The sequence below is a fragment of the Schistocerca americana genome, chromosome 8 (genome assembly GCF_021461395.2).
Source record: "Schistocerca americana isolate TAMUIC-IGC-003095 chromosome 8, iqSchAmer2.1, whole genome shotgun sequence".
Classification (NCBI taxonomy): domain Eukaryota; kingdom Metazoa; phylum Arthropoda; class Insecta; order Orthoptera; family Acrididae; genus Schistocerca; species Schistocerca americana.
In genome coordinates this window covers 428,888,999-429,033,177 of record NC_060126.1, presented here as the reverse complement: position 1 = coordinate 429,033,177, position 144,179 = coordinate 428,888,999, and the positions used below count along the sequence as shown (strand labels likewise).

The window sequence follows — 144,179 nt, the reverse complement described above, 5'->3', positions numbered from 1 at the left end:
GCTCAACCTGTTGAGAATGGTCTTTCTGATCATGGTGCACAGCTAGTTACAATATGTGACATAGCTCCATTCAGCAGTACTACACAGTCCTCCAAAGTAGTACGTTCAGTCAACGATTTAACAATTGCAAATTTCAGGGAAAGCCTACAGCAGTTAGACTGGGATGAGGTGTACCGTGAACCTGATGCCAATTTAAAATATAATTTATTTCATGACACTTTTGTAAATGCATTTGAAAACTGCTTCCCCAAGAAAATAGTTAAATATACTCGTAAGAAACCATGTAACAAACCATGGCTTACTAAGGGTATAAAGATATCTTGTAACCAGAAAAGGGAAATGTATCTGACAGCAAGAAAGAGTAGTGACCCAGAAACTATCAAACATTATAAAAACTACTGTGCTATATTAAGAAAAGTTATTAAAAAATCCAGAAGTATGTGTATCATGTCTGAAATCAACAACTCTGATAATAAAATTAAAACAATTTGGAATATTATTAAAAGAGAAACAGGTCAACCAAGAGCACAGGAAGACAGTATTACCATCAAATTGAATAAAAACTTTACGAAGAAAAAGTCAGAAGTTGAAAATATTTTTAATAATCATTTTCTAAATGTTGTAGATATAGTAGGACCCAGGTGTTCATTAGAAGATGCTAGGCTGTTAATGGAAGAGGCCATACCTATGCAATTTGATACAATTGAAATCTCACCCACTTCTCCCTCTGAAATTAGGAAAATAATAAACTTGCTTAAAAGCAAAAACTCACATGGAATTGATGGCATTTCTCAACAGATAAGTAAGATTCTCAGCCACCTGTATAATAGCTCTCTGGAACAGGGTATTTTCCCTGATAGATTGAAATATGCTATTGTTATACCTTTGCGTAAAAAAGGGGATAGATCTGATGTAAACATATACCGTCCAGTCTCCCTTCTAACAGCTTTATCCAAAATTTTTGAGAAAGTAATGTATTCAAAAGTAGCTTCACATATCTGTAAAAATGAAGTACTAACAAAATGTCAGTTTGGTTTCCAGAAAGGTTTTTCAACAGAAAATGCCATATATGCTTTCATCAATCAAATTTTGAATGATCTGAATAACCAAACACCACCCATTGGGATTTTTTTGTGATCTCTCAAAGGCTTTTGATTGTGTAAATCATGAAATTCTGCTAGACAAGCTCAAGTATTGTGGCATGAGTGGGACAGTGCACAAATGGTTTAATTCGTACCTAACTGCAAGAGTACAGAAAGTTGAAATTCAGCAGTTCTCATAATATGCAAAGATCAGCACATTCCTCAAACTGGGGAACTATCAAGAATGAGGTTCCACAAGGGTCGGTCTTGGGTCCTTTGTTGTTCTTAATATATATTAATGACTTGCCATTCTATATTCATGAAGAGGCAAAGTTAGTTCTCTTTGCTGATGATACAAGTATAGTAATTACACCTGCCAAACAAGAATTAACTGATGAAATTGTCAATAATGTCTTTCAGAAAATTACTAAGTGATTCCTTGTAAACACTCTCTCACTGGATTTTGATAAGACACAGTACATACAGTTCCGTACAGTAAATGGTATTACGCCATTAATAAATATAGACCTTAATCAGACGCATATAGCTAAGGTAGAATATTCAAAATTTTTAGGTGTGTCCATTGATGAGAGATTAAATTGGAAGAAACACATTGATGATCTGCTGAAACGTATGAGTTCAGCTACTTTTGCAATAAGGGTCATTGCAAATTTTGGTGATAAACATCTTAATAAATTAGCTTACTATGCCTATTTTCACTCATTGCTTGCATATGGCATCATATTTTGGGGTAATTCATCACTGAGGAATAAAGTATTTATTGCAGAATAATAGCTGGAGTCCACCCAAGATCATCCTGCAGACATTTATTTAAGGATCTAGGGATATTCACAGTAGCTTCTCAGTATATATACTCTCTTATGAAATTTGTTATTAACAACCAAACCCAATTCAAAAGTAATAGAAGTGTGCATAACTACAATACTAGGAGAAAGGATGATCTTCACTATTCAAGATTAAATCTTACTTTGGCACAGAAAGGGGTGAATTATACTGCCACTAAAGTCTTTGGTCACTTACCAAATAGTATCAAAAGTCTGACAGATAACCAACAAGTATATAAGAAGAAATTAAAGGAATTTCTGCATGACAACTCCTTCTACTCCATAGAGGAATTTTCAGATATCAATTAAGAAAAAAAAATTATTTAAAAAATTAAAAAAACAAAAAAATAAAAAAGTTGTTATATTAAATTAATTATGTTGTTAAATTAACTTAATTATGTCATGTATTGGAAAATTTTACTCATTCCACATCATTACGGAAAATAGTATTCATGATCCATGGAACTAGTATTAATCTAATCTAATCTAATCAGGGCTTCTATCTGCAGCCAATGAGCTAGCAGGCATCAGCTCCCAGCCTCCTCCACACAGGGTCCAAGTAAAAGTGTGCAATCAGTACACACCTACTGCTACAAGAGTAATACAGAAAGTAAAACCAGAAATCCTATAACAAACCACAGCATACAATAAATGCGAAATCGCGAAAAATAATGAACCTTGGTACTAGTAATTGCAATTGACCTATATAGCTTCATTTTAGTTATAGATTTCTAGATACATTATTTTTCGCGTTTTGAGTAGATGTTTGTAATACCATACTTTATAATTTCTGTATTTTGTATCAATTTAACTGTCGATTCCACCTCCAATTAGTAAGTGTTGTTTTCCTTTTTGGTATTCCTGTATCATCAAGTATTTCACTGTATGGTATCTCTCTTTCTACTATTTCAAAAACGCGATAAGTAGCAAATCTTCAGATCAGTAACTACAAATTATGTACATGGGTTAATTCCTGTTAGTGATTTTTGTATTCATTTAGACTGGTGTAGTAAATGTAGAAATACTATGAAAACCCACTGCACACCTACTGCAAAACTGCTCTCAATAATTTATTGCGGAATACTTCTAATGAGTAACTAGAATATACAGGGTTAGTCACTAACTATTGCCACAAAGAATAACTACGAAAGTGTGATAGGAGCCGAAAAGTTTGTGGGACAAAACTTGCATGGGGCAATGGGGGCCATAATATGACGTTGGTTTTTGTTGCTAGCTAGGGTCACTTCAGAGATATAAAAGTCAACTTTGTTTGTTTTTTTAAAATGGGATGCTATAGTTTGGTCTGTACTTTCTGATAGCAGCTATCGAGACGAATCCAATGATGTGTAACAGTACGGTCTTTGAAGGTCGACGAAGGTCATAAAAGCGGCATAAACGTCCATTTACAGAAGGTGTTCGAAGTAATGACCATTGGTATCAGTGCAGTGCTGCAATCTTCTTATCATGGTTTGAGTGGTATTCCTTATCACATAGGCACTTATCGAAGTACATGCTCTGACAACTCTCTCTTGCATATCTTCAGGTGAAGTTGGAATGTCTTTATAAATGAATCCTTTTACGATTCCCCACAAAAAAAAAAAATCCAGAGACGTCAACTCTGGCGAACGAGCAAAGACCTTGTAAAAAATAACTAGACCCACTGATGGCACTGCAGTCGCGGGATAATTTGAACCTTCGGCTGGACGCCATTATAGTGGTTGTAGTCTGATGTGTTGTGTAGTATTGTTGTTTATGAAGACCCTGATTCAACGTTGTATATTTGTTGGGGCGTACATACAATATTTGTTACTCGTAATTCTACTGTCTGTACGTTCCAATCAAAAGAAGTACAATGGTGAAGAGTTGTGCAGCGGTTAATTGTACAAATAAATTCGAGAAAGGAACGAATATTACATTTCACAGATATGTGAATATTTTAAGTTGTTTTGTATGTCAGTGCATTTGCTTAATAAATGTTTTTGTAACACAGTATTGGCATAATGTCTGTGCATCTATTTGCAGGTTTCCTTTCTCAAAACCACAGCTGTTACAAAAGTGGCTACACGCTGTCAGTAGGCAAGATTTCCGACCGACAGAATACCATTTTATATGTTCTGATCATTTTGAAGAAAGTTGGCTGATCGGTAGTGTTTTCATGGTCTAGATTAGGTTGAAACTTGATAATTTGGTCGTGAGTTGCCAAAGCACTATCCCATATATAACGCACTTCTCGTCATAAAATCTAAAGCAAGGTAGAGTCAGAAAATATCTATTAATATAGTGGGCAAATCTTCGAGTATTTTGATGCATTTTGCGTACATCTATCGTAAATGAACTACGAAAAATGCTAGGGGTCCAGTACGTAACTTTTAGCTACGGCAGATTTCATGTAGTACGTAAGATAAATTCATAAACAGTGACTAGTTGCTGTGTGTTCATAAATTAAAAAGTATATTGTAGTAACGTATTTAAATGAGGCGTTATGTTTGTGACCTAACTCAAGGGAAGGCATTTTATAACCAAAAACGATGTATAAACATTCAGACTCCGCGCATCAGTTTACCACTCTAATGGCCGCCGCCCAGCTATTCAATTTGTCCACTCTTCACAGTCGACCACTCGTGGGGTTGTGGGGGCCTGCGAACGAGCCGGCCACGACACATCTCCTCTGCATCCAATCCAACGCTTTGGTAAATGTCTCTGCAACTCATTTCTAGCCATCAGCGAAAAATGTGCTGGACACTCATTGTGTTGATACCACATTCTGTTCCTTGTTCCTAAAGGTATTTCTTCCAATAGCAGACCTACTGTTTCATGCAGGAATGTGGTGTACTTCCTACCATTAAGATTTCCTTTGATGAAATAGGGCCCTATAATTCTGTCCTCCAGAATCCCACACCATACATTCGCCGACCGCGGTTTGTGGTATGTAACTTGCTGTAGCCAACTTGGGTTTTCAGTTGCCCAATAATGCATCTTATGCTAATTAACATTTCCATGGTTCGTGAATGAAGCATCAGTAAATGAAATCAAATTAATAAATGCGTCATCCCTCTGAATCTGAAGTTGAGCCCATCAGCAGAACTCAATGCGGCACATACAACCCTTACCAGTTAATGCTTGGTGGAGACTGATATTGATTTTTATGGTGATGCAGAACACGAACAACACTACTCTGGCTCATGCCAGATACCCATGCGATTTGACGTGAACTAACACAAGGATCTCCAACCACAGTGACAAGAGTACCAATTTCCGTTTCCTCCTTAGTAACTTTCCTTTGCTGGATTAGTTTCCAATACGTTAAACATCCATGTGGATGTGGGGTGAGTACGTTAAGGGTATCTTCCAGCGTATAAGTCTCTAGCCCTCACTGAACTTCGTTGGCATTCTCCGTAAATGAGAAGCATATCGAGTTGTTCTTTGAAGGAATACATCATTCACATTCGCTTGATTCGACGATACTAGTCTTACCTTTCCTGTTAGTGTTGTATAGCGAAAGAATCGAATAGCGTTTACATGTCAATGGCACGTTAGATGGATACGCCGTATTCGGCGAATATTTACTATTTGCGCGATACACAGGAGAGAATTGTCAGAGAATGTGCCTCGACGCGTGTTGAAGTGATAAGGAACACCACTGAATCCATGATAAGAAGATTGCAGAACTGCATTGATACCAGTGGTCATGACTTCGAACACCTTCTGTAAATGGACGTTCATGCCACCTTTTCGAAATTCGTTGACCTTCAAAGACCTTACTGTTACACATCACTGGATTCGTCTCGATAGCCGCTGTCAGAAAATAAGTACCGAACCATAGCATTCTATTTTAAAAAAAAAAAGTTGACCTTCATATCTCTGACGCGACACCACCTAACAACGAAAAACCAACATCATATTATGGCCCCCATTGTCCCATGCAACATTTGTCCCACAAACTTTTAAGCTACTATCATATTTTCGGAGTTATTCTAGGTGGCAATAGTTAGTGACTCACCCTGTATATTCACTGAAGCGCCAAAAAAACTGATATAGGCACGTGTATTCAAATACATAGATATGTAAATCGGCAGAATACGGCGCAGTGGTCGGCAACGTCTATATAAAACAACAAGTGTCTGGCGCAGTTGTTACATCGGTTACTGCTGCTACAATGGCAGGTTATCAAGATTTAAGAGAGTCTGAACATGGATATCGGCGCACGAGCGATGGGACACAGCATCTGAGAGGTAGTGATGAAGTGGGGATTTTCCCGCACGGCCGTTTCACGAGTGTACCGTGAATATCAGGAATCTGGTAAAACATCAAATCTTCGACATCGCTGTGGCTGGAAAAAGATCCTGCAAGAACGAGACCACCGAAGACTGAAGAGAATTGTTCAGCGTGCCAGAGGGGAACTGTTCCGGAAATTGCTGCATGTTTCAATGCTGGGCCATCAACAAGTGTCAGCATGTGAACCATTCGACGAAACATTATCGATATGGGCTTTCAGAGCTGAAGGCCCCTCGTGTACCCTTGATGAGTGCATGACACAAAGCTTTACACCTCGTCTGGGCCCATCAACACCGACATTGGACTGTTGATGAGTGGAAACATGTTGCCTGGTCAAAAGAGTACCGTTTCAAATTTTATAGGGCAGATGGATGTGTATGAATCCATGGAACCTGCATATCAGCAGGGGACTGTTCAAGCTGGTGGAGACTCTATAATGGTGTGCGGCATGTGCAGCTGGAGTGATATAAGACCCCTGATATGGCTCAATACGACTCTGACAGGTGATACATACGCAAGAATCCTGTCTGATCATCTGCATCCATTCATGTCCATTGTGCATTCCGATGGACTAGGGCAATTCCAGCAGGACAATGTGACACCCCACACGTCCAGAATTGCTACAGAGTGGCTCCATCCTTCTGAGTTTAACCACTTCCACTGGCCATCAAACTCCCCAGACATGAACATTATTGAGCATATCTCCAATGCCTTGGAACTTGTTGTTCGGAAGAGATCTCTACCCCCCTCATACTCTTACAGGTTTATGGACAGTCCTGCAGAATTCATGGTGTCAGTTCCCTCCAGCACTACTTCAGACATTAGTGACTACAATCCACGTCTTATAATGGCACTTCTGTGCGCTCACAGGGCCTCTACATGATATTAGGCAGGTGTACCAGTTTCTTTGATCACTTCATGTATACAAGGCAAGTGTGTGTATATAAGGACACACTTTTCTGTATGATCATCCACGGCCAACAACTCATTGTTGTGGTGGTAGACAGCCCTTGGTCTTCTGCTTTTAGTAAGGGAGTTTGGTCACACTGGATGGAGGTGGGTGAGTGTGTTTAAGTGTGTGGTTTGAGGTTTTCGGGCGCTAAACAGCGTGGTCATCAGCGCCCAAGTGTGTTTAAAATGTTTTGAGTGACAGTTCTGTGTCATTGAAGGACAGACATGTATTTGGAATTTTCTAGAAAGTATCTTTTGAACTGCAGTTTTCCAGAAAGTTTCAGAACCTTTACAGATTGATGTTGCTGTCTGAGAATTTTCTAACGAGTTCCAAAATTTACTTTCACAGAAAACTCTAAAATATTCACAAAATCTTTAGATTTCCATTCTGAAACATATACAAAGCTAAATTCTCGCAAAATTACTTTAATTTCCTAAATCGATTATATTCGAATGTACAATATCGAAATCGAATATATATGAAATTTCGATCATCGATATAAGTTGCAGCTGAGTGCGTTTTCCTCAGTCACATTTTCATAACGGTCAAGAGAGGATTAATGAGAAAAGCTACCAAAAAAGTACAAAGTGAACATTCAAATGGTAATGTGATTTCGAAAAAAATGTTTTGAATATTCAAATTGTGAAGTAAACCCGGAAAAAAAATTTTTCTTGTGACAAACGTTCGCTTGTTTTCTTAAAATTCTTATCCAAGTGAGTATAAATTTTTTTTTACTTTTTTTGTTTACTACTAATGATTTACTTTTATTTATTAATTTATTATTCAAAGTTGTTGTTACACATAATACGACGTGTAAGGTAGTGTTTACATAATTTCATAATAAGAGAAAGGCGATGTGAATAACAAAAGGCAAACACTAATGAAGAGACACAAATTAGAGTAGGTGCAATTAGAAACTGTGAATCAGCTGTCAAAGGGGAAAGAAACAAAATAGAGAAAGAATAGTGTGTTATTTTCAGTATGTACCAGTATGGTGCTGCGTTCTGCTCCGTATATCAAGTGGTGTGCATTAATTGTGCATACAATATGCAGTTCATCAAACTGTGTGATTTACAGTCATTTATACATATAGTTACACATCAAATGACGCCACTCGCACATTAGTGACAACACAACTTACCACAGCCAAATTACACGGTCTTTTTTTATGGAAATATAATTAAAAGCTTAATGTCCTCAATATGAAACACATAAAAGGCAGCGTGAAGCACTGTACTAGCTCTTATGTTACCAAAATATCTTAGGTTCTTTTTTCATTGCAGTTTCATTGAAATTAATAGTGCTTCAGTGTCGTGGGATTGTATAGAGAAATATTATTATGTGGCATACTTATCACTGATCATGTCTGGGTAAGTTAATTTCTGTGGATATATGTAGCTAAGAGAAAAGATAGCTATTATGCAGCAACCACAAGAATTTAATGAAAACTGCTATAATATTTGCAAATGAATTAAAATGATACTGAAGTTAAATAATACAATTAAAATGCAAACTTTGTAAGTTATTTCCATTGCTCTGTGCTGTTTAATATTGGCGATATTCAAATAAAACATTACGACCTTCCAAATGGCCGACAACAATCAGTCAAAGGCTTGCACTGTATTGTGCGTTCTGGTACTCTGGAAAAATAAGTCGTTAGTTTCTTTACATGAAGGGATGCTACAGGTACATAAATAAAGGTTTTAAGAGCAAATAAACACCTATACTTAGCCGAAATGCAACGTAAATACACTTACAATGTCTCCCACGTCTATCATCATCCAAGATCAAGATCAGAGTAAGTAATTACATAAAATAATCCGGTTGTTTCACAGTTATTAATACTTTTAACTTAGAGCAAAGAATAATATACATAAAAATAGATATTTTTACATTGAATGATAAATGGTTTTTCTTACATTTTTACATATGTCTTCCAAGAATAGGAAAAGTCTTAATTCACCGTGCTGTTTGTAATTCCATATGAATAAATATTGTTCTCCACAGACAACCAGTAAAATAGCCACTATACATGAATATCAAGAAGTTACAGTATATAAAATCCACAATTTAGAACTTAAGAAGTTTCATTATGTTTCCACAAAAAAGTGCAATAAATATGAGAATACAAATTTTGGGAGATGCAACAGCACAAGAATTTGCCAAGAATTGGAGAAGGCACCGATCAAATAGACGAAAATTCTGACTAAATCATGCCAATAAATGAACTCTGTGATGTCGTTGAAAAGCACGAAGAACTCATAAGCGAAATATATCAAATATCGTCGAATATTATACCAATCAGAATGCTTATGCAAGCAAGTTATTCTAGCAACGAAAAACGGAATTGTCAGTGTCATCAACTAAACCATTCAAGAAATGATTATGTGGCAGAGAAAACTTGCTTTTCGATTGACACCATGACTAATGAACATGAAACTGTAATTTTTCTTCTGAATTTTTAAATTTGTTGAATATTACAATAATGTCATTTCGCTGCTTCAAATTGAAAGTTGGTTTGCCAGAAAGGTGGCTTACAGCATGACCCTCAACAAAGAACAGCGTCAACCATTCCAGTGTTTTGGAGTTAACTAAAAGCTATCACGCTTTTCACACAACCAATCTTACATTGCATTCTGATGATCATCTCAAAATTTGTTCATTTGTAATCTGAACAGTAAAAACCACAAATATGTGAAAATATATAATTACGTAACTGGTTCTGACATGCTTTATTAAAATAATAATAGTTCATCACATTGCTGAACAATTAATTTAGTATACACTGAACACATATGTGTATATATATATATATATATATATATATATATATATATATATATATATATATATATATATACTATACGATTATATGGTATAGATTGTGTTAGCACTGCTCACAGACAAATGAATATCTTTCAAATAGTCCTTATTTTCAATGGGGGTGAAAGCTTTATGGACGAAGAGGCAACAAGCCACGTAGTTCCATTCCAGACCACTAGAGGCACTAGGGGTCAAACGAAGCTGGCATTGACCAATTAGAGCCACAGAACAAGAAAAAAGAGAAACACAACTCCCGTCTTAAAAGTGGGAAACACAGACCGACAGCAGCGCCTCAAGTGGTATTGAGATGGACTAAATGGTTCAAATGTCTCTGAGCACTATGGGACTTAACTTCTGAGGTCATCAGTCCCCTAGAACTTAGAACTACTTAAACCTAACCAACCAAAGGACATCACACACATCCATGCCCGAGGCAGGATTCGAACCTGCGACCGTAGCGTTCGAGTGGTTCCAGACTGTAGCGCCTAGAATCGCTCGGACCGAGGGAGGTGGCGCAGTGGTTAGCACACTGGACTCGCATTCGGGAGGACGACGGTTCAATCTCGCGTCCGGTCATCCTGATTTAGGTTTTCCGTGGTTTCCCTAAATCGCTCCAGGCAAATTCCGGGTTGGTTCCTTTGAAAGGGCATGGCTGACTTCCTTCCCTAATCCGATGAGACCACAGATGTCAGTGCAGAGCAAGACGATAGAATATTTCAAAACAACCACCATTGGAGTTTAGACAGCTCTCACCACGGGGGTGAAAGTTTTATGGGCGAAGAGGCAACAAGCCACATAGTTCCATTCCAGACCACTAGAGGCGCTATAGGTCAAACGAAGCTGTCATTGACCAATGAGAGCTGTCTAAACTTCAGTGGTGGTTGTTTTGAAATATTCTATCGTCTTGCTCTGCACTGACGTCTGTGGTCCTCAGTTACAGTCGTCTTTGTATTTGTTTCATATTTACATACTACTCATATTCATTATAAACTAATTTTTTAATTTAAATTCATAAAGTTCACCATAGAATTGAAGAGATTCCCTGTTGAAAAATGTCCACAGTTAATTGTAAGGTAAGACATTTAATTTTTCATTAAGTAATCTCATAGCCTATAAATGAAATTTATTCTCTGCTATCGTGAATTAAGCAGTGTGGAGTCCGTTTGTTTATTTAAATAACTTTGATATGTCTGTAGTAGTTTTATTTAATGAAGACTTTTATGTTTTTGCAGAATATTCAACACAACAGATTGACGTTGAAACACTCTTGCAAGTTCCCCGGCTGTTCATCTGGCTATTATGTGGGTTCAATGGAGGAAATTTGAAACAAGCATTTCTACAGGTTTCCAAAACAACCTCAAGAGTTGCTTCTAAAGTGGAAGAGTGTTCATAAACTGTCATCAGATGTGAACTGTGCTTCTTATTTTGTTTATGAAGATCATTTTTTTGAAGAAGATCTTATGAATAAAAGTAGGCATAGGCTAAACAGGGGTGTGTTTCCAAAACATGTGACATGTGTTGCTTGTGAAATTGCCAAAATCGGTAGTGAATCAGGTGACACTGTTGTTAATAGTGAATTGGGCCAACTAAGCACTAGTGGTGCTATGGCAACTGTTCATTTTACAGCTGCTACTACCAGAAGTGAAACTGGTGTTAATGAACAGTTGAAAGCAAATTTTTCTTGTGTGCTTGAGAAATAAAAAGTAAGTTTTGTTTTCATTTCACTGTTTTTATCCACCTTTTCTGCTTTTGGTTCAAAATGGTTCAAATGGCTCTGAGCAGTATGCGACTTAACATTTGAGGTCATCAGTCGCCTAGAACTTAGAACTAATTAAACCTAACTAACCTAAGGACATCACACACATCCATGCCTGAGGCAGGATTCGAACCTGCGACTGTAGCGGTCACTCGGTTCCTGACTGTAACGCCTAGAACCGCACGGCCACTCTCGCCGACCCTGCTTTTGGTACTTGATATTGATGTTTTCTTTTTTGTGTTGAAGCATTTACAGTAGTAAGATGTAGCAACCTTTAAGAAATTAATGGTCGGTAGTGCAAGTTTGCTGGGCAGTTACTCAGAACTCATAGTCCTGAAACATAGTTGTAACAAATTTTAGAATTCTTCATTAATTAATACTGTGATAAATATTTCTTAATTGAACCTCTTTAACTGCTGCTTATTCTCTTAATAATAGGCATTTTTTTCTCCATTGATACAGCATTTTGTATGACGTAAAAATTATGGCATTATTCAGGAATATTTGCAGTCCAGTTTAGCTGCTGCAATGTTATTTTTCTTTTGCTTCAATTATTTACACTTCAAGCTTGTTTCGACTTACTCTCAGTTTCAAGTGTTGTATCTAGTTCTTATGAACCATAAAACATGCTGGAGCTTTTACATGTTGATAGATAACAATATAAGCATGTCAATTTAAAAGTCTATTTTTGACGTTTGTGCCTTACAGTCGCCGCTCCTATCATGTTTTCTTGTCTGTCAGACGCAAACGTCAAAAATAGACTGAAAATATTACTGAACAGGTTTCTCTCTGTTGTAGTACAGTGCACTATAGCTGTGTTTCGAGTATTTTATTATGATGCCAGCCAAAATAATTACGTAACACGCCCAGAAAAATAAGATAATAGAATTAAAAGAAAAATGAAAACCTACAACGTAAGTAAACTAGGGGGGGGGGGGGGATGCAACCCGTAATGTGTTTTTATATTTTAGTCCATCTCCATACCACTTGAGGCGCTGCTGTCGGTCTGTGTTTCTCACTTTTAAGACGGGAGTTGCGTTTCTCTTTTTTCTTGTTCTGTGTTTATTTTATCCGCTTCTGGCAGCAGTAGCGAAATCGCGAAGTTATAGTATCCAAACACTCAAACAGTATGGGTTCGTTGTCGTAGTAGAATAATAGACGCTGGGCTGTGACGTAAGAAGTCGGAGATGTGTGCATCAAATGCGATAGGAAGAAAGCTTTAAAAAGTTGGTTACGCATGAATATTCTTGCTGTTACATTCACGTAACATAAGCCCCTTTTTCTCAATGGATTCATAGCCGAACACACACCTACTGTTAATCGTTAACTGCTGACAGTTGTTGGTATATAAAATGACAGGACGGAGGAATGCAATATTGAAATTTGTGAAACTGACAGAGAACGCATTTTCGCCGATAAAACTTTCACCCAAATCTGCGGGTTATGATCTCAGGAGGTGCATCTCTCACTTACTTGCTACCAATTAAAATCCTACACCGCACATTAGTTAAGCACCATTTGGCTGAGTAGTCTTTTATAAACAAATAAAGATTGTCACAAAAAAGAAGCGCCCTATACTTATTTTTATTATTTTAATTGCAGCGCTTACGATCTTTGTGTGTCACCGCACGGGAAGGAACTAGTGAAAACAGACATTAAGGTACAGCTTCCTGATGGATGTTATGGTAGAATTGCACCGAGATCAGGCCTTGCACTAAACTATCACATTGATATCGGAGGTAAATGACTTTCTCTGATACTTATGAGAGTTTTGTTATGGAAGCAATGGAAAATTCTCGTGCATTTCAGTTTTCCCCACCTCTCCCAGGTTGATAAGTGACCTCTTACAATATGTATGCTATTTATGCTCTGTATTATTGCTTCCGCAGCAGGTGTTATTGATGAAGATTATCGTGGTAATATTGGTGTGCTACTGTTCAACCATTCTGACAAGGAATTTGTTGTGAAACGAGGTGATCGCATAGCACAGTTAATTTGTGAGCAAATACTATATCCAGAATTGGAGGAAGTACAGGTAGGTGAATGTGGCAGGTCACTGTAATGTCAGCCAGTGTGTTGTTGCTTCACCAGTAATTTCTCTCTGTTCTTTATTACCTTCCTGTTTCTACCATCTGAGTTATTTGCACAAATATTAACTGTTTTGTCCAATTCCAAACTTTCCTTGGTTTGTACCAGGATTTTTGGAATTTTCTTTCCTTTAATTCAGGTTTATTCACAATTTTCGTGTTAATTTATAAATTATATATTATTTTTTTGAATGTAGGTTGTGATGACAGGCTGATCAGTAATAAATCCCGTGGCCTAGTTGAGGTTGAAAGATGACAAAGTGATAGTTTAAATGTGAGTTGTCATAGGCTTCGAATATGAATGCAAATACAAAATAAATATTGTGGTAACAGGTTGAACTGTAGTGTAGTCTGATATCTAAGTTCTCTCTGTATTTGGAACACTTCCTGTTATAAAAATTAAAACTGTGCGATAAATTAAGAAAGGTCAATGGGAGTAAGCCACATTGCTAGTGGATAGATGAGGAAAAAACAAAATTAGGTAAACAGAAGCACACATTAGCATTACATGTGATGGGACCAAATATATGTTGGAGAGCAAGGTGCATCTAATAAAACAGGTATTGGAGTCCCTGCAAGTATATTTTCTGATACAATGTAGTATGTGCCATCATTGCAAACATATTCCTGCACACTTTTGTTTGCTGAAAGCATTATGGTTGTCCTGCCAGTGTAAAAAGCATCATGTAATATATTACACAGATAGTTGTAAAAATCTGCTCAAATCAATGTGGTCATTTTGTGAAACCCTGTAATGGTTGTGTGATACATGAGTGTAGTTACGTAGGTGTGGTACTGTAAGATGTGACTTATGATATAGAGTTGCTGCCTAGTGTTTACTGTCAGGAGGCAAAATGTATAGTATCACAGGTACACTCACGAAAACTAAAAGTCATAACACTGCCTAGATTTTACAGTTCCTTTGTCAATTTTTTTGTTTGTTTGTTTTTTATGGGTATCGTAAGTTTTTCCCCTGTTTCATATTTGGCTCGTTAACTGCCACCTATCCCACAAATCTGTTTAAAATTTTGTATGTTGCAGTTCTTTGTTAGCTTTGTTATAGAAAAGATCTAGTAGAACTAAATACCTTTGGATTGAAGAAGACCAGTCACAGAAAGTGAAAGTGTTGAGTTGCTGAAAGGCACACACAAAAGAAAGAAAACTTGCTTGCTTTTGCTGTTATTATTTGTCGAACTAAAGTAAAAATACACACAGAAACACATGTCTATGCACTTACATGGTACCAAAGCTATATTTCAGCAGGTGGGCTGGTTGTGGTGGGGATAGTGTCAGGTGGGGTGGAGGGAAGGAGAGAGAGGCAGGAAGAGGGACTAAGAGAGAGGAGGTAGGAATGCAGGAGAGCTCCGTCAGAGCTTTGATTATCTCTCATCCTGCCCTATAATAAGGGGCATCCTATCCAAGATCCTTCCCATTCCTATTCAAGTTGTGCGCCGTCACCCTCCCAACATACAAAACATCCTAGTCCATCCCTATGCAACTCCTACTACCAGCCCCATTGCCACAGGGCCACAGAGACCCAAGGTTCAAGATGTGCCCAATCCACTCACCCAGCAACTCCTACTTCAGTCCCGTCATAGGCTTATACTACCCCTGTCAAAGCAGCCATGTCATATACCAATTCTGCTGAAAACACTGCACAGCTCTCTATGTCAGCATTACAACCAACAGCTGTCCACCAAGATGAACGGCCATAACCACACTATCGCCAAAAACAAAATTGGCGACCTAGTGGGCACAACGTGCAGCTGAGCACAACATGCTCAATTTCAATGGCTGTTTCACAACCTGGGCCATCTGCATCCTTCCCTCCACCACCAGCTTCTCTAAACTACGCAGATGGGAGTTATCCTTACAACACATCTTCCACTCCCATAATCATCCTGGCCTCAGTCTCAGATAACACACTGTGTCTGCAGCCTCCACTCAACGGTTTCTCCTTCCTTAGTCCTGTCACCCCATCCCAGTTCACATCACCTTCAGTGTGAGTCACTCCCCACCAGCTACTGTGATACATGCCTAGCACATATTCCTGCTACCCTCCCTTTCACGTTCTTAGTAGGCTTACCGATTGTCTCCCTCCGAGCTGTTAGCCACCCACCCCCCAGTCCCTCTCTGTCCACCCCCTCCATCAGACACTACTCCACCACAACTGGTCCACCAGCCGAAATACAGCATTGACACTGTTAGTCCAGACGGCATGAATTTCCATGGCATGCCTCCCTCCTTGATCCAAATTCTCACTGCTGCCGTAGTCTACTTTAAATTCCCTCTTACAAAGGGGGAATTAAAAGTAGAGTGGGGCAGCAGTGAGAATTTGGATCGAAGAGGCAGGTGTGCCAGAGTAATCTGCACAGTTGGTGAACTGCTTTGCCCAGATGGCTTAGATGGTGGAAACCCGAGTTCGATTCCTGGCTGTGATACAAATTGTCACTCACCACTTCAGTCTGTATGCATAAAATCATATGAGACCAGTCAAATCTCTGAAATTGTGTCATTTGGCGTGCATGTGTGTGTGTGTGTGTGTGTGTGGGGGGGGGGGGGGGGTTGCATCTACTTTAAAAGATATTGTATGGTTCACATTAATGTCTGTTATCTGAAATAAAATATTTTTTTAAAAAAATAGTAATTAATTTAAATGTTGGACTTTTTTTTTTATAACTTGTTTTCATGTTCACAATTTGCCAACAGAATCTGAATAAATTAAATAAATTTACTGGTGCTGACAGTTCACACCTTTTCCACTGCCAGATGTGTGCATGTATTAATTTTACTTTTGTCACGAGTATGTATCTGCAACAGCTGGTCTGTCTAAAACAGCTAAATTTTTACAAATAATGTTTCCGATCACAGACACTGCAAAGATGTGTGGAAACAATGCAAGATTCCACTGTACTCATTCCTTACAATGAGCAATTTTTCAGCAGCTGAAACATCCATGAACCAAAATACACAGCAGATGTCTATTCCCAATATTAATAAAGGAAGAAAACTCGTTTAATCACCATCTAAATTGAGTGAACTAACTCATTGCTGAAAGTTACATACAACAGTTGAGACTATTGCAGCTTAATCTTCATAGTATAGTGTCTCCTTCACAAGGAAAGTGGAAAAAAAAATTATATATATATAAAAAAACAAAGATGTGTGACTTACCATACGAAAGCACTGGCAGGTCGATAGAAACACAAATATATTTTATATATATTTGAAATATATATTATATATTTTAAATATATTTTTCCCGCGTGGAATGTTTCCCTATTTTATATATATATATATATATATGTGTGTGTGTGTGTGTGTGTGTGTGTGTGTGTGTGTGTGTGTGTGTAGGTAGGTAACACGTATCAAGCAGACGAATATGCCCCTGGGTTATGATTTAGAAGCCACAGAAGGTAAATGATAAAACCAGTCAAAAAAGCAACTGAGTATCTCCTACTCTAAATTATTGTAATGGTGCCATTTTACTAAAATATTCATAATCAACATGTTCTTTTATACACACTTTCATAAGAGATAACATTTCAGGTTTACTGTTGATACCAGTTCCTCCAGAACCATGCTCCCATGCATAAAACTATCTCTAATGTTTTATTGCTTTACAGGTGAGTTAAATATATTGTGTTAAGCATGTAGGATGTTTGGTTGAAGACATCATTTCCCTCTAACGGTGTGTTGTACAATTATATAATTTTGCAGGTATATTCAGTGATATCTGTGAATAGTGTCTGCAAAATGTATTATGAATAGAGCTTGTAGTAAAGAAAAAATAAATTAAAACTTCATGCCTAATGGTGAAGTTTTACAGCATGAACAATAAAAATTTAGTAAGCAATAAACTCGTATATGATTGAAATTGTGTAAAGATTGTTGGAAAATGCTCTCATTCTGAAATACGTGATGAATATAATCTGTGTAATTTGCACGACGTGAATTGCACTGCCTCAAGATGTAGTACACAGTTTGTAATTTGTCTTATTATGTTAAACCTTTAACATAAGATTATAACTCTTAATGACTAGACTTTGCAGTATTTTACATTTTGGTCAGTAGTTATATGAAATACTGAAAAATCAGATGTTTGTTTCCCCTTGAATCTGTCATCTGGACAGCCTGCAAATGGTGCTGGGTGACCTATTTAGTTGGATAATTACCACCAGGATTACACAATCTCTGTTCATACTATATTAAACTGGGAGTAAATGTAGTTTTTTCTTTTCTGTAGGAGCTGGATGACACACAGCGAGGATCCATGGGTTTGGGCTCAACAGGTATAAAGTAATTGTTATGAATAAAAACTATTTCCTATTGTTGTTTTCAGCATTATTGCATTAGGGTATTGTCAGTACACAGTACAGGATGACAGTCTCTTGTATATTGTTTATCATTCTGTAATTAAAGAAACTGATGCAAAACCAACTCAAGTTCTTTTACCCCCACTGCCTTCACTTATTAACACTAACTTCTGCAAAAAATTGTAGCCATATTCCAGTATATATAATACTTTCCATTAGGACTGCAACTGTGCTAAAACTCCACATGAGGCTTCCAGATGCAAACTGCTGTAAATGCACTTTTTCTCAAAAATGAGTTGGTGCCATCATTTTGTTCTCTGTGCTGCCATCTATTGATTACGCTCTTAAAACATGAACAAAACAGGTTTTTTGTGCCCTAAAATGTACCTTGAAAACTGTCGACAGATGCAAAACTCTGTCTTTCCACTTCTGGTTGCAAAGCAAAACTGAGTGAATCCATTGTATGATAAAGAAGCAGAACTTGGTGTATCATTAGCAAGCACCATTATTAAAAATGTTTGAAGATGCAAAACTCGCTTTGTACACATTACGTATTTTGTTCAAATAACACATTGTATGATAAAGAAGCAGAACTTGGTGTATCATTAGCAAGCACCATTATTAAAAATGTTTGAAGATGCAAAACTCGCTTTGTACACATTACGTATTTTGTTCAAATAACACAGCCTTCCCAGCTTATTACTTCATAAACTTTACTTTTGAGCCTACGGGTGGCAATTTGTTCCTGCTGCAGACTAATGTGAGAGAAAAATCAATAGCTCGTCAACTGTTACCTAGCCATATTGGCACATTTTTCTTGGCTTGGCTTGTTTGTCAGTGCATGGAGAGCATTTGTGGTATTGTTGTTGGATAAAATACGAAGAGTGCTTTATCATTTCCTCCATAATCATGGATGTTACTGATGGAAGACATGTACAATCAGTTCCAAAAGGAAAAGGCTGTTTACAATCGGCCAACCCGTCTGACTGGAAGAGGAACAAAGCAAAACGCATGAGGTAAGATTTAGTCCTCAACCCTAGTATTTTGTGCTATTTCACTGCCTGGACATAACAACAACTTCATTAACAACATTTCTGAAAACAGTAAGTTACACTGTGATGTTTTAGGTGTATGTTAATATAAATTATGGTGATTTCATATGGCTGCAGTCAGGAACGATTTCCTTGAATGAACAGTGCATCATTGATTTTATAATCATTTGTTTAGGAAAACATAGTACAGTATATGATTTTTAAGTGCGTTATCCTAGCATTCTCCTTATTAGTACTGTTCTTTGATAGATATTCCGCAAGTGGGTTTTCAGTTCGTCCCCACTTCAAGCATGCAGTGTCATCAGTACACCAGTGTGCAAGAGCATCAATGCAGGATATAAGGAGATCATATCAGGCCTTTTATAAAGTTGCAGACAAAATTAAACAGGACGAGTTTATAATAATACACACATCAGTTGAATCTCCAAGGAGGCATCAGATTGAAGCAGCATATCCCAGGGAAAACATTAATACTTCAGTCAGATATTATTTGCCCCATCTGAAAGCCATAAACCAAACTCGGCAATCGCGCATGGGCCAAAAGGTGTTTACTAGTGTTCTTGGCATATCAACAGCGAGAATACAAAGAATCTGTAGACGGTACTTACAGACAGGAGAAGCTCCAATTGAAAGACGAGGTGGAGACCGAATGGCGAATATTCATCAAGGAAAACGAGGTGCAGTTAAGGAGTTTATTAAGAGGGCTGAAACCAGTGCAATCACACTACTGTCATGGAAAAAAACATCAGTAGACTCTTTATGTCCAGTCAATTATCGATTGCAAAGCTTTGGAAAATATTTAATGCAGATTCAGAAAAAACTGTGGATAAAGTTACATACGAGTTTTTTCAGATCTATTTTTGTATCTGATTATAATATCAGTTTTGCTTCCCCAGCAACCGACTGTTGCTCAATGTGCGTCAGTTTCGAACAAAAAATAAAGCAATTAACTCAAACAACTGAAGAAGAGGTGAAGAAACAAGAATTGACATCACAACTTGCTTTACACAAAGGTAAGGCAAATGCTTTTTATGATATACTGAAAGTTGGGGACAATGGTGAAATAACCCTGACATTTGACTGCCAGAAAAACCTTCCACTGCCTAGACTGCAAGATCAAAGTGCGTATTCTACACTTCAAATGTATGTGTATAATTTTACTATCTGTCAAGGACTGTCTGGTTCACAGCAAAACAAGGGGAACACATTTTTATACACATGGAAAGAAACAGACTTTGCAAAGGGATCCAATGAAATTGTGTCTTGTGTACATTACAGGTTAACATCTACAGACCTAACTGACATCCATACCATCCGACTGATGTCAGAGAGTTGTGGAGGGCAAAACAAAAACGAGACATGTTGGGTATGCTGTGCTATTGGCTAACACAAGAAGCTCCTATCAATGTGAAACGAGTGAAGATATTCTATCCAATGGTTGGACATTCGTTTCTACCACCTGACAGAATTTTTGGCCAAATAGAAAAGGTTCTCGGGTCTAAAGTCACAATACCTCACCAACTGTGTGCAATGGAGTGTTTGAGGATCACGGAATAGTTTTGCAATTAGGAGCAGATGTCAACAATCTGTGTTGGAAGGATGCAGTTGCTGATGCCATTAAGCCACCTCGTCAATGGCACTTCAGATTTGCCCCTGTAAAACGGGTTTGTGATCACCAGAAGTAAACAAAGAAATGCACTAGTAAGAGGTTAAGTGGTTCATAGAATGGATGCTGGTGAAGGAAGAGGGATGTGCAGATAAGGCTAAGCCTACTCGTCCATGGAGCCAAACATTATCAGAATTGGAAGAGCCTTAAAGGAAGTTAAAGTGAGGGATATTGAATTCCTGCTCAAAAAGCATTTCGGGCGCACTTGGGAAGAAAACAAAAATCTTGCTTTCTACAAGAATGTAATCCATTTTCAGACAGTTGGGAACAGCGCGGATGAAGATTCAGACTTTGAAATTCATCCATAGACAATGAGTTGCTCGTGTAACTTAGAGGGGACGGAACAGGACTTGAAAGCTTGTGACGTCTTAACTACTTTCAAACTGTTGTTTAATGTCACATACTTTGTAATCATATTCAGTTTTAGTCATTAAATCTTTTATTAAGGTGTGTCTTTATTTTTATGTTTTGATAATATATGCACATTGATCTCTACAGAAGCAAACTCTGTAGATCCCTGGGAACAGAGGCAAAACTCGGTGAATCCAAATTATTTTAGGTAATAACTACCAAAATAAAAGCCAAATATTTCAAGAATTGTCAGAAATATACTCCTTAGGTAAACATAAATCTCTGCTGAAAAGGAATTTCAAATATCTGCCATATGAAGTAAGTAAGAAGTGTTTCGTATCCTGAAAAACATTTTCTAGTGCACTCACTGCATTTAGCTTCTGGATGCCCCACATAAAATTTGAACAAAATTGAATTGGTAGTTTCATTGTGTATGCGTAGTGTACTGACAACTCTCTCATTACAGGTGAAAGTATAGTGCAGCACAATTTTACAAGGCCCAAAATGTATACATGTTAATAGCTGTTGTTCAAACTGTTTAGGATTTTCATAATATATATCATCAGGTGCCCAGTAACTATCTGTGGTGGAAATATTATAATTACCAGTACAAAGCAAAAATAATCAGACATGTACCTGGCATGCATGGTTTGGTATACCTAATCAAACCAGTCAGAGATATAGTTTTAAAAATGTTCATTTTCTCAAATCCCCTTATGCTTTCAAGCACTGGGGTAACCTCACTCAATCCAATCCAATGTATCCTTACACAATCTCTTCATTTCCACAATTGTTTTTCACAGCTTTATCCCAATTTCTCTACTCTGCCCTCCTAAGTGATGTCTAGTGTTCCTCGCCCAGCTCCTCCCTGTACACGCATTTCACATACTTGTTTAGCTTTTCTTTCTTCTCCCATTCTCTCATCATGCACGTAGCACTTCAAATGATGCTCCTCAACTACCACACTTACCTACTACTCTCCTCATAAACTTCATTTCTGTGCCAGTACAGATATACAGCTCCACACTCTCTCTCTCTCTCTCTCACACACACACACACACACACACACACACACACACACTTCTTTTGTGAATGATTGTGTGTTTGTACATACGTAAAAGACACAGTGGAAGCTACAATCCTAGTGTGATTTTCTGATCTCTTAAAACTAATAGTTACAAATGCCATTTTCCAGAGGGATTTGAGCTGGAAAAACTGTCAGAAATAGAACTGCAATTTTTAAGTGAGGCTGGCCCCACACCACTGGAATATATGCCACTGCTGCACTGGCACACCGCTCGAGGTTACCCCTAGCAGAACATGCATCGGGCTATTTCTCTGCAGGAATTCCAGCTGCTTGAGTGGTTACATGAGCAGTTTTTCACACAATGCTCAATCCGTCACATAATCCTGATCAGGCCATTTCAGTAATGGTGTCCAACATAGATTATGTGGACAGTGAGCTGTAAATTATGTATGTGCAAAAATATTGTGTACGTGTGGCATAAGATGCTCAGACTATACAACAGGAGTCTGATGAGCAAGTCATGGCAAGCAATTGCCATAGCACTTGTTGGGGGAAAATGTAAGAATTAAAAGTTGTTAAGCACAAAAACTATGTAAAAAAGTTTAATTTTTTAGTTCACACATATTTACAGGAAACTTCTTCAGTTGCCAGTCAGAACAACCATTTATGATTTGCTCTGTGCACCAGTTTAGTCAAGACATTGAACCATGACTGGGACAGAAACAGACTGCAAAGTGATCTCTGACAAATTATCCACTTGTTTTGCCTCTAGTTCTGCATGCAGGCATACTTGTCAACTGACATGTTAGTGTGTCCTCAAAGTTGTAATGAGCAACAATCCTTAAATAATTTTGGCATACACATGTTCAAACAATAGTGTTAATAGGCAGAGTCTCTCATCAGCCACAAATACAATGTAAGGGGTGTATCACTGGGACAGCTTGGAACAGATTTCGACTCTGGTAAATTTAATGACAGCGGGTAAATTCTTTTCCCTTGGCCAGTTGTTTCAAACAAATTTGAATCCACTTCATGCATGTAACCTCCCACATCAATGTATCTGAAACAGTATTTGTTATGTGCCACAATTACTACAACAATCAGAAAGAACTTTTCGTAGTTGAAAAATTCACTCACCATAAATAGTCTGTAATTCTGAAGTTTTACTATCAATAAGCTCCGCACAGTGAGGAAAATTGGCCTTAATCTCTAACATTTGATTGACTTCTATCCAGTGTTCAGTTGTTGGTTGTCTCATGAACTCTTCTGAGTATCACACATGGCAACCCTCATATCATGAACACCACTTACAACTGACGAACAGCCAAGTACAAACTCGAAACGGAGTACAAGGAATGAGTTTCAGGAGTCTAGATACCCAAAAATTAATTGAGAATTATAAGAAGTGTACTGTAATTGATATATATGTTATTTTAGGTAAGAAGATACAGAAATGTTGAAAAAGCAAAAAGGATAGCTACCTGCAAACATTAAAAATACAGAAGTGGAGATGTCGCAAAAATTAAAAAGCCTTATCCAAATTACAAGCAAATGCCGTTTCTTGGGACATGTCTTCAATTGAGAGAGTGAGTAAGTCAGACATATTAAAAATGTATCTCGAATGTTCCAGTACTTTCAATCTCTGCAACACCGAAAAAAGATTTTTGCAGGGCACTGAGAAGCAAGGGTGCCCACATCTGGGGCCAAGGGGGGCTGGGGTGTCTGTGGCCCCTCCCTCCCCTAGCTCTTAGGGAAAGGAAAAAAATTATATATAATGTAGTCAGGCATTTTTATCTCAAGAAAATGATTTTAGAACCAGGTTTTAAATGGTCACAACTGGAACTTATTTATGGCTATGTGCAAGTTGCCATTCATCTTAAAAAAAAAAAAAAAAAAAAAAAATTACTCCATACCCCAGGTCCAGCCACCCCCCCCCTCCCCCTCACTGTACAAACCATCATATGGGAACCCTGGGTGACGAGTCAGTTCAGACAATGGAAGAAAATGCTCCATTGCCTGTTAATTCTACTGAACCTTTGTCTGCATGTTTCAAAGGTTCCATAAGAGTCAAGAAAAAGGAAACTTACTCAAGACCCTTTAGAACACGAAATCTCAATGTAATTAAAAATAATGTAGGACGATCTCACCAGAATGCAGATCTCGATGAAATGTTTCTACTGTCATACATTCCAGTGCCAAAGAAATTCAGACAAATTAGTTTTGAAATGACATTTTTGCAATTGGTTCTCATTCAGAAAGATCCTCAAATGCCCCAGCACAACTTCATGTCACCTTTGTTAACCTTCTTTCATGTTTCAGTCAAACTCCAGTAAAAAAGAAAAAAAAATCCACAGCTGAAAGTAATGTGGGATTTTCAGTTTTGTAATATGATAAATCTCAGTATAACAAATATTGTGATTAAATTCTTTGTAGTGTGTCAATAAAACTCAGTTTATAGTAATTGATAGCGTACCTTCTGCACACACATTTCCTCTATTTGTTTTAGAAATGTCAGTTCTCACCAAAGAAAGCAGTTTTTTGAATGAACTGGCGGACATTTGACAACACTTCACAGGATATACCTTTAGCTGTTCTCGCAAAGTTGCTTCTCCGCCATGTATACTTAACTGTCTGCCAATACCTAGCAGTTTTCACTGCTCTGTGTGGTTGCCACACTTGCTAAAATTCCTGCTGTATTTTTCCCTGCTCAAATCCCACACAATATATTACACGTGTGGTCCTAAACTGTATACCTATGCATTGTGAGGTTCCAACCAAGTATGCTGCAGCATCTTTGGAGGCCTTTATTCACACCCAGCATTTGCTCATTCATAGTCCTGTCAAGTAATGTTAAAATTTCTAAAGCTTCATTGGTACACATTGTTTACAGTTTATTTGTATAGTTTTGTTCCTCTTACAGTTATTGAGGCAGATCTGAATACACTGGATGGTGGCAAGGTGTAAACTAAAAGAACTACATTGCTGTTCAGTTTGTTTTGGGGCTGTTGTTTTAAGGGTCATTATAAGCTGTTGAATTATGGAGATGCCATGCTGAACAAGTATATAGCTAGTACATATACCGAAGGTGATGTTTGTATCATTTTTATGGATTCAGTTTGTAATCTACTAAATCAAGTACGCTAAGCACACTAGTTTGACTGGTGGTAACACCTGAAGTTTCTTTTGCTGCATAAGTGTAACTTATTAATTTAAGTATACTTAGTTTGAAGATTTGCATGGTAAATATTTGAAATGACTCAGTCACTTTAATACTGATATCAGTGACCATGACACAGTTTTAGCAACAATTATTACTGAACTACAAAAAAGTGTTTGAAAAACAAAAATTGTGCAAAGGCAATAACAAATCTGTGTACTCAATGCTCTGGTACCACATGGTTGTGGATTGTTGAATGGTCTCTCTACACACTGCATAATGCAACATAGGACTCAGCTGTGGAATCTAGAACAAAGAAATACATACATCTGTCTGTCGGCTAAAGTTCAAAAGTTGGTATGATCATTTGACTTAACTTCCGGAAGACAAAAACCAAATTTCAGGAACAGTTTTCTGCTGTCATGTTTAATGTTAAGGGCTGAAATGGCTTAGCTAGATCAGTCAAATATTACGTTACGTTTGGAAATCATCTGTTCTGCTTTCTGAATGAGTCAGCATAATGGATGATTCTCTTAAATTAAATATTAGAGGTAAACAATTTCATACTCAGTGTAATATACCTACTGCTTCACTGTACAGAGTGTCACTCCATCTACATTAGTCGAAAATTTTTACCAACAAGATGTAACCTGAGAAGCCAAACATTTTTCAAAAATGGTTACATGCAATTACACGAGAGCGAAAATTTACTGTGGAAATCTAAGTCCAACAACTAGAACCGAATTTTCAGAATCAATATTGGAGTGTTTGTGTGACCAACCACAAGAGGAACTAGGAAATCAGTTTACAAAATCCGGTTTTGGGAGCTCCGCATAAATATAGTGAACACGGACAATATACACAGAGAGTTCGGGCTTTAACCATGGTACCTCATTTACAACACTGCCACCCTCAGCAAGCAACTGCATGGCACCCGTTAGCGAATGCTTTGTGTTGTGCGTTGCTCATTGTTTTCCCTTCTCATTTTGGAATGAATGAAAAGACTAATCCTGGTACATCAAAGAATTCAAATGTGGCCCTCAAAACACCAGAAGAGATCCAAATGTCCATCCCTTCTGGCAATCGTAGTTCTAGTTTACACTTGCAGCTGATTGCCAGTTTATAGTGTCTGCACTCTGCACTATACCAACTGGAAAACAAAACCTGTCAACTTACTTTGACAACACCAAAATTCTTCCTGTAATGTGCAAACAGGGTTATTTTTGGTTCTACTTCTATGGTAAGTACTCCGTCAGGTCTGACTGTAGTCTTGTCAAGTAAGGTGGGGTGGCTGTGACTGGCTACGAAAGGTTGAAATCAATATTCTGCCAGTTTTGTAATTACTGACTTGGGTGAGGAAAGAAAAATAATGTTGAGAAACACCTTAAATCAGAGAAGCACTTTCTTCAACAGCGTGAAAATGAGGTTTCTTTTTCATTATTGTAAGTATTGGCTTTTGGGCATACAGCCATCTATACCGTGGAAAGACGAAACAACAGCGTGTTACGACAATTCAGAGCATTCATTAGGGTCAAGTCATACACTGGTACAAAGTTACAGAGGCTTAGGCTTGTCAGTGACACTGTGCAGGCAATTTCCATGTCAGTTATGATGGTACGAAGCTAAGGTCAACACCCAGCTGCTGAGCAGAGAAAATCTCCAACCCAGATAGGAATCAAACCAGGGACCTTTCGGTTAGCAGTCTGCTACACTGACGCCACAGCTACCAAGATGGACGAAAATGCTGTCGATTCTCAACATATCAGTCATTTGTTGGAAGCTTAAACAGAGCTAGAAGAAACCATGGGGGGGAAAAAAATTCTGTCAAAGTTTTGCAAAAGCAGCCATTACAGGCAAGAAGCTCCCAATCACCATTTTTCTTTGATGTATAAAGAGTCAATTTCAATGCACTAAGGCTTTGTCTTCAGGCACATAGCATGACAACCTTTTTAATTTGTACTTCTAATCATTGAAAAACAAAAAAATTAGATTTAATAAGGATGGTTTGAAAAGTTCTTGCAATCACCACGAGAGGTCAGTGCTAGCGCAACAAGTTGTTCGTGTGATATTCATTGGACTGTTGGCTGTAAACACGTGCCACGTCAGTTCTCTTGGAAGAGAGCTGTGGTGGTGACGTGGCTCTGTTGTTGTTCCCACATAGTGATTTGCAAAGATGGAGGGGAGGAGGAGATTGAGATTCGAGCAGTGATTGAGTACTTCGTAAAGAAAGGTATGAAAGCAAAGGACATTCATGCCGATTTCCAGAATACACTGGGGGACTGTGCTCCTTTATATTCCACTGTTGCTAAGTGGACAAATGAATTTAAATTTGGTTGGGAGAGTTTAGGTGATGATCCACACAGTGGTTGGCCAAGATGTGTCACTACTCCAGAAATCATTGCAAAAGTGCACAAAATGGTCATGGAGGATCACCGATTGAAAGTGCACGAAATTGCTCATGCTTGCCAGATGTCATCTGAAAGGGTATATCACATTATCAAAAAAAAAAAAAAAAAATTATCTTCAAGATGGGCACCCCAACTCTTGACACTGGATCAAAAACGCATGAGAATGAACATATCAGAACAGTGTTTGGCCCGTTTTAGGAGAAACAAAAAAGCTTTTTTGCACTGGTTTGTGACCACAGATGAAAACTTGGGTGCCCTACTATACCCCAGAGATAAAACAGCAGTCAAAGTAGTGGAAACATGCTGATTCTCTGCCACCAAAGAAAGCAAAGACAATTCCTTTGGCGGGAAAGGTCTTGGCATCAGTGTTCTGGGATGTGAAAGGGATTCTGTTTGTACATTATCTCCCCACTGAGTAAACAATTGCTGGAGAATACTATGCTAACATCCTGGACAAATTGCAATAAAAGATACGCGAAAAAGGCCAAGTTTAGCAAGGAAGAAAGTCATCTTCCATCAAGACAATGGGCGCCTGCACACACATGCCATCGCCATGGCAAAATTCCACTAACTAAGATATTAATTGTTGCCACACCTGCTTTATTCACCTGATATGGCTCCATCAGACTTCCATCTCTTCCCAAGACTGAAAATTTTTCTTGGTGGACAAAGATTCACTTCAAACGAAGAATTGATAGCCGGAGTTTACAACTGTTTTGCAGGCCTGGAGGAAACTCATTTTCAAGATGGGATCAAGGTACTGGAACATCGGATCAAGTGCATTGATCTACAAGGAGACTACACTGAAAAATAAAAAAAAGTTTCAGTGGTGTAATTACTTTATTTCTATTCTGTATTAAAAACTTTTCAAACCACCCTCGTTATTTCACCAAAAACAGATACTACATTTTCAGGTCCTGAATCACTGATTCGAAAATTATAAAGCGCACCAACATTATATCCTACTATGGCTACAGCACAGCAATTTTGATCAACCAAATATGTTGATGATTTCAAATTCTGGCATTGTTAAACAATGACAAGTTGAAAAGGAAAGGCATGTCATCCAGTGTCCAGGATGAAAGGACCCTTACAATATTGCAGCGCCTGTGTTCAGAAGTAGGATGCGAAGTTCCTTCAGACTGAAGGAACAGGCACTGCAGTTACTATAGCCATTAAGAAACACTTGAGATGTATTCACAGCTGCAAATATTGACAAAACATTAGTGGTATAATGGAATGACGACAATGAAAATCTGTGCTGGACTGGGACTTGAATCCGTATTTTCCAGTTACCCATGAGCAGTCACCTTACCATTTGGCTATCCGAGCATGACTCATGGTCAGATCCAAACTTCCATACGCCTCACCTATGTGTCTACGACCTGCACTCGTACATTCATTATGTATATTCCTGTATGGGGGGACACATTTTAATTGAAAGTCACTTGCCCATTATTGATGAACAAATACGAAATTGTAGTGCCTGTGTGGTTCAGAAGTACAATGCAAAGTTCCTTCAGACATGCATGCATATCCGAAGGAACTTTGTATTGCACTCCTGAACCACACAGGCACTACAATATCATATTTATTCATCAATAATGGGCAAGTAACTTTCGATTAAAATGTCTCCTCCATACAGGAATATACATAATGAATGTACAAGTGCAGGTCGTAGATACATGGATGATGGCATATGGAAGTTTAGATATGGCTGTGAGTTGTGCTTGGATAGCCAATGGTAAGGTGACCACTTGCGATAAGTGGGAAACCCAGGTTCAAGTTTCAGTCCAGCACAGACTCGTCAATATCTGCAACTGCACATACATTCCATGTAGAGATGAGTCTTCCTCATCCTACGATTTGGGTGATGTGGCCTCCCTTTTCAACACTCCCCAACACATCCCTCTCTCCTTGCCAAGGAAGGAACCAACATTTCTGAAAGCTAGGGTAGTGTGTCACTTGGTAGGACTACACAAATTCTTCACAAAATATCACTTTGTGGTTTGAAGCATTAATATTGGTACAAATATAAAATCCTTCAAATGTGGCATAAATTTCTTGCTGTTTGTTACTTTTTCTCTGTTGTTCTGCATACATGATGTTTTAAAAAATGCTGAGCACATTTGCAATTCTTGCTTTATCAAGTTAACAAACTGAAAAACTAACATAGTTTCAAAGAAATCTGAGTTGTATCTACCCACCAACTTGGCACTCTTATTGACAAAAGGAAATAATTCCCATCCAACATTAGCAAATGCCTGTTTATTTCATAAGTGAATGAAGTGTATTGTACACAATAAGTGCCTAAAATATTTTCTGAAAAGCAAGGAGTAGAGGCAGGTCACAAGCAGGAATATTTCTAGATCTTAATTCATTTAATTAGTTTTTGAAGAATAAGTCCCATACAAATATGATAGAATCTGCTTGTATCATCAACAATTGTGTCACACTACATAGTGTCGTGCATAATATCACAGTCATCACAGCATGGATATGGCAGTAAAGGAAATAACATTACCACATCAGAAACATGACATTAGAAAGGCAGGCGCAATGCACAATAAAACATGTAATTGAGTAACAATGTACAGCTACCTATTAAATGGTTTCTAATTATAGTAAGATAACTGCAATCATTCAATTTTCTGTTACTATCATACATTTCAGTGTCTCAGAATTTCAAATCATACCCTACAGATTACATTAAGCAGCACAACAATTTTAATTAATTTCTCTGACTGTTGCAAAACTTATACTTAGAAGACAAAAATCAGCTGTAATGTAGCTTAATGTACATTTTGTACAATTTGTAAATATGCAATCGAATCAGTCCTACAATTATCAATCACAAGACCGAGGGTTTTTCTAGTCCCACAGTAAAATGCATACAGGATATTTTTACATTACAGAATCAAATTATATATAGTCTACCTATATACAATAATTACATTAACTCAACAGAAAACAAAAGTTTTCCAAAAATATTACATAGTTTTATGAAACAATATCAATCTGTTTCATGATCGCAAAAAATTCAGTGTAACCTGAATCTGTCGTCTTCACAGTACTTTACTCAGTGTTTCAGAAACGAAAAAATAAGTATACAGTAATTAAAAACCCACTGCTGTTTACTAAATGTAGTAATACATTAAAGCCTATGCAATGAACTTCTTGACTGATTATGTAACAGTGTTTGAACTAATAAAATTCTGTACTGTGTTATACAAGGAACTATTATAGATACAGTTCAAAGTCCACCCGCCTCGAAGTGTAAAATTGTCCATCCTGGCCACACTTGCGCACCCACACGTCACCTTTAAAATGCCCACTTTTAATCCACTGCAGCATCTGAGATGTGGTGTGAGGGCCATTGATCTCTGTGGCATTCTCTTCCAATTTGTACTCCCACATCAGTTCACCACCTGAAAAATTATTTCATTTCTTGAGTGTATTTCACATTAGTGGTGACGCCATCACTGAACAGAAAGTAAAAGAAATATATAAATGAAGATGTAGCTCTCCAGCATCAGTTATCAGCTGTATCTGCTGTGCCAACCACATGGACTTCTCTTCTGAAAATGGAGATGCACTGAAGAACTGTAGTAACTATTAAAAGTAGTTACAAAGTGGTTGAGGTGGAAATGCCCCCAAAATGAAATTCCCCACCGCAATGGATTATGACTGAAATGTAATTCCAATAAAGGATTCCACATTATCCCTATCAAAGCCAGATCTTACACAGTAATTAGTAGTAAACAGCCTAAACACCTGGGCATTCCAAGAACCACAGCTACTCACTCTATAACTACTAGCACAACTGATGCATTTTTCTTCATACATTCTCCAAGCATCCAAAATCACACTTACCTAATCCTACTCCAGTCTCTTTCCTTACTGGTACTCAGAAGATACCAGTATCCTTAGTAAAATGTTACTGGCTTGCGATACACAATGGTGGAGGAAAATAAATCATCAAAAGATTAACTTGTTTCAACTCTCCTGCCTGTTTTTTACAGTAATGTCAGAGTTAAAAGATAATTTATGGAAAAAGGAAAAACACACACACACACACACACACACACACACACACACACACACACACAGCCAGCATTGAGACAAAAATATGGAAACATAAGAAATACATGGCTGAACATGTTTGTTGTTGTGGTCTTCAGTCCTGAGACTGGTTTGATGCAGCTCTCCATGCTACTCTATCCTGTGCAAGCTTTTTCATCTCCCAATACCTACTGCAACCTACATCCTTCTGAATCTGCTTAGTGTATTCATCTCTTGGTCTCCCCCTACGATTTTTACCCTCCACGCTGCCCTCCAATACTAAATTGGTGATCCCGTGATGCCTCAGAACATGTCCTACCAACCGATCCCTTCTTCTGGTCAAGTTGTGCCACAAACTTCTCTTCTCCCCAATCCTATTCAATACTTCCTCATTAGTTATGTGATCTACCCATCTAATCTTCAGCATTCTTCTGTAGCACCACATTTCGAAAGCTTCTATTCTCTTCTTGTCCAAACTATTTATCGTCCATGTTTCACTTCCATACATGGCTACACTCCATACGAATACTTTCAGAAATGACTTCCTGACACTTAAATCAATACTGGATGTTAACAAATTTCTCTTCTTCAGAAACGTTTTCCTTGCCATTGCCAGCCTACATTTTATATCCTCTCTACTTCGCCTGAACATAGATGCAGATACTAACCAAGCCTGCAGGTTGCGCTGCTGCATTTGACAATGAATGGGACGTGTGCAATATCCTCAATACATTGCAAGAGTCGGTCATGGGCAGAACACTGTTCTGTGTATTGTGAGTGCATTATGTTGGAGCTAAGTTAAGATGAATGTGAGCAGGTTGTTGGTGCTCGTATGGAGGGTGCTTCTGTGGCTGAGGCAGTCAATGTATCTGGTGTTTTGAGAGGCAATGTACCACAGATTTATACCGCATACAGGGAAAGTCACAACACAGACCAAAGTGCGATGAGAGAACGTGATGGACAGTCGCTGAAGAGGGTTCAGATGAAAAATACGAGGATAACATCTGCAACAGTCACTGCAGAACTGAATGTCACACTCATGAACACTGTCAGTCCAAAACCACACATGATGATACAAATACCCGTAACAAGAAAACGGGGTGCTGAAGCCACAAAACATGGACTATGGAGCAACGGAAGAAATTCATGTGGGCAAATGGGTCTTGTTTCACACTAATTCAAACTTCTGGCTGCGTTTTTGTCCCAAGAGTGGAACATGGCAGGGTTCGGTGATGATTTAGGCAGCCATATTGTGGTTTTCCATGGGGCCCCCTAATTGCTCTGCAAGGTCACATTACTGCCAAGGATTATGTGACTATTTTGGCTGACGAGGTCCATTCCTCGATACAATGTTTGTTGTGCAGGGGTGATGCTGTGTTCCAAGGTGACAGGGCTCCTGTTCACGCAGCTCACATTGTCCAGGACTTTCATGTGAGTACAAGGATCAATTATTGACACATCTCCCCTGACCCCACAGTCACCAGATCTCAATATCATCGAATCTTTGTGGTCTACTTTGCAGAGAGGGTGCGTGATCGCTATCTGCCTCTATTGTCGTTACCTGAACTTGCCACTATTTTGCAGGAAGAATGGTACAAGATGCCCTTGAAAACCAAACAAGACCAGTATTTATCCATTCTGAGATGGGTGCTTTTCCTAAACCATATTAGGCATTGCAGTTTGTCATGTTTTTGGTGTTGCCATATTTTTGTCCAACCCCCTTACTTCCATCCTACTTTGTAACAAATATTGTCTCCTAACCTTACAGCACATTGCTAGCTGGTTGTTATAGTGGCATTGAATTTCTCTCCTACAACTACTAAAAAAAATTTAGGCACTTGACTTATCTCTCCCTTTGTAATGACAGTCAACAATACATAGTAGAAGCACTAAAGGGCCTATATAGAATTCATAATTCTAGGCCACAGAGTCTTCTTGAGAACCGATATATGAAGATGACTCAAATATAAACAGCAATTGCTCCAATGTATTGTACAAGCAGTTCCGAGAAGGATGGTGGAGTGGAGGGCTGAAGGTCAGAAATGGGAAACAGGCTCGGTTTGCTGCTGCACTCTATTCTGGCCTCAGTACAGCCATGTGCTGGGCTTAGTACAGCCATGAGTGAACAAGAGATACCTCTGTCTGTGACAAAGCAAGCTGGGATATTTTTACTTCTCCTCTTGTTATGCCATCTGCCTCCTTAAAATTCATTTTTTAATTAATTACCATTAACATATGTGAGTATAATCTGCATTTTTTAAAAAGAGAAAGGTCGGCCCTCAGTTTTAAAGAATATAACACAAGATCTAATTTTGTGCTTAGTTTTATGTACGTAATTGATTTTCTAATTTATTTTGTCTATTCCTACATAGTATCTTTTGTTATAGGGTGAAATTGGTAACTGTTTCATAACTCAAATTCTATTTCAACGAAGAAATAAAGAAGCTGAACCAACACACGTTTCACAATGTATTACCACAAAATTTTAAACCTATGACGGGTTAAACCCTCAGAGATATTCACTCTTTTGAAGGCATGGTTTGAGGGTGCTGCGCACTGTCCCCCAACTTTGTGTTTATTTAAGCCAGACAATTTAAGGGCAATTATAGAAAATGAAGTCAGACTCACCATCTAGGATCAAGTATCACAAATGACAACATCTGTGCTGTTTGATAGCTTACTGAAAGTGATCGCTGGTACACTGTTGAAGAAATCACAGCAAAAGTGGGTATCAGCACTGGGAGTGCTCAGATCATTAACAGTGAACAGCTTGGCTTTAGAAAAATCAGAGCTCAATGAGTTCCAAATTTGTTAACAGAACAGTAAATCAGGTCAAGCTGGAGATCTGTGAGACTTCTGAATTGGTTACGGCAAGAAGGGGAGGATTTTTGGAAGTGTACTGTCACATGATGACACACGGGACCATCATTATGCACCAGAACCCAAAAAGACAAGTAAAGAGTGGTACCCAATAAAGATCTTCTGGAAAAGTTCTTATGGCTGCATTTCTTTTACTACTGTGTAACTCATCGATTCTCTTCATGAATGACATTGGTGAATGCAGCTTACTACCACCAGTTGTTTATGTCAGAAAATGCCACTGACAGAAACAAAAGTTGAGGTACGTGCAGATGTCACCCTTCTCCATGACAATACTAAGCCCCACACCACAAATTTGACAAGGGGAATGTGGAGGGCATCCACTAAGAAACCCGTAACACCCTCCCTACAGTTCCGCCTGACTATTTTCTGTTTGCATCCATTAAAGAATCACTTGGAGGGAAACGATTTGTAAACAATGAAGACATCAAGGAATGTGTGCACAACTGGTTGAGGACGTACCCCACACTTTTTGTGAACAAGGAATGTTCAAGCTTCTGACTTCCTGGTAAAAGTGTGTACAGCATGTCGAAGTATTTAAGGAAAAACCGAACTTATCAATTGTGACAATGATTAGTAAATAAACAAATAAAAATTATCACCACTTACATTTTAGTCATTCTCATGTAAACATGAAAACACAATGTTACTTACAGAACTGATTCACATTTTGTATTCTGCATATTAGGTCATTTATTAAACCTGTAGTGAGGCTTTATTGGATTTTACTTAGCCATGGCAGTGGTACAGTCCAATGTACAGTGGTACAGTCCACTGTACCAGTTATTAGGGTTTCTTCCCATTTCATTCACATATGGAGTGTGGGAAGAATAATTGTTTAAATGCCTGTGTGTTTTGTAATTAATCTAATTTTGTCCTCACAATCTGTAGGTGAGTGTTACGTAGAGGGTTGTAGTACATTCCTAGAGTCACTGTTTAAAGCTGGTTCTTGAAACTCTTTTAGTAGGCTTTCTTGGGATAGTTTACATCTACCTTCAACAGTTTGCCACTTCAGTTTCTTCAGCATCTCTGTGACACTCTCTCACAGGCCAAACAAACCAGTAACCATTTGTGCTGCCATTATCTGTATATGTTCAATATCCCCTGTTAGTCCTATTTGGTACAGGTTCCACACACTTAAGCAATATTCTAGAATGGGTTGCACAAGTGATTGTAAGCAATTTCCTTTGTAGGTTGATTGCACTTCTCCAGTATAGTACCAGTACTGTACAGAGTGAGGTGGCACAGTGGTTAGCATATGGGACTCGGATTTGGGAGGACTATGGTTCAAACCTTTGCCTGGCCTTCCAGATTTAGGTTTTCTGTGATTTCCCTAAATCCCTCCAGGCAAATGTTGGGATGGTTCCTTTCAAAGGGCACGGCCGATTTCCTTCCCCTTTCTTGACACAATCTGAGCAAGTGCTTCATCTCTAATATGACCTCGATGTTGACGGGACTTTAAACTCAATGTTCATTCCTTCCTTGCAGTATTCTACCAATAAACTGAAAGTCTACCACCCGTTTTATTCACAACTGAGTCTATGTGATCATTCCATTTTATTTTCCTACAAAGTGCTACACCCAGGTATTCGTACGAGTTGGCTGATTCCAACTGTGTCTATTGATACTAAAGTCATAGGATATTTTTGCATATTTTTGTTTTGTTAAATGCACAATTTTACGTTTATGAATGTTTAAAGCAAACTGCCAATCTTTGCACCCCTCTGAAATGTTATCAAGATCTGACTGAACATTTATGCAGCTTCTTTCAGACAGTACTTCATTACAGATAACTGTCATCATCTGCAAAAAGTCTGAAAGTTACTAGTAATATAGTCCACAACATCATTAATATATAACATGAACAGCAAGGGACCTAACACTCTTCCCTGGAGCACACTCAAAGTTACTTTTACAACTGATGACGACTCCCCACCCAATGTTAACATGCTGCGCCCTCCCTATCAAAAAATCTTCAATCCAGTCTCCCTTAAAACCCACATCCTTTCGTCTTTCCCTCTCCTTCCCTCTTTCCTGATGAAGCAACCGTTGATTGCGAAAGCTTGAATTTTGTGTGTATGTTTGTGTTTGTTTATGTGTCTATCGACATGCCAGCGCTTTCTTTTGGTAAGTCACATCATCTTTGTTTTTAGATATAGTCATAAATTTAATTTGATACACCATATGATCATACTTCTGACAATAAGTTTGGATGTACTGAGTCAAACACTTTTTGGAAATCAAGAAATACTGTAGCTACCTGACTTATCCAAAGCTCTCAGTGTGTCGTGACAGAAGTGTAAGTTGAGTTTTGAGTGATCGATGTTTTCACGGGCTAAGCTTGTTGGCAGAGAGAAGTCACAAGATACCTCACTATGTTTGAGCTCTCAGAGTATGTTCTACTATTGTACAACAAACTGACATCAAGGATCTAACGCCATCTTCAGATCAGTATTGCAGTATAAGAAGTCCTGTAAGATAGATGTGCATTCACTGTCTTGACAATGCATGAAATTTTGTGTTACAGGGCTTCTTATGTTGCAACAATGAATAGAATATTTCTGTAGGTCACAGATGAAATCAGCATTTGTAAAAATAAAACCCACTACTGTCACCTGATTACATAAAAAAGGGGGAAAAGTTTAAACAGTGGCATAGTTTTGGACAAATTTGCAACACATTACTTCATTACTGTGACTTGTTACAATTGTGATCAGTCCTCACTTGAATTATAATTTTTTGCACTTCTTCCACTTAATTTTTTTTTCTAATTGTCAATGCATATGCAGTAATGGAAAGTTGTTCATTTTTAGCCCTGAGAGTAGAGACCCGGAACACACTGATAGAGAACAATACAGAAAAAGTACGAAGAATGTAAAAGACAACTGACATAACATTTTACGTCTCAATTTCAATCCATTCTGCTGCATTATACCTTCATTATGAGAGAGGAACTATTTAAGACACACTTTATACTCTGAAATCAAGGAAGTTTCAGCACAGAGTACATGAAGCTGTTGGAAACTGGTGTCTGCACTGTTGTATTCTAGTTTTCAATTGACCAATAATTAAAATGCATATTTCAAAAGTGTTGGCGAAGTCAGGGGGATCAAACAGCACAAAACAAAGACTCAATCATAAGACAATTAAAGAAATTCCAGCAGCTTTCAATTTTCACATCCTCGTGCTGTCAACACTATCACAGCACTGACTCAGTTGAACAAGAGGGATGTGGGCCATCTCTGCCCACGTTGCCTGAAGTGCTTCATGGTAATTAAAATAGAATGATTCAACACTATTCCTTTCTGGCCTCAAATTGGTCAATAAAAAATATGAGGAAAATAAATAAAAAAGCTTGCAACATTGAAAGCACAGGAACTGCCATAAATAAGTATTTTAAAAGTTTAAAGTATACACCTTGCAAAAAGAGCAACAATGTAATGTTTTATGCTTTGTTCCATCCATACTTCTTTCCATATGAAGCCCACTAACCATTAACAGATATGCGTTTTGGCAGCCATCGTCCCTTATAATATTGCCATTCTGCGGACAACGCATCTGCAGTGATGACAATTCAAGAATTCCCTGGCCCAGTACGGTCACAGTCTCACTAGGAGCATTGCAGAAAAGCACTATCCCCCAAACCTAGTCCGCAAATGATTTTCCATTCCATAGTCTAATACACCACTAATCTCGCATCACCCAATATCATCCTGTACTGGAACAAATCAACAATGTTCTTTGCCAGCATTTCGAATACCATCATGCTCAGTTATGAGGGACAGTCTACTCACAATCCTTCCTGCCCTTCCTAAAGTGGTATTCCACTGCCCACCCAACCTACATGATATCCCAGTCCTTCCCTAAGCCATGACCAGTCCCAACCCCTGCCACATAGGTAAAATACCTATGTAGAAAGGTGGTGGTGCCACAAGCAGATAATATACAGCCTCCAGGGCTTGATTAAAGAATGGGAGGAGTATTGGGGTAGAAGTCCCACCAATGACAAGACAACTGGAGAGGGAATATAACTTAAATGGACAGGAAGAAGAGTTGAAATCACATATTTAGTGAAACCAAGGAAACTTAAATCTCTCTCACTGGATGAGGATTCGAGCTACACTCTCACAAACATAACATTACTATCTTAACCATTGTTATACCTTGCTCAAAATTAGCAGTGGTGCATATGTAATAACCTAAAAAACTGCTGCTCATGAAACTACACATCTAATGCTTAAGAGGACATTACCACACAACAAGAATCTGACAATCCTACTAGGTTGTTATACAATAACTTAACCTTTCAGAACTAACAAAGATTGGAGCACAGAATAGCAGCAAAAATGTGCACAAGGCTACTGCAGGTAGCTGGGACACCTGAATGTTATCATGGTCAGTATTTGGGCACATAACTAAGTAGCACCAGATTACCTTACAGTTAGTGAAAAGGTATGCTCCCAGGGCTTATCAGAAGTTCTGAAAGTACCCCAGTAAAAGTACTACTGCCAATGCCTGGGATTCACATTACTGCCAATGCCTGGGATTAACATTTTAGACATATTGGTACAATACCATGACACAATATAGTGGCCCCAGTGTGCCACATCAACCGATGTGAAGTCTTAAGTCTGATAATGATTAATAAACAACTGAGATCTGGTGGGTGGAAGAATAACAGCGAGGTTATAGAGTACACTACATCATAAAGCATCTGAGAATTAAACAACACTAACCTCACAGAGAGTTGGGGAGAGGCTTCAGGACAGTGTAAAATAATGTTATTGACACAGTTCATGTAAGTACCTATTGCACAGGACTATGTTACTCCATATAACAATATTTACTTAGCTAGTATAAAAAGAGAGATTGTAAAATACTTCCTTTCTTATCCCTGTTTAGATTACCTGAGGACGCACCTAAACTGGTGTGAAACTGGTCTTGATTTAAATAAAAAGATTTCTCCAGCCGGAGCAGTGTTTCTTGCCTTCTTGTAAAAATGTAATCAGACAAAACCCAAGAATGGCACAATTCACTATCTCATGGGTCACAATCTCCACCTGTTAATATTTATATCAAAATGAAAGAGTGAAATCTGTGCCTATGAAGATCTTGTCTCCCCATAAAACTTCATCTTCAGTATCTAAAGTACACTGTACAGAGAGAGACTTTCCCACAGAGCTGTGACACACCAACACTAATATGGGACCTACCAACAGGGAAAAAAAACTTTGTTTATTCTACAACTTTTTGTCTTTATCACTTCCCTCTCTGTCTCCAAGGCACCCCCCCCCCCCCCCCCCAAAAAAAAAATAAATAAATAAATAAATAAAAAATTTGAAAAAAAATAAGGAAAAAATCTGCTTTTCTGCTCTCCTCACAATTCTCAATTGCATAAATCACTCCAGTTATCCTTTATCTCACTCTTGTTGTTGTTGTGGTCTTCAGTCCTGAGACTGGTTTGATGCAGCTCTCCATGCTACTCTATCCTGTGCAATCTTCTTCATCTCCCAGTAACTACTGCACCCTACATCCTTCTGAATCTGCTTGGTGTATTCATCTCTTGGTCTCCCTCTACGATTTTTACCCTCCACGCTGCCCACCAATACTAAATTGGTGATCCCTTGATACCTCAGAGCATGTCCTACCAACCAATCCCTTCTTCTAGTCAAGTTGTGCCACAAACTTCTCTTCTCCCCAATTCTATTCAATAACTCCTCATTAGTTGTGTGTTCTACCCATCTAATCTTCAGCATTCTTCTGTAGCACCATATTTTGAAAGCTTCTATTCTCTTCTTGTCTAAACTATTTATCATCCATGTTTCACTTCCATACATGGCTACACTCCATACAAATGCTTTCAGAAGCGACTTCCTGACACTTAAATCTATACTCGATGTTAACAAATTTCTCTTCTTCAGAAACGCTTTCCTTGCCATTGCCAGTCTATATTTTTTATCCTCCCTACTTCAACCATCATCAGTTATTTTACTCCCTAAATAGCAAAACTCCTTTACTACTTTAAGTGTCTCATTTCCTAATCTAATTCCCTCAGTATCACCCGATTTAATTCGACTACATTCCATTATCCTCGTTTTGCTTTTGCTGATGTTCATCTTATACCCTCCTTCAAGACACTGTCCATTCCGTTCAACTGCTCTTCCAAGTCCTTTGCTGTCTCTGACAGAATTACAATATCATTGGCGAACCTCAACGTTTTTATTTCTTCTCCATCAATTTTAATACCTACTCCGAATTTTTCTTTTGTTTACTTCACTGCTTGCTCAATGTACAGATTGAACAACATCGGGGAGAGGCTACAACCCTCCCTCACTCCCTTCCCAACCACTGCTTCCCTCTCATGCCCCTCAACTCTTATAACTGCCATTTGGTTTCTATACAAATTGTAAATAGCCTTTCTCTCCCTATATTTTACCCCTGCCACCTTCAAATTTGAAAGAGGGTATTCCAGTCAACATTGTCAAAAGCTTTCTCTAAGTCTACAAATGCTAGAAACGTAGGTTTGCCTTTACTTAATCTAGCTTCTAAGATAAGTCGTAGGGTCAGTATTGCCTCACGTGTTCCAATATTTCTATGGAATCCAAACTGATCTTCCCCTGGGTCGGCTTCTACTAGTTTTTCCATTCGTCTGTAAAGAATTCTGGTTAGTATTTTGCAGCTGTGACTTATTAAACTGATAGTTCGGTAATTTTCACATCTGTCAACACCTGCTTTCTTTGGGATTGGAATTATTATATTCTTCTTGAAATCTGAGGGTATTTCGCCTGTCTCATACATCTTACTCACCAGATGGTAGAGTTTTGTCAGGACTGGCTCTCCCAAGGCCGTCAATAGTTCTAATGGAGTGTTGTCTACTCCCGGGGCCTTGTTTCGACTCAAGTCTTTCAGTGCTCTGTCAAACTCTTCACGCAGTATCATATCTCCCATTTCATCTTCATCTACATCCTCTTCCATTTCCATAATATTGTCCTCAAGTACATCGCCCTTGTATAGACCCTCTATATACTCCTTCCATCTTTCTGCTATCCCTTCTTTGCTTAGAACTGGGTTTCCATCTCATAGAAGTGGTTCTCCTTTCTCCAAAGGTCTCTTTAATTTCCTGTAGGCAGTATCTATCTTACCACTAGTGAGATAAGCCTCTACATCCTTACATTTATCCTCTAGCCATCCCTGCTTAACCATTTTGCACTTCCTGTCAATCTCATTTTTGAGACGTTGGTATTCCTTTTTGCCTGCTTCATTTACAGCATTTTTATATTTTCTCCTTTCAATTAAATTCAATATTTCTTCTGTTACCCAAGGATTTCTACTAGCCCTTGTCTTTTTACCTACTTGATTCTCTGCTGCCTTCACTACTTCATCCCTCAAAGCTACCCATTCTTCTTCTACTGTATTTCTTTCCCCCATTCCTGCCATTTGTTCCCTTACGCTCTCCCTGAAACTCTGTACAACCTCTGGTTCAGTCAGTTTATCCAGATCCCATCTCCTTAAATTCCCACCTTTTTGCAGTTTCTTCAGTTTTAATCTACAGTTCATAACCAATAGATTGTGGTCAGAGTCCACATCTGCCCCTGGAAATGTCTTACCATTTTAAACCTGGTTCCTAAATCTCTGTCTTACCATTATATAATCTATCTGAAATCTGTCAGTATCTCCAGGCTTCTTCCATGTATACAACCTTCTTTTATGATTCTAGAACCAATTGTTAGCTATGATTAAGTTGTGCTCTGTGCAAAATTCTACCAGGCGGCTTCCTCTTTCATTTCTTTCCCCCAATCCATATTCACCTACTATGTTTCCTTCTCTCCCTTTTCCTACTCTCGAATTCCAGTCACCCATGAGTATTAAATTTTCGTCTCCCTTCACTACCTGAATAATTTCTTTTATCTCATCATACATTTCTTCAATTTCTTCGTCATCTGCAGAGCTAGTTGGCATATAAACTTGTACTACTGTAGTAGGCGTGGGCTTCGTGTCTATCTTGGACACAACAATGCGTTCACTATGCTGTTTGTAGTAGCTTACCCGCATTCCTATTTTTTTTATTCATTATTAAACCTACTCCTGCATTACCCCTATTTGACTTTGTATTTATAACCCTGTATTCGCATGACCAAAAGTCTTGTTCCTCCTGCCACCGAACTTCACTAATTCCCATTATATCTAACTTTAACCTATCCATTTACCTTTTTAAATTTTCTAACCCACCTGCCCGATTAAGGGATCTGCATTCCACGCTCCGATCCGTAGAACACCAGTTTTCTTTCTCCTGGTAATGACGTCCTCTTGAGTAGTCCCCGCCCGGAGATCCGAATGGGGGACTATTTTACCTCCAGAATATTTTACCCAAGAGGAAGCCATAGTCATTAACCATACAGTAAAGCTGCATGCCCTCGGGAAAAATTACGGCTGTAGTTTCCCCTTGCTTTCAACTATTCACAGTACCAGCACAGCAAGGCCGTTTTGGTTAGTGTTACGAGGCCAGATCAGTCAATCATCGAGACTGTTGCCCCTGCAACTACTGCAAAGGCTGCTGCCCCGCTTCGGAACCACGCATTTGTCTGGCCTCTCAACAGATACCCCTCCGTTGTGGTTGCACCTACGGTACGGCTATCTGTATCGTTGAGGCACGCAAGCCTTCCCACCAATGGCAAGGTCCATGGTTCATGGACCTTCTTAATTTTTCTTTATTTCTCACCCTGTCCTATCATCTCTGGACTTCTCTCTCCCTCATGCTTTCCCCTTCATATGTGCTTCCCTCTTCATTACTAAGGGGAAGTTCCTCTCAACCAGAGGTCTAAGCGATCTATCGCAACTATACAACTTCTCCAAACCTATCCCCTTTTCCTATCAGAGGAAGAAACTATCAGTTCCAAAAGCTATATATCATTTTTCTGTACTTTTATGTGTGTCTAATGGCAGTATTTGGAATTTTGTCTCCTAAAGCTAAGTACTGGCTGTGTTGTTCTTTTACAGTTCACAAAAGTATTTTTTTTTCCTTTTTATATACAATTTTTCTTTCACATAAAATCAGCCTGTTTTATAACATTCTCATACTATCGTGCTATCGTCCACGTGACCTAAGTGGGTTTCTCCTCTAATTCTTTCTCTCTCCTTTTCCAAGTACAGTCTGGGTGCTCTATCACTGCTGCAAATCAACAGTATTTCTCTTTTATATTTGTCGTAGTCTCACTGTAGGCTACTCTTCCCAATGTTTTATCTCATAATCAATAAATGTAGCAATTAAACTTCACACAGCATACATAAAGTAAACTTTATAAACACTGTGAAAAGGCTGCCAGTGATTTTGTGAGCAGGTTTAATATTTGTAAAATATTTCTAGCTGTGAGGATTTTTTGATGGGAGGGTGGGTGGTGATGGGGTGCCTCTGACTAACAGAGAAGAGAAATTGTTTCACTCAGTGTTGGTTCATGTCAAACTATAATCAAGCTTGAACATTCCCTCCTTAACAATTTTTAGACTGTTTTACCTGAAATAGCACCAGAAGATGAGCTACTGTTTGCATTTGATCCTTCCTGAGAATCTTGAGTCTTTTGTCTTTTGGATGCAGGTTCTCCAGTTTCACTTCCATCATCATGTTTCTGCTTCTTTTCGTCAAGTCTTGCTTTCTCTTTCTCATCAAAATCATCAGCATACATGTCCAGTGCATCATCATATGCCCGTGCAGCTGACTTCTTGGCAGATTCCTCAGCCTTTGCTTTCATATCTGCTGCTTCAACCTGACCAAGAGTAAAAAATTTTGGCTGAGTAGATACATTTCACTTTATTTAGCTCATAACAAATAGTGATGAAAGTCTACAACTGTGTAAATATAGATTCAAAAGACGGAAAGATTACTACACCTTTTTTTCAAATTTTATATCCATTTTCAAGCATTGAGGTGACTCCCTCATGTTCAATATTATGCCTGTGTGTGAAGATCTGCATTTTTATTGAATTTTCTTTTAATTAATAGTTAATAGCAGAAAGATTTTATATAACACAATAGTAGTGCTACTGATAGTGAGGATACAATTTTTTATTTTTTTTTAAATTTAATAACTATATTTATAATGAAAGAATTGGGTTTAGTAGGAACGTGATATTCACTAAACTTAATGTAAGCTGAAGCATAATGACACCATGGTCTGATACACAGTCATAATATCTATGTATTGTGTTTGTCATAAGACATTGTGAACGTTTTACTGCCTGTACGCAAATTTCTGTATGGATGGGAAGGCACAAAGAAAATGTATCAGCAGATTTACAATACAACACAAATTCAGTGTTCTCACTAATCTTTCTGTAATATTTCACCATTTTTCTGATCCTAAGGTGATTATGAACTGTGAAATAAAATGTAGAATTCTCCAGATGCAAAAATAAACCAAAAATTAGGTAGATTCTATACCATTTAAAAAGATGAATAAATTATTGAAACATACTGTTTTAACTGCCATACATTAAATTGCTGTGGATGTAACATTTACATCCAAACTATGAATAATAATATCAATAAATTATTAATACTCATTTCATGTCACAAGCTCTTACTACTCCCACAACATAAGAATTTTGTACCATTGTACCACTGAACCAAAAAAAAATTCAAATGAATTTTTCAGACAGGGCTCCATAATATCAGCCATACACATTCACTTTCTAGGATGTCTAGGGAAAGAAGATAAAAGAAAAAGAAGCAACTATGAATTGTGGAAGAGACCTACAGATTCGAGGCAACAAGTGCTTGAGAATCATCTAGTCATGCAGTATCAGAAGTATGCTGCAGAATCTGTGCAGCTTTCAGTCTCCACACCTTCCTTTCAGTGTCAGGTATTGCTGAGCAGTCAAAATTTGTAGCAACTGATAATGTCATTGCATCAACATGCATGCACTACACTGGAGTTCATCACTACAAGTGCTGGAACAAAAGGAGTACTGATGACTCTAGCTGTCGTGTAGAGTCAATAAAGAAAGTGACTCTTCAGGCTTTCGTGGCTGATCTGTTCAATACATGACTCTCAGTAGAGAAGGATAAGGATGGGGAGGAAATTAATTGTGACCTAAATGAAGAAAAAGAAGCATAAAGGCCAACTGTATAAATGTCACTGACTGAAGATAAATTTTGATCTTAATTCAGAAACTAAACCAGTTCATGAATTTAGTATGTTATATTGCAACACTAAGATTAGAACAGAAAAAAAAAAAAAAAAAACAGTGTTGAACTCAATTAGCACAAGATATGCTTGGCAATAATAGTGAATCAGCAAAGGACAGGATTATCACACTTCAAACACAGATATTAATCATATTTTGTAGTGTAGACTTCACTTGGCATCCTGGGGTCATAGTGTCAAAATATGATAGACAGATCCGAAGTGTTACAAGTTCCCCAGAAAAGAAGTGTTGATGAATTTCCATTTTACATTCTATCTGACATCACTAAATAGGAAAGCAGCCAATTAAGAACTTGTTAATAATGTTTATAGCGCTTGTGTTTCAGTCTGTTTTCTCACGAAACTATTTTTCCCACTGTCCATTATCTCACAAATTTAAGTTTAGTATAGGATGATGTAATCTGATGTAATTTCAATTGCTTCATCCTAATCATCTAACATATACACAGATACTTTGTGGCCCTTCATCAGTAAAGCCTTACATGTTAAACACCAGAGTAAGTCCCACCCCATCATTGAAAGCTGTCTCCATTGTTTTCTCATGTATTTGCATTTGGCCTGACTGTCTTATCACCCCGGCAGGGAACTGCATCTAACAACATTACAGAAGCTGTGCTATTGGAGAACTATTTTTCAGCTGTACAGATATCCCTAATAAGGTCAAACACTTCAGAAGTGATTCTTCAGCTTCATTCTGTCAAGACCACAGGATTTTCGTTTGATATTTACTGACATGTCTCAGTATTTCCTTTATTTCAGTGTCACATAATCCTCATTGATTTCAATCAGTTTATCATCACTTTCTGCATTCATTATATGCTGAGAATAAGGGCACTGATTTAGTACAAGCTGTATTACTGCTTGCACAAGTTTCTCACTAGAACTGACTTGAGCACAAATATCTGTGGATGCAAGTGTTTACGTGTGGGATACAACAACTTGGCAACCATTTCAACACTTAAGATAGTGACCATCATGAATATGTTTGAAAAGCTAGTGTCTGGTAAAAAGAGTACTTCAGTCATTTTCATTACACGTATTGCAATCTCAGTTTCTAAAGCAAAGGAGTGACTCAAATGTTGCAGTATGAATGTTGGTTTTAGCACAAAGACAAATTTTACATACATTACCCTCTACAGACTCAGTATTTCCTAACGCACTAAACCCCAGCAATATATTTTAAAAAAGTATGCTATAAGATTTGATATACTGAAGCATCTTAGTAAACTGAGAGAGGCAAATAAAGCCATTTTATTACATAAAGGAGACAACATTTATCCTTACAATGGAGGTTATGTGCTCATAGCTCTCTTGGTAGATATCCATGTTGCCTGTCTCCGACAGCAGTTGATTCGCCATTGCTGTGAGATCTGTCACATGCTGACTGTTGCCAGAATCATCCTGCAGACCTGCTTTTTTCCGGCGCCACCGCTCAGATGCCGACATTGTCTTATTGCCTCCTGTAAAGCAAAACACAACACATTTTATATAACATTAAATATTTTGAAAATAAGTTAGTAGTCACCATTTCTTTCAAACTAAATGCACAAATTAAAAATCAATAAAAGAAAAGTGAGAGGGGGGGCTGATATTAAAAGATCTTGGGTACACTGTCCCCTACGACACTAAAGTATGGGCATACTAAACTGTGAGTAACTTCAAAATTATGCTACTGTCTGCAAAAATAAAACACTCAAGTTTAGATAATGATTTCAAAATTGGTGCCAGATAATGTTGTACCTGAAAAAGGTTGTGATAAAATTGAAGCTAAAAGTGGTAATAAGTGCAAAGTATTTTACAAAGAAGACTGACATTAAAATGCAACTGCAAAAAAAGGTAAAATTGTTTGGTTTTAATAATGCATGAAACATTTCTAATCTGATGACTAGATGTACCAGAAACAGTGTACGTGTTTAACTCTGCCATGAAGAAGTCATTTCACTAAACATGACATGCACCTATATCAGCATCAAAATAGGGGGCTTTCCTCAGACATAAATCAGGTTCTACAGAAAATATTCCAAGAAAATGAAACTAAAAGCAAGTCTGTACTTATGCTAGGTGGTCCTCCAATGGGAAACTATTAAAGCACATGAATTCCTGCAGAAACAGACCCAACAATGACAGAAGCCTCATGAACAAAATACAGACATACAAATCTACATATGAGGTACAAAACTGCTGTCTGTAACAAGAGAGAGAGCTGATAATATTACGAGGACAAATGTAAATAACAATGTAGTAAACAGCAACTCACATTAAACGAAGTGAGTACTAGTGTGCTTAGAATGTCAAACCAAAATGAAAGCACCAACCTGTCTCAAAAAGAAACTTACAATTTAAATGACCTAAACTAACGTTTCCGGATGTCTGACTCAGCTTTCATTACATGTTATCAGAATATACAGTCAATACATAACAAGCAATTGGAAGCTGAAGCCTACTTGTCAGCCACTAGTTTCAAGATTGATGTTATTTGTTTCTCTCAGTACTGACTCCCAACTGAAAACGTATTGTTCATTAACTTTTCAAATTATGCAGTTGGAGGCAGTTTTTAAAGCTCTAATAGGAGGAGTAGGGACGTTGTTTCATAAAAGTTATCTAGGAGGGCACAGAATTCAGCACATGCAAGAAAACTGGCCACTTACATATTGATAAACACTTAATATGGTGCTTTGAGATCAAGCAGCCCAATGTACTAACTGTCTGTATGTACTGCATGACTGATGTCAACATATACCAGTTTCCAAATGGGCTAGAGAGTGTAATGATTTTTACAAATACAAAGGTAGGGAGATCATACTGTGTGGTGATTTTAATATAAATTCTGCAAATATTTCATGCACAATGTGTAATGTCATAAATCTCTTCTCCATCACTATGGAAAACGTGGTGAAGAATTCAGTGAGGATAACATGCAATTCAAGCACTTGTACAGATGCAGTTTACCTGGAGTCAGAACCTTTCTTTTATAAATGCCCTGAAATGTTTCAATTATCACACTGACCAGGGTATTCTTTTATGGGTTTGTTTAGGACAACAAATGGCAAGTCACCATCTGCTTCCATCTCAAGAATGCAAATCCAAGGCTCTATCAGTAGCAACACATTTAAAAATGTACTTCAGTCTAAGTTCTGGGATATTGTTATGAAGGAAAATGATGATCAGAAAATTTTACTATTCCTTGAAATGAAGTGACATCATTTCCATACTACCTTCACTGCAAAATGAGTCAAGGTACAACATTCAGGCAAGATAACTTGTAATGGCTGAATTAGGAAGGGTATAAGAATATCACATAAAACTAAGGCTGAATCAGGAAGGATATAAGAATATCACATAAGACTAGTAGGTCATTCTAAACAAAGTGTTACTGCAGAGGGTCCTGCTTTCTGCATGTATTTTAAACAGTACAAAAAGGTCCTCCATAAATTAATATCTAAGGCAAAACATCTACCAAATAAAGCCTGTATAGATAATTCAAATAACAATTGTGAAGCATGTACGTTACTGCCACAAAAACTTCGCAAACCAATGTCAAACAGAAAACACCAGAATCTCTCCAATATAACGGTCAACAAATAATGCACATCAAACCTGTTCACGTCATATTTAATAAATATTTTTGAAGTATAGTTAGCAGTCTTTCAGTTGGTTGCTCTCAACAGACAAAATCTCTCTCTACAACACGCATAAGATTTTTCAAATTACTTTTTCTACTATCCAATTATTTGGGAATGGCTAATTATTAGGAACACAAAAAATTACTCCACGTTGGCCTTAATGGTTTACCCAGATACATAACAAAACAGCTTCACGATGAAACAGTAAAACCACTATGTAATATAACCAGATGTGTTAAGAACCCTGGCACAGTCCCTCAGCCAATCAAAACCTACAAGACAGTTCCATTACACTAGGAGGTAAACATGATGTCAATAACCATCAACCGATTTTCCTCCATCCAACTGCATCCAAACCAATAGAAAATAATATGTATACTTGATTTATGTCCTTTCCTGAAGGGACTCCCTATTTACAACACAACAGTTTGGCTTCTAGAGAAATAAATCCACCAACGAGGCTCTCAATTCATTTACTGATCACATAATACTGCATTCAATGAAACACATGTTGCAACTGGATCTTTTATTGATACTGGAAAGGCCTTTGATCTAATTTATCACATCCCACTCATATGCAAACAGGATGCTTATGGTATAAGAGAAATCTGCAATCAGTGGTTTCACTCATATCTAAACAGATGGCAGCTGGTAACAATAATAATATATGATAGATGAACAACTCATTCAGATATAGTATCAAAACAAATAATTAAAGACCTAAAGGTAACAACACACAGAGTAACAGAGGAGCTGAGTCGTCTGACTAGACTCTGCAGCTTAGCTAGACTATGGCGAGAGGTCGTGTAAGGTGGGGTGGGAAAAGGGGGAAAGGAGAGAGGGAGCACAAGAGATGGTCAGTAAAGGGCGGCTGATGGGTGAGAGGGAGAGGCAGTAAGTTAATGGGACAGGAGTGTGGGACGGAGAAGCAGCAGGTGCATGGGACAGGACTGCTGTGCCGGCACTGCACAGCTGAGCTCGTAAAGTGCATAGTGCCACGGAGAAGCGGCAGGAAGGGCAGACAGAACTGAAGAAGGGTGTGGGTGCAGGATGGGTGAAGTTAGAGACTTGAGGTAGGGGTGCAGAGATGGGGCTAGGGGGCTAATGGAGATTTAGATTTACGCCCAGAGGATTACAGGATCGATGTGTTGCAACGACGATGCTTCACAGAAAAACAACTGCCCAAAGAAGGGCAGCATTAATGGTCACAAGTTTTGTTTTATAGGAGGTGAGTGTACAGAAATACTGAAAAACCTGAAATGGCATACACTCTCAGATAGTCATCAATTATCTCATAAAAACCTACTTACAGAGCTATAAGAACCCAAATTAAACAAAGAATTTAGCGATATCCTTCATCACCCTGTGCATTACTCTCGCAGGGACCATGAAGACAAGATTAGATTAATAGCAGCATGCAGAATGGCATTTTAGCAGTCACTCTTCCCATGCTCCATATCTGACTGGAACAGAAGACCCTAAAGTGTAGTACAATGCCAAGTACCCACTGCCATGAACTTCACAGAGGTTTGCACAGTATGTATGTAGATTTAGTTTCAAGCACATCCGTGAGCAATACAATCACCACACCTGCTACTAATACAGCAGAAGTTTCCCAAAAACAATGTATACTCTGGCTAATGCTGAATGTATCCCACAATATTATGTTTATAATTTTTTATTTATAAATATGATAAGTATACACAAATTAGTGCTGATGCTGCCAATGCCTCATCAGAACCACATGCACATAGAAACTTGCTGATGGTTTTAATGGCTAGTAGGGGGACCTTTGCGATACCTATCTCAGTCCCAACATTACTAGTGATAGAGCACTACAGGAAACCTATATGACCCTACAAAGAATATGTGAAAGAACTTGCTCCTCTTCCAGCAGCAATGTACCTTTATGTCTGGAGGAACAAACCATTCCCAGTGATTGGAAAAATGCATAGGTCATTCCCATTTGCAAGGAGCATCACCGAACATACACACAAACCTGAAATCACTGATCAGTCTGCTGTATTTTCTTGAACACATTTCATGATAATGTATTATTATATTTCTAGAGAGCAAAAATATCCTCTGTAAGAAACAACATGGATCAAGTGAAATTTGGTTTGCTCGGCTTGTCCACATGACCGAGAAGACAGTAAATACTGACACACAGGTTGACACTAGAAGGCATTCAGTACAGTTTCCTTCTCATCCCATCCAATAAGTTTCCCCTAGCCTAAGTTTTTGGGTAACTTTTCCAAACTCTCCACATTTCCTAAACCCCACCAGTCATTTTAATTCATCCCTCTTCCTTCCCTTCAACCCCCATCCCAGAAAAAGGAGCCAGTGGCACCAAAAGCTTGCACATTCCTTTAACCTGTATGTGCCACAGCTTGGTGAGAAGATATTTTTATTTATCCAGTTATACTACATTTTCAAAAATTAATAGATATTCACACATTTTTATGTTGATGAGAGGCCACAAAATATAACATGGAACCTGGGGAGAAACAAGTTCTTATACTGGCCACTGGGAGAGACAGTTCCTGTGTTCTAACACAGTGGCTGTCTCAGCTGCATGTTGTCTGCGAGCTGCACACTTTGCCTGTGTTGTGGCTGCCTCAATTGGCAATGCCGCTGTCAGCCCACATACTTTCAGCATTCTTATTGTTATCTCTGTTCTACACAGCATGATGTGCGGTCTCCACACACCGTAGGTGCAGGAAGAGCTATGTATCATGCCTGGTAGATTGTGTGTAGTGTCAAAAAAATTTATGTTCGAAGAGCTAGACAAGAGTGTAAAATTCCCATCAAAAAGTGTGTAACAACAATGGAAATTTCTGGGTGGAATAATAAGTAAAATGAAGTAAAGGCAACCACTTACCTATAGCTGACTGACATGTGGCACACAGAAACACACAGCAGTAAACAGTTTTTATACTAGCAAACCTGCTGCCTCCTTCCGAGCCACTAGTCACTTGCTCCCAGCCCCTCTCCCTGCCTACTCTTCCGTCTTCCTCTACCTACCCCACCCGACACTACCCCCACCACAATTAGTCAGAGTGCCAAAAAATAACAATGGTACTGTTAATCAAGCCAGGAGTGGAGAGTGGAGTGGACGGGGAGGGAGAGGGTGGGGGTTTACTCTAGCTCATTAAAGGGTAATTCTAAAAACAAGCGAGTTTCCTTTCTTTTGTGCATGCCCATTGACAACTCAACACTTCTACTTTTCAGTGAGTGACATTCTTTAATCCAAAAGCATTTACATTCTACAAGAAATTTCATGGGATGTTTATGTTTAAATGTTCATTCAATATATGAAATAAACATATCTACTTTCTGAATTATGTGGAAATTACTGTAATGAGGGCAGGTCCATTATAAATGTCAATGAAAGATACAAGTGCGGATTAAAGAGGGGCGGGTAGTGGTGGTGGAGGGGGTGATCGCCCCCTTTCCCATCCACCCAAGAGTTGAATCTAATTTAAAAATCAAATGGTCTTGGTCAGTGGATTTAGTCATTCAATTCGGTACTCCCCAAGCCACATTACTTTGTGTGCCCGAGAGAATGTACCAGTGACTTGTGCTCCCCTTCCTGTTCAAATTGTGAGTGCCAAATACCAGCAAGGCTTCCCGATCTGCCACAGCAGCACATGCTTCGCATTTCTCTAAGGACGCTATCAGGTTTGCCCCTAATGTTGTCATTGCTACTATTGTTAGACTGCTTGCCCAGAATTCAGGAGCATATCTAAAGAGTTTGCTGTGTGTTAACAATTATATAAAAGAAATTACTCAACTGGGTTGTAAATGCTACACATTTCAAGAAATTTAAAACTTTTTTTCTCTACAATAAAACACATTTTTGCAAATGTTATATTTTAAAGTATCAAAACAGCTTAAAACAGTAGTTTTTTTCATAGACGTTCAAGGGGAGCACCCCTGGGTCTTCTTTCTCTTCTAAGCAACTGCCCCCACCCACAAAACTTCATTAATTCACCCCTGCAAAGACATATTCAGGATTCACATATTACACACAACAAGTGGTCATATGGATCAAGGAAAGGAAAAAAAGCGGCACTTTTAAAAGGATAGCTACTCACTGTAGGTAAAAATCAAATATCATGTAAATGTATAGTTGTGCAGAATACAATAAATTTATTTGTATCTCGAAAATAAGTTAATGATTCTTCTACAAAAGGAAAATCTCATTTTGTTCCAAAAGTGCTTTTAATGTTCAAGTCGGGGAGTAAAACAGCAGATAAGCATGAAGAGATGACTAATGGAAATTTTTCATGGTAATTATTTGAGCTATTACTGTTCACTTCAGATGCATGCATAATGCAGTACTGCAGTTTGTCTGAATTATTGTCTTTTTTATGTCAAGAGGCTGTGACAGAAATCAATACCCAGGCTTCACAGCAGCTCTGTTACTCTGCATGATGTTGCTATTTTGAAATTTTATAGTTTTCAAACTACTTGTCATGCTGATGTAATCTTTAATACAGCCTTTTGCACGCTGGCTAGCTATAGTTTACAACATACGTGAGATACATGTCAGCTGTCTCAACTGCACCTGAACCATCACACGAGACCATTCACAACTGAAACCACTCCACTGGCACTGGCTCCTCTCCTACATCTATATCTAAACTCAGCAAACCACCGTGAAGTGCATGGCAGAGGGTATGTCCCAATGTACCCAGTTGCAGTATATTCCTCGAGTCATCATTTAAAGCTGGTTCTTGAAACTTTGTTAGTAGACCTTCTCAAGATAGTTTACATCTACCTTCAAGAGTCGGCCACTTCAGTTTCTCCGGCATCTCTGTGACACACACTCACAGATCAAGTAAATCTGTGACCATTCATGCTCCCCTTATCTGTACGTGTTCAATATCTCCTGCTAGTCCTATCTGGTAGGGGTTCCACACAGTTGAGCTATAATCTAGAATGGGTCACCGGAGCAATTTGTAAGCAATCTCCTTTGGAGGCTGATCGCACTTCCCGCGTATTCTACTAACAAACCGAAGTCTACCACACGATTCATCCACAGCTGAGCCTATGTGATCATTCCCTTTCAAATCCCTACCAAGTGGTACATCCAAGTATTCATGTGACTCACTGATATTATAGTCATAGGATACTATGTTTTTTCGTTTTGTGAAGTGCACAATTTCTACACATTTACAGCACACTGCCAATCTTTGCACCTCTTTGAAATATTATCAGGATGTGACTGGTTCATTATCTATAACTGCACCATCTGAAAAAAGTTTGATGCTATTACGAATATTATACGCAAGGTCATCAATAAATAACATGAACAGCAAGGGTCCTAACGCACTTCCAAGGGGCACACCCAAAGTTACTTCTATGTCTGACAATGACACTCTGTCCCAGATAACATGCTGTCTCCTTCCTACCAAAAAGTTCTCAATCCAGACACAAATTTCATTTCATATCCCGTATGATCGTAGTTTCGACAATATGCGTAGGTGTGGTACTGAGTCAAATACTTTTCAGAAATAAGAAATACTGCATCTACCTGACTGCCTTGATCAAAAGCTTTCAGTATGTGAGAAAAGTGAGAGTTGGGTTCCACATGATCAATACTTACAGAATCCAAGCTGGTTGTTATGGAGGAGGTCATTCTGTTCGAGATACCTCATTATGTTTGAGATCAGAATATGTTGTAAGATTCTACAACAAATCAATGTCAAGGATATTGGACATTAGGTTTATGGATCACTTCTACTATCTTCTTGTAGATGGGTGTGACTTGTGCTTTCATCCAAGAAATGGGCACAATTTTTTGTTCGAGGGATCTATGAAAGATTATAGTCAGAAGAAGGGCTAACTCAGCTGCAAATTAAGTATAGAATCTGACAGGGATTCCACTGGGCCCTGGAGCTATGTTCAATTTTAATGATTTCAGCTTTTTCTCAACACCACTGACAGTAATAGTTATTTCACTCATCTTTGCAGTGGCAGGAGTATTAAACTGGGACAATTCCCCTGTGTTTTCCTTTGTAAAAAAAAACATTTGAAAACAAAATTAACATTTCACCTTCTGCTTTCCTACTCTCAATTGCAGTTCCTGTCTGATTAGCTTGGGACTGGATATTAACTTTGGTGCCACCAACAGCCTTTACATACAACCAGAATACAGTGTCATCTGCACTGATAGGGGCCATCATTTTGCATGACTCTATTATCATTTGATCTTCATGTATCGCAGTCATTCAAATCATTATTTAAATTGATAAACTAGTCTGACTCCAGTTTGTTTCCCGCACATGGTCACTTGCGAAATCAGTTTCATTTTCAGAGACAGCTGCGAGCAAATATGTAATAGTGTGTGACCCACCTCAAACACAAAATATAGAAGCTAGTGTAAATCACGAACACACATTAACCTATCCAGCCTTAACAGATAGCTGGTTGCTCTCCTCAGTAAGAAGTGACACGGTAGCAAAAGTAAATACATGAGACCATACATATCCTGAACCAAGATGTCAACTTGACAATCATTGCAAACTCTCTACCTACAGCTGTTACTGCAGGAACCTATTATAAATCACATTTTAAAATACTGAGTGGACAGAGTGAGTGAAATCCCACTGGATGGTCCATAGCTGCTTTTACTGCCTTACCACATTAATTCACATGCTACTGTCAACACTTAACCAAAAATAACACTGAATATGTATCACAATGTTCGTACAGATTGACTCTTGCCCTTTACAAGTCTTTTCTTTCTTCATCCACTATGTAGAAAGCCTACTGAATCACAGGAGACCATTCTGTTGAAGGCAGCAGTTTCAGAAAATGAACATCATATCTCCCCCGTTTGGTGAACACACAATTTGATACAAACTACTGTAACATGTCGACCTTAGTAGATGTGTCACTCCTTTCCAAAGTCCTCTTTTTGCCCCACTTCCAAAGTCCATCATGCAGGACTTATTAAAGGCCTTCTCTCCTTCTCCCGGTCCCAAAAGTGGAAACACTTTTTCACCACCGACCCTACCGATCAGACTCAACCAAAGACCAGTGTTGACCCATGCCTGACTCAGTTCACTCCTTCATCCAACCGTGATCCACTCCCACTGTCCACAAATCTCCCCCTGTTAACTTTCCAGAATTTCTTAACCCCGAACCTTGCCTCAGCCTCAGTCTCAGCATCATTCCCCAAATCCCTCAACATGCAAACTAGCCTTATATTCGCAGAAATAAATGCAATCCACCACTTAAACTGATCCCGACCTTTTAATTATCTTCTGACAAAACTCCACAACTGTTGTTTTGAACCACAAGGCTTACCTGGCAGTAGGACTCCACCAGCTGTCAGATTCATCCACCTACAACCCCTGCCACACTGACCCCATTACAGAGGTCAAGCAGGATCTCCAGTCTCTCCTCAAATCCTTACGCCCATCCCAAAACCTCTCCCCGGAGACCATCTCTCTCCTCACTCCAACCACTGCCTGCACTGCTGCCTTCTACATGCTTCCTAAAGTCCTTAAACCCAACCACCCAGGACACCCCATTTGTGGCTGGTTACTGTACCTCCAAGAGAGAATCTCTGCTCTTGTAGACCAACACCTTCAGCCTATGAGCCGCAATCTACCTTAAACCATTTTCTCAACTGATTCTCCACAGTTCCTGTTCCTTTAACACAGGATGCTCCGCTTGTCACTATTGATGGCACCTCTCTTTACCCTGACATCCCTAATACTCATCGCCTTACTGCTATTGAACACTGCCTTTCAAACACCCGGTGGATTCCAAACCAACAATCTCCTCCCTAATCACCGTTACCAACTATATTCTCACCCACAATTACCTCTCCTTTGAAGGCATTACCTATCAACAAATCCGGGGTACATCTATGGGCACTCGTATTGCACCATCCTATGCCAATTTATTCCTGGGCCGTCTGGAGGAATCCTTCCTAAACACCCACAACTCCAAACCCATAACCTGATTCAGATTCATTAATGACATCTTCATGATCTGGATTGAGGGTGAGAACATCCAATCCACATTCCCCCATTCACTTAGTCCTACTCAACCAAACAAGCCACCATCCTCGATATTGAACTCCACCTCAAAGATGGTCAAATCAGTATCTCTGTCCATATCAAACCTACCAACCCCCAGCAATGCATCCACTTTGACACCTGCCACCCATTCCGTACCAAGAAGTCTCTTCCATACAGCCTATCCACTTGTGGCTGTCGCACCTGCAGTGACAAGCAGTTCCTCTCAAAACATACCAAGGGCATCAGTGAGGCCTTCACAGGCTGTAATAACCCTCCCAACCTTGTACAAAAACAGATCTCCCATGCCTTATCTCTCCTGCCACCCACCACCTGCCAAATTACCACTGTCCGGCCATATAGGAGCATTCCCCTCATGACTCATTCCCACTGACAACCGGAGCAACTGAATCACATTCTCCATCGGGGTTTCAACACCCTCTCGTTGAGCCCTCATATGAAGAGCATCATACCCTCTACCTTTCCCACCCCTCCCACAGTGATATTTGCTGCCCATCAGACCGACACAATATCCTTGCCCATCTCTACACAACTCCTGGTCCCAACCCCTTGCAGCAGAGCTCATATCCCTGTAATAGACCTGGATGCAAGATCTATCCCATACACCTCCCACCACCACCATCTACAACAGTCCAGTCACAATCAACTATACCATCGAAGGCAAGGCACCTGTGGAACCAGTTATATGATCTATAGCCTAATCTCCAACCAATGTGTTGCATTTTATGGGGGCATGACAACCAACAAGCTGTCTGTCCACAAGAATGGCCTCTGACAGACTGTGGCCAAGGAACAACTGGACCACCATGTGGCTAAGCACGCTGCCCAACACAACTTTCTTCATTTCCATGTCATTTTGATCCTTCCAACCAACACCAGGTTTTCTGAATTGCACAGGTGGGAAGTCTCCCTGCAATATATATCCTATGTTCCTGTAACCCTCCTGGCCTCAACCTTCATTAGTCGTTGTCTTTACCCGTCTAGCCACTTCCTTGTTCCCTTTCCAGCACTACAAAGTCACCCAATGCACCCCCAGTCTTTTTACTTCTGTCCTTTTCTGCTAACCCCCCGCCCTCTGCCTAACCTCCCAACCATCCCAAGTGCACCTAGCTGCCCTTCCTCTCCCCACCTGTATGCTCCCACAAACAGCACTTTACTGTCCCCCCCCCCCCCCCCTCCCTCCCTCTCTCTCTCTCTCTCTCTCTCTCTCTCTCTCTCTCTCTCTCTCTCTCTCCCCACCCCACCCCCACCACAGCTTCCTCCTTACTCCATCACCCTGTTGCCTCTCCTATTCCTATCATGCACTGCTGCTCACAGTCTGGCTTCAACAGCCAGAGACTGTGGTCATGTGTGTTTGTGTTTGCGCGCGCGTGTGTGTGTGTGTGTGTGTGTGTGTGTGTGTGTGTGTACTGTTTATTTTCGACAAAGACCTAGTTGGGAGAAAGCTCACTTTCTGACACTTTGTTGTGCCTATCTGAGTCTCAGCCTCTCCACTATATGGTGAGTAGCAAATATCCCTTTTGTAATATTGTTACATTCCATCCTGGATTTTCCATTGTTTGATTAGACCTTACCTTAAAAATTCTGTACATAAAATAACTATTTCAAAATTCAATGGGTCATCACAATACTTAACACTGCACAAACACACAAATATGGTAAAAAGCTTATATTTCTTGCGTATTATGTTAAAAAAAATGCTTTCTTACATTAAGCAAACAAACTGCTATTCTTAACTGTTGCTAATGTGCACAAGAAATCGGTAAAATATACCAACACACTAAACAGTTCATGGTTTTGATCTAGACTTCTTTGAAGTTCACGTTAATTGGCTAAGTTATACTACCTCATAACATAAACTCCAGAATAATACAAATTACATTTAAATAGACTTGTCTTCATTCTTACAAACCTATGTTTCGGAGCTTCACTTACCCAATCTTCTCAGTGACTTGGCAACTGTCTCTCCAGGTTTCATATACTCTAGCATTTTCCGATAAACCGGAATCTGATCAAATGCTACACTGGATACATCACTGTCACTCTCAGGCTCTGCTTCTGCAGGCTTGTCTGCCTCTTTTATCTGCAAGTAGGATGATTATCAAAACTAAGACAAAGGGGAATATTTATTCTGATAGAAAAAAAAGAAAACATATAATTTATGTTTCAGTCTAGTTGCTCATTTTAATTAAATTGTAAACATGTAATTAAAATGTGCAACTGAACCTGAAAAAAATGAGAATTATTTTAAATCTGAATACACCTGCTGATTCTCTCAGGACGAATATGTCGGCTATAGGGACAAAACACAAAGTTGGTAAAACGATGGTTATTATACACTGTATGGCGATGAAAAATCACTTTATAAAAGTTATGTTGATTTTAAATAATGGCAACTCCAGACAGGAATCTCAACAACGTAGGGAAAGACAGACTGCTACTTACTGTGAAGAAGACACGTTAAGTTGCAGACAGGTACAATTGAAAGACATTTACATAACGCTTTTTGCCACAGCCCACAGCCTTCATCGGCAAAAGAGAAACACACACCAGTCATACACACAAGCAAGCAAATCTCATGCAAACAAGACTGCCAATTTCGGCAGCTCAGACTGGAATGCCCAATTTGATTTTAGTATTAATTAATTAATTAATTAATTAATTAATTGTTTTAAATTTTTTGAAAAACTGTTAAACTGTCCAGAACCAGTGAATAAATTCCGAGCACAGCAAACTAATAACACCAACCTAACTCTAAAGAACCTGATGAAACTGAAATGACTAAACAAATTAAGAGACTTAAAACAATAAAGTATCTGGAGAAAATGGCATAATTGCAGAACTACTAAAATCAGCTGGTCCTAACGCTATAATAGAGATCACTCAACTAACAGGACATATCTGGCAAACTGAGAAAATACATGAGGACTGGAAAACTAGCCTAATTAATCCATTGCATAAGAAAAGGGGATAGAACCGATGTTAATAATTACCAAGGAATTTCTCTCTCCCAATCACATACAAAATTCTCACAATGTTTACTTGATCGAACCCAAGCACAGTTAGAACCTAAAACTGGTGAATACCAAGCAGGCTTTAGACCAAACGGATACTGTTCAGAACAAATTCTTAACTTAAAACTAATCCTTAGGTGCCAAAGGACTTCTAGTAACAATACTGTACATACATTTGTGGATTTTAGAAGAGCCTATGACTTAGTTGATCATTAATCTCTTCTCCAAATTTTAGAGGAACAAGAACTAGATATTAAAACTATAACACTGATTAAGGAAACGTTAACCAAAACTAACTCTGAAGTTAAATTCATGGGAGAAATTCTGAACCATTTGATATAAAGAATGGTGTTAGACAGAGAGAGGGACACTCCCCATTGCTGTTTAACTGTGTTTTGGAAAAGGCAATTACAGAATGGTGAGAGCAAAAGTCGAGTCAAAATATAGTTCAATCAATCAAGTTAGTTAGAAGTGATATTAGAGTAGACAGCCTCACCTTAACAGATAATCTGGCAATTTTAACTAGTGATATTACCACAGCTCAAAATCAAATTGAAATTCTTAAAGAAGTTACAGAAAAAGTACGGCTACAAATTTCATTAAAAAGAAACGGAATATATGACATGAAACAAACAAGCACCAATGTTTTTGAACATGTAATATGGAAAAATGAAAAGGGTTTCTCAATTTAAATACTTGGGAGAAATCGTACAAGAAAACGGTCTGGAAAAAGCTGCAAACAAAGTTCGCTGTCAAAAAATGGCAACTGCGTTTAGATTAACACAAGATATTTATAATACAAAATTAACTTTCTAAATTCAATAAACTTGGGCATTACAGCACCGTATTCAAACCTGGATGTCTTTATGGAGTGTAAACTTTAATTTTAAATAGAAAGTGGGATATTGAAGAAATTCAAAAGAAAGAAAGAAAGAAAGATTATTAGGAAAATATAAGGGCCAAAAATTACTGGTGGAGAAACTTGTAGGCTGAAAAGTAATAAGGAAACAGAAGAATACACAGATATACAAGGTGACATGAGACAACGAAGACTTAAATTTTACGGGCACATTAAAAAAATGGCACCCACTAGGTTGACAAAACAAATAGTAGAATTCTATGAAAACAGAAGAAAGGCCAAAACTGAGCCAATTAAATGGATTCCTGTAATTAAGGAGGATTGTTAAGTAGCCAGTGTAACTCAGGCAGACATTAAAGACAGAAAAACATTCAGACAAAAGATATGTGATCGGAAACTTGGTAAGTGGGAAATTAGAAAACGGACTGGAACACCTTGGTCTGATGAAAGATACTTCATTCTGAAAGGATGAAACAAAATTGGACACAAAGGAAAGCCAACCACCAAAGCAACACTGACTGATTGTACCTCACCCATTTGTGAATAATAATAATAATAATAAACTAATTTTAGAATTACAAGTTGTATGTGTCAGATACTGCTTGCCAATGTGAAAAAGTAAGTTCATTTAACAATGAAGCCAATTTTCGGTTATTTGAAACTGACTGTTTTGTACTTATTATCTTAACAACGAAAATAATTTGAATGCTAAGTAATTTATTCAATAACAGCAGCAGTAAATGAAAAAAATATAGTTTTCTATGCCTACAATGGAATGATCACATAGGCTCTGCCATATGTAAAGAATGTGGAAGACTTTAATTCATTGGTAGAATACTACAGAAATGCAGTTAGTATACAAAGAAGACTGCTTACAAAATCCTCATGTAAGCCACCGTAAAATAGTGAAAATAGTGGGGGAGTGTGAGGGGGAATTCTCAATACAAATGGTCACAGGTTTATTTGACAAATGGGAGAGCGTCACAGAGACACTCAAATAACTGAAATGGTAAATGGTTGAACGTAGGTACAAACTATCCCATGAAAGCCTAATCAGGACCAGTATTAAGTGATGAGTCAAAGAATGCACTATATCCCTCAATGTATCGCTCCCATATGGATTCTGAAAGTAAGATTAGATTAATTACAACATGCCTATAGGAGTTTAAGCAATAATTCTTTCTGCACTAAACACATGAATGGAGCGGGGAAAAAGCTCTAATTACTGGGACAACTGAAAGTACCCTCTGCCATATACTTCACAGGGTTTTGCAGAGTACGGATGTAGATGTAAATGTATTGCTTTACGGAGCAAAGTGGCACAGCACAAATAGATTCTGAATTCTTTGTGTAATGCAGTTGATGTGTGGCAGAGGTATGTCCATCCACTAGCCACGCTCATGGTACACTTTGTCCACAATTGGATAAATTAAAATAATTAAGGAAAGAACTGAGCAAGTATAAGCATGTCTAGCTGTACAGAGTAGTTAATTAGAATAATTGTGGTGAAAACTGCAATGTGATCAGAGTAGTGGATCATGACATATTGAAGTGTTAATTCACCTGATCGATCTCAATTCATGTGTGACAAAAGTGAACAGTCTCTATCATTGTCGCAGAGTGGAGCAGTATTGGCAGAGATGATACAAGTCATTAAGGCAGAGATGAGCCGCCAGCCTTGCCGCAGTGGTAGCACCGGTTACCCTCAGACCACCAAACTTAAGCTCTGTCGGGCTTGGATAGCGGTTGGATAGGTAATCATCATACAAAACTCAAATGGTCTTCCAACCTGTCTCATTTGTTAAGAAAAACTGGCACATAAGAAGAATAAAATTTGGAGAGGCACTTAACACCCAAACATGTGTAGTTTGGGAGTAAATATTCCGCTAGTGATATAAGAAAAAGCTGTTCAGGAACTTCAAATGAATAAAGAAAAATCAAGTTCGATATTTAATAACTGAGCACAATTTTCCAAGAATACTAATCTTGCAACTTTGTTATAAGTCAAGAGATTGGTAAGAGAGGAAAACCATACACAGGCAGTGAATACATAAAAAGTTGTTTTTTAAGTGCATCCAAAGAGTTGTTCCATAATTGTAAGAACAAGGAAAAATGTCATGTTATGTGTAGTTTATTTCACCTGTGGATCCTAAATAATAGCTTTTAGGATTGCTGCTACTCAAAGGTCAAACATGTGGTGAGGATACTGCAAATAGTGTCATTGTATGCTTGAACTTCGATAACATTGTTTCAATTGCAACAGGCGGGGCAAAAAGTATACGGGAGTGAGAAAATGATTTGCTTCTCTTTTCAAGGAAGGAATAAGCCACGAGATATTAGTTTATCATTGCATCATTTGTCAATAAGTGGTTTGTGCCCAGACATTCCCAGAAGAAATTGGGAGTGTTATGGACCTACTCATTCAGATGGTCAACACAATAATGGAAGGTATGCTGGTTTACAAGAGGATACATTTTAGCGTTTCACTTCCTATTATCAGAACTTAAAATATTCTCCTAGAAAAGGGAATTGACTATCCTGTATTAACACAAGCGCATTGGATCCAAAAATTCTGTTTTATGATAAGACATTACAGCTCATCTAAATGAGCTGAATCGTAAACTACAAGGGAATGGAAAAACAGTCTTTTCAGAGTTAGAAGACATAACTTAATTTGAAAATAAATTGTCTCTCTGGCACAAGATTTGGAGAGAGGAACGTTAATTCATTTCCCAAGTATTCTGAAATATCGGCAAGAAAATGACTTAAACATGAGAGAGACTTTCCTGCAGAGGTTTCAGGAGTTCAGCAAAAACAAAGGGTCATTAGCCTTTGTTAAAAATCCACTTAGTGCTCCCATTGATACTGAAATTGGCACTTTTGAAATGCAACTGCTAGAGCTAAAAAGCAAGGAATAATTGAGCTCCAAATCTGAGTGTCTTAATGCTGATTTGGCACAGTTAGAGAGACAAAAATGTAATATTAGTTCACGGTACAAATGGTCTGCTCTGACAGACCTAGAGGAGGAAGACATGGCAATTTTTAACACCTGAAAAAGTGCTATAGACTCATTCCATCTGTTAAAAAAAACTAGCATTTGCTGTTCTGTCACATTTCAGCTACACAAACTCATGTGAACAATCATTTTCAATCCATTTCCCTTTTTAAATTTTCTAACCTACCTGCCCAATTAAGGGATCTGACATTTCTGTACAAATTGTATATAGCCTTTCGCTCCCTGTATTTTACCCCTGCCACCTTTAGAATTTGAAAGAGAGTATTCCAGTCAACATTGTCAAAAGCTTTCTCTAAGTCTACAAATGCTAGAAACGTAGGTTTGCCTTTCCTTAATCTTTCTTCTAAGGTAAGTCGTAAGGTCAGTACTGCCTCACATGTTCCAATATTTCTACGGAATCCAAACTGATCTTCACTGAGATCAGCTTCTACTAGTTTTTCCATTCATCTATAAAGAATTCGCGTTAGTATTTTGCAGCTGTGACTTATTAAACTGATAGTTCGGTAATTTTCACATCTGTCAACACCTGCTTTCTTTGGGATTGGAATTATTATATTCTTCTTGAAGTCTGAGGGTATTTCGCCTGTCTCATACATCTTGCTCACCAGATGGTAGAGTTTTGTCAGGACTGGCTCTCCCAAGGCCGTCAATAGTTCTAATGGAGTGTTGTCTACTCCCGGGGCCTTGTTTCGACTCAGGTCTTTCAGTGCTCTGTCAAACTCTTCACGCAGTATCATATCTCCCATTTCATCTTCATCTTCATCTACATCCTCTTCCATTTCCATAATATTGTCCTCAAGTACATCGCCCTTGTATAGACCTTCTATATACTCCTTCCATCTTTCTCCTTTCCCTTCTTTGCTTAGAACTGGGTTTCCATCTCATACAAGTGGTTCTCCTTTCTCCAAAGGTCTCTTTAATTTTCCCCATTTTGCACTTCCTGTCAATCTCATTTTTGAGATGTTGGTATTCCTTTTTGCCTGCTTCATTTACAGCATTTTTATATTTTCTCCTTTCATCAATTAAATTCAATATTTCTTCTGTTACCCAAGGATTTCTACTAGCCCTCGTCTTTTTACCTACTTGATTCTCTGCTGCCTTCACTACTTCATCCCTCAAAGCTACCCATTCTTCTTCTACTGTATTTCTTTCCCCCATTCCTGCCATTTGTTCCCTTATGCTCTCCCTGAAACCTTCTTTTATGATTCTAGAACCAATTGTTAGCTATGATTAAGTTGTGCTCTGTGCAAAATTCTACCAGGCGGCTTCCTCTTTCATTTCTTTCCCCCAATCCATATTCACCTACTATGTTTCCTTCTCTCCCTTTTCCTACTCTCGAATTCCAGTCACCCATGAGTATTAAATTTTCGTCTCCCTTCACTACCTGAATAATTTCTTTTATCTCATCATACATTTCATCAATTTCTTCGTCATCTGCAGAGCTAGTTGGCATATAAACTTGTACTACTGTAGTAGGCGTGGGCTTCGTGTCTATCTTGGCCACAATAATGCGTTCATTATGCTGTTTGTAGTAGCTTACCCGCATTCCTATTTTTTTTTATTCATTATTAAACCTACTCCTGCATTACCCCTATTTGAGTTTGTATTTATAAACCTGTATTCACCTGCCCAAAGTCTTGTTCCTCCTGCTGCCGAACTTCACTAATTCACACAATATCTAACTTTAACCTATCCATTTCCCTTTTTAAATTTTCTAACCTACCTGCCCAATTAAGGGATCTGACATTTCACGCTCCGATCCGTAGAACGCCAGTTTTCTTTCTCCTGATAACGACATCCTCTTGAGCAGTCCCCGCCCGGAGATCTGAATGGAGGACTATTTTACCCAAGAGGACTCTCCTCTATACAAAGATAAAGGCAATCATGGTGATTGCAATCGCTACCATGGAATTTCACTGCTCAAAATCATTTGGAAAAGCATTTGACCATGTGATGCTGGGCAGAATGGAGGAGCTTGCCAAGCATGTGTACCCAGATTTTCAATGTGGGTTTTGAGCCACACCAATCTACTACTGGTATGGTCTTCACACACTGGCAAATTCAGGAAAAATGCCACAAACATAAGGTCCCACTGTTCATTGCTTTTATCGAGCTAAATAAGGGATTTGACACAGGCAGTAGGGAGGGACTGCATCTTTACTAGTGAAGGCAGAGTGTCCTCCAAAACTCTTGAAGATAATCAGGGCTTTTCACAACAATATGGAGGGTGCTGTAATATTGGAGGTAGCGTATCACATCCTTTTCTTATGCAAAGAGAGGTTCGTCAAGGCTGTGCACTCACCCCTACCTTGTTTGGCACATTCTTCCCATTACTCCTCTAAGTTGCTTTCAGCGAAACAAACCTGGGCATCCATCTACATACCAGGTCTGATGGTGAACTTGACAGCATCTCGTTGCTCAGATCCAAGCGCTATCATGAGGACTTATTTATAAGTAACCTTATCCACTGACAATGCAGCATTCATAGTGCATATTCAAGACAACCTTCCAAGGCTTAGGGACAAATCTGCTGCTGCATGCAAGCTCTTTCCCATGTTTGTGACTATAAAGAAGCCAGTGATTATGGTGCAAGAATACACAATATGCCTGCCATAAGATTAGAAGGCTCCTTGTTGAATGAAGTTGACCAATTCTGCTACCTCGGTGTCTGAAGATCTTTCTCCAGACTATGAAATAAATGCAAACACGTGCAAAGCAGTGAAAACTTTCAAAAAGCTCCACACAAGAGTATGGGACACCAAACACCTTATGGTGACCATAAAAAATGCTCAACTATAGGACATATGCTTAGCAGTCTCGTGCTGAAACCAGGACACTGTATGACAAGCAAGAGCAGAAGTTCAACACCTTCCATCTACAGTGCTTACAAAACATTCCAGGCATAACACGGAGGGACCATGTGATAAATGATATTGTCCTGCATGCTGCAAATCTACTGTGTATCACCACCACACTCAAGGAACGTCACATGTGGTGGCTAGGACACTTATATCATATGGACCACTCCCATCTTCCCCGACGCACACTACGTAGTGATATAGCACGTGCCAAGAGATGATCTGCTTTGCACTTTAAAGACTGCATCAAGTGCAATATGAACACATTTAACATTGGCTGTGAAAATGGGTAGAGCTTGCCAAAGAACACAGCAGACGGAAGAAACTCATCAAGGATGTCAGCAAGTTCCACGGCAGAGCCCATTTCAATAAATTAGCCGGGAATTGAGCATGTAGACAGGTGCCTCTGATGAACCACTCTTTTAGCGTGGTATACACTTGCCCCACCACATCTTGGCTACATGTGGACTCTCCCACTGGACTTCTGAGTCGCCAAAGAAAATGCCTGTGTGATGCTACTTGAACCTTCTGTTAGGAAGTATAGGCCACTAATGATGATAAGAATTTCTGAGCACTGCCAAAGTTGCAGACTTAAACATTGATAAAGTGGCAGCATCTACTAAGCTATCCTGGCAGTGTAGTAACAACACCCATGTGGCAGGCATAGGAGTCAAAGCATAGTAGAACTATGGGAGACTCGGACTGTGCATTCTCGTGCATGTAACTTTCTTTCGAATGTCAGTAGTGTTGAGTCGAGAGTCAACAGTTACATTCGCAACAACACAGTGAATTCTGATTGAAGCATCTGTATTGCTGTAATGAAAGTACATCTAAAAATGGAGTACAGTGGGCCTCCAAAATATATTAAGCTTTTACCAGAAATATCTGTGATTTACAGGTGTAACAACTTCCCCAGATAATTATTTTTGTAGCACATTAATTTTCAGAAGTTACGCTGGTGTGTGTGTTGTTAGCTGTTCTGTAGATACAATCAGATAAGTCTGAAAGGTGTGGATGCTGCAGTGGGACTTCAAAGATGCAAAACCAAGATGCTAGGTCTGCTGCACACTAGATCCATACACCCCTGCCCAGTTAAAACTACAGCTTTCTGATACAGACAGTTTACATGTGATACATTGCTGGTTAGGTTTGGACTATCATTATTTCCGATCACAGCATATTAATATGTTTTAATTCATTTGATATGAAAGAAAGGAACATGTCAAATTCAAGTACAATGCAAGAAGGCAGATCGAGTAGGTTACACAGTCAAAAGAGATACGCAATTCATGTTTTGCATCTTGTAAGAAGCACCCACAAAGGGAAATGAAGGAGAAATTAGGCTAGAATGTAGTGAACTGACTAAAGAAGCATTGCGAATGGCTAACACTATGTACATATACAACGATATGTCGAACTAAGGAATGATAGACTTCATTAGCCACACTACAACTGCATTAGAAAATGATGATGAAACAAAAATAAAAACTTAATATCTACTAGGTGATTCAAAATACTTCATCTTTTTACAAACATTAATACACTATGTGATCAAAAGTATCTGGACACCCCCAAAAACATATGTTTTTCATATTAGCTGCATTGTGATGCCGCCTACTGCCAGGTACTCCATATCAGTGACCTCAGTAGTCATTATACATCATGAGAGAGCAGAATGGGGCACTCTGCAGAACTCAAGGACTTCGGACTTGGTCAGGTGATTGGGTGTCACTCACGTCATATGTCTGTACACAAGATTTCTGCACTCCCGAACATCCCTAGGCCCACTGTTTCCAATGTGATAGTGAAGTGGAGACGTGAAGGAACACGTACAGCATGAAAGTGTACAGGCCGACCGTGTCTGTTGACTAATAGAGACCTTTGACAGTTGAAGAGGGTCGTAATGTGTAATAGGCAGATATCTATCCAGACCATCACACAGCAATTCCAAACTGCATCAGGATCCATTTCAAGTACTATGACAGTGAGGCGGGAGGTGAGAAAACTTGAATTTCATGGCCGAGCGGTTGCTCATAAGCCACACATCAGGCTGGTAAATGCCAAACAATGCCTCGTTTTGTGTAAGGAGCATAAACATTGGACAATTGAACAGTGCAAAAACACTGTGTGGAGTAACGAATCACGGTGCACGATGTGGCGATCCGATGGCAACATGTGGGTATGGCGAGTGCCCGGTGAACGTCATCTGCCAGTGCGTGTAGTGCCAACAGTAAAATTTGGAGGCGGTAGTGTTGTGGTGTGGTCGTGGTTTTCATGGAGGGGGCTTGCAACCCTTGTTATTTTTTGTGGCACTATCACAGTACAGGCCTACATTGATGTTTTAAGCACCCTCTTGTTTCCCTGTTGAAGAGCAATTCGGGGATGGCAACTGCATCTTTCAACACGACCGAGCATCTGATCATAACGCACGGCCTGTGGCGAGTAGTTACATGACAACAACATCCCTGTAATGGACTGACCTGCACAGAGTCCTGACCTGAATCCTATAGAACACCTTTGGGATGTTTTGGAATGCCGACTTCATGCCAGACCTCACCAACTGACATCGATACCACTCCTCAGTGCAGCACTCCGTGAAGAATGGGCTGCCACTTCCCAAGAAACCTTCCAGCAACTGATTGAATGTTTGCCTGTGAGAGTGGAAGCTGTCATCAAGGTGAAGGGTGGACCAACACCATATTGAATTCCAGCATTACCGATGGAGGGCGCCACGAACTTTTAAGTCATTTTCAGCCATGTGTCCGAATACTTTTGATCACATAGTGTATAAGAATGACATTACTTAAATTTGACTATTCACATGAAAGTTTACATATTTTAAATGCATTCTCCAAGAACTGCACAGTTAATAATCACAAGATAGCTGAATATATTCCACAAAAAGCAAGATGTCCTGTGTCACCTAGTTTACCACAACTGTAACTTCGTTTCTTAGTTCATCTAGTGTTGTTGATCAATGGGGCATATAAAAGCTGTGTCCATTTCATGTTACTTTGAATGTTACACCTAGATATTTAATAGAAATGACTACCAAGCAGCACGTCACTAATACTGTATTCCAACATTACATGAACAATCTCCCTACAGTAACTCAACACTAACACTTTCCTGTACACTACAGCACAGTCAGCAAACAGACGCAAATTGCTGCTCACCAAATCCATTAAATTATTTTAGTACATGGAGAATAACATTTAATTACTTCCAGAAGCCAATAAACTCTCATTAGTAAAACTTTAAATCTTAGTAACAATGAAGGAAAAAGATAGGCTGCTACTTACTGTAGAGATGACATATTAAGCTGCAGACAGGTATGATCAAAAGACACTTACACATTAGCTTTCGGTCACACCCTTGATCAGAAAAAGAGAAACACACACACACACACACACACACACACACACACACACACACACATTCACACAAGCATGCATACCTCATGCACACATGCCCGCCATCTCTGGCAGTCGGACCAAAATGCTGGCAAGCTGTCATTTTTACTCAGGTAATTGATGTGAAAAAGTTTCCAAAGTGATTATGGCCACATGATGGGAACCAACAGGCTTTGAACAGAGAATGGTACTTGGAGCTGGACACATGGGACATTCCATTTCGGAAATCTTTACAGAACTCAATGTTCTGAGATCCACAGAGTCAAGAGTGCACCGAGGACACCGAATTTCAGGGATTGCCTCTCACAATGGACAATGTAGTAGCCAAAGGCCTTCACTTAACGACTGAGAGCAATGGCATTTGTGTAGAATTGTCAGTGCTAACAGACAAGTAACACTGCATGAAATAACTACAGAAATCAATGTGGGACATACGACAAACATTTCAGTTAGGATAGTGTGGCGAAATTCAGTGCTAATGGGCTATGGCAGCATACAACCGATGCAAGTGGCTTTGCTATCAGCACAACATTGTCTGCAGCACCTCTCCCGGGCTCATGACCATGTCGGTAGGGACCCTAGAAGACTGGAAAGCTGTGATATGGTCAGATGAGTCCTGATTTCCATTGGTGAGAGCTGACGGCAGGGTTCGAGTGTGGCACAGATGCCCACAAAGCCATGGATCCAATTCGTCACCAATGCACTGTGCAAGCTGGTGCTGGTTCCATAATGGCGTGGGCTGTGTTTACATGGTATGGATTGAGGCCACTGGTCCAAGTGAACCAATCATTGACAGGAAATGGTTGTGTTTGGCTACTTGGAACCATTTGCAGCTACGTTTCCTGATATCATGTCACCAGGCCACAACTGTTCGTGAATGGTTTGAAGAACATTCTGGACAGTTCGAGCAAATGATGTGGCCACTCAGATGACCTGACATGAATCCCATCGATCATTTATGGGACATAATCGAGAGGTCGGTTCCTGCACTGGCAACACTTTCACATTTATGGACGGCTACAGAGGCAACATAGCTCAATATTTCTGCATGGCACTTGCAACAACTTGTTGAGTCCACGACACATCGAGCTGCTGCACTATGCCAGGCAAAAGGGAATCCAATACGATATTAGGAGGTATCCCATGACTTTTGTCACCTCAGTTTATCAAACACAAATGTGGCAATAAAACTTTAAATAATGGCATAAATGGTTGGTCTTCTGGGCCCGAAAGTTTTCAAAGTGGCTGCATAGTCTTCGTCCTAATGCCTTTGACACATTTTGTTGTCGGCAGACACTTGTTTGTGCACTGTATTTTGTTGTTACAAATGGTGCATCCTCTTTGCAACTTAAGTTTTATTTTGGTGTTATTTTCTCATTTGTAGTGGGCTAAAGTAAAATTTTTTGTTAAGAGTGTGTGTTCTTACCAGTCAAAACTACAAAAAATTAACTGAAAACTAAAACAATACAAAAGTTCCCAGAATACTAAAAAATTCCCAGGTTTTCCCCAGATTTCCCAGTTATCCCTCGGCATATACACCTCGAAACTGCGTGCAGCACTAAGAAAACAGAATGAAACAGAAGGCAAAAAATACTTGTGTTTGTGTAAAAGATTTGTTCACAGGAACAAAAAGCCAGTTCTGTAAGAAGAGCAGTAAACAATTTAAAAAAGTTTGGTGATTACTGTCTTCCAATTACAATTAGCCAGAATAACGAGAAATGGGATAATCTAGTAAGCTACTGTATTTACGCAACCAGTAACAACTGAAAAACCAAGGAATAAACAACAAAAGCTGTTCATCAAATATACAAGTTCCTTGACACTGTAATGTACTACCATTACTTTTTTGATAGCTACTTTGTGGTGAAGTAGCAATGTCGCCACACCAGCTGACCCCCCCCCCCCCCCCCCCATTTTCCAAAGCCCAGTGCCCCAGGAATGATGTTGGGGTACTGGTGCTTGATTTGGTGTCCAACCCTCATAACAACAGCCCAAAGAGGTTCTGGCATGGTAACACTTCTGGAGTCAATGCGAAACCCTCTGCATCACTCGGTGCTGTCGGATTGTCTTGTGTCAGTGTAGAATTGATGAATCGGTGTTGTGGCAGTTCCTCCATGCTAGATACGACAGCTTCAATTGGTCTACAGAGACTTGTCGTGTCGACTGTCCTGGTCAATTTGAAGTGTTTGTGTCCCTCGAAAGTACCTTGTAGTCCCAGTATATGGTTGGTGTAATGGCAGGCAAACTGTATCATCTCAGAGATTGGTGTGCGAGGCAGTATGTATATCCTTGGGAATGAAAATCCATCTTTATCCACGTCCGACTGGTGCGTTTGCACGCAAACATCTCCTGTATGTGCTGAGCTGCCATTTGTTAATTCTGGTGTTGAGGTCTGAACTGTTGGCAGACTTATGAGCTTCCCCAACATTCTCAACTGCTCCCCGTGGACAATTTGAGCTGCCGAGCACTGTAAATAACCACTGATTGTATGTGCACAACCAGCAATACCAGCGGTAGTGCCTCCAACATGTAGATGAAGAAAACATCAGTGCAGACTTTCCACCATCCCATTACTCTCCGGGTGACAGCTAGTAGTGCGCAGATGGTTGCAATCACATAGCTGTAGCATTTCTGCAAAAACGTATGATTCAAACTGATGTCCATGATCCGTTGTAACTGAGTGAGAAATACCAAATCTCAAAACCGTCCAGTCACTAATGCCTTCCCCAGTGTCTCCCCTGAGATGTCTGGTACAGAAGTAGCCTCTGGCATATCAAGACCTGACCTATGACTAATCAGATAACAATAGCCATGTGCATGTGGAAAAATCTGATCAATGGTGTTGGTAACAGCGTAATTGGTGTAAAAGCTTGTTAACAAACTTTGCTGCGACAGCACTCGAGCCATGAGCATGCTCAAATTCTCCAGTCCTTCTGTAGATGTAAGTTCCCTGGTGCACAAGTCATTTAGAACTGTATTATCTCGCTGCTCTCCACCCGAGGTACTGCTTGTAGACTAGCACAAATCCAAGATAGACAATCCACTACAATCCTTGCCGGAAAGGTGCCAATCGGTTGTACGAGGGCTGTTTTTTTTTTTTCCAAACCTCTGATTGGCTGTACATAAAAGAAAAATGTACAGAAAATAATAATTTGATTACCAAAAGTACAGTAAAGTCTTAACTTATTTTTCTACATAATCGCCAAAACGATTGAGGCATTTGTCATACCGTGACACAAGCTTTTCGCTGCCTTCCTCGAAGAATGTTGCCGCCAGTGAGGACAGGTAAGTCTTGACAGCGTCCTGAAGTTCTTTGTTAATAGCGAAGCGCTGCCCACCTAACCATGACTTCAGTTCTCGGAACAGGTGATAATCACTTGGTGCTAGGTCCGGGCTGTACGGTGGATGTTCAAAAACTTCCCATTTAAACTTTTTGAGGAGGTCTTTTGTCATGTTGGCACTGTCTGGTAGGGTGTTTTCATGGATCAAAACAACGCCAGATGAAAGCATTCCTCTGTGTTTGTTTTGAATGGCTCTGCGGAGACGACGTAAAGTTTCACAATAAACTTCCTTGGTTATCGTCATAGCTTGCTCCATAAAGTCCACCAGCAGCACTCCTTTATGGTCCCAAAACACAGGGGCCATTGTTTTTCTTTTCGTCAGTGAATGTTTAAACTTTTTTGTCTTGCTCGAGGAAGCTGTGTGCATCCACTGCTTTGATAGTTCCTTTGTTTCAGGATTGTCATAGAGGACCCACGTTTCATCGCCAGTAACAATCGACTTCAAAAAAACGTTTCCCTCATTGGCGTAACGTGTGAGAAACAATAATGCTGACGTCATCCTTTGCGTTTTGTGGTCGGTACTCAGCATTTTTGGGATCCAAATGCACATAATTTCCGACAGCCTAGGTCTTGAGTCACAGTTGTGTACAAAGCAGACCTTGAAATGTCTGGAAATTCATCAGACAGTTCGCTAATTGTAAACCTTCGTTTGCATCTCACCACCTGATCAACACGCTCAACGAGGCCTACAGTGGCGACATTTGCGACCTTGTCCACCTTCATCATGGACGTCTGTTCGTCGTCCTCTAAATTTTCGACACCATTCCCGAACACTACCATCACTCATAACGCTGTTACCATGCATGTTGCTCATTCTGCAATGGGTTTCCGCAGCACTACATCCTTCTGCTTGCAGAAAACGGATTACACTTCGTAACTCACATTTGGTGGGAGCATTGAGCGTAACGGCCATGTTTACACGGACGTAGCTCGGCTACGACTGACACACTGCAGCTGAAAACGGCAGAGGTTGTGGTAGGGGAGCAGTGCAATCGCATGACGTGCAGGTACGGCCCCTCCCTACTTCTTACACTTGTTTGGATGGACGATTGGAGGTTGAAAAAAACAGCCCTCGTATATTGTGCTATATACTCTGCTTGTCTGAACTGTTGTGGTGAGTCATTACCTGTGGCATGTTGGAAGGAGGACATTAATAGTTTGTAAACTGCGGAGATCGTAAAATGTCTGCTTTCTACTGATGGTTGAAAGTGTTTAATGGGCGTGTAGATTGCCAATTTCCGATCAATGGCAATCCATTCTTTTTGTTGCAGCGTGAGGCTATGTGAATAAAAGGCGAGTGTTTGCCACCTGCATTCCATCTTTTGCTGCAACACAGCTCCTATGATACTTTGACTTGCATCCACCATGATGGCCAACATCATCATCATCATCATCATCATCATCATCATTTAAGACTGATTATGCCTTTCAGCGTTCAGTCTGGAGCATAGCCCCCTATAAAATTCCTCCATGATCCCCTATTCAGTGCTAACATTGGTGCCTCTTCTAATGTTAAACCTATTACTTCAAAATCATTCTTAACCGAATCCAGGTACCTTCTCCTTGGTCTGCCCTGACTCCTCCTACCCTCTACTGCTGAACCCATGAGTCTCTTGGGTAACCTTGCTTCTCCCATGCGTGTAACATGACCCCACCATCTAAGCCTGTTCGCCCTGACTGCTACATCTATAGAGTTCATTCCCAGTTTTTCTTTGATTTCCTCATTGTGGACACCCTCCTGCCATTGTTCCCATCTACTAGTACCTGCAATCATCCTAGCTACTTTCATATCCGTAACCTCAACTTTGTTGATAAGGTAACCTGAATCCACCCAGCTTTCGCTCCCATACTACAAAGTGGGTCGAAAGATTGAACGCTGCACAGATAACTTAGTCTTGGTACTAACTTCCTTCTTGCAGAAGAGAGTAGATTGTAGCTGAGCACTCACTGCATTAGCTTTGCTACACCTCGCTTCCAGTTCTTTCACTATGTTGCCGTCCTGTGAGAATATGCATCCTAAGTACTTGAAACCGTCCACCTGTTCTAACTTTGTTCCTCCTATTTGGCACTCAATCCGTTTATATTTCTTTCCCATTGACATTACTTTCATTTTGGAGATGCTAATCTTCATACCATAGTCCTTACATTTCTGATCTAGCTCTGAAATATTACTTTGCAAACTTTCAACCGAATCTGCCATCACAACTAAGTCATCCGCATATGCAAGACTGCTTATTTTGTGTTCACATATCTTAATCTCACCCAGCCAGTCTATTGTTTTCAACATATGATCCATAAATAATATGAACAACAGTGGAGACAGGTTGCAGCCATGTCTTACCCCTGAAACTACTCTGAACCATGAACTCAATTTACCGTCAACTCTAACTGCTGCCAGACTATCCATGTAAAGACCTTTAATTGCTTGCAAAAGTTTGCCTCCTATTCCATAATCTCGTAGAACAGACAATAACTTCCTCCTAGGAACCCGGTCATATGCCTTTTCTAGAACTATAAAGCATAGATACAATTCCCTGTTCCACTCATAACACTTCTCCATTATTTGCCGTAAGCTAAAGATCTGGTCCTGACAACCTCTAAGAGGCCTAAACCCACACTGATTTTCATCCAATTGGTCCTCAACTAATACTCGCACTTTCCTTTCAACAATACCTGAGAAGATTTTACCCACAACGCTGATTAAAGAGATACTTCTGTAGTTGTTACAATCTTTTCTGTTTCCATGTTTAAAGATTGGTGTGATTACTGTTTTTGTCCAGTCTGATGGAACCTCTCCCGACTCCCAGGCCATTTCAATTATCCTGTGTAGCCATTTAAGACCTGACATTCTACTGTATTTGATGAGTTCCATCTTAATTTCATCCACCCCAGCTGCTTTATAACACTGCAATCTATTGACCATTTTCTCCACTTCCTCAAATGTGATCCTATTTCCATCATCATTCCTATCCCATTCTACCTCGAAATCTGAAACGTTACTGATCGTATTTTCACCTACTTTGAGCAACTCTTCAAAATATTCCCTCCATCTGCCCAAGGCACCCACAGGATTCACCAGCAGTTTTCCTGACCTGTCCAAAATACTTGTCATTTCCTTCTTACTTCCCTTTGAAGACTGCTAATTACATTCCAGAATGGTTTTCCAGCAGCTTGACCCATAGTCTCCAACCTGTTTCCAAAGTCTTCCCAAGATTTCTTCTTGGATGCTACAATTATCTGTTTGGTTTTGTTTCTTTCTTCAACATAACTTTCTCTGTCTACCTGACTTCTAGTATGTAGCCATTTTTGATACGCCTTCTTTTTCCTTTTACAGGCTGCCTTGACTGTGTCATTCCACCAAGCTGTTTGCTTCATCCTACTTTTACACACTACTGTTCCAAGACATTCTTTAGCCACTTCTAGTACTGTGTCCCTGTACCTTGTCCATTCCTTTTCCAATGACTGTAATTGACTACATTCAACTAACTGGTACCTTTCTGGGATCGCTGTTATGTACTTGTACCTGATTTCCTTATCCTGAAGTTTCTCCACTCTTATCCTCCTACATATGGACCTGACCTCCTGCACTTTCGGCCTCACAATCCCAATTTCACTGCAGATTAAATAATGATCAGTGTCATCAAAGAATCCCCTGAATACACGTGTGTCCCTCACAGCCTTCCTGAATTCCTGATCTGTTATTATATAGTCAATGACAGAGCTGGTTCCCCTGCCTTCCCAAGTATACCGGTGAATGTTCTTATGTTTAAAAAAGGAGTCTGTGATTACTAAGCCCATACTGGCACAGAAATCCAAGAGTTGTTTCCCGTTCCTGTTTGCCTCCATATCCTCTCCAAATTTACCCATAACCTTTTCAAACCCTTCTGTTCGATTTCCAATCCTGGCATTAAAATCACCCATGAGCAGAACACTGTCCTTGTCCTTTACTCTAACAACTACATCACTGAGTGCCTCATAAAAACTATCCATCTTATCTTGATCTGCCCCTTCATAATGCGAATATACTGACACAATCCTAATTTTCTTGCTAGACACTGTCAAATCTATCCACATCAGTCGTTCGTTTACATACCTTATTGCAACTACGTTGGGTTCCATTTCTTTCCTGATGTAAAGCCCTACACCTCATTGTGCTATTCCTGCTTTGACTCCTGACAGGTAGACCTTGTATTCTCCCACTTCCTCTTCTTTCTCACCCCTTACCCGAATGTCACTAACAGCTAAAATGTCCAGCCCCATCTAACTTGCAGCCTCTGCCAGCTCTACCTTCTTCCCAGAGTAGCCCCCATTGATATTAATAGCTCCCCATCTCATTACCATTTGTTTGCCAAGTCGTATCTTAGGAGTCCTTGGTTTGTCAGTTAGAGGTGGGACTCCGTCACCTCCAAAGGTCCGAGGCATTTTGCTCTGATTGTTGCCAGCATCATATTTAAAGTACCAGGGAAGCAGGTTGCTAGCCTTACTTGCCCCGAGTCCCATTGGGTTTTACCCCTAATGGTTGAGGGACTAACCGGTGGATTTGGTAGTCTTAGCCGTATGAGCACAAAGGTGACCACTACTCAGAATATGTCCGAGATGCCCAGCCTTATTCCAAAGTAACTGGTATCCCGACTGTCGGGACCACTTACTTGGCCACTCATACGTTGCCCGTAGTTCATGAACTAGGACATGACTACAGGAACCCACACCATGAACCATGATGGCCAATGGAGTGTTAATTCGTGGATGAGCCAATTGTGCCACTTGCGCCATACAATGCTCGATTGTGAGAAACTTCACTTACCGGCAAGCAAGATACTTTCCAATGCCAGCCATGTGTTTGCCTGCAAGCAACATGGTAAACAGTTTCTGCTATCTTGCCAGCCCCAGAACGTGTCATCAATAGAATTTTACCATCCCTAAAAATCGATGTAAATCCTTATAAGTTGTCGGTAGGGGCATATTCTTTACTGCCTTGACCCATACCGCCAGCAGTGCCATCCGGCTGAAGAGATGACGTACCCTAGGAAGTGCACTTCTCATTTCTGAATACACACTTATCAGGATTAACTATTATGCCAAATTCTTGCAGAGGCTGAAAAAGCTGCCACAAAGGTAACGCATGTTCTTTAGCTGTTGACGCAAACGTGAAAATATCATCCATGTAACAGTAGAAAAATGGCAGTCCCTTTAATACTTTGTGTATAAAATGCTGCCATGTTTGTGCAGCGTTTCTCAACCCAAAAGGGAAAAATCTGTACTGAACAAGGTTGAAATGTTTTTTACTTTGATTTTTTGTATATCACCAGCTGATATCAGAATTTGTAAATCAGCCTTTGTACAGTCAACTACGCTAAACAACTGATCTTGGGCGACAGCACTGTTAAAGTCTGTTATGTTTTGCACCAGGCAAGAACCAGGTATTGTCCACATACTGAGTGCTCTATAGTATCTGCACAATCGTCATGCTCCATCTTTCTTTCCCATCATGTATAAGGGAGATATTCAAGGCCTGTCTGATCTACCTACTTTCTATCTGCTTTCGGAGCTCTTCAAACCCGGCCTGTGCCACCGTTAATTTGTCTGGTGGATGTCTCCTTGGACTATCTGCAATGGGCTGGTCTGGCATCATGCGGATGTAGTGCCTTGCTGACTGTCTGAATCCCCTCTTGGTAGTGAATTTGCAGGAGAGTGATGGGAATTCTTGTATTATCCCATCAAAGTGCTCATCCGCATATGCTGCAGTATGCAAAAAGCCTTCAATCCGTCAGACATCATATTGTGTCAACATGTTTGCTGGATCTGAACTGCGATTCAATGTACTCATAATTAACCACCTGTTGACTAGATCTGGCAACAGGTCAAAATGTGACAAAGTATGGGGTCAGTGAGATTTGCAACAAAGAATGTCCACGTGGGCTTGAATGAAAAGCTGAAGTCCAGTGTCTATCTCTATTCTCCACAGGTTTTGATGGCCGTCTCATTTACTGTTGTGTGTCCATATTGCGTCAATATGATAGGCCTGACATTTAGTACTTTTAGACAGACATTCACATCAGAACCAGAATCCACCAAAAAATTCTTGCTGGAAATGTGGTCGTTTACAAATAATGTCTGTGATTTACCCCTGCGTCAATGCTGCATTTGTCAACAGTCTCTGCACCTTCTTCTGTGGACGCCCAAGCTGCTGGTGTCTGACATTGGCATCATTTAACATACGCCCATGGCGTTTGGGGAACTGCAGTTTGTAGTACAGTAATCTGAGACTTCCCCAAAATGCCTTTGATACCAACAATATTGACCCATAGCCATCTCGGATGTGCGTTGCTCATCTTTCTTGTGCACGGTCCGCTTCTCGAGTGTGTGCTCATAATGGCATTGTACCTTGTACTGCTATTCCAATAATTTTAGATTCATGAGTGCCATTTGTTCCTCCAACTGTTCTACTCTTTGTTTTTGCATCGGCTCCTCTGTATGCTGTCCGCATGACTTGCTGATGGCTTGTGTCAATTCTGTGCCTCTTCCTCGATCATTATTACTTTTGTTTCTGATAGTGGCGGATGGGGAAACTTCCATCAGGCTATTCACTATGACATCTGCCTTCTCCACTAGCTCTCATAGCAACAAACTTTGATATGTGACTATTGTTGTGTGAATGTTCACAGTCAACTTGCATAGCCGAAGCATGCGCAATGACTGTTCAGGTAACAAATCTGGCCCTGCAAATGCATGTAAGGCCCACATCACTTGAAACGGAGATCGGTTGCTCACTGGTTCATCGTTAAAGGCTTCTGTAGTCTGAGTTCCGGCAACAACGTATATCATTGCATGAGTGCCTCCTTTGATGCTATGTGTCAATGCTGCAATAGGACATCATCTATTTCCTCTATCACGGTGCCTTCTAAATGTCTCATCGTGATGATGCACTTATTTTTGTTTGTAAGTACGCCATGTTGTCGGAAGAGATGCTCAACATGCATAAACCCAGTTGTTGGGCAGTCGGTCCACAATGGCAGAAGCTTGACATGCCCCAGATGATTCATCGAACTTTCAGCTTGACGAATAAGTTCCACTTTGACTATTATTGCAGTTGTTTGTGCAATGCATCATTCATTCATTCTCTTGGAGAAAAAATATATAGGTTGAATAGGTCAATTGTGCCGTTTTTTAGCAACTGTAATAGAAGTCTTTTATTACAGTTGCTAAATATGGCAATTAGCCTATTCAACTTGTATGTGTGCAACTACAGAACATCAAAAAAAGAAAAAGGAAAAAAAAAAAATAAAATAAAATAAAAAATATTCGTTTACGACAAATCATGTCTGGGTCACCACTTTGGTTGTCACAATTAGTCAGAATAACCAGAATGAGATAATCTAGTATGGTACTTTCTTTAACGCATAGTAACAACTAAACAAGCAAGGAATGAACAATAAAAGCTCTTCACCAAAAGTACAAGTTCCTTGACACCATAACACACTACTCTTACTTCTCTGGTTGTTGCTTTGCGGCGAAATACAAATGTCACCACAGTTGCAACATAGATAATAGTAAGGCACATGCATCTTTAGCTATGGAAGTAAAAACTACCCTTTTTTTAGGAACACTTTCTGTAAAGAACCCACAATAAAAATATAATCTTGTCTGCAGGTGATTGCTGCACCTATGTGTACATTAATAACCTAGTAAATGTTCAATGTTCCAAATAATGCCATAACAGTTTAGAGAATCATGCCAATGACATATAAATGTAAACTCACAAAAGCTGAAAGTTTTACCATGAATTACCGGACCTAATAACAGAAATACCACTGGTGATGCTACACCAGTGCTAAAACATGTTTTGTAAATAAAAAGAAAAATCAGGGTTCAACATCCCATCAACAATGAGGTCATTAGAGATGGAGCACAGGTTCAGATTGTTTCAAATATGGGGAAGGAAATCAGGTGTGCCCTTTCAAATGCACTATCCCCAGTACTCGCCCAAAGTGACTTAGGGAAATCGCAGAAACTGACTCTCATCCTCACAAATGCAAGTCTAGTGTTCTGGTTTTGGAAAACATAAAAAGTATTTTTCCGAAATTGGTCATAACAGTCAACATTCATACTCTTCATTATTATAACCACAAAGCTAATTAAGAAATTTTATAATGCCCTTCCTGGCCATAAATAAATAAAAAAACATAAAAACACATACACATTGCAAAAGAAAGAGCAATACGTGGTAAGTTTGGTACAGCTTTTTCTCTTTCAAAACAACACTGCAGTGCAAGAAGAGCTGCACTACACGTCACACTAATTTAAATAATTAGAACAAAACAGTAAGAAAATTCTTGGCAGAAAAATTTAAGAGATTTCAATTATTATTAACAACTTCATCACAATACCTTGACCCAGTCAATATTATCCAACCAGCTATCACGAATCACCTTTCCCTCCTTCTTCCAGTGATAATTTCCTTGTGTATCAAAATGTCCCTCTTCTAACTCTTCTTTCATGTTGAAAGGTGTAATGCGTACATCTCCATCAAATGTTGCTGTTCCTTCTTCCTGACCTGCACACAGTATTACATTCACAGACCACAGTATTATTTGAAATTCTATGCTCAGGTAGTGATTTATAAACCATGTAACACATCAGTCAACGAAATATGACTTCAAGGAAGACTGCAGCATCCTTTACAAATAGTGAATTTGCTGCAACCAAAATTTCCTTTTTAAGTGCACTTTTAGAGCCAACATTTGACATCATCTACAAACTTTAAGGGTATGAAACACTTAGCTTTTATTGAAAGATACTTCTAAGACATCATCACAGCATTTTGTTCTGTTAAACACATCAGTAAAGTAACATTTAATAAGTTATAGTAGTCAGAAAGGTTCAGTTCATTTAAGTATCAATTTTCATACTGACTTAGGGTGTTATTTAAATAATGTTTTATGTAAGGTTTTTTAAAGAAGCGGAAAAATAAAACAACAGTGTGCCCCTCCCCTTTCTATTGAAATTAGTTTTATACCCAAAAAAACTACATACCATACAACATTTAAAAGTAAGCAACTAAACAAGCAAGCTATAGAGATACGTAAAACTATGTATACTCAACCTTCAATATCATCTTCTGCCATGACATCATAAGTACTTTCTTCAATGTCATCATCATCTTCATCAGAATCAAGTGTATGTTTCTTGTTTCCACTGTCTGGCTTATCTCTCCAGTCAGTTTCCAGTTCCTCTTCCAATTTCGGCTCTGACATTTTGCAGTAAGTCTCACAAGCAGGTATGAAACTAATGAAGGTTATAGTTCAGTACAGTAACCTGAAAAAACATCATTATTACTTAATCACTCTCATCATCATTGAAATATACCAAGTGTAGCAAGAAGCTAAATTTTTACTAATAATACCAGAGATCGGGAGGGCTCGGTAGTCTTATTACACACTGTCAGTCTGCAAATGAGCTTCCAATATTATATATACCAAATATTGTCTTAGGAGAAGAAGTGGTTTCACACTGCCGTTAACTTTGTAACTACAGTGGTAAGTGTACTCTGTCAAGAATTCACAAACAGAGCAAAGTGCACTGTTCATTCCAAGAAGCTCCCGCAGCACATGACAGATATGCCAAATAGCTGATTTAACTGAACACTTAAAAATGGGTATTTTACTCCTAAAATGTATGACTTGTTTTTTCATAAATTATTTCTCATCAGGAACAGTCGATTATATTATAGTAAACATATAAGTATGATGATAACTTTGTAGAAACAGACATTTGTTTTTCTTAGCAGGTCACAACACGCAGAATGCACCTCTGTATTTAATTGTGAAGCCAATTCTGTGTTCTTTTTTATCTTTCTATTAAGATATTAATATAATAGAGGGAAACAATCCACGTGGGAAAAATTTATCAAAAAACAAAGATGATGTGACTTACCAAACGAAAGCGCTGGCAGGTCGAAAGACACACAAACATACACACAAAATTCAAGCTTTCGCAACAAACTGTTGCCTCATCAGGAAAGAGGGAAGGAGAGGGAAAGACGAAAGGATGTGGGTTTTAAGGGAGAGGGTAAGGAGTCAGTCCAATCCCGCAAGCGGAAAGACTTACCTTAGGGGGAAAAAAGGACGGGTATACACTCGCGCGCGCACGCACACACACACACACACACACACACACACACACACACACACACACACACTGCTTGTGTCTGTATATGTGTGGATGGATATGTGTGTGTGTGTGTGTGTGTGTGTGTGTGTGTGTGTGTGTGTGTGTGTGTGTATACCCGTCCTTTTTTCCCCCTAAGGTAAGTCTTTCTGCTCCCGAGATTGGAATGACTCCTTACCCTCTCCCTTAAAACCCACATCCTTTCGTCTTTCCCTCTCCTTCCCTCTTTCCTGATGAGGCAACAGTTTGTTGCGAAAGCTTGAATTTTGTGTGCATGTTTGTGTGTCTTTCAACCTGCCAGCGCTTTCGTTTGGTAAGTCACATCATCTTTGTTTTTTGATAAATTTCTATGAAGATAGTTATTCATAACAAATAACTGCCCCCTTGCTTCATGCTACCCTACATCCTCATAATAAGTAGTTTTCATGCATTATGGTGTAGATCATGAAATATTGTGTGAATACACAAATGTCATTGTATACTCATTCCTTCACTGAATTAAAGAGACTTCAACACACCTCACACTGTAACAATTTACAATTTATCTTTTGCAACAGACAAATCTGCTCTTTCCATAAAATGAGAGCAGAAATTGGCTACTTCTCAAGCTACATTTCATGCTGCTTCAATGACAAAGTGAAGGCATACAACTGAGTGGTCCCCATATACACTCCCTTGTTGCATAATAGATGGAGAAATTATAAGATAAACAGCAAGCTTAGCTGAAAGTTATTTGTTTCTTGTTAAAAAAAAAATACAGGTATGAGATGTTGTCTTCCACTGAATCTGAGCCAACGTAACATTTCATTTGACGATAAACTTGCTTTGTCCCACAGCAAAGTTACCTCATGAACTGCCCTCTGCTATGGATACTGTCTCCTCTGCAAGAAGTACAGGATCTATCAACACACATCCATTTGACAGTGAGTGGTGTGTCACTGGGAGGCAGGGCAGACAAAATGAGTTCTTCATAGGTCTCGATTGTACAAGGCTCATGGAGAACTCATGATATTACACCCAACCACCTAACAAGTATGAGAAGATGTCTTACAATGAAACTGAGCCAGTGAAACACACTTCACTTGATGGTACACCTGCTATGTCCTGTGGCACAGAAAGGTTAAGGTCAGTTGACTGTCAGTTGTTCAAATGTATGGGGAATAAAGGTACCACTTAAGGCAATTGCAGCAGGTGATAGGCAGGATTATGCTGTACTATCTGTCCGTATGCCAGAGGCCTCATTCAACATGTTGAAGAGGCTGCTCCAGCAGCATCTAAGGGCACAACGTGCAATTAACAACAGATTGTGATACATACTGGGTGGGTGAGTGGGTAGATGGGTGGTCGGTTGGGACTAAACAGCAATGTCATCAGTCCATCTTTCAAGCAAGGTGTTGTCCTTCTGGAGTTAGTGACATGAACCAGAAACTTTATCGAATTGTGGCAGTATTCAGGAGAGGTAAAACAAGGCACTGAAAGCAATATTGACACTGGATATGACGAATAATGTAAAGGGAGGTGAAAGTACAATAGTCAGGTCAGTTTGAAGGTCAGAGAGCAAAGGTGAGACAAATAACCATGTCAATAAGAGAGTGTGCACAGTCGAGTGTCCCCTGGGGGTCAGCATGTGGTGGAGGGCATCCCTTCCACAACTTTCTCACCCCCGATCCATTATATTCAAAGTGTTAAACATGGGAATAGAAACCAGGTGCCAAAAAAAGGGGGTTAACTGCATCAAAAGTAAGTAAAACAGAGTAAAGGACAGTTGGCAGAAGTTCCAACAGCTGTTTAAATGCTAGATTTGAGAGTAGAAGTCAATTTCTTGGAGTAAATAAAGGTCCCACTCAACTGTCCTTACTTTGTAAACCAACACTGTAAGGAAAGAATCCAAAAGACTATGCTTGGTGTGGAGAGCCAGGAGGAGGGGCATTCCATCATGACCTGAGCTACTGTCTGCAATGCTTCCCAATCACAATGTGAAGGTGGTTCATTATATACAATAAAACTGTAGATAACCAGGTATGACCAATGTGGAGGTAACAAAGAATGGTGAATACCTTCTGGGAGGAATGGAAGGAGTCCATTGCAGCCCTAGACTCTTTGATGGCGCAGAGTTTATTAAAGACAGCAGTAACCCACAGGTGCTGTTTAATTTCTTCAGTGAACAGGTCTTATTTGCATCCTTTAACCTGCCCCCGAGATCGTTAAAGTGAATACTGTGTGATTAATCACTGCTGTAGTCATTTGTCAGTACATTCGCTAGGATACTCACAACTTGGAACCCAAAGAAAGACAACTCAGCAGATAGTACCACTAAGGTCAGAAGAAGATCACGAGTAGCAAATATCACATGGCGACAAGAGTAACATTGATCTATAGCGTAGACATTGCTCACTGTGTCATTACAAATTAAAACACAGTTGAGAGAGATCTGTGTAATACAACATAAGGTTCTATCAATGGCTATCAGCTCTGCAGAAAAAACACTGTATGTTCCTAGCAAAAAATATTGTTTCTGATCAGCACGTGATGTACGGGAATATCCTATACTATGCACAATTTTAGAATCATCAGTGTAAATGACAGGAGCTTCCTGATACTTCTGGAGAACTGAGAGGAACAGAGGATAAAAGTTCGTGCAGGTGATTGCCCCCTTTGATCCTTGGAGTAGATAATTCTAATTCATGGATGGCATACTAAACAAAGAGAAGTGCATAACGATACATGGGGAGCTTATTTTAAGGGGGTACTGAGAGGGAGCATCAAAGGGTCAACACACCTGTATGAAAAAAGCATGAGGGTCAACATCCCTGTATGAAAAAAGCTATCAGTAAGTCATATGATACAGAAATTATTGTGTGGCAACTGCACAAATGAGAAGGAGTTAGTATCATCAGGAATGAAGAGGTAAGGAGACTGTTTACAGGACTAGTCTGGAAGGAGCCAGTCACCAGTTTACTCCTTGACGTACCGTGTACAATAATTTCGAAGACAAAGGTGCCACTGAACAATAAAACTGGCAATGATGGTCCAGTCGGGATGAAATGAGGGCCCAGCAAATATTAGATAAAGTAGTGCAATTCACATCTGAAGAGGTGTGTGCAAGGAAGCAGAGAGATTTAGCTTTTGCATGCAGCTAGTTTTACATAGACAAATGTACGCAGCTATGTCAGAATTTTATCAAAGAGGAGCCCCAAAAAGCGGAAGGGACTGCACAAAAACATCTATGCTCTGGGTACCCTGGAGTTTTGGGTCAATACGAACCACGGTACAACAAATACAGATTGAAAGCTATAAAAAAATGTGAAAGTTATCAACATACAGCTCGATAGTAATCATTAGTCCAGGGCCGGCCACAAGTGCAGCAGGGGCGGGTTGCGGGCGGGCCAAGACCCTGCCTGTTTCTCATAAGTACCGAGAACAGCACTAAATTTCAGGTAGCACTGCACTGCGAAATTTTTCAGATGGCACAGCTCTCCAAGTTTGTCAGAATTGTGCTGTCAGCACTATTCAACCTCTGCTATTTCTTCGTGGTACAAAGAGTGTTCACAGGTCGAATGGCTGTTTGCACAAAAAGAGGCAGCTTAGCAATCTATCGTCACAGTCATTCAAAATGAATGGGAGTGTCAGAAGGGTGGTACGAGAGCAATTCGTCTAAGTGATGGGTACTGCTTATTTGCTACGAAAGGACATTATAGAACCATGCAGAATGAATGTAAACCTGTGCCAAATTCGCAGGCTTGGAGTAGGTGAAGAAAATGGTTGTACTAATAGTAAAATTTCTGAATTCATACGCATTATTCCATTGTCAGCTGCAGCGTGTGTGTGTGTGTGTGTGTGTGTGTGTGTGTGTGTGTGTGTGTGTGTGTGGGTGGGTGGGTGGGCGGGCACGCGCGCGCGTTTTGGGATCTTATGGGCACCCAGCGGCGAGGTTATCGGCGCCCTGACACTTATTAAAACAAATTACTGTAGAGAAGGACTAAAACTGTCATACATGCATGCACTCGAAATGACCACACAGTTACTCTGTCTCAAGTGCACTAAGACCAATGAGGAGGGAAGATAGTTAATCAAGAAATTAAAATAGAGGGAAAATAAAACACAGAAGAGGTAAAAGAAAAGCACAGGGAAATGTGACTGGCTGACCACTTACAAAAAACTTGGGTGAGCTAGCCAGCCTGTTGACACATTAAAAACATCTCCCCAAAATCTTGTTAGAAATGTTGGACAATTCACAAAACTTTAAAACACGAACCACATTACATAAAATAAACTACAGATCCGCCTGCAAATAAAATCCAGTCCAATAAAATGGGCGCACCGTATCTGCACGCCACAACATCACACATTGGAAAGTCCTCTGGCTGGAGTAAAAATCCATGTGTCATAGGGCTGTGACCTAGTGAAGACAAGTAAGAAGGACCTCGGCCCATCGACATGGCTGGAAGGAAGTACTCCATGGCCGAGTTGTGGGCTTGACGACACGATGCTTGTTGTCTGCCACTTCTGGCCACTTGTCTTCCCACTGACACAGGACTTTATTCCTCAAAAGTGAGGTGAGAGCATGCAGGGGTATAGCACACCAAAAGACCTGACGATCACGACACGCCTCCCTGGCTGCTTGATCTGCCCTTTCGTTCCCCGCAATTCCCACGTGCCCTGTTACCCAGCAGAAAGACAGCTCCTTCCCCAGTTGCTTTAGTTGGAGGAGGGAATCCTGGATATTCTGGATTACTTTATCTGCTGGGTACAAATGTTGAAGAGAGTAAAGGGCATACAAAGAATCTGAACAGACGAGAAATCTAACACTGGGAGAATTTCTCATCTGCTCCAGTGCCCGCAAGATTGCATATAATTCTGCGTTGAAGACGGTAAATTCAGGAGGCAGTCTGACTTCAGGACACGATCCGGGAAAACAACAGAGCAACCAATGGAGTCACCCTGGTTAGACCCATCCGTAAAAACAGCTACATGGTTGCAGTACTCAGATAAAACGGCAGAAAATACTGTATTAAAAACAAAAGCAGAAGTGCTCTCTCTCCAGTACTGCACCAAATCTAAAATCACTCTGGGCCTTTTCAGTAACCAGGGCTGCAGACAGTCAAAACCCTGGATTTGAGGTTGGACTGGCACCACACCGAGTGACTCCAGTACACACTGTACACGGACCCGAAATGGCATTGTGGCTTGTGGAAGGCGCTCCAGATGTGGACGAACAACAGCATGGTGTGCGGGTGAAGTTGGAGCTGCAAGGAACTTACACACTTGTCTCACCATGAGGAGCTGGTGCCGGATGGTAAATGGCAGTTCCCCTGCCTCAGCACAGAGACTGGGTATGGAACTGGTCTGATAAGCACCTGTGGCCAGCCGAATCCTCTCATTTTGGACAGCATCAATTATCTGCAAATAAGTGGGCCTCGCTGACCCATACACCGTACACCTGTAGTCCAGCAGCGAACCCACAAAAACGAGATAAAACTGGAGGAGATGTGCCCTGTCTGCTCTACAAGACCTGTGGCTAAGGCACTCCATGGTGGTGGCTTCTGTTCCAACAACACACCATCCAGTAGGTGAATGCAGATGGGGAAGTGGTCACTGGAATGGAGGTCATCAATGAACTCGCAGTGAAAAGAGGCAGTGATGATTGGAGAGCAAAGATAGGTCAATGGCTGAAAATGACCCAGTAGCAACACAGACATGAGTCTGAATACTAGTGTAGATGCACAGCTCTCAAGATGTAAGGAGGCTCTCCAAGACTCGACCCTGAGGGCGAGTAGAGGTTGAGCCCCACAGGACATGATGGGGATTGAAGTCTCCCAAGAGGAGAAATGGCCGGAGGAGTTGTTCCATGAGATCTGTGAGAGCCTCAGAGTGTACTGCATTAAGTGGAGGTAAGTAAAGAGACCAAACTGTAAGTCTCTGATGTGCATGAATTTCAACTGCAACTGTGTGCAGGTTAGTATCAGGGGGAGAGCAGAGGAGTGGTGCCTATTATTGACGAACATGCAACCCCTCCTTTGGCCCTTTCCCCAGTCATGTCATCATTGCGATATAGTGTATAGCCCCTTAGTACAGAAGCATCAGATACATTTAAATGTGTTTCCTCTAAACATAAGCACGGGTGATGCTGCTGTGTTAGGAGTTTCAGTTCCTTCATATGTGTCCTAAATCCATTTATGTTCCACTGTATAATGGGAGCCATCTATCAGGGTGGTAGTACTTTCATCCTGACTTTATGCCAGGGAGGGAGCCCACAATGGGTGGAGCCTCAGTTCTGGGGTGAGATGATTGCTCCAGTCCGACACCAACCTCTATCGCCTCTGAAGAAGATTTGAGAGAGACGTCAGATAGAATGACATCGACATCATGCGGACTGTGTACTGCCTGTCTCCTTCAGCAGGTGATTCTTCGACTTCAATTTTGATTTTTTGGTCTGAGACAGCTTTGGGAGCCACTACCTCAGAAGTGGTATGGGGTGTAGCCGTGCTGGGCAGTAGAGGGGCAGGAAGGTCCACAATGTCAACAACCACGGCCTTGCCTGACGTCTGGGGGGGGGGGGGTTCAAAGGAACTGCAGCAGCACATGTGCATTGACAAACGCAGGTGCTAAGGCTGATAGTAGCAACCTCCGTTTGTGTAGCAGCATCTGTTTTTAGGACTGGCTGTTTCAGAATGGAAGAAAAGGATGCAGCAAATGTGGGTGGCGACATGGATTTGTACAGCTTCTTGGCTTCACCATACGGGATGTGCTTTGTCGTTTCGATCTCCTGGATCTTCTGCTCCCCAGAGCAGTTGACATACTTTGGAGCAGAGGAGCAACCAACACCTTCATTGGTGGCTTTACCATGTTTCCCGAAAATGGCTTCTCCTTTACAGCCCAGAGTAGTGTGTCCAAAGTGCTGGCATTTAAAAAACTGCACTGGATTTGGGTAATAAGGTCGTACACTGAGACGTAGGAAACCTACCTTCAAATGCTCTGGTAGTCAGACTCTTTTATCCTCACGATAAAAGAGTCTGACTTTACGAGATCGCCATCTACCCGTTTCATAAAGTGTTGCATGTCGACAATGCCTTCCTGGGCCATTCGGCTTTCGGTTATTTCAGTAGTCAACTATACCCCAGCAAGTCATAACACCTTTGCTGTAGTTCAAGGTGTTTTGCAATTCAGTTTCTATCGCATACTCTGAGGCATTGGGCTTGCTGAAGGTTCTTGACTCGTTGGGAGAGAGATGTTTCAACCAACAGGGTCCCATTGCGCAAGTACTTAACAGATTTTAAGGTGCCAGCAATGCCTTCTAACCTTTTCTGTATGTAAAATGGCAAAACTTTTTCAAAACTCCCCTCTTTTCTTTTAGCTACAAGAAACACATTCTGCAAAACAGCATGCATTCTGTTACTAGTGACTGAATCAGGACGACTGGGTACATGAGCCCTCTTGTTAGACTGGGTGTCGGCACCTTCCAGTGGCCCACCCTTTCCACTGGGAGGCGGCAAAGAAAATTTCAGAGGATCCATTTTGGTCCCATGAGCAGCTAGGAAAAGGGTCCACTCAGACAGAGCCCCATGTGCCCTAGTAAGCATTATACAACTGAGGTGTGGCAGGTTCCCCAGATGTTGCCCATTAATGACTGTTTCACCTCAACAGCCATGCATCCCATCAGTGCGCAGCACACCTTGATGTTGAGGATTTTTTTATAGAGGTTTATTCCGTCCTCGCAATCTGGGCAGTCAAGCCTAGATCCCCATTCCCTGAGAAACACAATGTTTCACTGCAGCGCCGCACAGCAGTAGCTGAAGCATGCCCAGAGCTTACGATGACAGAGGACTGGCAGTGCTTACCAGTCCCCAGTTCAGGAACTGCAGGGTGGCCAAGCCTGTACCCGGCAAATGAATGCCGAGCCCCTGACAGCTGCAAGCCTTTGCACGGAGCTGCTTAAAAGTGATGATGGTGATGTGTGAAGGATTTCACTTGAGATGTCGTGGGGTCTTTGATGGTTCTGAATAGCTGTTGCAATATCTTTGGGCCACCACGGTACCAACTGTTGATGTAGGGAGTCCGTAAAGAGGGACAGCAGTTTCAGTGGCACAAGGGATCACAATGAGAAGTCTCCATGAAGTCATTGGTTGGAATTTATTGAATTAATGTGAATTCTTTGACATCAGCTGTATTAGATATAGAAGTACCACCTATTAGTGATATGAAAATTTATCAAATTTATCATTGGTGCAATGTGACAGAGGAGGGACCAAGACAATGGCAAAGGTACACAACTGCCAACTGGTCCTCAGGAGAGCCCAAAATGCCAACTGATCCATCGCACAGTGACAAGGAATTACAGGATCACCAGAAAGTGATCACTACCACAAAAACTGACATATAGTGACCACGAATCCTAAGGTTAATAGCTGAAATAGTGTCATGTGTAGCACTGAAGTGAGTAGGTGTACCATCGCTGAGACGGCAGAGATCAAGATAAAAAAGAAACAGGCCAAAAAGAAGGCCCCTACCGGACAAAATGGTACTTTCCCACAGGAAGGTGGCGGTGCAGTGAAGTACCAAAGTAGGAGAAAGGGAGGGAGGCAGGTGAGGCAGAGTGTTGTTGGATTCAAATGATGATCTCTAAAGTATGTCAGTGCTATGCCAGGAAGTAAATGAAGGTTGCAAACTGACTGCTGGGATCGTTCACACTCTTATTGCTATTACTTCCATTGTGGTACAGAGGGGATTCCACTCACTAACAAAATCTGTGCGAACCAACACGTGCCCCTCCAGATGCTCCCTCAGGGCCACCACATTTCTGACACAATGCACAGTAACCTCAAAGGACTGGATGATAATCATCAGTAAAATGCATTTCTTGGTGAGCAACACTGACCACAGAACTCGAGGAGATTATTTGTTGCAGTTCTGGCAGGTGACAATAATATCTTTTGCAGTTCCATTGACTTGTATGTTACAAGTGTCATGGTTAGGTATGAAGCAACCAAGAGGACAGGTCACTTTCCAGGATCACTGTCTGTCACTACAGGTATGGAACAACGTTGACAAACATACATTTAGGTTCCAAATGTGCGAGGAATTTGGTGTCTCAGAGGTCAATCTAATAGCCTTCTACATTCACAGCTACATGACTATTCTGCAGTTCACACTTACATGCCTGGCAGAGGATTCTTTGTACCACCTTCAGACAATTTTTCTACTGTCCCAATCTCTATCAGCACATGGTTAAAATTAAAATTTAGGTCTTCCTGCACAAGCTCCGATTTTTATTATGATGATTGTTTCTCCCTATGTAGACTGGCAGCAATAAAGTATTAACAAATACAGAGAAGAAAGCTGGTGACTGAAATTTCGTGAAAATATCTCATCACAATGAAAACAACTTTGTTTTAATGATTGGCATCCCAACTAGCTTACCATATCCGTGACACTCTCCCCCCTAGATCACAATAATACAAAATGGGCTGTCCTCCTTTGAACTTTTCAAATGTCCTCTGCCAATTCTATCTGGTAAAGATCCCAAACTGCAAAATAACACTCTTGTGGAAGAAGAACAAGTGTTGTATAACATCTCTTTAGCAGACCCATTGAGTTTTCTAACTGCTCTGCTAATAAAACACATTCTTTGGCTTGCCTTCGCCACAACATTATCTATGTGACCATTACAACTTAAGTTGGTCATAATTGTACTTTCTAGGAACTTAGTCAAATTGACAGCCTTTAAATTTGTGAGATTTTATCATGTCCTGATATTTCTGCTTTTTCTCTTTAGCTCTTTAACTACTTGGACAGTAAGGAACCTTGCAAGGGCTTATCTGCTGCAGGGGTAGGAGCTAAAGAGGTGAGGCTTGCAGTGCATGACTCCTTCACCCACTGGCCGATGTACAGTTACTGGTCTGTAGATTTCTGATGCCACATACAGAAAAATTATTCTCCCTAAGTGTGTCTCTAAGACAGAGCCATGGCCACCTGGTTTTATGGTTACTGCCCGGAGTGATCCTAAATGGGCAGCATGAGCAAGGAAGTAAAAAGTCAGATATCAATCATGAGTTCCCTGTATAGTTACCAGGACTACTACTTTTGTAATGGGTACCTGACAACACACCACACGGGCTGGCTACCATTGTGGTTATTGGGTGACCTTCACCACATGGCCCATTTATTGAAAAGGAGATCAAACCTGAGTGTGGGACCCACACATTAGCTAAAACTGAAATAATACACAAACAAAATCAATAGAGATCAAGTGTAAGAAAAGTTGGTTGGTTTAAAAGAGGGGGGGGAGGGACCAAACTGCTAGGTCATCGGTCCCTCATTCCGATTAAAATAATTCCACAAGGGTGTAGTAAAATAATCGAGACACACAAAACACAGCTGGAAGAAAAGAGAAAACCACAAGTATGGCAGAAGGGCAACAAACACTAAAATGGGCAAAATCGGACGAGAAAACCAGAGAGGGAAGAAAGAAACATGTAGAAAAGATCAAAACAAGAGAGCAGATTACCATGGCTGGCTGAATAAAAAGGAGAAGCCAGCCACTCTGCAACACACTAAAACCTCCTCCCTAAAAGCACTAGGGGGCAGGACACAAAGAGGAGAAAGGACATGCGCTAAAACTTAGACCAAATGATAAAACCCACCCTCATGAGTAAAATGTAAAACAAAAGCTGCTGTTGAGGCATTGTCGCCCAACACCAAAGGTAGGATGCTGGGAAAGTTAAAAGTCCACCGCAGAGCGGCTAGAAGTGGGAAGTCCAGCAAGAGGTGGACGACCATCATTTGTGAGCCACAGCGACACTGAGGTGGGCCCTCGCGATGGAGAAGGTAACCATGCGTTAGCCACGTATGGCCAATGCGGAGCCGGCAGAGGACAACTGATTCCCTGTGAGAGGACTGCATGGAAGACTTCCACACATTCCTAGTCCCCTTGATGACACGCAGTTTGTTGTGCGTGCTATTATGCCATTCCGTCTCCCAAAGACGGAAAACCCTGTGATGTAAGACCGAATGCAGGTCAGTTTTGGAGATGCCTATCTCCAAAAGCTGTTTCCGCGTCGCCTGTTTGGCCAGCCTGTCGGCAAGTTTGTTGCCGAGGATTCCGACGTGTCCTGGGGTTCACACAAACACCACAGAATGGCAGGACTGTTCCAGGGCATAGATGGACTCCTGAATGGACGCTACCAGAGGGTGGCGAGGGTAGCACTGGTCGATAGCTTGTAGGCTGCTCAAGGAGTCAGTACACAGGGGAAATGACTCGCCAGGGCATAAACGGATGTACTCAAGAGCACGAGATACGGCTGCCATCTCCGCAGTGAAAACACTGCAGCCAACTGGCAAGGAGTGCTGCTCAATATGTCCTCCATGAACATATGAGAAAAGCCTACATGACCATCAGCCATTGAGCTGTCAGTGTAAACCACTTCAGAGCCCCGGAACACGTCAAGAATCGAGAGGAAGTGACAGCGGAGAGCAGCGGGGTTAACAGAGTTCTTAGGGCCATGCAAAAGGTCCAGACAAAGCTGTGGCCGAGGCATACACCATGGAGGCATACGTGAACAGACCGCAAGTAGAGGTGGTAAAGGAAAGGACTCCAGTTCGGAGAGAAGGGACCACATGCAAACCGCAATCGTTAGCCCCTATCTGGGCTGCCGATGTGGCAGATGGACTGCTGCGGGCAGGAAAAGGAGACTGTAATTTGGATGCTCAGGGGAACTATGAGCGTGTGCTGTGTAACTGGCGAGCAGTTGCACACGTCTGATCTGCAGTGGAGGGACAACACCCTCCACCAGTACACTGGTCACCGGACTCGTCCTAAAAGCTCCTGTCACTAATCGAACCCCACAGTGGTGCACAGGATCGAGTAAACGCAATGAGAAGGTGCTGCAGAACCATAAACTACACTCCCATAGTCAATTCGGGATAGGACAAGGGCTCTCTAGAGCTGCAGCAGCATTCAGCGATCTGCACCCCAATTGGTGTTGCTCAGGCAACGGAGATCATTGATGGGCTGCCAGCACTTCTGCTTAAGCTGACAAAGGTGAGGCATCCAAGTCAATCCAGTGTCGAAAACCAGTCCTAAGAATTGATATGTCTCCACCACAGTGACAGGATCGTCATTAAGGTACAGTTCTGGTTCTGGATGAACAGTGTGACACCGACAAAAATGCATGACACACAACTTCGCCGCTGAAAACTGGAAGCTGTGAGCTAGAGTCCATGACTGCGCCTTGTGAATGGCTCCCAGTAGGTGCCGCTCAGCAACACTCGTACTGGAGGAGAATTACGAAATGCAGAAGTCCTCAGCATACAGAGAAGGTGAGACCAACAGCCCTACAGCTCCTGCTAGACTGTTAATAGCCACAAAAAATAGAGAGAGACTCAATACAGAGCCCTGCGGAATGCCATTCTCCTGAATATTGGGGGAACTATGAGAGGCACCAACTTGGACACAGAAAGTACGGAGCAACAGGAAGTTTTTGATAAAAATCAGGAGTGAGCCCCGGAGACCCCACTCATACAATATGGCAAGTATACGATGTTGACAGATCGTATTGTGTTCTTTACACAAGTAAAAAAAGACGGCAACCAAATGTTGGTGTCTGAAAAGGCAGTTTGGATGGCAGACTCGAGGGACATAAGATTATCTGTGGTAGAGCGACCCAGGCGGAAGCCACCCTGACACGGAACGAGTAGGCCACATGACTCCAGAACCAAACCCAACCGCCGACACATCATACATTCCAGCTGCTTACAAAGAAAGTTGGTGAGATTGATGGGCCGGTAGCTATCCACATCAAGTGGGATTTGACTGGGTTGGAGCACCAGAAACCACAGACCAGTTCCGGTTGAAGATGAAGAGGAGATGTCGCTTGTAGTCAGACAAGAGATGTTTAATCATCTGACTGTGGATCCGATCCGGCCCAGGAGCTGTGTTGGGGCAATGTGCAAGGGCGCTCAGGAGCTCCCACTCTGTAAATGGGGTGTTATAGGGTTCACTGTAGCATGTAGTGAATGAGAGGACTTTCATTTCCATCCACTGTTTGAGGATGCAAAAGGCTGGGGGGGGGGGGGGGGGGGGGGGGGGTAGTTCTCCGATGCAGAGACTCGAGCACAGTGCTCAGCAAAAAGCTCGGCAAATGCGTTTGCATTGGTAGATAACATGCCATTGATGTTAATGCCAGGGACACCTGTTGGGGTGTGGTACCCAAAAAGACGTCTGATTTTCGTCCAGACATGGGTAGGTGACATATGGCACGCAATGATCAACACATACCTCTCCCAATACTCCTGTTTCCATCGTTTTATAAGCTGGTGTACGCAGGCACAGAGCCGCTTAAAGGCTATTAGGTGCTCTAGTGAAGGCTGTCGCTGTAGAGCTCACCAACGCTTTTTAATTGCCTCAGCGACTTCCGGCGACCACCAAGGAACTGTCTTTCACAGGGGCACCCTAAAGAATTCCGTCACAGAAACGATCATTGTAGTGATCTGCTCAACGACAACACAGATGGCACCATGTGGGGGAGATTCAGCGGTGACAGCAGAGGATCAGGCTTCCCAGTCCGTCTTTTTAAAGCCCACCTGGGTAGTCGTCCGTGGGCATGCCAGGGGAGTGACAGGAAGATTGGGAAGTGGTCACTACCACACAGGTCGTCATGTCCTCTCCAGTGAGCCCATTAGGTGCTCTAGGGAAGGCTGTCGCTGTAGAGCTCACCAACGCTCTTTAATTGCCTCGGTGACCACCAAGGAACTGTCTTAGGGAGTTGATCAATCAGTGGGAGAAGGCCAGGGCTACAAACCGAGAGATCAATGGCCAAATATGTGCCAAACCGAAATGTGGGGAGGGGGGGGGGGAGGGGGGCACCTGTATTTAAGAGGCAGATATCGAGTTGTGACAGTAAATTTTCGACCTCCCTACTTCGGCCAGTAAGCACGGTGCCACCCCACAAGGGGTTATGCGCATTAAAATCTCCCAAAAGTAGGAAAGATTTAGGGAGTTGATCAATCAGTGCAGCCAATGCGTTCAGGGATACTGCACCATCCGGAGGAAGATATACATTGCAGACAGTCATTTCCTGCGTTGTCCTTATCCTGACAGCCACAGATTCAAAAGGGGTTTGAAGGGGCATAGATTCACTACATACTTAGATGCACCTGACACTATTTTAGTCGCTACAGTTCCTGTAATATCCCTTTATAGCTATGAAGGGCAGGGGTCCACATTGCCGGGAACCAGGTTTCCTGGAGGGCAATGCTGAAAATAGGTGAAAATTCAATGAGGCAGTCTATGCCTCAGGGTCACCTGCTGCCACCAGATTAGTACCTGTGCGATCGACATCCATTGTGTCTGAGGGCCCAGCGAGATCTAGGTCCTCAGTGGACACCAGAATCTCCACCTCATCCTCAGACACAGAGCTTGTAGGTAGTGGTGCTGTGGGTGCCACCGCAGCGCCTTGGTTCTTGGGGTCTTTCTTTTTAGGTTTCTCTCGCTGCTCCTTAGGTTTGTTCAGCTGGGAGGGCTTCACTGAGTCAGTCTCATGGACTGAGGACCGTGAAGCCCTACGACTAGCTACCTGTGGTTGCTTCAGCCATTGGTGGGTGTCAGCTCTGCCACTGGTAGGAACCTGGGAAGGGAGTGACTCAAGGAATCCCTTCCTGGCGAGAGGATCTGAAGAAGACTTACACTACTCCGGCTGAGAAGTGGGGATCGACGACCCCAATGGTTGGGGGGGAGGGGGGGGGGGGGGTTGCTCCTGAAGTCTCTTGTGCAGAAGCAACAGGGAGGGAAGTGGCCCTCACCATCAAGGTGGCAGGTGGAGCCTGACAACTCTGAGGGCCAACTGTACGTGGCAGAACAGAAGATGGAAGAACCGTTGTCATAGCGGCGGCGAAGGTAGATGTCATATGCACATGATGTAGCCTCTCATATTTTCTCTTAGCCTCAGTGTAGGTCAGTCGGTCCAGGGTCTTGTATTCCATATTTTTTTTCTTTCTGATAAATCCTGCAGTCTGGTAAGCAAGGCGAATGGCGCTCTCTGCAGATGACACAGATGGGAGGTGGGGCACAGGGAGTATTGGGATGTGAAGGACATCCACAATCTCGACAGGTGACACTGGAAGTACAACAGGAAGACATATGGCCAAACTTCCAGCACTTAACGAGCGGATCGGGGAAGGGATATATGGCTTTACGTCACAACGGTAGATCATCACCATGACCTTCTCGGGTAATGTCACCCTCGAAGGCCAAGATGAAGGCACCAGTGGCAACCTGGTTATCCCTTGGACCCCGGTGGACGCGCCGGACAAAATGGACACCTCATCACTCTAAATTGGCGCGCAGCTCATCGTCAGACTGCAAAAGAAGGTCCTGTGAAATTATGATACCCTGGACAATATTTAAGCTCTGATGGAAACAGAAACATCCCCCAGCTTACCACAGGCAAGTAGTGCCCGTGATTGGGCAGAGGATGCTGTTTTGATCAAGACAGGCCCTGACCGCATTTTGGACAAGCCCTCTACCTCCCCAAACTTGTTCTCTAAATGCTTCACAAAAAAACTAAGGTTTCATTGACAAGAAAGATTCCTCATCAACTCTTGTACATATGAGGTACCAGGACGAATAAGCTTCGCTGCCATACTTAGCCTGGCGTTCCTCCCATGGTGTGGCCAGGCGGGGGGAGAGGGGGGGGGGGGGCAGTGATTTTGGGTTGTATTCCTTAGCACTGAAGTTAGAACTTGACCACTTAGAAACTGCTGGTGCTTGGCCACCAGCAAGAGATGATGTACTACACTCCATGCCGTGTCATCTGCCGTGATGCGACCCACTCCAACCAGTGGCCCTCCCCACGGCGCCACCCAGCCACAGCGAAGGCCACCTGGCACTGGCAGGATGGCCATTGTCGGGAGTACCAATCCCCAGGGTGACGGGCATCTACTCCTTCGCATATGTGGGGAGTTTGTCAAGGGACTACAACCAACAGGGTACATGGCGGCCCCACCACAACAAACTGGCTATCGTGCTTGATATCAGGTGCAAACGTGCTAAGAATTTCATTATTGTCAACAGCGCGAAATGCGATACTGCACAGAGGATGGAGGAAAATGAACCCAGGAGGGTGACCTCGCTCAACAGCTGGAGAACTAGCAGACGTGCAGATCCATGTCGACTAAGGATGCAAGGGGTCTCAGCACATGATGGAGACTATGCACCATGTAAGGCGCCCCTCCCCAACTGGCTCGTTCTTCGGGGAAATTTTGAAAAATGGAGGGCAAACCCTACGGGGGACTATCACATAAAGGCCGAAATGTGTAAGACTCCTTTTAGTCATCTCTTACGACAGTCAGGAATACCTCGAGCCTATTCTAACCCCTGGACCTGCAGGAAGAAGTACTGCATTGAACAGGGGGCCCATGCACATACAAGAGAGTTGTGAAGCTTGATGGGTCTGACACATGTTGGAGAGAATTATGCCTGTCATGTGGGCTTTGAGGTCATACTTTGATATTTCCAGCATCTGACAGTGGAGGTCAGACTGGCAAGCCTTGCTGCATAACCTTAATGAAGTTCACAATCTGCAGGAATATCCTCAAAACTGTGACCCCAGCTTCTGAGCCATGTAGAAGGACCAAACAAGAAAAGATTCAATGGCAAACAAAGCTGTAACAGTCTACGCTTCCACCAAAGGACTGAGAACTCTAGGGTCTCCCTATCTGGATCAGGTGTGCACTACACATCACAGTTTGCTACTCAGGTAACTTTCTATGTGCGTGGAGTTAACACAAATTATTATTATTATTATTATTATTATTATTATTATTATTATTATTATTATTATTATTATTTCTTTCCTTTCTCAGACATTATGTCTGGTTAAAAATGGAAAGTGACGTGGACCTGGATCAAGCGTGACTTCCTTTTAACTGTACAGTATATGTTACATTGCATTTAGGAACGTTTGGGTAATTGAACATGTATCAAAAATTACAGATTTCTGTAGTTGTATATATACGTTTGGATGTAGCTGTATTGCGTTAATGTACTGGTGGATATTGTGTGGTATGACTCCTGTAGTTGATAGTATAATTGGTATAATGTCAACTTTATCCTGATGCCACACGTCCTTGACTTCCTCAGCCAGTTGGATGTATTTTTCAATTTTTTCTTCTGTTATCTTCTGTATATTTGTTGTATTGGGTGTGGATATTTCGATTAGTTGTGTTAATTTCTTCTTTTTTTTGTGAGTATGATGTCAGGTTTGTTATGTAGTGTTGTTTTATCTGTTATAACGGTTCTGTTCCAGTATAATCTGTATTCATCATTCTCCAGTACATTTTGTGGTGCATACTTGTATGTGAGAACGTGTTGTTTTATTAGTTTGTGTTGTATAGCAAGTTATTGATGTATTATTTTTGCTATATTATCATGTCTTCTGGTGTATTGTGTATTTGCTAGAATTGAACATCCACTTGTGATGTGACCTACTGTTTCTATTTGTTGTTTGCAAAGTCTGCATTTATCTGTTGTGGTATTGGGATCTTTAATAATAAGCTTGCTGTAATATCTGGTGTTTATTGTTTGATCCTATGCTGCAATCATGAATCCTTCCATCTCACTGTATACATTGCCTTTTCTTAGTCATGTGTTGGATGCATCTTGATCGATGTGTGGCTGTGTAAGCTATTTTTTTTACATTTGTCTGTTCCAAATGCCATATTTATATCATTGCTGAATACTTCTGTTATCTTTAGTAATTGGTTGAGTTGTTGATTTGTTGCTGCCAGTAGTTTTAGATCATCCATGTGTAGCAAATGTGTGATTTTGTGTTGGTATGTTCCAGTAATATTATATCCATAATTTGTATTATTTAGCATGTTGGATAGTGGGTTCAGAGCAAGCCTGAACCAGAAAGGACTTAATGAGTCTCCTTGGTATATTCCACACTTAACCTGTATTGGCTGTGATGTGATATTACTTGAATTTGTTTGGATATTAAGTGTGGTTTTCCAATTTTTCATTAGGAACTGTATCAATTTAGGATCTACTTTGTATATTTCCAATTTGTAGTAACCATGGGTGGGGTACACTATCAAAAGCTTTTTGGTAATCAATGTATGCGCAGTGTAGCGACCTTTGTTTAGTTTTAGCTTGATATGTCACTTCTACATCTATTATCAGTTGCTCTTTACATCCTCGTGCTCCTTTGCAGCAGCCTTTTTGTTCTTCATTTATAATTTTGTTGTGTGTTGTATATGTCATTAATTTCTGTGTAATGACTGAAGTTAATATTTTGCATGTTGCTGGTAGGCATGTTATGGGGCGATATTTTGCTGGGTTTTTTGTGTCTGCTTGATCTTTAGGTTTCAGATAAGTTATTCCTTGTGTAAATGTATCAGGGATTTATTATTATTATTATTATTATTAGACTTGTTCTCCACGCAGTCCAGAAAATGATAGTTGTATGAGACTCTAAAGTATTAGTGTGAGATCTAAAGAAATGTACTCACTCCTGGATTTTCATTTGTTAAGAAAAATTTTAAAATAAAAAGCAGTTCTGTGTTTCTGATTTTGTTAACTATCAGTTTTGTTCCCTGTACTATCTAGTGATCAACTACCAGGGCATTTGCAACAAATGCCGTTGTTTGGAATGCTGCTAAAAAGCTATGAAGCTCACAAGGTGCTACGTGCAGAAAGCTGGCTAAAGTGTGGAGATGAGAGCACTGAGATTTTGGATCAAATTTAACTGTGTGTCGAAAAATAGGCCAATGGGAAATTGAGGTGTTGTATTTATCAAAGTGGGCAAGAACCTCGAAACTGTCAAAACTGAAGCAAGTTGCAAAATTAATCGGGCAATATCAAGGGTGGACACAAACTTAGTATGGCTCTTCCTATTAACCACTAGATTCACACCTAGTTTTAACTTGAAACTTCAGTAAAAACCTCGGGTCTCTATACAATGTTCTCCAATCACACTGTTATCAATGGAGCACACTTTAATCTTCCAACAACCAATTGCAATAATTACAGCTTTGTAAATGATGGGAGCGACAAGACATCCTGAGAAAGAATAGTGTCTTCTCTTCTGCTTGCAATAGATAGTTCCAGTAGCCCACTCCTGGTGGAAATAAATTCCATCTAATGGCAACAAATACAACTGACCTCTTTGAAGATATCCATGTCTAATCTGGTATCAGTGACAATGGGGGTAATAGCAACAATGACAACCACGGTAGAAATGGAAACTAAACAAGTAGAAAGATTTAAGTGGTCAGTAAACTAGATAAAGTGGCAGTTGTGTTTTATTTGAATAAGAAACTCTAAACATTTAACTCTGGAGAGTTGTCTGCATACAAAAAACTAACTTCAGATGTGCCCTAGGGGAGTGTTCAGGACTACTGCTCTTCATGTTGTATATTAATCATCTTATAAGCACCAGTATTGGGGTCTCAGACTTTTTGCAGATGATCTATAATGAACTGCTGCCTGGGAAAAAAAATTACACAAATATCAAACCAAGTCTTGATAAGATTTCAAAGTTGTGCCAAGATCGGGAAATTGTTTTAAACATGCAGGCAAAGGAATGTAAAATCATGCATTTCACTAAACACAAAAACAGAACAGCCTATGCCTAAAATATCAATAGTTCACAATTGGAATCAACCCATTCATACAAATACCTGGGTTAACAGCTGTTGGGATATGAAATAAAATGATAATATAGGCTCAAATATAAGTAAAGCACGTGACATACTTCTGTTCATTAGCAGAATACTAGGGAAATACAATCAGTCTACAAAAAAATTCCTTACAAAACACTCATGCAACTCATTCTACAACATTGTCTAAGTATGCGAGACCAGTACAAAATAAGATTAACAGTAAATACTGAATGAAAAACAAATCTCAGCATGAAAGGTTACACATTTGTTTGACCCACAAGAGAGTGACAGAGATATGCTGAATGAACTTAACTGGCAAATTCTTGAAGACAGCTGTAAGCTAGCCCATGAAAGCAGTCTATTTAGTAAGCTTTAAGAACCAGTATTAAGTTATGACTCGAGGAATATACTACAACGTACTATATATTATTCCCATAGGGATTGCAAAAGACAAGATCAGAACAGATACAGTGTGCACAGAAGCAATCATTCTGCCCGCACTTCATACACGAGCGGAACGGGAAGAAGCCTTAAAAGACTGGTACAACGAGAAATAACCTCTGCCATTACTTCACAGTGGTATGCAGAGTATAGATGTAAATACACTCCTGGAAATGGAAAAAAGAACACATTGACACCGGTGTGTCAGACCCACCATACTTGCTCCGGACACTGCGAGAGGGCTGTAAAAGCAATGATCACACGCACGGCACAGCGGACACACCAGGAACCGCGGTGTTGGCCGTCGAATGGCGCTACCTGCGCAGCATTTGTGCACCGCCGCCGTCAGTGTCAGCCAGTTTGCCGTGGCATACGGAGCTCCATCGCAGTCTTTAACACTGGTAGCATGCCGCGACAGCGTGCAGCGTGGACGTGAACCGTATGTGCAGTTGACGGACTTTGAGCGAGGGCGTATAGTGGGCATGCGGGAGGCCGGGTGGACGTACCGCCGAATTGCTCAACACGTGGGGCGTAAGGTCTCCACAGTACATCGATGTTGTCGCCAGTGGTCGGCGGAAGGTGCACGTGCCTGTCGACCTGGGACCGGACCGCAGCGACGCACGGATGCACGCCAAGACCGTAGGATCCTACGCAGTGCCGTAGGGGACCGCACCGCCACTTCCCAGCAAATTAGGGACACTGTTGCTCCTGGGGTATCGGCGAGGACCATTCGCAACCGTCTCCATGAAGCTGGGCTACGGTCCCGCACACCGTTAGGCTGTCTTCCGCTCACGCCCCAACATCATGCAGCCCGCCTCCAGTGGTGTCGCAACAGGCGTGAATGGAGGGGCGAATGGAGACGTGTCGTCTTCAGCGATGAGAGTCGCTTCTGCCTTGGTGCCAATGATGGTCGTATGCGTGTTTGGCGCCGTGCAGGTGAGCGCCACAATCAGGACTGCATACGACCGAGGCACACAGGGCCAACACCCGGCATCATGGTGTGGGAAGCGATCTCCTACACTGGCCGTACACCACTGGTGATCGTCCAGGGGACACTGAATAGTGCACGGTACATCCAAACCGTCATCGAACCCATCGTTCTACCATTCCTAGACCGACAAGGGAACTTGCTGTTCCAACAGGACAATGCACGTCCGCATGTATCCCGTGCCACCCAACGTGCTCTAGAAGGTGTAAGTCAACTACCCTGGCCAGCAAGATCTCCGGATCTGTCCCCCATTGAGCATGTTTGGGACTGGATGAAGCGTCGTCTCACGCGGTCTGCACGTCCAGCACGAACAATGGTCCAACTGAGGCGCCAGGTGGAAATGGCATGGCAAGCCATTCCACAGGACTACATCCAGCATCTCTACGATCGTCTCCATGGGAGAATAGCAGCCTGCATTGCTGCGAAAGGTGGATGTACACTGTACTAGTGCCGACATTGTGCGTGCTCTGTTGCCTGTGTCTATGTGCCTGTGGTTCTGTTAGTGTGATCATGTGATGTATCTGACCCCAGGAATGTGTCAATAAAGTTTCCCCTTCCTGGGACAATGAATTCACGGTGTTCTTATTTCAATTTCCAGGAGTGTATTCCAGAATCTTAGTCGACACTTGCTAAGATATGGGTACATTGTGCCCATATTTGGTAAGAGTTACACAGTTCCCCCCTCTCTTGCCATTTTCATACATACATTTCACATGCATAATGTGCAGCAAAATTCTCAATGGCTTTTCTTTTATTATTATTATTGAGTAATACAACTTTTAGGAGCCTACCTTGCAGTTTTCATTTTTGAAATGAAGCAGATGCTAAATATGACACAAATGTGGACATCAGACTATTCTACTGACCAAATTCTTAGCACAGCCTTCATTTCACATAAAACTTTGTTGGTTTCACCAACACACACCCAAACTGCCATCTTCGACCCTAACCATGTATGCTAAAGATCATCCGTTACCACAATCAATATTTCAGGGGAAGAAGGGAAACTGTCATCTTTAGCCAGCATACCCACCTCACAGCTGCTTTGAGTACAAGTTTAAGTGTCAGTTGATATCCATGTCACAAGGGGCAAAATTTATAAGAGCTTTGTCTTTGTACTATTGCATAAAATGTAAACTATGGCTGCAGTTTTATATATTCCATTCTTTCGATATGTACCAGTAGGTAACACACAAAGAATAAAGGTCATTCCATGTGAAATTCACCAATAAAAAATAAATTTGAGCACGGATGGTTTAGAATTTTCCAGTTTTTTTGTCATTTTATTCTACCTATCAAACTAAGATAAAAATCAAAATTAAAAACATTTTGGGCACTTCATTTCTGTGCTACTAATTTTTAAAGTTCCTGAAATAGTGGGATTTTTACCAAGTTCTGAAACCTCAAAAAGTATTTGATGTACAGTCCTGAAATTTATACCATTTTATTCAGTTTATCAAATGTTTTAAAGATATGCGCTGTTTGACCAAGTTTACTGAAATGCTAAATTTTATCAAACCAAAACATTTTTAAATTTTGAAAAATTCAAAATAAGAGTTTTTTTCTTTTGAAAAAGATGTGTGTTAGTCATACACAATCTGTTAATGTGTATGCCGAATTTCATGATATTATTCCACTGGGAACATACAGAAAACAATTTTATTTTACTGCTATTTGTATTGTCAACTGCATCTCAACTGCACTTGGTTTGTAAGCTGGCTCCATTGAACTATTGTTAAAATGAAATTATTGAACACTAATTAACACACTTTTCTGTATCATTTAAAAATTGTACTGAACTATGCCATATAACAATTAACATACATAATGTAAGGGATAGTGCACATTTTCCATTTAATATAACTTTTAATTTACAATGGTGGTAGCTCATATTTATAGAACTCTGTGTGTGTGTGTGTGTGTGTGTGTGTGTGTGTGTGTGTGTGTGTGTTCAGCAGAAATGAGGTGATAAAATTAGCAAAGCACTGGTGTGAATTAGTCACCTCTGTGCATGTATTACCCATCAAGCATATGCACTCAGGGGACAAAGCAACAGAAAAATGCTGGTGTCATGACTTAAAATGCTTAATCACCCAATAAAATCTGGAAAGGCACGTGCTGGAATACGATGTAAGTACCAAGTGCAGCCAATGAAATGGAATATTGTACCTGTCATATTCTGACATGAGTGGTTCAATGTTTTACTGGGAAATCAAGCATTTTAAATCATGACGCTGGCACATTTGTGCCACTCTGTCACCTGAGGATGTTCATATAGAATGAAGCCAGTGGCCTAATACATGCAAGTAAAATAATAGCCAAAGTGGTTTTCTTAACACTAATGTTAGTCAGTTATTGAAGCACAACATGGTTAACTTCATTCCAGTTGTTTGATTGCGATCAAGCATATATGCCATCGGTCACTTCGTGTGACAAACGACAAGCATGCAGTATAAAAAAAAAAGGAGATTGGCAAAATATTTTCATACAGCAACAACAGTCACAGGGACACGTAAGTATCATGTATTTATTCCAATGAGTAAAGTCAAAGGCAAATCACAAATTGTTTCTGATTGTAAGGATTCTGATGTTCATAAAATGCAAGTACATCCAGATGCTGCATATGCTTTTGAACAGATTACAGGACTTGTTGCTTGCACCTATGACAACAAATGGTGGCTGGCTTCTGTGCTATCTAAAGATGAAAAAGGATATGTTGTTGTTGTTGTCTTCAGTCCTGAGCCTGGTTTGCTGCAGCTCTCCATGCTACTCTATCCTGTGCAAGCTGCTTCATCTCCCAGTACTTACTGCAACCTACATCCTTCTGAATCTGCTTAGTGTATTCATCTCTTGGTCTCCCTCTATGATTTTTACCCTCCACGCTGCCTACAATGCTAAATTTGTGATCCCTTGATGCCTCAGAACATGTCCTACCAACCGGTCTGTTCTTCTTGTCAAGTTGTGCCACAAACTCCTCTTCTCCCCAATTCTATTCAATACCTCCTCATTAGTTATGTGATCTACCCATCTAATCTTCAGCATTCTTCTGTAGCATCACATTTCAAAAGCTTCTATTCTCTTCTTGTCCAAACTATTTATCGTCCATGTTTCACTTCCATACATGGCTACACTCCATACAAAATACTTTCCAAAACAACTTCCTGACACTTAAACCTATACTCGATGTTAACAAATTTCTCTTCTTCAGAAACGCTTTCCTTGCCATTGCCAGTCTACATTTTATAGCCTCTCTATTTTGACCATCATCAGTTATTTTGCTCCCCAAATAGCAAAACTCCTTTACTACTTTAAGTGTATCATTTCCTAATCTAATTCCCTCAGCATCACCCGACTTCATTCGACTACATTCCATTATCCTCGTTTTGCTTTTGTTGATGTTCATCTTATATTCTCCTTTCAAGACACTGTCCATTCAGTTCAAGAAAAAGGATAAGTAAATCTTTATTTACACACCATCGTTGGCCAGCTTTTTCTTTCTTTATACTGGAAAAGGAGTAAAAAATTTCTCTCTGCACGGTGCTATGATAACACATTGTTAAACAATAACAGCTATACCTTTGTATAACTAATTATATTGATTAATATTAATGTATCTGTAAAATGAAGGAATAATTGCGTACATTATTCACAGTCTGTTTCAAGCATAAGCTGCTATTGTGTATGTTATCTTCACAGTTAACATGGGAAAGCCACATGTGAATTTAAGTTTAAGTCTATAATTCTAATAATGTAATAAACTGATTGGTACTAAATAAAAGATAATGACTTGACAGCATTATATGGTTTTAGAGATATATTCCAGCTTATGAACAAGCCCAAAGTGCTACAGCTTTTGCATAAGGTGTTGCACTTACTAGCAAAATAAAGTTTATTTTAATATGCTTTCACTGGAACACCATCATGAAATTTGGCACACATACACATTAACAAAAAATATACGAATAGGGAAAATTCAGCATTGTTATGAATATCGCGAATTAGCACAAAATTTTAAAGCTTATAAGAAACTAAATAAAATGGTACAACTTTTATGTCTTTAACTCACACAGTTTTTGAGATATGGTAATTTTAAGTTTTTGAATTGTAACAAAAATTGCATAATTTTGGAAGTTTTAAAAATTATTAGCTCAATAGTGAAAGGACCAAAAAAAATTTAAACTGGGATTTTTCATGCAAACAACTGTTACTATAAGTGTGTAAAAATGATCAAAATCTGGGATCACTGACTGGCTGTACATGGACAGATCCATAAAGTAGGAAAAAGACAGTGGCAATGAAGATGAGCAGGACACCCACACCTTGTCACACCATACTGGAGGGGAAGAAGGTTGAATTTGTGAAAAGCTTCAATTATCTGGGTATCATCATATCACACAATGCAATTTCCAAACTAGAATTCTTAAACAGAATAAAAAAATGATCTAGCTTCTTCCACCAAGTACGAACTCTAACCTGGGACAAGGAAGTGCCTCACGGAGCCGAACAGACCACGTATAAAACTTACCTCCTGCCAATCATGATGTATAGTCTACAGGCCTGTGTCACAAATAAGAAAGAAGTGTGTCAAATACAAGCACGTGAAATGAAGTTCCTTAGGTCATCTCTACAAAAAACTAGGGGAGACAAGAGTCAAGAATGATTATGTAAGGAGATACTTGCAGGTGACACCGACTACAGAGGAGAGGATGAGTGCTTTCTGACTGAAGTGGTTTGGTCATGTGAAGTGAATGCACCTGCGCCGAACTCCATGCCAGTACTTGGAGATGGAGGTACCAGGAAGAAGGCCAACTGGGTGGCCTAGAAAGATATGGACAGACCACGTTAATGAAGATCTCAAGAGAAGAGAAGTCACATGGTATGCAGTGGAGAGGGAAAAGCTATACCAGGACAGAAACCAATGGAGGCATATCGTTCACAAAGTTCCTACCGGGCTGGACGGAAATCCTGATTATGATGATGGTGATGCATAAACAATTTTCCAGATGAAAAAAGGTATAATCTTTACTACCAAATATTCTTCTTTTCTTATAAAATTCCTATTTTGCCATTGTTATTCTGACTTTTATTTCTGTGCTGCTTTTCCAGTCTGTTTCTATATTGCTTACAAAGTATTTAAAGCCTCTCCGTGTTCTAATACTTCTACATTCAAAATTATCTTTACCATTTTATTTCCTCCCAGTGCCATTATTCTTGTTTCCTTTGTATTTATTTTCACTCCATGAATCTTTCCTTTAGCTTCAGTGGTATCCACTAATTAAATATTTGGCATGGAGTGTCCTCCTATACGGTGCTGAAATGTGAAAAGAAGATACAGCAAGGCTGGAGACTTATGAAATGTGGGCATGGCAGTAGGTGGAAAGGGTAAGCTGGATGAACAGATTGAAAAATGAAGAGGTACTGAGAAGAGTTGGAGATCAAAGACATGTACTGAATGTAATAAAAAGAAGGCAACAAAACTGGATTGGACTTATATTACAAAAGGAGGAGGGTCATATAAAAACAGTCTTAGAAGGGTACGTGGAAGGACAGAGGAGGTGAGGGAGAGAGAAAATTCAGGTCCTGGATGATGTGGTATATGGCAGCACACATAATGGCATTCAGGAGGAAGCAATAGATCGCATGAAATACCGGTTGATCAAAAAGTCAGTATAAATTTGAAAACTGAATAAATCACGGAATAATGTAGCCTAGATAGAGAGGTACAAATTGACACACATGCTTGGAATGACATGGGGTTTTATTAGAACCAAAAAAATACAAACATTCAAAAAATGTCCGACAGATGGCACTTCATCTGATCAGAATAGCAATAATTAGCATAACAAAGTAAGACAAAACAAATATGATGTTCGTTACAGGAAATGCTCAATATGTCCACCATCATTCCTCAATAATTGCTGTAGTCGAGGAATAATGTTGTGAACAGCACTGTAAAGCATGTCCGAGTTATGGTGAGGCATTGGCGTCGGATATTGTATTTCAACATCCCTAGAGATATCGGTCATCATGATTCACTTGCAACTTCAGGTAACGCCAAAGCCAATAATCCCACGGACTGAGGTCTCGAGACCTGGGAGGCCAAGCATGACGAAAGTGGCGGCTGAGCACACGATCATCACCAAACAACACGCGCAAGAGATCTTTCACGTGTCTAGCAATATGGGATGGTTTTAGTAAAAACCCATGTCATTCCAAGCATGTGTGTCAATTTTTACCTCTCTATCTACATTATTCCGTGGTTTATTAAGTTTTCAAATGTATACTGATTTTTTTATCACCCGGTAGATATGCAAAGGACCTGCTAATGTACTAGAGACCAGATGATGATAAGAATATGATGGGACTTAAACTACGTAAATCAAATATAAACAACTTTATCCCCCAGTTTTTTCAGCATTTTGCTGTATTTCCCACTGAGATTGTCACTATACATTATAATTGTAAAACTGGCTTGTTCCACATCAAAGTGAGCGATTCCAATTATGATCCACGGGATATGTAAATTAACTTAATATAATCCTACTACTATTTAATGGCAGTATAGTTGGCTCACTGTTCACCAAGAAAGATACAGACTGCTATGCTCCAAACTGTTACATACTTGGTGATTACATAACAATTAGGTATTATTTAAAAGGAAGAACACAGACGAAACAAGATAAATCTGGCAGCAGGGAGTGAAATAAAGCGAGCCCTCAACATGGAAGACTTGAACACTGTTCTCAAGGGGCTCACCTCACATGAAAGTCAGCCAGCGCACTTTAAAGTATTGCACTCACTAGCTATGTTCTATAAAGAGAATAGGATCACAGTTCACACAGGGTATTTCAAACGTAGCGAGATTATGTAGCCCTAAAATGTAAAAAAAAATTACTTTGAAAGAGCCAAATGAGAGGCATCAGCACCTCGCCTAACATAAGTTAGCATCTCGCAGTGTAATCACCACCACCTGTCATATTTCCTTTCCTGTCCATCAGCAACTACAACAACAGAAAAAGTTATCATACATTACACAACGCCACTAAATACGAGCTTTAAAAAGGATTAAAAAAACTCTGTGACCATTATGCCACAATATCACAGACACAGATTTTTGTGACATTTTTTAAAAAGGATTTAGGAAACTCTGTGACCATTATGTCACAATATCAGAGACCCAGATTTTTGTGACATCCAGAACTGCTTTCGCTTTCCTGAGCCCAACATCCCACTAACACTGACAACACTAATTTTGTATGTAATCAATTTACGAGGATGGTGGTTGTTGTTTTCAGTGAAGAGAGTGGTTTGATGCAGCTCTTCATGGTACTCTATCCTGTGTAAACACAAGGACAGTATCAAGTAATAAATAACGAATGTCTCTGCGGCGATCGTTACAGTGGTTTCTTTCTCTGAGGATGTGTGGGCTATGTTCTTTAACACGAAATGAATGACAATGGGTGTGAGGTGTTAATTTTTAAAACGTATATTGCGTAGGTCAGAAAAAACTGTACCCTTAAAAATATTGAACTGTGTTTAATACTAAATATATTGATTTACAGTTAGCCTACATGCTCCTATTATCACGATCATTACATTTGCTGACTGAAAAATTAGACCTAGTTGGTACGTTTCAGGCAAATAGAGTTCGCTGACACTGACAGGAAAAGAATCATTCCAACACGTTCCTTTGAAAAACAGCTGCGTCTGGAAAACATTTAAAAGCATGCAACACACGACATAATTACAACTCATAATCACTGATGTGCCATTTTTCCTTCGATGGCAAATTTCGAACCCACCTAGATGATTACATGTGAAGCGTTGCATTTTTCATAGTTCCCGTGAGTTCTGCTGCCTTTATCTAAGGGTAATCACAATATTTTAACAATACCAATAATTAAACATTTATTCCACATCCAACCACTACATATGCAGAACACTTCACTAAATTATCAACACCTCCAGATAAATCTTTACATTTCAAACAGTGACTGTGTTGTGTTATGTTTTACAGTGCAACCAACATTGACGTTTCGAGAGCCTTCCACCCGCTAAGGAAAGCAATACCGAATTCTAATGATTCGTGCATTGTATTTCTTGTACATACTTCTATTTTATTTTTCTAATTTACTTATGACCTAGCACAAGTACAGTCATATCGTGTAAAGCCGGGTTCACACACGCAACCAAAGTGTTGGCACTGCTAGTGGCATACTGCAGTTGTAACGTATTTGCATGTGTGAACCCCCAGTTACTACTGCGCAGGTTTAGAGACGCAACTTTTGTCATGTCACAAAAAGTTCAGCTTGGTTGTACTTTGTTACGCCGCTTTCCTTCCACCATTGATTGCCCCACTGTGGCAGTATTTCGAAGCACGAGCATTCTCTCGCAGACAACGTGGAGTAATTGTTGCTGTACTTTATTCGATTTCACTGTGTTTTCTTTTTATTAGTAAAAGAACTGAAATCAATAGTCGGCAGGTACACTTTCGCAATTTGTAGAACTAAAAAAAAATTATGATTATCTGCATCAGTGTTTGTGTGTGTACACGATACTTGCAAACCAATGATGTATCCTAAATTTTTGATGAATAAATAAATAAACTTTATACGTGCAACCTAAAAAGCGAGTCGCATACGCTTCGTGATCAGTGAGACCAAGACCTATATAAATTGTGGATTACAAATAGGAAATAGCTCCTGAGAGTGATGTGGCAGCTGTTAAACTAAAAATTAGTTGTTCGAAATGCTTATACCAACGAATTCCAAAATCTTGGAAGAGTGGCGTGCCTGCAGATGGTATTCACCTGACAGCTGTTAGTTACTTTGGCATAGCTGACAGCATTTTCGTCTCGAGTGTTATTTCTTTTATAAATGTGTTTGTGGGCCCTGATTTATTCCTGCGCGAAATCCTTTTTCGGATCCAACATTTGGGTATCATCTTCCTTGCGTTTAACTCTTGTCAAAGTTTTAATGCCATAACTTCTGCTATGACATTCATAACACCCATATGATTTCCACTGACGCCATATTGAAAGCCGTGCAACTACATAGAATTTGTTGTGTCCTGTTTGAACGGCAGCTCACGATGGCACAAGCTGTGACGCCACCTTAGTTGCTTGTGTGAAACCCGTATTATAAATTTACAACAAGAGTTATGGTCCATTAATACTTGACAGAATGGAATATTAAAACATTTCACAATGAATTTCAAACAATGGCATTCACATAGGCCGTCAATGTTATGGAATCATACAGGGCATCACCATCAAAATTTCTTAGGAAGAAAGTTTTGACGTTGGCGGAGCAGACGGTGTCGTCGTCTGCTAACATCTAAAGTGTTTTAATGTGCAACATACCAACAGTTGTCTGCGTACTATGAAAATGCAGGAACAATTAGAGAATCACAGTATGGTTTAGACTCAGTAGTCGAACACATACATCAACTGTTTGAAGATAAAGGATTTGCTCAAGTCACCTTTTGTGATCTAAGTAAGGCTTTTGACTGTGTAGAGCATATATACTCCTAGAAAAAATGGCGTACTACAGCATTCGAGGTGACAGCCTTAAACTATTAAAATTTTTCCTACAGGATCGCAAGTGAGCCGTTTGTGTAGGTAAAGAAAAGTCCAGTACTGAATTGGTTAAAATAGGTGTACCACAGGGATCTGTACTGGGGCCTTTTATGTTCCTAATAATGATTAATGATCTGCCATTATTCATCGAGTCCATGACAGTAATATATGCAGATGATACAACTTTCCTTCATTGTAGTAATGATTGCAGTAGCCTCAAAGCTTGTGTTGCAGAGACAATGGCTCAAAAATCCTATTGGTTTAAAGCAGCTGGCTTTCTGCTGAATGATAACAAAATGCAGCAGATGGTTTTTAGTCTAAAAGACAAGATGATCTTACTTGTGTTAAGTTTTTAGGAGTGATGATAAATTATCCTGGGGTCAACACGTACAGTATATTAGTGGTAAATTGTTTAGACCGATGTATTTACTATGGCAACTTATGGGCTGTGTACCTCAAAATTATGTTAGACATCGTATTTTGTATTTTTCCAAAGCATCCTAACATATGATATTATTTTACGGGGGAACTCGAGTTCAGTGTGTGACATCCTAATACTACAAAAGAAAACCATTAGGATAATTACTGGTTCTCATATAAAACACACTGCAAACCATTGTTCTGTGAACAAAAAATCATGAGTGTAATAAACCTATATATTTACTATGTTTTACTCCATACAAAAAAGAAGTTACCAGAAGCAAAATATAGAGAAAATATACATTTCTACAACACGAGGAGAAGCAGATGCATTTATACTCCTTACCACAGACTGTCAAAGTCACTTAACAGCTATGAACTGATGGGGCACAAATTATTTAATAAGCTTCCACAATATGTACAAGAACTACCTGAAGAAGCATTCAAACAAAAACTATACGAGTGGCTAGTTGCTCACCCCTTCTATGACATAAATGATTATTTCAAATGTAATATAATTTCGTAGTGTTAATGACATGCCTCTTGTTTTCTTTGAATTAACAGATATATTGTATTATATGACTGACATTGTCTATTGCTGTAATGGCCGAATGACAATAAAAAATATATTTTCGCCACACTCGCTCTTTTTATATTAGCTGATTCCATAATTGTCTGTACTTTCACTTTTTATTTCATTATTTTGCTTTTTTGTGACACACTGCAAAGGTTCCACAACAAATTTGGTATTTTTGTGGTTCAAAAATCTTCCACAAGAGAGACCAGATATCTGAAGGCGAAGAATGATTCAGGTCTTACAATAATTGGCCAGAGAAAATGATTACACAAGATGATCAATCGTCAACACGCCGCTTTCTTGGAGTGCGACTGGTCGATGAGGCTGGCTGCTGTGACAGGAGGTCTCTAGTAAATCAACTCACTAGGTGTTACCACGAACTCAATTGATGTTAATGAGCATGGTGAGTCAGATTGATAGGTGAACCATTTGTTTAATTTCAGTAAAAGTGATGTACCTATTGTAACATATACAGGGCATTCTTACTAATTTTTAAAAACCTCTGGAATGATGTAGATACTGCTAAGACAAATGTCAGGAAATACCCCCGGAGTGGATGACAAATGTTGAATGTGTGACGCCATCAAATGCGCTACCTTGCTGCATGTGCAGCGGTTGAGCCCACTGCTCTGTCGAACCTGATCATTCCAACTCAAGTCAAGTATTCACATTGTTGCGGCTCTGGGTCCATGTCCATGGCTGTAGTGTGAGGATCTCAGGGTCCAAGTTTTGCATCTCACAGGCAATATTTGTTTTATTGCGTTGAATGATATTGTGTCTTCAATGAGTAAGATTTGTTACTAAAATCTTCCTGGAAGATTAAAACTATGTGTTGGAGAGAGACTCGAACTCGGGACGTTTGCCTTCCGCAGGCAACGGCTCAAGAGACTGAGCTACCCAAGCACGACACACAACACCCACTCACAGCTTTTATTCCGCCAGTACCTTGTCTCCTATCTCCCAAACTTCAAAGAAGGTCTTCTGCAAACCTTGCAGAACTAACACAGCCCATGTGTCCTGCTTGGGTAGCTCAGTCAGTAGAGCACTTGCCCACAAAAGGCAGAGGTCTCAAGTTCGAGTCTCGGTCCGACGCACTGTTTTAATATGCCAAGAAGTTTCATATCAGAGCACAATCCGCTGCAGAGTGAAAATCTCATTCAACATTTATTATTTACCACTGTTGCTGGTTCCGCTAGTTTATTGCAAAGTCTAGTACACCAAAAACCTACCATATTGTGTCACAAGGAATTACATCATTACCACTAAATGACCTACGTTTTCTTTACTAAATAACCTCTGCAGACAAACAAAAGAGCGGACAAAAGGAAATAAACACAAAATAAGAACAGTTTTCACTTGGTTACAGAGAAGACAATTATTTTGTAACTTTTACATTTACAAAACATTACATTTGTAACAGGTGTTCGAAATTGAGACCGTTTACTCGAATGCAAGTAGAGCCTATATTATCGCTCAGTCATCAGTTTGCACCCAAGCCCAACCACTGCACTTGTGGGAAGGTACGACATCTGATGACGTCATATCTTCGACATTTCTCGTCCAGTCTTGGGATATTTCCAGACATTTGTGGCTCCATGTGCCTTATATTAAATTATTTGTCTCAGCACCATCTACGTCGCTTTGGAGGGAGGGGCGTTAAACGTTAATAAGAATCACCCTATACAGACGAGGAGGTCAGAAAGAGTCTGCACAACTTCTAAGGGTGTTGCAGGGGACCTTGTACTTCGAAAAATTGTTAAAAAATTAGATAAGTTGTGCTCTTTCCGAGACATTAATCATTGACATTAGCCAATCAGTTTGTCATGTGTGCAAATTCAAAGAGCCTGCCAAAGGCAGCGTCACTATACTTGTACTTCATTTGGTTTCTTCAAGCCGAACAAAAGTAGCTTTTGCTCATCTAGCTTAATTTACATTTCCAAAAAAGGCATATTTTAACTGGTAACGATAATTTCAACAGGTGATAACTCATGTATCAAGAGACCTCTGTGCATTATCACATTTTTTAATGTTCAAGAGTTTGAATTTGCAAATGCAGTGACCTGATTGGCTAACTTTAATGCCAAACAACTCGGAAACGGTGCAATGTATCTTTTTTTCCTTAACAATTATTTCTCAGTACAACCTCCTCTGCAGCACCCTTACAATCTTTTCAGAATGTTTCTGACCATCCCATATATATTTGTGATATAGGAATAGAAGTGGCAACAGAAAGTTATTGTCTGAAGTATTGGGAAATAGAGAAATAATAATTATATTTTGAGAATAAGTTAATTACTGTAATTTACAACATATAAGTGCCAGGAGGTATGTCAAAATTTTACCAAATTATGAAAGCAATGTTGGACAGGAGTTTAACCTGCAGAAGAAACTCAGTGGCAGCTCTCCACTTGAAATGCACCTCTGTTACAGACGCTATTTTGAAGGCTATGTATGGCACCGCCACCAAATGGAATTTCATGAAACTATAGGAACTGAAGTGACAATTGTACTCTAAGTCCCACAGTAAAATTCCGCATTTTTCAACCGACATTGGCTGAGAAAAAAAACGGTTATCTTACTTATTACACGCCCCTCGTAAAAGGCAAAAGTCATATGAAATGTCAGTTAAAATATAATTGTATTTTGCGAAGTATCCTTTAGTATATCACTAATTAAACTTCAATTGCGCAATCTTACCCAACTTCCAATTTACGCACCTTTCCTCTCAGTTTGAGTTCCAGAGATGTCCATTAAAATAATATTTAGTGATTCCTGATTGTTTCCAGTGTTTCTGTTTGTCCATTAAAACACTGTGCCACAAATTGTGAGCTTCCCAGTTTTTCTATGTCATTTGACTGGCTAGGTGAACAATTCCATCTCCACCCACTGTAAAAATAGCGAGGTGCCACCATCAACGACGAGTGTAAGGTGGTTTCCAGGGACATTCTTCCTGCAGAGTCTGACATCTAGATATGGTTGTTCCCGTGGAACATTGTCTTACAAGGAATCATTCCAAAATCGGCCTCATATTTTAAGTAGATAAAAAGCACACTTAGAAGATATCAGCCACAGAAATCGATTCCATGCGGAAATTTGGACCGCAATTGTGATAGGAAGCAGTTATGAGCTCCTTAATGTACAGCTTTCAAACTTTGTGCACACTGATTGCTTTCACTCACGCTGCCCCACAGCAGCTGCCTAATCCTCAAGAATGAAGTACTGTATAGTGAAGATCTTCTATTCGTGGGGTATTGAAGGCGAGGGAAGAAGAGGGTTGGCTGGACACTTCTCCCCAGTGTCTTATGAAATCTCATTTGAGAACAGTCATGTTATTCTACATGAAAAATAGTAGGTAATATGGATACATAATATGTCAACCTCATGTACACATACATTCAATAATATTTTAACCAGCGATTGTTTTGTAAAAAGAAGTGGTTTTGGTACTTTGACTTTCCACAGGGTGATCGTGAAATTTTCTTAAATTTCTTAAAACGTTATTTTAACACTTTTCAGAGTATTTTTAAAGTGTGGATACAACGTTTGTTTTACATTGCTTCAACTACAGGCAATCGTTCTACTGTACCACATCTCAAGATCTAATGTTCTAATATTTTTTTGTCAGAGGTACTGGTACAGTGTACCAGTGTGTACCATCACATATGAAGCACTAATTTTAACAATATCCTCGTATCGATATTCTGCAGCTATACATATACCTTTCAAAATTAAAATTAATTAACATCAGTAAATAAATAATTATTATTATGAAATGGAGTTTATGATCTTCGATTTACAGTAATTTACTCGTGACAGTTACATTGAAAAATAATGCATCTCCTACAAATGTAATTCACTTTAACAGTGCCAGTCTTAAAATCCAAAGAAAATAACATACAATAGCGACATTAATAAAGACACACTAATTCATTTCATTTATTTACACTGTGTTTGTGAATCGCAACACAAAAACGTTCGTGGGCACCACCTACAGATTAGGAACTGTGTACTTTGACACAATGGACAAAACACATTACCAATGTCAAAATAATATTTCACAAGCCTCTTACTCACTCTGCTGTGCAGAATTTGGCACTTGGGCAATGACCAGCTGCAGTGGGGCAAATCAAGTGACAAAAAATCGTTACACACAAAAGTTTAAAAGCTGCACATTCAGAAAGTCATAACTGCATCCTATCAGAATTACAGCCCAAATTTTTGCACATTACAATTGCTGTGGCTGATAACTTGCAAGTGTACTGTTTTCTCCTGAAAATATGAGGCCAAGTTGGTGACGCTCCATTGCTACTATAAGTCAGGTAGCATTGTGTGTGTGAGGGTATTGATGGATTTGAAAGTATCAGTACTTTCACGCTCAATTACTGTTCACTTACGCTTTTTCAATAATATCAGCATGTGGATATCAAAAGATTCATGTGCAACTGAAGATCTTGTCCTCATAATTTTTTTCCGTAGTATCTATCCATGTCATCATACGTGCTATCAGCTGATAAGTTTCACATTCTCCATATTGCCTTAATTAGCTAATGCTGTTAGCTTAGCAGGATATTGATTGGGCGAAATTCTTAAGAATAGCCCAGTTCTGGTAATGGAGCGGACTTGGTGTCTTTCGTGAATGATGGCCCCACATATGTTTCATTGTAATCTTGAGTTCTGTTTATTATTTCTTCTTCCCACTGCCTTTACTATTACTATTCAAACACAGGCTGTCAGTTTTATTTCTCAGGGCACACTCTTTTGTAGCATCATGTCCCATTCCTTGTGTGGTACTGGACATCATGTGGTGACATCCTGTTATCTATGGTCAATAACCCCTTTCACCAGAGAGAACTCGATTCTAAGAGCATAACGAATACACATGTCAATATGATCAAGCTCTTGTAATGAATTTTACTGGATTTAACGATCTTTGCTTCCATGAATTAGTCCTGTTTCTTTTATTCATTCAAAGCCTACAACCTAACTGCAGAATGTGATGGCACCTAGCGGTTACTGTTGAGTGGTTGCTCTTCTAAACAGCAGTCCATATGAGCAAACTAGCTGTCTCTTTACATCAGGTTACTCATACTTTAGGTACTGGGGCTATACACGGATCTGTAAAGAACAGCTCTATGTAGTCATAGGGTCGAGTCACACAAGTTTGCTTTCATGTCCCACAGCTAATTCGCTGCAAATAATAACCTGTAACCGTGATCCTGCAGTCAAATAGTCCATGCATTGGGTAGAATTGCGAATTAATAAAAATGCACAGAAATATAAAATAAAAGACAAATGAATAATTTAACAGCAAGTGCTCTTTTCTAACGTCTGCAGTTGATGTAGACAAAGGAGATTTATATTGAATAATGTTTATTCAAGAAAGAGCATCTCAAATAAATGGGAAATGGTTCTACAATATTCAGATAAAATACAGATAGAAAATATCCTTATTCGATGTGGTAAAGTTACCCAAAACATTTGAAATACCATATTTAATTAACTACATGAAATTTCACTGCAACTATTGTGTATGGTACAGTTCATTCCTCTCTTTCACAAATAATGAAATAATTACATTCTGTCGACGTCCGCGGGCCAAGAGTCATGCGGCCAATGTCGACACTCTCCTTTCACTATGTTGAGCCTCCGTACTTGATTACTTACATGTGAAATATACCAAATTACCCCTTACACAGACTAGAGATAACCTCCCAAAATTCTTACATATTACACTTGAAATTATACACATACACTTATACACACCCAACTCCTCATCCACAAGGCGTAACTTTGCCACCATTGCCTCCTATACCACACTTCTCGCTACTGTATCTTTTGAATTTCACTTTTCTACATTTTTTTAATTTTTCAAATTTGAGGCCTTTCCTTTGTTCACCAACAGATTCTTACTTTTACTGATACAGTTTGTGACTGCTGCTGGCACACCATTTCTATATTCGAGAAATGTACATTTCTTTTATTCATCAACATCGTTTATTTCACTTACAGACTGCACATTTTTAATTTCATCTCTATCTAAACAATGTTCCCTCAAAATATCATTTACAGCATCCCTGCTTTTTTCCTCCATATTTATGGCACAGATTATAATTTCAGAACAACTCTCAGTCTCGTTACCCATTCCTAGAGTCTCCTGATCTACCTTCAGCTCATCTGTAGGATTTTTAATCATCCTCAAAATCCATTGTTTCATAATCCTCGTAAGCATCAAATATACAGTCTTCTTTCTCCAAACTAACAATATCAGTAGCTGCTACATTCTTTCAATTAGCCACACAACAAAAAACTTCATCTCCCTTACACAAATCCCCATTTAATACTACCAAATCACTACAAACTTTATCATAATTAAATCCACTAATGCTGATAACTCATAAGTTTCAGTACATAAAACATCCATTACATCCGTCAATGCATTGTAGTAACTTCCTACCATACACAATTCAAATTGCCGTTACTGCATCACACTACATCAGATTTCACAGTACACGTGAATTCATTCAAATTCGGAACTGCCTCCACATTTACTCCCATCTCAGATTTTTCCAACACTTCGCAATCTGATCCACTACCTAAAACATTACTTTCACATTCTTCCTTCCACATCTAATCATAATTCATAGTTTCATCAAGAGCCATTGGTTCACTTCCATCAACAGAAATAAATGCACAAACTCCTTCCTCCGAGATATCTAAATTAGTAACTCAACTTTAGGAACTTCAGTCACTAAAACATCACCTTTGCTTACCTGCAATAATAAATCATGCACTTCCGCAGATACATAACAAAATTCATCACCACCTGACGAGAATACTGCTTCGCTACCGTCACAGATACCTTCTCCTATTTTCTTTTACATAAAGTTGCCTTCATTACTTTCAACTTAAAATTCGTCATACATTGCACCTCCACCAAATTCAGATCCACTTCTGCCTCTGTTTTGATCACAGAACCTTTCAACAAACACTCATTCAATCATTCACTTCCCTTTCACCAAATAAATTCTCCAATCCCATTTCATCATTACCATATCTCTCAACACATTTTACAATATATCTTGGGCACTCTTTATGACTGCGCTGTTTAAAATTATTCCCCATTCTATTTTTATTTCTCGAAACCTCCATCTCCAATATTTGTGGATTATTTGCCGAATTTTCGACGCCCACTGAATTTTTAAAATAATGTGTCCTTTTCAACGCCGGTTTATTTCGGCACCTCAGGACTTGAGGTGCGGCGATCTCTAGTTTCCAGATTTTATACCGCGGTGTTGCATTTCATGTGGCTCCTGCCCCTAAAATCTTACTTCCCAGTTTTAAGTTCCATTATGAAAGCTACTGTTTTCATTTTGCCTTTGAAAATTATTATTATAGTGATAATTATTTCTATTATGATCATTATAATTATTATGGATATTCCTATTGTACCCATTCTGGTACCCATTTCCCTGTCTATTATTCCCACTATGAGGCTTGAATTTCAAAGCCTGTTCTATATTCTCAAGAAAATCTAAAAACTCGTCAATGGGTACTCATTCTTTAAATACTGGGCTATGCACAGCGCTGTTTAAAAGAATAGCTCGATGTAGTCATAGGATTGAACCACACAAGTCTGCTTTCATACTCTGCAGCTAAGTCACTGCAAATATTGACTTGTAGCTGTGATGCTGCAGTCAAATAGTCTATGCATTGGATATAATTGCGAATTTATAAGATACGCAGAAATATAAAATAAAAATTAAATGAATAGCTTAATAGTGAGTGTTCTTTTCTTTTTGATGTAGATGACAGAGAATCATGCAGAATAATTTTTATTCAAGAAAGGACGTCTAAATAAACAGGAAGTGGTACTGCAATATTCAAATAAAATACAGACAGAAAATATCCTTATCAAATGCATTAAAGTTATGTTTTGCGTCATGATTTCAGTCAGCACTCCAAGTGGACGATTTGTCAGCGTCAACTTAGCGAGCTCATGGGCACAAAAATCCTGCATCTACCTACTTCCATGTTTAAAACTTGGTGCAGTCAGGAATTCATTCTGGAGTCGCGTTTGCTTCACTTCACTCGAGAATTTGTTAAGGAAACAATTCTCAAACACTTCGTAGATACTAAATGAAGCACTCAATAAATTTTCTTCTCTTGCCACACATCTCTCACAAAACTATCTCTACATGCAGCAATAAAATCAAATGCGTGGTATTTCCCATCATCTCCAAAACACTTCGCCATTCCTGAATTACTCCACGGAACACCCATAACATTAGTAGCCTGATTCGGTGCTAAAGCATTTCATTCTGCCCGTACATCTTTAATCTGCTGTTCTCGCTGCAAAACTTCATTATTAATCTCTGCTTCCAACTGTTGTCTATTTTTCACCGCCCCATTTTTACGATCTACCATTATATCAGACAAACAGTTAACAGACTCATTGGTCACTTACCCAAGTGCGTTTTTCCTCACCACACAATTCTTTACCTCGCCAGCCAGCTCTTAATGTCTTTTCCAGCCTAACCCTGTAAATTTTTCCCACTGTGTCCACTATGTTGTTAAGCAGGCTAACCTCCTCAGAAATTTTGTCTTCATCTGTCCTTATAACTTTTAATTTTGAATCAATCATCCACTATACATTAGATTCAATTTTCCTCACCTCAGCTTCTACTGTTTCTGCTTCACTTGTCTCTACTGAGCCTATCTCTGCTTTCATCGAATCTATCTCTGTTCCCAGTACCCCATTTTAGAGTTCAAATTTGTCAGAATTTACTTTAATCATGCCTCTAAATCATTTGCAATAACATATCGTTCGCTGATTTTCGATTATCTGCCCTATTAATATTGTCTCTATCAACACCACCAAGTTCAGATTTATGACTAACTGGCTGACTCACGTTATATGAACCACACATGTTGAGTGAATGCTTAATTGTTGGAAGTTCCATCACTGCAATGATCTTGCACGTTCACATATTTTAACACTATCAGTGCAAACACTTAACTTGTTGGTTATGCTGGCTGCTTCTGTTTAAGTGTCGATGCTGATGAATTCTATGTTGCCGCTGGTGGTCCATGTTGCAGTGGCCGCCAATGCTGCTGTGCCACTGTCGAGGTCTCCGCTGCTACTGGGAGCAGCAGTCTCGAACTCCACATGCCTCTGCATAGCCTTCTTCTTTCTTGAAGTTCCGTGGCGAACTTCCACACATCTGGCTTCTGCTACCAATTCTCAGGCATGCAACTGCTGCAAAATCTTATACTCAGAGCCCCCATGCAAACTGCCTATCATACAATAGATTTGGCAGCTGGGTCACAGGATATTGTTACATGTTAGAACCGTAAGGGACGTTCAAAAGAAACGAGCCTGAGGCATAATTACAGAAACCAGTATCTGTATGTTAGAAGTATTGACCCTGGCTGTTGAGACTTTGTCCTACTGTGACACAATGCAGTGAATGGCTGTCTCATAAACTTCCAGGGGCTGCAATGTTAACCATTTCCGCACATAAAGCTAGACATTGTCGTCCACACGAGTGCACGAAAGGTTATGCTGACGTTATTCTTTGACCAAGATAGCATCCATCTGATTCACTTCCTGTAGCACGGGACAACAGTGAATGCCCAGCATTACTCACTAACCTTGACCATCATTCGACAAGTGGTCAAATCAAAACGACCAGGCAACCTCACCCATGGGGTCATTCTGCTCTGTGACAATGCAAAGCCTCATACGACCAACACAGTCACGGCACTCCTGCAGAAATTCAAATGGAAGGTTCTCGGCTACCCTCTGTACACTCCGGACCTCTCTCCCTGTGATTCGCCATTTTTGGTCCCCTTAAAAAAGCTGTGAGGGGCAAACGATTCACTTCGGACGAAGACGTCCAGCTGTACATGCAGAACTGGTTAACATCGCAGCCCTGGGAATTTTAGGAGACAGCTCTTCACCGCCTTGTGTCACAGTGCGACAAATGTCTCAACAGCCAGGGTCAATACTTCTAACACACAGGTACTGGTTTCTATAATTATGTCTCCAGCTCGTTTCTTTTTGAACACCCCTTATACAATTGCAATTGCAAAGGGATTAGACTCACATCCCAGACGAGAAAATCCCAAGTGCGACGGTACATAATGGTTAATGCTGAGTGGTTGCCCTCCTGCACTGCCGGCCGCGGTGGCCAAGCGGTTCTAGGCGCTTCAGTCCGGAACCGCGCGACTGCTACGGTCGCAGGTTCGAATCCTGCCTTGGGCATGGATGTGTGTGATCTCCTTAGGTTAGTTAGGTTTAAGTAGTTCTGAGTTCTAAGGGACTGATGACCTCAGATGTTAAGTCCCATAGTGCTCAGAGCCATTTGAACCCTCCTGCACTGCAGTCCTTATGAGCAAACCAGTTGTGTCTTTACCTCCAGTTACTCGTAGTTTAGGTACTTGGGCTATATGAAGGGCTTATTTCAATAGTGGTACAAGCCAAATTTTGTCTATACTGAGATACAGAGTCCTAAAGTTAAAAGAGCGCTGAAAAATCTGCAGTTATATACTTGAATATTTCTGGTATCTCAACTGCAGATTTTTCAGCGCTCTTTTAACTTTAGGACTCTGTATCTCAGAATGAACAAAAAGAGCGCTGTAAAATCTGCAGTTATATGCTTGAATATTTCTGGTATCTCAACTGCAGATTTTTCAGCGCTCTTTTAACTTTAGGACTCTTTATCTCAGAATGAACAAAAATGGACTTGCACCACTATTGAAATAAGCCCTTCATGTGTGACTGTGTAAAAGAACAGCTCGATGTAGTCACAGGATCGAACCACACATCTCCTTTCATTCCGCGCAGCTAATTTGCTGCAAATAATCACCTGTAGCTGTGATCCTGCAGTAAAATAATCTTTGCATTGGTTAGAATTAGAATTAATAAAATACACAGAAATATAAAATAAAAGTTAAATGAATACTTTAATAGCGAGTGTTCTTTTCTAACATCAATGATTGATGTAGATGAATTATACTGAATAATGATTATTCAGGAAAGTGCATCTCAAACAAATGAAAAATAGTCCTATAATATTCAGATAAAATACAGACAGAAAATACTTTCATCAAATGCAGTAAAGTTATGTTGAGTATGTTAAGAGAATGACAGCGAAATCTCCAAACTAAATAGTCGTCAAAGATACATGAAAATTAAGTCTATTTCATAATCACAATACACGAAATACCCATGAACTCAAAACAGATCAGAGTTCAAGATGATGATTCACAAATTAACACGCACGATGCACAGAATACTATCTCATGCTCTGCCTATTCTCAGTTCTGCAGTACAAGTGGAAGTGGTTACAGTCCTGTTCTGAAGCACATTCTACCCTCTCAAAATATTAAGTCCCCTCAAAAGTTAAACTATGGTAGCAACCATTCACCACCCAGAATCAATCACTTATTCGACCGAATCATGCATGTTACTGTAGGCAGGTCTGCCTTCTACAAGAACTCGACAGCAACTCAAAGTCTCTAGCGGCTGTTCATCGCCCACAATCCATCACCTGCACGACCGAATAAAGCACTACATCACAGGCAGGTCTGCCTTATTCGAGAACGAATGTAAAAGTGTCTAGAATGGCTCCTTTGAGTTCTTCACTTGAAAAGTCCCAGTCTCCACTTGACTCCAGAAGTTTTCTGCTACTATCTACTTTTCCATTGGCTGAAGGCTATCCCCACCAAAGATGCTTCGTCTTTAAGCTCTGCAACATTATTTGATTCAAGCTGACCACTTCCTGAACTAAACTAATATGTTACAATAACATTTAAATAAAGAAATATCACAAATACCCAGTTGCACTCAGATCGTTCACAATATTTATAAATAAAGGTCTGATCATTAATAAATAAGCCAGCATTCTTGCGGAAGTGTGCTTACAGTAAATAACAACAGGTTGTCGCTAAAAAGTGCTTAAACAATTACTTATGCCTGCTTGGTAGAAGCATCTTCTGGCACTCTGCTCAATTGTGGTGTCCGCTCCACTAATACACGCGACTGATCACACAGCACAGTTTTTTAATAGCACTTTCAGTGAGCATTTAAATAAAGTTACTGGCAAAGTAATAAAACATTCATTAAATAAAAGCACATGTATGACAGTGTATGAGGTACTGATGCCATGTTCATTTGCTATGTAAATGTGGAGAATATGATGTTCTGACAAATATTTGCGTAACGAAAGAGATATAAAAGACCTCAAATCAATAAATAAAATAGATACACAAACGTAGCTTTCAGGGATGATAGCTGTTGTGCAATGCTATCATGTGAGATGTCGTTTGTTGAAATCACTTAAAGCAACTAAAAGTTGTTAATTCAGAGGTTAATTGATTAAATGTTGATTTACTGTGAAATATTAACTTCTGTTGTTTTAAAGATATTGACATGTTGTTGTGTCATTGAATGTGCCTCATCTTTCTGAGATCGCTAATTTATTCAGATTTGCACTAATATTTGACTGTGAGTTACTGTCGAATATCAAAGAGCTGTAACTTAGCCATCTTTAAGATTCTCTAACACCGCGCTATTTCTCGAAGCATCTCCTCCACAAAGGCCATGCGAGTAAAATCCGTCCAAATTCCCAGCTTCGGGATTTCCCATATTTCCAGCGACACAGCCAGTCTTTGTTCCTAGACACACTCATACCGGTCATCTATACTACATACGGCGAGAGAAGAGCTCTTGACAGTTGATGCGGCTTTGGCGCACGTGCTTCGCACATCCACAACGGCGAATCAGATCATGAGCTTTTGTTTACGTTACCATGGCAACGCCCCAGTGTTGCTATAGTGCTGGGTTACTGCTGCTTTCTGTCAGTTGCGGCACATGCTACGTTCAGGTTTGTGTGTATACATGTGCATTCTGCTATGCCTGTGAGTTTCTTGCCATGTGTATAAGTGGAAAAGTGTGTATAAGTGGAAATTGGCTGCCTGGGAAAGGAGCTACGCTGAAATCCCAAGCACGCAAATTTACGAGAGTTGGAACTTAAATATTGGCAACTAGTTATTCACAACCGATACAAAAGAGTTACATGTTTGCACCTCTTTCTGTCCTTCAAAGTAGTCACCAGCATTGTGCAGAACCTAGTCTGTTGATTGTGCGAATGGAGCGGTCTAGTGACTGTCGAATCTCTAGAACAGTTCTGAAGCGAATGCCACGAAGTGGTTCCTTCATCCGCAGAATCAAATCAAAGTCACAAGGACAAGTCCGGGGGAGTACGGTGGATGGTACAGTACTTCCAATTCCCATCGACCGAACAGAGACGCCACAACTTGCAATGTATGTGCCCGCGCATTGTCGTGCAAAATGCTAGGTGGGTTGCGCAGAACGTGTCGCCGCTTCTTTCACAAAGCTGGTCGCAGGTGATGCTCCAAAAACGAACTGTAATACTGTGCATTGACGGTCTGCTGTGGAGGAACATAATGCGTTTGGATAACACCATCACAGTTGTACACGAGAATCACCATAACTTTAGACCGCTCCATTCGCACCATCAACAGAGCAAATGGTTCAAATGGCTCTGAGCACTATGGGACTCAACATCTTAGGTCATAAGTCCCCTAGAACTTAGAACTACTTAAACCTAATTAACCTAAGGACAACACACACACCCATGCCCGAGGCAGGATTCGAACCTGCGACCGTAGCAGTACCGCGGTGCCGGACTGCAGCGCCAGAACCGCTAGACCACCGCGGCCGGCATCAACAGAGCAGACTCTGCTAATGATATAACACGCCTCGCAACGGGTTCTACACGAAGCTGGTGACTACTCTGAAGGACAGTAACAGGTGCAAACATGTAACTCTTTTGTATCGGTTGTGAATAATTAGTTGCCACTATTTAAGTTCCAACCCTCATATATAAAGATTGTGTGTTTACCTTGAAAGGGAAAGGGACAATGGTGGGCGTTTGATATCAGTGAGTAAAGTGGTTGACAGAGTGGCAGAAGCATTGAACATCTCTACAGCGACGGTGAAAAGAGTCACAAGTGATAAAGAGGCTGCCAGTTCAGCTGCAAGCCCTGTTATTGTGACGCCTGGAAAGTCAAGGAAGAGATCGAGTCATGTGACTGAAACAGACAAATTTGAAGTAAGTGATATCGGGCAACATATATACGAGTACCACAGCAGGAAGGAGTATCCGAGACTTAGAAAGTTGATGACATCACTGTCGGACAGTGGTTTTTTCATAGGCAGAACGACAAGTCTCTCCATTGTTTTGAAAAAAATTGGCTCCCGTTGGAAAAAGTTCTCAGGACGAAAGATATTAATGGAAGGCAGAGACATTGTAGCATGGAGATGTCGTTTCCTGCACGAGTTGCTAGCAGCGAATCCAGAAAATGTAATATGGATTGACAAAACATGGGTCAACGTGCGTCATGCACGTTCTGTCGCATGGACAGACGACACATGTAACGGAACTATGAGTGTGCCCACTGGTAAGGTAGGGCGACTAATTATAGTTCATGCTGGCTCTATGAACGGTTTTGTGCCCGGTGCTATGAGGATGTTTCAGTAAAAAATAACTGTCGACCATCACGAGGAGATGAATGCATATACATTCAAAGACTGGTTCGTTACTTGTTTGCTACCAAACGTCAGTTCCGTTACTGTTTTCGTAACGGACATTGCGCCGTAGCATTCTGTTCAATTAAATAAGGCACCAAAGGCTGCTGCAAGGAGAAACGAAATAGTCAGCTGGTTTAAAGATAATAAAATAGGCTTTGAACAGATTATGAGGAAAGCAGAACTTCTGGAATTATTGAAACGATACAAGCCTCAGAAAACGCACGATGTGATTGATACATTAGCATAGAACCTCGGCCACAAAGCTATACGTCTTCCACTGTACCACTGCCATTACAACACAACTGAACTTATCTGGGCTCAAAAGAAATCAGATGTTGTGGAACGAAACAGAACCTTTACGTTGCGAGAAACAGAGAGGCTGGTAACGAATAACGCCAGAAAATTGGAAGAACGTCGTGAACCATGTGTGGAAATAGATTACAAGGTCAAACACAGAAGAAGGTGTAAGAGAAAAATTAGTTCATAATATTGTAATTTCTTTATCAGACGATGAGGACAGCAGCAGCGAAGATACCGAAGACTATGTGGTCATGACAAGAGAAGAACAATCAGATGACGATGATCTTGGGGTTTCCGTTCTCCCACACGAAAAATAGAGGTAACGTCCTTATTTGATATTTCACACGTGACATTTGTGCAATTTGTTTTACCTTGTTAGTGTTGAAAATCTGATTGTGCGTAATTTTTATTGTGGTTGGAACCATAGTCATGGTAATTTTTTTAACGATGTTACAGCCGTTTGATAGTAATAATTTTTGTTCTATTGTTATACGATCCAGAGTTCAGCCATAGGCCATTTTCAAGTACAGTAACATATTTGTATGTCAAAAGATATTAGACTGCTGTGAAATACAGTGAAATCTGAATCATACAACAATAAAATAAAAATTGTTGCAGTTAAATGGCTGCAACATCATTAAAGGAAATATATATGTGTGTGTTTGTGTAAGGTGACAAACACTGGTAACGCATGAAAAAAAACATTGCATCAAGGAACACATCGGTCAGTAGAATGCTGCCCTTACAGGAATGCTGCGATGAATGACGTGGCATTGTTAGGTTCTGAAGGAGCCAAATTTTACTGCGGGCCAAAGGTTGAGACAGGAAGGTCTGTCGCTCCACTCCCCCCCACCATTGGATCCCTGCACATCGGTGTAGAATACTGGCAACTGCGGTGCCAGCTGTCAGAGCTCTTCTCTTGAAGTATGGAGTATAGCCAGAATACCTCCCGTGACGTACACTGACAAGTGAGCCTTGGATCCGCCAGCGTTCAGCTCTACACAAAATACACCTTACCTGAGAGCAATTCAAGCTCACTCACATATGCGCAACGTTACAAGGGCACTATTTATCTTGAATAGAATGAACCCCAAATGCACAATGATACTTTCATGACCAAGTACCGTTTAATTAACTTAATAAATATCATTTCCTGTGTATTAGGAACTATAGAAACCTAAGATTTAGCCCCCGTGTCAAGGTCGTTTCTTGTATGTGTAACTGAAATTTTATATAATAAATAACTGTTTTCGTTGGAAATTATCTTCAATTTGAAATCCCTGAAAGCACCCAACTCTAGAGCATCTGAGAGAGGCACTAAATGTGTAATGAATCCCAATACAATTGTTTGTCACTGTATGGTAGTATTGAATCCCATACATTTCCACTGCGTACTTTCGTCATGAAGGTAAAATATTAGGGCTTAATCTTTTATTCCACCATGATTCACAACGACCTTCACAACAGTGCACTATGTTTGCATTTCAGTGAGAGTAGAGAGAAGACAGATATCTTATTACCAATATCAGGGCTGACACAGAAATCGATCCCAAATGCCTTTAATATCATGGAAGAGGTGACTCAAGCAATAGCAGTTAGAGATCATTTTATTGTTTCACAACTTTTGATAGCAAGGATTTACAATTTTGAAAAAGAGAATAATTCTTTTAACATTTAGCTCTACAGATGAGCACATACAGGAACTGCATGCAAAACAAAGGATAAGGCTTTAGAGAGAGAGAGAGAGAGAGAGAGAGAGAGAGAGAGAGAGAGACGCTGAAATAAACGCATTTGGGCTTCAACATGGCAATGCGCGACGTATTCAGTGACTAGTGAAGTGGATTATTATCAAAGGATCTCCTACAAAATCCAAAGAAATTATAGTAATATGTACAGGCTTTTGGCGGCACCAAAGTGATGTGTAGACGCTCAGGCACGAGACAGGAACTGAATTTGAGAGCAGGAAATCAAAAGCAGAAAGCCAGACCTTAGTTTTCCAAAGGTCACTTACAAAGAAAAGTCATTGTAAAGGTAAGTAGTACACACATTAGTATCAGTGCTGTTGAGAAACAGCTGAAATCTGTAAACTTGAATAATGCTCAAGTGCCCAATGGGATCCCTAACAAATTCTATACCGAATTTGTGGCTGAGTCCCTTCTCTTTTAATGATAATCTATTGTAGATTCGTCAAACAAAAACCTGTTGCCAGTAGCTGGAAGAAAGCACAGATCGCACCTGCCTACAAGAGTGATAGCAGAAGTAAACCATAAGACTGTTGTCCAATATACTTGCCATCAATTTGTTGTGAAATCGTAGAACATATTCATAGCTCTAACCAGCTTGCCAACCAGCATGGATTCCAAAAACATTGATCATGTGAAACCCAACTCACGCTTTCCTCACATGACATCCTGAAGTCTATGGATCAAAGTGGTCTGGTAGATGTAGTATTTCTTGATTTCCAAAAGGTATGTGGCTCACTTCTACACTTTGCTTATTATCGAAAGAACGATCGCATGGTGTATCAACTGAAATTTGTGATTGGATTTTCAGTATCTTGGCAATGCAGACAAATTATGCTGTCTTGGATGGAAAGTCGTCAGCTGATGTAGAAGAACCTTAAAGTGTGCCCCAGGGAAGTGTGTTGGGACCCCTGACGTTCATATTGTGTATTAATGACCTTTCAGTCGACGTTAATAGTAACTGCCGACTTTTTACAGGTAATGTAGTTATATATAATGAATTACTGTCTGAGAAAAAGCTTACAGATATTCAACGGAATCGTGACAAGACTTCAGTGCGATGCAGAGATTGGCAACTGGCTGTAAATATTCAAAAATGTGAAACTGTCCACTTTACAAAACAAAAAAAAAAAAACATAGTGCCAGTATCCTATGACAATAATGTCAGTCATTGTTGGAATCGTTCAACTCATGTAAATATCTGTATGTAATCGTTTGTAGGGATATGAAATGGAATGAGCACAAATGCTTAGTCATACATCAAGCAGGTGGCAGGCTTTGGTTCATTGGCGGAATGCTAGGGAAAAACAGTCAATCTACAATGAAGTTTGCTTACGAAACACTCGTTCGACTTATCATGGAATGTTGTTCAAGTATGTGGGATACACACCAAGTAGGCCAAATTGAGCATACAGAACATATGCAACCGTGGTGGATCATGTGCCTAAATTCTGCAGGCCAGTAAACGTATTGGAAAATCCTCTTTGCTTCTCTTTTACTGTACGCATACCTGGCATTCCTAATGACCACATCCACTACTTCTGCTAGAATGACGACGACGACGACGACGACTACCACTAGGAACTTCTGGTCTTACGTTAAATCAGTAAGTGGATCGAAACAGCATATCCAGACACTCTGGGATGGTGATGGCATTGAAACAGAGGATGACATGCGTAAAGCTGAAATACTAAACACCTTTTTCCAAAGCTGTTTAACAGAGGAAGACAGCACTGCAGTTCCTTCTCTAAATCCTCGCACGAACGAAAAAATGGCTGACATCGAAATAAGTGTCCAAGGAATAGAAAAGCAACTGAAATCACTCAACAGAGGAAAGTCCACTGGACCTGGCGGGATACCAATTCGATTCTATACAGAGTACGTGAAAGAACTTGCCCCCCTTCTAACAGCCGTGTACCTCAAGTCTATAGAGGAACGGAAGGTTCCAAATGATTGGAAAAGAGCACAGGTAGTCCCAGTTTTCAAGAAGGGTCGTCGAGCAGATGCGCAAAACTATAGGCCTATATCTCTGACATCCATCTGTTGTAGAATTTTAGAACATGTTTTTTGCTCGGGTATCATGTCATTTCTGGAAACCCAGAGTCTACTCTGTAGGAATCAACGTGGATTCCGGAAACAGCGTTCGTGTGAGACCCAACTTGCTTTATTTGTTCATGAGACCCAGAAAATATTAGATACTGGCTCCCAGGTAGATGCCATTTTCCATGACTTCTAGAACGCACTCGATACAGTTCCGCACTGTCGCCTGATAAACAAAGTAAGCGCCTACGGAATATCAGACCAGCTGTGTGGCTGGATTGAAGAGTTTTAGCAAACAGAACACAGCATGTTGTTCTTAATGGAGAAACGTCTACAGACGTTAAAGTAACCTCTGGCGTGCTACAGGCGAGTGTTATGGGACCATTGCTTTTCACAATTTATATAAATGACCCAGTAGATAGTGTCGGAAGTCCCATGCGGCTTTTCGCGGAAGATGCTGTAGTATACAGAGAAGTCGCAGCATTTGAAAATTGCAGCGAAATGCAGGAAGATCTGCAGTAGATAGGCACTTGGTGCAGGGAGTGGCAACTGACCCTTAACTTAGACAAATGTAATGTATTGCGAATACATAGAAAGAAGGATCCTTTATTGTATGATTATATGATAGCGGAACGAACACTGGTAGCAGTTACTTCTGTAAAATATCTGGGAGTATGCGTACGGAACGATTTGAAGTGGAATGATCGTATAAAATTAATTGTTGGTAAGGTGGGTGCCAGGTTGAGATTCATTGGGAGAGTCCTTAGAAAATGTAGTCCATCAACAAAGGAGGTGGCTTACAAAACATTCGTTCGACCTATACTCCTCTGTTATTTGGTAAGCGTGATAGCGTTACGGAGATGTTTAGCAAACTCAAGTGGCAGGCTCTGCAAGAGAGGCGCTCTGCATCGCGGTGTAGATTGCTGTCCAAGTTTCGAGAGGGTGCGTTTCTGGATGAGGTATCGAATGTATTACTTCCCCCTACTTATACCTCCCGAGGAGATCACGAATGTAAAATTAGAGAGATTCGAGCGCGCACGGAGGCTTTCCGGCAGTCGTTCTTCCCGCGAACCATACGCGACTGGAACAGGAAAGTGCCCTTCGCCACACACCGTTAGGTGGCTTGCGGAGTATAAATGTAAATGTAGATGTATATGTACTACTACTACTACCTATAACAATAATAATAATAATAATAATGTTGACGACACTCACTTTTATTAGCAAACAAGCATGTAGATTGGGCGTTGTTACTTGTAAAACAAAGTTAACTCGATCATTCTTGTTCTTAAATCTTTCGACGGCTTTGTCATACCAGCTTTCAAGTATTCACATATTGGTTTTTCAGCTGAGGCAAGCTAGAACCGATAACGCTATCCTAGGCCATACTGTTCCTCAAATATGTTTTTATTCGTTTAAAGCATGTAAAACTCCTTTCGACTGAAGCACTTGTTGCAGGAATGGTAGCAATTAAACAAAATAGTGTGAAAGCTTCTGGAAGAATTTGGTCAATTTCATTATCAGTCATTTTTTGGATAACGTCTCCCAATCGGACGGAATGGAATGTTTCTTTATGGTGACAAGAAAATACAGTCTCCATTTCTACATGCAGGTTGAGTGTCTGAATGGATTTGTAATAATGAGTCCACAACGTCTACAGGGAAATGCGGAGCATAACTGGCGAACTGAGCAGTATCGCCTCATTTAAGGAAGAGCAGTTTATAACAATGTGAAAACCTTGTTTCCATTTGTGTTACAATATTATCCAGTACCTAAAAGTATACCTGTTTGTATTTTGCCGTCAATGGATTGACAGCTTATTTATCTGTCATTTCAGCCGTATTCTTGAAGCTTTAGCTTGCGAATTTGTCAAAAGATAATAAATTTATCTTCACTTCTTTTTCGTGTACACTATGCATTCTGAGACAGCACTGTTGGAAAACTGCGAATTATTTGTTTTTCTCAGAAGAATATTGAAAAGCAGTTCAGTATTTAAAATTGCTTTGAAAAACAGAGAGAGAGAAGAAAGTCAAAGTCTAGGAGGGTATATCTGAAACCACAAGCTTCTCTTGAAGTCGTTGCACTAGAGTCTGCAATTATTTCATTTAAAACCTCAATTAGCCCCAGACGGTTTTCGTGAATGGCAGATATTATTCTGGCGTTACAGTTCCATCTCGTCACACTGTTACCAACAATACTGTCGCGAATTCCTGTGCATTTGTAGTACTGATGGGAGAAAGCATGAATAATGCCCTGAAGTGTGAAGAAAAAGATCCCTAATGGTTTTATACAAGAACAGCTCTACTGCAAAACTAAATATAAACCATGTACAAAATAGCAAAAAGAGCTTGGGGGTCCAGTTTCACGGATCTTAGGTTTTAGGCTATTTAATTCTCCTGCCAGAATGGAAGCACTATCATAGGTTTGGGCCACTAGTGTTTTCTTCATATCATAATTTCGAGACACGCCACTCAGCGTACAGAATAGAGCAGCAGTAGTAGTCCTAGCTTGGCTAAAATCATGAAAACAGGGAAAAATGTTCGTGAACATCGCATTTGGCATCCACTACTTTCACAACAATAAAGCATTGTGACTTGGCTGAAACGTCTATTGCTTCATCCATAATGTAGGCGTAAAATGAGATTCTATACAAACTTGAATGTATATGTTTGCAAATCTCCTCGTTTATACATTCAATCTGTTCGTTCTGTATGGCTGTTGAAAATTCCTGAAAATGGTCAATTTCCTTCTAGTTTCTATTTAGAAAAAGTTTAAAAATGATTATCAGTTTAATCTGACTGAGGAACTCCTCGATTTAATGCCAATGCGTTACATAACAACGGCCGACGATATATTATCATGCGTATAACATATAATAGAGAAATACGAGCTATGTTGGGAAGAACTTTCATCGATTACAACAAATGGGGCTCCTGCAATGATTGGTCATAAGTCAGGTGTCGTTGATACGAAAAAAGTTGAAAGCCGTCGGCATTCTTCACCGTGTTAATTTGCTAGCAAAATGTGCCAAAGTAGTTGGCGTCATGGACGTGGTTATAAAAGCAATTAACATTCTCAGAGCGCACGATTTGGGACAAGACATTTCAAATCGTTCCTGGCAAGTCTCGAGTGTGAATACGGCGATGTTCCAAATTTTTGTGAAGTACGCTGGTCGAGTCGAGGTGTTTTAGAACGATTTTTTTAAATTTACGTAAAGATATAACATTATTCATGGATGCGAAAGGAAAACCGGTGAAAGAATTGGACGACCCACGGTGGATTTTAGACCTTGCGTTTTTAAATGACATAACTAAGCATCTGAATAGCTTGAATGTAGCTTTGCATGGTAGAAATAAGGTAATTAACGAAGTGAAACTTCCTGGCAGATTAAAACTGCGTGCCGGACCGAGACTCGAACTCGGGACCTTTGCCTTTCGCGGGCAAGTGCTCTACCATCTGAGCTACCCAAGCACGACTCACGCCCCGTCCTCACAGCTTCACTTCTGCCAGTACCTCGTCTCCTACCTTCCAAACTTTACGGAAGCTCTCCTGCGAAGTGTTTTACACTATTTTGCTTTTCAAGAGAAAACTGCTTTTGTGGGCAAAGTAACTGTCAGAAACATCGTGTGCACACTTCCCGAGCGTTGCACTAGTTGTTAGTGAAAACTATTTGGAACAGGAGATGCTCTAAGAACATTTTGATTTGTTTGTAACGGTGCTGCAGTCTCTCGAAGGCATTTTTGATACTAGATTTTAGGACTTAAATCGACTGGAATGCGATGTCAACCTTTCTGCGACTCCTTTTGCAGTTAACGTTGAAAATGTGCCTTCTCAAATTCAGTTGGAACTCATTGACTTACAATTCAGTCGTGTACTGAAGGAGAAGGTTCGCACTGCAGAAACCTTGGAAAGCTTCTACAAATATTTCCCACGTGAACAGTTTCCATTGTTATTTAAAATAGCTGCTCGTGTGTATAGTTCTTTTGGAACAATACACTTGTGCGAAAGTGTTTTCTCTATAATGAAACTGACAAAATCGAAGCTTAGGAGTAGTCTTGCTGATGTTCATCTGACTGGTGCAGCAAGCCTAAGAACCAGTAATTTCACACCAAATATCGAGATGCTAGTTCAAAATCATTGTAAAAACATCCAGTATGATGTAATTTAATGCCTGTGTCCTGTTCGTGCGTAGTACCCTCCTATGAACTACACACGTCTGTTGAAATATGACATAACATTTACAATTCAAATATGTTCGTTACTTAATCCTTTACATCTGTATCCTATTCATGGCCATGAAAGTATAACGTATTATAATGGCTCAAAACTGTGTTTCATCCGTACGTTGCCAACCGTTGCATGGCTCAGGATACACGAACTTCGGATAAGCATATTTCAGACGTAGTCCCACACACACGTGTTGTGCTACATATGATTGGCCTCACGATAACCATGTGCCGGTGCCGTGTTCACGGACGCCGCATATGCGTGAAATGACCTCGGAGGTATATGTGTTCCACCTGCGCTACGTACATTAGCTTGTCCATAATCATCTGTGTACTAGGAGAATGAAGTCCCAGGCAGAAGCTAGTAGAAAATAACAATGAAGAAGTATTCATGAACCACGAAAAAATGGCCCCTTGCCGTGAAGCATGTTGGGAACAGTCAAATCAGAACTTGTGCGTCCATGGTTGCACAGGGGTGCAGGGAGGCGGGCTGTTGTCAGTGCAGGCCACTCACCCTAGGTAAACTAATGCCCTGTGACCTCATTGCGCGGTTCCATCAGCCTGATTTCGTTTAGAGATACGATTTCCGATCGGTAACAGTCGGTAAGCGTCGGAGGCAGGAGCCATGTTTTCGTGGCTGTAGTGGATGATAATCGTACAGACAGTCAATAAGACGAAGTTTATTTTAACAGTTTATTTTACGGTTTTTTCCAGCTTTAGTTTTGCAAAATCATCAATAAGTACCATTAACTCTAGACTTGATGCGGTCTTGTTTTCGATTGCTATGAGTGCCAAATGTTGAGGCTGTTGCAGAAGTGACAGGTATTGTATAAAATAATGAAATTGCTGTAAAGACTTCCGTAATGTCGCATTGTAGCACTGTATATTTATTTATAATTTCATTACATAACTGGCGAACACTCCATGTTGGAGTCAGTTTAGGTAGAACAAGGTGCTAAGTATTAGTAAATTGAAGTGAAAAATTAGGGCATGTTGTATCAAAATATTTACTTTAGAATTTTTGTAAAAAAGTTGTTTCATCTACGGTGAGCAAAATTAATGGGGTTAGGAAATCACATATTTCACAGACTGCACTCATGTCAGTAAAATGTGTATTTAAATGAGCTATTATTGTGTCTAGCACTTTTTTGAAAATAGTAACTTTAAATATTTCTTCCTTGTTTCGAAATCGGTGGTCAGAAGCTAATTCATCAAAATATTTTTTAACTTTCTTTCCCCATTTTCGTGAAAATTGGGATCCATGTTATATTTTTTTGCAGTTGCATTGGCTTTGCACTTGAATGATTCGAAATTATTTGTATAAATTATCAATTTTGTTTTAACATCTAATAAAGCTCTACTTGCCTCATCCAAAACGACATCGCGCTTTTGTAAAATTTTTGATGCATAATTGATGTCATTCAATATTTGGTGCATGAATTCACAAAGGAGTACGAAATCGAAATTTCGCGTTTTTGTTTTAATAGTTTGTGCTTCACAGTCCTCATCTTTATTGGAACTCTTCAGTAGTGTGCCTGATACTGTCTTGATTATATAAAAAAACGAATTTTTTTTGCAGATATCATATTAACTCTACTAGATTATCTAGTCTGATTTAATTTCTTTAGAGTGGTTTCAGATTTGCCAGTGTATCTCGACAGTAGATCCCAACGCTGAATGCTGTTCACAAAGAAATTATATAAGTCTTGAATTGTTGTGAAAAATCTGCACTTCCAATATTTTTAATCTGTTTTTGTGCACCATTATAAACACCACTCATCACACGGGCCGCATCATAACCTTCATCCACACACTTTTTTTAATCAATATTTTTGCCAAAAAAAATTTAGCCACCTGCTTGACTAAATCTGGTGTGCCATGTTTGATGACTGCTCAAAAGCCTAGAAATAATTATTTTGTTTCTGTATCAATAGGTTGTCCATTTTTCAATCTGATTAATACTAGATATTTCAGAACAATGCCTAGTTAATCTATCTTCGATATATCCTGTGTAGTGTCCATTATGATGGCGAAAAACGATGATGCTCTAATTTGTTCTAGCAGCTTATTTTCAAGTTTGTTCACTAAGCATTCAATCATTTCATTCTGAATTGTTGGAATCAGGTACCTTGTAGGTCTTAAAAACAAAAATGCGTGATTTAAAAATTTTTTTAATGTAATAAAACGAAAAAAAAATAAAAAGCTTAAAATTTTTAGAAATGAAAATGATTACCTTTGCGCATATGCAAAACTTCCCACAAAATGTGATCATATCAGGCGACAAGCTCTACAACAGACAGAAAATTGCAATGGTATCCTTCATCCTGACATAAGTTCTCTTTGTGTCATCTGAAAGCCAATTAACTTTTTGCTAGAGTAAGTATGATGCTGAATACCCTTGTAGGAACCATTTTACAAAATGACATTTCTTTACAAATTTCACTTTCAGCTTCCTTATCGATGGTGTTATTCATTTTCCAAAGTTTGTACAAAGCGCATGCTTCCATATGGCCACTCTTTCTGATAAGTGCTTCCAGTCCCAATTACTCATACACCATACATTATTCCTTTGTGAAGCAAACAATCAGCAAGGTTGACAATAGGCAGCATCTAGAATTTTGGAATAATAAAGGCGAAAACGATTAACTGGTCCATACTTAGAAAGTGAAACATAGTAAGAGGTTGAAAACCACCTGTCGTTCTCGTGTGGATTGTTAGGAAATTGTCCTGAAGGCTGTAACAGTCCCATATCAAGAATTAGACGTTTTTCTTTATGACTCAGTGTCTTCTTTGTGTAGTTTCAGTCATAGGAAGTTTTATTTATCTTTTCTAAGAGTGTATAGGCCGGCAGCCCTTTCCCTTTTTGGTATGCCATGCAGACGTCGTCGACGTGATCGGTGGCTTCGTCGTGGCCGGGCTGGAAGTACTTACAGAAGGCTGAGTAAAAGTTTTGTCAGTTTTGGTCAATTTTTCTTTACTTTCTTCTTTTCCCTGACTTCGTTTTCGCTTAAGGGCACCATCGAGTGTTTTTCTTCTGTCCATTATTTTCGTTCAATTCAACAAAAACTTTGCAGACTAAACAAACTGTCCTAAGGATTGGTTCCGTATGTGCTCGAATCAAGTACTCACTGTACTGCACTGACTTTATACGTTGATAAGAATAAAAGTGATGTAAACATTGCGCTATGTATACTTACGCATTTGCTGTTACCTCATTGGCCACTCGTTTACGTGGAGCTTAAAGCACACCCTCTCAAATACACTCAAGTAAAATGATGATAAGTTATGTTGTAATGTCGTCAGTACCCCAGTAACTCATAGTTATGTGAACACCTGCAGATAATTTGTAGAAACGACAACCAACAGATAAACAACGAAACAGCAAATGCTAATTGATTTTAAGACAATGAATTAAAATATGGTAAAACATCGTAAATACGCACTTTAACAGCCAGGTGGAAAGCATATGTCATTTCAAAAAAAGAGCTGGTGAAGAAAATGAAGCCACTGAAGGCAGTACTCACCATCATTAACTCATCCGGAAATATTTTAATTCCCCCGATGCCTCAATCCAATGGATACAGCCATACAGGTCACAACTGAAACTATTATTTGCTACACTGATGATGAGCTGTTCACTGACATAACCCACAAAACCATCCAAGACCAAGATCCACATTTTCTCCTCTTCTGCTATGAAGTTCAGAGTGCAATTGGTTACAACCCTTTATCAGGATCTATGATTAAGGATCATTCGCTTAGGGAAATTCCCTACACAAATAGTTGGATTATCATGCTGAAATGCACTTCAAATTGCGGCATCCACACTAGCTGCCCCATCGCGACACATCATGGCACTGTCGAGGTTTCTCGAGAAGGAAGTTTTGACAGCTGATGTCAACCATCCAGTGTTGGTAATGTGACTCCACAGCTCATTTCCTCATGATACATGGCCATGATCAGATCTCCGTATTTAGTTTCAATGTATTTTTCGTGGTTGAGATCAGTTCTATGTTTTTCGTTACCTGTGATAAATTGTTTTGTTTCATTGCTTCCTTTGTTAAAATTTATAGTAAATGATGAAGGATTAATTGAAGCAGTGAGGCAGCAGTCTGAATTTTACGACATGATGATACTAAATTACTTGCCCTTTACTACATTTATAAACTGGATTTTTATTTATACCATTACTGTATTTAATATTTTACAATGTAATGGATATCAATATGGCTGCAACACAAAATGCAAAAAGTACTGTGGGTATTACCTGATTAATAAGTGGAATTTATTGGTGTGTTGTCAGGCATTTGTATTGTCTCACAAAGAAATGGACCGAAACTTTCAGGCAATAGTGGCAAAATGCTTTTTTGTGAAGTTTACGTCAAGGTACGTGTTAAAAGTTGTTTGTCTGAATATGTGTTAGTGGCAGGCTTATTTATTGTTAAGTGGCTCTCTGGACTGCATGTGAAACAGTTTTGCAAGCGTAAGTGGTCACTACTTATGTGGTTTCAGTAGCTAACCTAAGTATAAATAATGCACATAAACTATTAAAAGCCAAATACAAGATGGAAAGGAAACCTATACATCTTGAAGGGAAAGGTATTGAAGGAGACATGATTATTACACAGAAATTTGCACTTTTTCACGAGATGCGATGACAGCTCGTAATACTGTTTTCATTTTAGTAATTTTGGGAGTGATTTGACATAACAGATTAAAAAATAGGTGCTTCGACTTCCTAAAATATAAAATGCAGATTCCTCTTCCTTAAACCACTTGTATAGTGTGTGAAATTGTTTTGCACTTCTGTTTTCCTTCTCTAATGTACAAGCTATCCGTGCAAGCTGCAAACCATTTGATCCCAATAAATGTCATTTTCGTACAAGTGTGGACTACAGCATCCAGATATATATATATATATATATATATATATATATATATATATATATATATATATATACATGCAACCGCGTTCTGTATGTGCTCTTCGTGCATAAAGACAGTTGAAAAGCGTCTTGTGAAGATCACAAGTCCCACAAAAAAAAACCTTCGAGGACAGCCAAGCGAATTGAGATCACGTAACTTGAATTGACTTGATGTGCCGTACCATGTTGGACAGTGTGAATACATCTTGACGTGATGGTGCTGTCACGTAACAGTGCCACCACGGATAGTGTGAATAGTCCTTTATTGCTTGTTCTCTACGACGTGGCCCTCACTGCCGCAGAAAATTCTGGGACTGTGCAGTGCAAGGCCTTGGCAGATGCATGGAGAAAAGGTCGGTGCATTGCAGGGCGTGCAATTTTG

At 39.9% G+C, this 144,179-nt stretch overlaps 2 protein-coding genes across 4 annotated transcripts; one reads left to right on the top strand and one right to left on the bottom strand.

Annotated features, from left to right (window-relative positions):
* Nucleotides 1–12,717: 12,717 nt before the first annotated feature.
* LOC124544825 (deoxyuridine 5'-triphosphate nucleotidohydrolase-like) lies at nucleotides 12,718–18,251 on the top strand. 2 transcript variants are annotated; one of them, XM_047123520.1, is made up of 4 exons: nucleotides 12,718–13,189; nucleotides 13,336–13,472; nucleotides 13,626–13,768; nucleotides 18,067–18,251. In XM_047123520.1, the coding sequence occupies exons 1-4, from the start codon at nucleotides 13,086–13,088 to the stop codon at nucleotides 18,121–18,123; spliced, it is 441 nt and encodes a 146-aa protein (XP_046979476.1). In that variant the 5' UTR covers nucleotides 12,718–13,085; the 3' UTR covers nucleotides 18,124–18,251. The 2 variants fall into 2 exon arrangements, with proteins under 2 accessions (XP_046979476.1, XP_046979475.1); XM_047123519.1 differs by having other exon boundaries at nucleotides 12,723–13,189; nucleotides 13,623–13,768.
* A 10,367-nt stretch (nucleotides 18,252–28,618) lies between these two features.
* On the bottom strand, nucleotides 28,619–113,388 carry LOC124545296 (CD2 antigen cytoplasmic tail-binding protein 2 homolog). Of its 2 annotated transcripts, XM_047124192.1 has the most exons (8): nucleotides 113,176–113,388; nucleotides 110,556–110,684; nucleotides 83,225–83,436; nucleotides 82,509–82,675; nucleotides 59,556–59,703; nucleotides 47,225–47,400; nucleotides 44,251–44,500; nucleotides 28,619–31,225 (listed from the first exon to the last, which is right to left on the bottom strand). In XM_047124192.1, the coding sequence occupies exons 3-8, from the start codon at nucleotides 83,373–83,375 to the stop codon at nucleotides 31,038–31,040; spliced, it is 1,080 nt and encodes a 359-aa protein (XP_046980148.1). In that variant the 5' UTR covers nucleotides 83,376–83,436; nucleotides 110,556–110,684; nucleotides 113,176–113,388; the 3' UTR covers nucleotides 28,619–31,037. The 2 variants fall into 2 exon arrangements, with proteins under 2 accessions (XP_046980148.1, XP_046980147.1); XM_047124191.1 differs by lacking the exon at nucleotides 110,556–110,684.
* Nucleotides 113,389–144,179: the final 30,791 nt, after the last annotated feature.

What these genes read in the sequence shown, in the direction of transcription:
- LOC124545296 (XM_047124192.1), bottom strand. Translation starts at nt 83,375, where the DNA reads ATGTCAGAGCCGAAATTGGAAGAGGAACTGGAAACTGACTGGAGAGAT. An exon ending in GGCAGAAGATGATATTGAAG is followed by an intron (nt 82,676 to 83,224) that starts GTTGAGTATACA and finishes TACTGTGTGCAG; the next exon opens with GTCAGGAAGAAGGAACAGCA. An exon ending in CAAGTCACTGAGAAGATTGG is followed by an intron (nt 47,401 to 59,555) that starts GTAAGTGAAGCT and finishes TTTGCTTTACAG; the next exon opens with GAGGCAATAAGACAATGTCG.
- LOC124544825 (XM_047123519.1), top strand. Translation starts at nt 13,086, where the DNA reads ATGACAGGACGGAGGAATGCAATATTGAAATTTGTGAAACTGACAGAG. An exon ending in GCGGGTTATGATCTCAGGAG is followed by an intron (nt 13,190 to 13,335) that starts GTGCATCTCTCA and finishes TTTTAATTGCAG; the next exon opens with CGCTTACGATCTTTGTGTGT. An exon ending in CTATCACATTGATATCGGAG is followed by an intron (nt 13,473 to 13,622) that starts GTAAATGACTTT and finishes TTGCTTCCGCAG; the next exon opens with CAGGTGTTATTGATGAAGAT.